The 144,179-nt window shown below is 40.8% G+C and overlaps 1 protein-coding gene, 1 non-coding gene and 1 pseudogene across 3 annotated transcripts; 2 read left to right on the top strand and 1 right to left on the bottom strand.

Annotated features, from left to right (window-relative positions):
• The first annotated feature begins 41,236 nt into the window (after positions 1 to 41,236).
• LOC102506312 lies at positions 41,237 to 42,101 on the top strand (annotated as a pseudogene).
• Positions 42,102 to 64,267: 22,166 nt separating this feature from the next.
• On the bottom strand, positions 64,268 to 143,725 carry GIPC2 (GIPC PDZ domain containing family member 2). 2 transcript variants are annotated; one of them, XM_006186985.3, is made up of 6 exons: positions 143,305 to 143,725; positions 114,309 to 114,494; positions 104,765 to 104,945; positions 85,516 to 85,622; positions 79,825 to 79,906; positions 64,268 to 68,309 (listed from the first exon to the last, which is right to left on the bottom strand). In XM_006186985.3, the coding sequence occupies exons 1-6, from the start codon at positions 143,542 to 143,544 to the stop codon at positions 68,164 to 68,166; spliced, it is 942 nt and encodes a 313-aa protein (XP_006187047.2). In that variant the 5' UTR covers positions 143,545 to 143,725; the 3' UTR covers positions 64,268 to 68,163. The 2 variants fall into 2 exon arrangements, with proteins under 2 accessions (XP_006187047.2, XP_032350536.1); XM_032494645.1 differs by lacking the exon at positions 143,305 to 143,725 and adding an exon at positions 117,611 to 117,659.
• On the top strand, positions 109,273 to 109,379 carry LOC116668382. Its single transcript, XR_004325552.1, has one exon. It is a non-coding gene; the product is annotated as a U6 spliceosomal RNA (small nuclear RNA).
• Positions 143,726 to 144,179: the final 454 nt, after the last annotated feature.

Below are 144,179 nucleotides of genomic sequence, written 5' to 3'. Positions count from 1 at the left end.
AAGCCTTCTCTTGCTGCAGGAGCAGATCCAGGGTTCCTTCTCCCATGCCCTCCGCACCTCGTCCCCACCACGGCATCACACACCAGGTGGGCGCCCCGCCTTGGGGGGGTGGAGCCAGAGTGGCCCTCTGACATTTCCTTTTACCAGGTGGAGAGGAAATAGCTCCGTTCTATTTCTTGTTTTCTGTTCAGAACGAGACTTTTTTTTTCATCAGTATCATTACGCAACGTTTCCTGAAATAAAAAGAGCAACTACTGTTTGAGTCCTTCCCTTGCACACAGTGCAACAAAGCTGATTGGATTGGGATTTACTTCTTTTCTCCGCTGCTTCATTAGAAGTTCAGCCCCTCTAAAAGGACTACCTGCAATACATTAGCAATGAGCATGTAGGGAGCCTTTAAAGATTTTTGTTTGTCTCTCAACCAACTCTTCGCCAGGCTTTTCAAAATCGACGTGTAGAAGGAAAGAACATCTGAAGGCTGAGTTACCACACACTTAGAAGCTCTTCACCTGCTTGCAGCATCCCCATACATCATTGGCAACATGATTCAACCAAGCCTAATTGTTTCTATTTTCAGACTGAAGGGGAAACATGATACAAAGCAGCAACACCACGTGTGGGTGTCAGCATGCTCCTCCCTGCACCCACCAGCACAAACACACTCATTCTTTCTAACCTGTCCTAAAGCAATCTTCTTTCCATGATTAGAAGCTGCATTCATGTTGGAGTTCTTAAAACAAAGTGTTCATAAGAATATTCCCTCCTTCCCACTGCCACCAGTACTTCCACTCCCAAGGACAGCAGGAACACCAGTTGGTCAATCCCTGGGCTTTTGCTTAGACTCAGGGCTGTGGTGCAGACAGTCAGACGCCCCTCAGTGGAAAACAGCAAGGCCAACTGAAGGCCAAAGTGGCCAGAAACCACTTGGAAACCACTCATGGCCCCGGAACAGTAAATAACATTGTGGGGATTTAACGATTCACTCTGTTGATGAATCCAGCACACAATTATTTATCTTGCTATGGATTTGTTTTTGCTTCCTGACATCTTTTTAAAAACCAGTTTTGATGACAGAAAACCTTTTCTTTAGTCCTCCTGTTATTGGTCCCCAGATCTGTTTTCTATACTAAAATCTGCACAAATAAATTACTCCCATCATAATCCTGATGCAATCTGAATCTCTTTTATTTAACTACACTGTTTTCCTGTCTTTCAAACAGACACACTACAGCTGCCTTCCGGGTAGAAGCCCGTGCAAGAGGGGGAGGTGCAACGCAAAGGGGACCAAGAGATAGAAGTTTCCCCGATGGGGGTAAGAGAACCGGCCAGAGGCAGGAGAGGGTGGGAGGGCAGCGTGGATCTGAACTGCTATGACCATCATTCAAGCAGCTGCTCTTTCTTTCATCTGCTGAGGGGTGGTTCTTGGCTGCTGGCTTAACTTTCAGAAAGCAATCCCTTCTCCAGGCTTCATGGATCAGCTTGTACTTTTGCATCTTATTTTCTTTAGCAAAAAGGAAAGGAATCAGCACTGGAAAGCTTGGGATTCAGGGAAAGTGAATCAACAGCATTATCGTTTTCACCTCAATGGGAGATAAGCTCTTTGAGATCAGAAGCAGAGCACAGGTGGTTCATTATGAAGGATTCGTATACTAAAATAAGCCAATCAGAGGAGTGTTAGGTTTCTTTTCAGATCAGACCCTGGCTTTGCTCAGGAGGAATCTGTAAAGGGTCTGGATTTTTTTGATTTTTCAACAAAACATTGTTTTGGTTTTGTTTTTTTTTTTTTTTTCAAAGAAACAATCGTTTTCCTGGCTGTGATATGAAGTGCTTTGTTTTACCAGCCTGAGTTAAGCAATTCAGCTTATGACTATAAACAGTCTCTGACTTCTGTCATTAGAATGAGTTGTTCAAGTGTAAGGTACTCAAAGATAATGTCTTCAATTTAAGCACGATTCTTTCATTCTTTATTCAAGTAAACATGTCTTGGATAACTTCTCTAAGTCTGGCATGGACAAGGGTGCTCTCTTAGAGACATTTGCCAAGTAGAGATCTGTGGTAATCTCTTCCTCTTACCCTAACAGTTAACAATGGAACGTGCTTGAGAAGCAGCTGGCCAGGGTCTCACCTATGCAATCTGGAACTGGAAAAGCTAACTGACAATAAGGCATGGGAGAGAAGTCATACAGCACCGCCGCTATGCACACTGAAATTTGCCTGGGTTCAGTTCCCACATCTACCACTTTTTAGGTCAAGCAGAACAATTTAACCTCAGAGTAATAAATACAAAGGACTTAGAGAATGACTTAGCACACAGTACGTTCTATACTAAATGTTAAATTATTATTAAGACCCTGGCTTTAACAGGGCTCTGTCACCACCAAGAGGAATGATTAGGGATCCAAAGCCTAGCCTTCCTCCTACTGAAGCAGCACATTGCATGCACTATTCACCAGCCCCTGCTGCTGCTGCCCTGTGTTGCCAGCGATGCCACCACGATGCATGACTGTCCTTCCCCTCTGCCCTCTCCAGCCTCTCCACGCTGCCCTCCCGTCTCCCGGGGTGACCCTGTGGCTCTCACAAATATAAGGGAGGATTCTCTCTCCACTCTTGATGCATCTCTTTATCAGACAGCTAAGCGTGACCTTGCTGTTTTTTTTTAGTAAAACTCCCATAAAAGTTTCACCTTTTTAGTTTCCTGAAGGCCATCTTTCAAGTAACATGATAAAAGCTACCCCCTGGACTAAGTCAGAAAACATTTGAGTGGCAGCTCAGATAGCTCACTCAAAAAGTCCTTTCCCACTGCTTATAAATTGCTGTTCTGAGGAAGGAGTTGAGCCATCTTACTCCTTAGACACCAGTATCATTACACTTTCTGTTTGTTGCCCCACATCCACACACACACACAGTCTTGCACCATACCTTAGTGGAGGATTTTACTCTCCTTGTCTTGAGGATCAATCAACAATTCCAAATGCTCGTTATAATATTCTCTGGGAACCTATCAAATTCACTTGCAAAAGAGCTCTGAAGCCTGTCTGGGACATGCTAAGGCTCTTGGCATTATAGATTGGTTGGTATTACACAGTAGCCCCTTTTGGGAGAACCCCAAACATCTATTTTCCTATTGTTTCCATGTCAGTGTTTCCTAACTAACTGAGAACATTGACATCAAAATCATTTGACTCATCGAAAACTTAGATTCTCCCTGTCAGCTGAGTCAGAATCTCTGGGAGCAAGGCTCAGGTCTTTGAATTTTTACAAGCTCTTCTTTCCATGCACTCTAAAGTTTGAGAACGACTATTCTACATCTTTTTGAAACAAGTATTAACCACATTACCAAGCGTTATGTCGATCTGACCAATTAAACTGTTGGAAAGTATTACAGTGATCTTTAACATAAAACCCTGTATTCCATCCTTCATTATTTAAAGTGTGCTCTTGTTATCAATAAGGTAAAGAACACCTGCAGGGGAGGACAGCTGCTGGTCTCAGGAATCAAGGAAATCAAGTCTGCGTGCTTCCTTTAAGGTAAGATATGGTAAAACACACAACAGCAGCCTATAATAGGAGTCTGAACAGCTGACAGGGGTAACCTAGTGGTGGATGAACCTTGCAGTCAGTGAGACTAGGATTCAAACCCCAGTATGGACACTAACTAGCTGGATGACCTTCAGTCTTCTTAACCAGTCTGTGGCCGCAATTTTCTCACCTGTAAAATTTAGACACCAGGACTGACTTCATAGATTTGTTGTCAGGATTAAGTGAGAGAAGTTAAGTAAGGCATTGGGTACAGGACATAGTAAATATGTGTTACTATTTCCAGATGGGAATCATTCCTGGTGGATTCTGAAGTAAACCAAAGAGCTCTCACCTGAATAAAGTCTTCGAGATGGTGAGTGAGTTACCGGCCAGATGCCACTTTGCCTTCTTTCCAGACATCTGGATACTTCAGCAGCATGTTTGCAAAGCACCACAGAGCAAGACAACACGAAGCCAAAATAGCCAGACATTCTACCCTACAACTCCCGCCCTAGGGAAGAGTCTAAGGAAAGAACAGCAAAACCAGGGTATCAGATGGAGCGTTCAAAGCGGGGGCAGATTCACCCAACAAATAGTTATAGGACACACGTGCCAGGTACTGTTTGGAGATGGGAGTAGAGCATGGACCGAAATGGACAAAAATTCTTCCAATCGCTAGTGCAGGGAAGCAGGCAAAAAAAAAAAAAAAACTAAATTAATAAAATATACAGTATATGTGATGGTGAGATGTACTATGAGAAAAATCAAGCACAAAATGGGAATAAGCAGAGCCAGGGTGGAAGGCAGTTTGTCGTGACGAAGAAGGAAAACCCCTGCATGACTCCATCAGTATCATCCCCTGCCCCTCCCTAAATCCACAAGTGAAAGGTGACCACAGCATTAATTAAGACTCAGAAACTATTTTCTGAATGAATGACGTGCCTCAAGAAGAAAGTAAAATCTCAGAGAATAAAGCAACCTTTCCACACCTGTTTCGACTGGATAGAATTGGTGTTTGGTACACCAAAACACACAACAGATAGTTGTTGCATAAATCAGTGGCTTGGCAAATAAGTCAGGGATTACCGCCTCTCAAGAGGAGTGATTACAGCTCCATCCACAGAGCCAGACTGCTCTGGGCAATGACTGCAACCTCTGAAATAAGAATCACAACACATACCTGGTTGCTTGCTTACACTTTGTATTCTCCCAAGCACTCTCTGTGGATTATCTCATTTGAACCCTTCAACAATATGGGAGATTCAGGGGCAGAACTGCCCAATAAAGGACCTGCGGAAGCCTTCTCTGTTGAGTAGTGTCCTTCCCTGTTAAGATGTGCATCCTTAACAGTCAATAAGTCTGGTCTTAAGTAGACTTCAGAGCAAGGATTCTGATTACCAATAGATCAGGTACTCTTCAAATTGTCAAACACAGATGGTCACATTTTCCCACCCAGCTGCCAGTCGCTTCTCAGCAAAGCATGTTTCTGATAACCTTCCAGTCAGACTCAGAGCTATGTAGTGTCTTTTTTCTCACAGTCTTTCTACTGGCACTCACTGTGTCCAAAGCTCGAGATGCAATCATAGACCCCTGCCCTCCAAGAGTTTACAATTATACCCTGAAAGAAAGATCACCCTTCAGAGTGAAACAAAGCAAAGCAACGCACTCGCCCTGGGGTGCATCGACAGAGGCAAGAGAGGACTGAAGACTTGAATTTACACCTTTGGAGGCTAATTTTCATTTCCAGTTTGGAGAACCATTGAAAGGGGTGAGAACAGAGAGAGACCCGTGGGTCAGAAAGGAGGGCAGCTCTGCACCTCGTGGGGAAGAGCTGGGTGGGGCTGTGCTCTGGCTGCACCAAACAAGAGCCGCAGAAGGGCCACGGCATGAACCTCACCGGCCGCCGGTTGCTAAGGGAAAGCCCATCACAGACAAAGCCAGTAGAGCCCACGCCTGCCCTGCTGGGTCCCATTCTGAAGATTCAAGAGCTGAAAATCAGTGCTGAATTATCAGTCAGAGCTACCAAAAACCTAAACCAGAATTAAGAGAGAATTAGACTTACCGGGAAAAACAAACTGCTTACAAAGGTAGTACTGTAACCAGTTCTGAGAACAAACAGTGCCCTTTTATTCTTTTCTTCCAGAGTTTGAAAAGAGAAGAGGCAGCAATTAGAGAAGTGGAGGCAACAGTGCAGATGCAGGAACAGACAGACTGCAGGGAGGGTCCCAGGCCCCTGCGCCGGGCATGGTCCTAGATGGATGCCAATCTGCTCAAGTTACTCCTCCCCTGAAACCCCACAGAGGCCTCCCACTGTCCTTTAAACAAAGCCCAAACTCCTTCACCTCACCCACAGAGACTTGCAAAATCTAGTCCTCTTCTTGGCTTTATCTCCCCATCCACCTCTTCCCTTCATCCACTCTGACCCAGGTCCTCACAGGTGCCTGGATCCCCGCCGCCGTCAGGTCATTGTGCAGACCACTGTTCCCCTCCCCATCTTCATCTGACTGCCACCTGCTCATTCTTCAGATCTTGGCTTAAATATCATTTCTGCAAAGAAGCTTTCCTTACCCTGGTCTAGGTTAGGTCCCCTTGCTCTGTTCGCATAATCCCTTATATTTCCTGACAAGTTACTGGCTCTACTCTCAACAGTCAGTGTGTTTGAGACGCACCAGTGGTGCTCGTCTATGATGCCTTTGACTTGAGGAGGGACTCTTCAGGGTAGAGAGAAAAAGCTCATGCTGGTCAATGGTGAAACATCACAGAGCAACTACGCTCTGGGGCCTGTGACCTTCCCTCCAGGTCACAGGACTGCGTTGCATTTTCAGGGCAGGCCAGCTAGCACGGGCCAGCTGTGGGTAAGGGAAGCATGGACTAGAGACAACCGAAGGTGCCCTCCCTGAGCCTGGCGAATCTCCTCGTTTGTACCCACACCTGCCTCCAGGTATGCTGGGAGAGCCTAGTCAAAGGCAAACAGCTCACTCAGAGGGTGCTTGTCTTAAACTCTTATTTACCACTAGTACCTCAACAGCAATTCGTTCAACTTTTGCTCACTCGGCTCTCACGCCCAGATTCCTCTCAGCCTCTCTCCCTCCTCCAGGTCTTCCTCTTCTCAGTAGTCCAAATTCAGTTTCTAAACCGAAGTTGGCTTGTGTAATGCTGCTGCTTAAAACACTTTGACGCATCCATATGTTTGTAGAACAAACTGCCTTGTTAGCATGATCCACAAGGTCCAGAACCCACTCCCCATAATTTGTCCTGCGCTCTCACCTACCACCTCCCAAGCCACCTTCCCCTTCATGCCTTCCTACCCTTCTTCTGGTTACTGTCTCCACCTGGTAAGCCCCTCACTGCCTTAACTATAGAGCAAACCCTCATCAGTTCTTAAGTCCCAAGGAAATATTATCTCTTCTTTCAGTTTCCCTAGATAACTTCCCCTGCAACATCCCCTGTAACATTGTATTTTGGTCCTTTCTTTACCTCTTGGTCTCCTCCAGGACAAGGACTGTATTTTACTCACCACTGGATTTTCATCCATTGCATAGAAGAGATGCCCAGTTGATATTTGTTGAGCTGGACTGACTTGAGTCATTTGATGTCTGTCTTGCCTTCAGGGCAGACTCAAATCACACCTTCTTCCAGAATATGTCCTAAGCTATCCTAACTGTAGGTTCAGTCTATGGCTTGAGTCAACCTAGTTGCTCCCTCTAACCAACTCCAAAACTCCAAAGCTGCCCCAAACTCTACTCCCAGGACCCCGTGTGAACTGAGATAGGTGATCTCCTGGTAATGATAGTCCACATTCCAGAATTCAGCATCAAATCACCCTTGCCACTAGTCCAATTGTGCATTGATTTATCTGTTTGTTTAATAAACATTTAAAAGCCTGTTTTGCACCAGGCCCTATATTAAGTGCAAAAGAAATAAGGATGAAGACATTATGAGCTGGGCCCTCAGGGAGCCTACAGCCAGAGGGGGAGGGTGTGTGAACAGGCACTCCTGTTGCAGATTCTCTGTCATATTTTGCCCAATCCCCAGTCTCTCTGCTCCATTTCTTGTCCTTGGGATTCTCTCTGCCTTGGTTCTTGTTCCAGAAGCCCCAACTCTCTTCCCAGGCTGGAAATTGAAATCCTACTTGTAATCCTACTGCCAGGACAAAAGACTTGTCCCCAGTTTTCTTTTCCACATAACTAGCCTTTCTGCAAATCACTCTTTGTAGAGCGAGAGAAGTCCAGCATCTTCACAGGGTCACTGATCCCTTGTTTCAGGACTCTCTGACCTGGATCTCAAGTCTGCCATCTAATATGAATTATCCAGTGCTCTTTAACTAAGTGCACAAGATCCTCTGTATATCCTGTTTAAACAGATATCCCCAGGTTCCATCCCCCAGATATTCTAATTATCTGTATTTATTGCAAGTCTCCCAGGTGATTTTGAAACGGATGGTCCAGGGACTTTAAGAAGCATTGTCGTAAGATCCACATGTTCACATAAGTTTTAAAATCATCTGCACTATCTATATCTCACCCCACCACCAGTCTGGACCCTACAAACCTTCAATGACCGGGCTGATTTCTCAAGTCTCCTGCCAAAGGAAGTGGAATCCAGCCAGCAGAAGATCTACTGTGCACCACTGTCTGCTTTGACTTTTGAATACTGTCATCCTCTAAATAAGTCCTCATCATTGGCCACTGCCTACCTGCTGGGACATCTTAGATGCCTTATCTTGACTTTTTTGCCAATTACTTCCTTGGATGCTTATCTGTTTCCCTTACCACTGAGATACCGTGTTTTGTCCATCGATATCTGAAAGTCAGCCATTCTCGCATCCTCCTATCTTCTGTCCCTGTCTAACCAGCTTTGACTGCAGGTTCCAGACCTCCCTAGCTAGTCTGTTAAAGTGCAAATTATTGATTGTGTCTGCTCAAGTCCTCAGAAATCCCAGTCCATGGTCACATTTTCTTCATCTGAAATCCCATAGCACCAATTGTCTGCATCACTCATTGACACCTGCTGTGTCTAATCCTGTTATCAATGTCCTATCTTCCCAGTGAGATTGTAAATTAATATTACTGAGAATTTGCAAGTTAAATAATCATATATGCCCTAATGTTGGGAGACACCAAACAATAAATTTATAATAAAAGTAAAGGTCCAGAGGAACTTATATTGCTGGAAAGATCAGGCTTAGAGGAAATGGTAGAGTTCACTTTGAGTTCCCAGGGGGAAAAAAAAAGATTTTAACCATCTTCATAAGAGTTTCCATTGATTGAGGACCAATTTTGTGTCAGGCACTGAACTAGCTGTATCGCATGTCTTTCTTCTAATCCTCACAACCATCCTTTGTAGAAACAGAGGCTCAGGGAAGTCCAAAATTTTCCCCCACTGACAGTGGAGGACTTCCATGCTCAAGCAGAGAAGCATTTTTTACCACCAACAACTTGAATTTGGTTCATTTTTACTTAGTAAGATGTTGCTAAATTTGTGTTCAATTTTTTATTTGTCTTCAGAGTTCTTAGCTTTCAAATGATTAACTCATCTAAAGGAGTGGCTTACAGCTTGTCTGAATTTTAAGGAAACCACTAGTGCTCATACTGACAGGTTATTGGATCTTTAAGCTAGAAATATAAAGACATTGCAGAAGCTTCCAAACATCCTTAAGGAACTGCCTGAGAATTTAAAAACGTGTCCTGGAGTACACACTGAGGCCTTATTGGTGACACTGGAAATGCTGTGTCAGTCAGTCACAGAGTTTTCATAATGATGCCAAAAATATGGGTCAACTTTCTAAACCTGTTCAGCTTGATTTGTCATTTATTATGGACTTCATAGCTTGTTAACAAATGTTAGTTTTATTTATTGACAGAATTTGCAGCCTTGCTAAATTTTAAAAGTACTTAAAAAAACTAATGCAAATCTATAGAACTGGCCTCTTTTTCCAACGTGTAGAATTTGACTCAAAAGTAAAAAAACACTGCTTTCATTCACATTTATTATTTTTGTTCTAAAAGTGATAGTACTTCTTTATATTGTACTTATAAAACTTTTTAATTTAAACATTTTTTTTTCAAATAAAAATGTAATGTCCTCTATTCTAGGTGTTCTGGGTCTTAGAATCATGGCAAGAATATTCATGCAAATGTGCACCTATAAACATGTATCTCCTGTTTCCTCTCTGTAGACAATTGGAATAAAATACTCATTTTAGTTTTATGTGTTTCTAAAATAAATATTTCAAAGTGAGAAAAAAAACAAGCTCACAGCTAGAAAGTTAAAGAGTTGAGATAACACTTTAGGTTGATTCCAAAGCCCATGGTCTTTCTACTACACTATAAATCAAGGAAAAAATTATCACCAACCCCTCAGCTTTACCAGAGCTATTAATAGAGCATGCTATTCCCCCAAAAGACTCTAATATCACTTGGACATTTCTAACAGGTTCAAAAAAGCATAGGAAAGGAGAGGTTTTTTTGGAATAATCCGGGAAGAGAGTGCCGCTGAGTTTACAGAGCTCTAAGGGGAACTGTTCCACCCAACAGCTGTGTTCATGCCTCTGTTCAACTCAGTGGTACTAAACATAAAGCAAAAAGAACTCCAGACATTTTAATATTGTTTTCTCTTTGGAGAATCTGACTTCTACTTAATAGGACAAGAAAACAGCCCACCAAGCAGATTGCTACATGGCGGCTCATCCTAATAAGGCTTTATGGCTGAGCTTCTGTAGTTTCTGTCTGCTTGAAAGATCCCCTTGCCCCTTTCCTAATTGCAGGGGCTGCCCCAGCATGAACACTGGATTACTAGCCCTGGTTGAAGAGCACTTAGAGACAGGCTGGCCAGAACACCCGCCTGGCTTCCAGGCAGCTGCGAGAGATGCCAAGAATTAATTAACTGATGCCAATGGGAGTTGTAAGCCAGAGATAAGGGCACCACAAAGCCTGGAAACATATGCAGCACAGCCACCAAGCTCACACTCCCTGGCACTCCGGCTGCTGTGCGGAGCAGTGATGAGCGCATTGGGTTTGGAGTCACAAGTCCAGGTCTGGGTCTGTGGGAACTCGGGTCTTGCTAATCTTTCTGAGACTAATTCCTCATCTGTAAATGAGAAGAATAGTCCCTGCACTGTGCATTGCTGAGGTCTTTGTGAGGCTCAAATGAGGTGCTTGTCTGTGAAAGCTCCACAAAGACTATAACTGGAATAAATGCCTCCCTCAATGGCTTCCCAAGGCAATCTGTGCTTCCCCAACGTGCGCTGGTCTTACTTTGCAGTCATTAATCCATTGTCAGTCTTTCTCATTTCTATTGTATATACCATAAGGACAGGGACAGCATCAATATTTCTCACCACTGTCTCCTACCATCTCCCACAGAGCTGAGCGCTTGGTTGGTGCTCAATAAATATTCGTGAGATGAATGCATAGATGCTAAACGCTGTCTCAAGGAGTGTTCTTTATTTTATGGACATTTCATGCTGTGGTAAAATAAATCCCATGTCACCATCACTGCCTTAATTTATGTCAGATACTGGCAACTTCTTTTTCACTTTACAACTTGTTTCACACAGAGAGGCGGTCCTCAAGATGTATCTAGTCCAAAGAGAATAAGACACGTACAAATGAAAAATCAAATAACAACAAACACAGTAAATGCCATTTCTAACAAGTTCTCCTCTTTATTTCAACTTTTTCAAAGAATTAACCTCTGGGGTACTTCCCAACATTTTTAAACTGCAAGTTTCTATCTATGTAGACCATGGACTGATTAGTATGACCTGATGGACTATTTTAAATATAAATCCCAGACTTTTCGTGGAGGAGCGACTAGTTTCTAAAAGCTCTAAGGACCAGAAGTAGAGGTGTAGAGGAGCAGGGCAGAAGTGGGTCAGAGGATGCTTCTGTACATCCCAGTGAGTCTTTTTTGTAGAAATAACTATCCAGATTCAAAACATAAAGGTAGGCTCTATCATTTGCTAAGAGCTACATGCAATGAGAACAAATTGGAAAGCAAACACAAAGCATAGGTTCAATGTCCCAATATTTTCAGTACCTTGAAATTACAAATGTTTTTAGCTGCTTTTGTATGGAACAAATATGCAGACTAACCTAATACCTTGAACAGGACACAAGGGTTTCTTCTGAGGGGTATTCTCTGTGACAGATCTTCAGGGGGGACCTGAGGACAAGGGCATCATATGACACCCGGGAAAGCTTGGAGACACTTCTGGCAAGGAAGGGCTTAGTGATGTCTTTTTCACTCTTGGGAAGAGCAAGCAGGAGAAAGTAAAATGGTGGAAACAAGCTGCGAGTTCTAATAAAAATGGCTTCCAATAGTCTCGTGATAGCAATTGATCAACTAGTGGACCCTGAAATAATTAAGTTTGCGAAGACAGACTGTGGAGTTCCTTCATCATTTCTAATACCTCCTGTAAAAAAAAAAACCAAGCAAATTATGATGCGTAGAAATCCCCCTGTATTCATTATCCAACAAATAATTCTGAGATTGAATTTCAGTATTACTTGCTAAAAGATAATTTTAAGCTTTTACCTGGAATTGTGCCTATGTTAGACACTTTGGGGAGTATAACAGACCTTTGTCATTATCTGATGCCATCTTAGGTTAACTCTGTTATCTGTTTTTTTTTTCTAGAATAACCAGAATTTCAGTTCTCCAACTTTTTGGTCTCAGGACCCCTTTACATTCTTAAAAATTATTATGAGCCCGCAAGGAGCTTTGGTTTATGGAGAATAAATCTATAAATACTTACTGTATTAGAATGAATATAAAGTTTCAGTTATGCAAGATGAATAAGTTATAAAGATCTGCTGTACATCACAGTGCCCATCATTAAGAACATGATGCTGTGCACTTGACATTTTTGCAAAGAGGGCAGATTTCATGTTAAGTGTTCTTACCATAACAAAAGGGGCAGAGGGACATGAAGAAACTCTTGGAGGTCACAGATAGGTTTATCACCGTTGACTGTGCTGTAGACTGAAATGAACTCACACAGCGTGAGAGTTGTGGGTTAAGTTTTATTTGGGGCAAAATGAGGACTATAGCCCAGGAGGCAGCATCTCAGCTCTGAGGAACTGCTCCAAAGAGGCAGGGGGAGAACTCGGTAGTACGTGTGGTTTCCGTGAAGGGGGAGGTGCAGTCAAGCACACACTTAGGCAGAGGCTGCTGCTAGTCAGGAGGAGCAGATGTCACTTGTTAATGATTTTAGTGCTCTTCTAGATATGAGAAGACACAAGAATTTGGGCTCATAACATCTTCTCCTGAAAATATCTATCTGAAGGCCTGTTCAGCCAGTTTTCCCAGAGCACAGAGCGCCTTATTCCTGACCTCCACCCTGAACTCCTTTCAGGTTGGGTTGGAGGTCAGTGGCTGCAATGGCTCATGATTTAATCCAAGCAGAGGCAGGTGGTGAGTGGCAACATGACCCAGTCCTTGTAGAGACAAGTGCCAATTTTTAAGTCAGCAGTGCTGATGGTTTGATGGGTGTATGCAAATATCCCAACTCATCAAATTGTATATACAGGAAATAGGTGCAGTATTTTGTATATTCAAAATATACCTTAATAAAGCTGTTTTAAAATTTTTCACTGATAAATGTTTAAATATTGATTTATGTATTCATTTTAAAATAACAAGAATAAACCCATTTCATGTTAATAAAAATAACCTTTTTATGGAAAAAAAAGTTTTCAAACAAAATCTTTAAAAGAGTAGCATTGCTTTCTATTTTTGCCTTCTTCCTTAATGTCTGGCCTAATAGAAGACAGCTAGGCTCCTACAGCTGCTTCTGCATTCAATCTGTTGAGATATCACATCTCAGGCATCCTCTGGAAAACTTCACTGTACACACATAAGAAAAGAAAATGAGAGATAAAATGACAAATAACGTCTTTTTATTACTATGGAAACAATTTTTACTTTGCAGACATCTTAAAAGAATCTCACCACCCCTCAGGGGCCCCTAACTAACTCTGAGAACCACTGAACTAGAATATAAACCCAGTGAGGGCAGAGATTATGTTTTGTTGACTGTTGTATTCCCAGGACCAAGGCCTGGCATAGAGCAGACACTCAATAATACTCATTAGCTAAATGCACGAACGTGGCTATATTGTGAAAGACACTGAGTGCCTGGCTAATGAGTTTGCAATTGACTTAGTAGGTAAAGGAGAGTCAAGTGGGGTATCTGAGTGGGAGAATGTAATAATCTGATTCATCTGACCACACCAAGGAGGATGGGTTGGAAAGAAGGGTAACTTGGAGACATTGGTGCCAAGTAGGATGCTCTTGATTTAGTCCTGGTGAGAAATCATGAAGTTCTGAAGTGGGAGGAAGACTGTACAGACGGAGAGAGGACAGAAGTGAGAAATCAGTGAATGCGGGGTATTAGCCCTCAACTGAAGATCCATGAATATAACCTGACTTTGTCTATGTGATCTTCTCCAAGCCAATCAATTCATTGTTCATTTTTACTTTCCTCATCAGTAAAATAAAATAATGTATTAAAAAAGGATTGTCACTTTCTTTCAACTATTCTTAAAGTAATTTGCAGATGATAGAACTGTATCACCAAAATATTAATTTTAAATGTCACAAAATCTTAATTCCTTATTGGTAATTATTCCTGAATTTACTGAGGCTAAGACTGGTCATTAACTAATTAATCTCTTTAAAAGTAAGATTAGAGAATAAATATTAAACTTCAATGTTAGCTGAAGTGTTTGCTTGGGGAAAAAATAGTTATCATTTATTAAGGAGGCTTTTTAACTTACTTAAATCTCAAGCAATTCCTACGATGTAAGGATTTTTCCCACAGTTTGCTAATCAGGCAATATTAAGAAATATACTTGGGGTAAGTAACAAAATTAGGAGTTAAACAGATATATCTGATTCTAAAACTTATGGTCTTAACACATAATACTGCCTCAAGGAAATTGAGATACTGGTCAAATTTGGCTATGGTGTTATCAGTTTGAAAGTATGGGTTGACAAAAAGAAAAATATGGCACCTAGAGAATCAAACTAATTATCACCTTAATCCAGAATTATCAGAGAAAATTAGACTCTCTCAGTTTAACATGGCAGGAAAAAATGACTCTCTCTAGTTAATTAAAATGTTAGGAAACTCTGGACAAAAAATGGAGGAAAGAGGACAGAGCTTGGAAAATTTTGAGGGAAACAGAAAAAAAAAAAAAAAAGACATCATCTCATCTTATTTTCAAACCTGAGCATCCCACTGAGAAAGAAACAGGCTCTGTTCTTCATCACGTCTTTGTTCGTTTTTGGCTAAAGCAAATTCAGGTCATCCACTCTGGGAATAAATGAGATGTGCTCTGAGGTAGTTACCCAATCAGCGGAGGCACAAGCAGTCCTGCTAGTGAAAATTCGCCCAGCTGTCTGCCTCAGACATCGGCTCAGACTTCAATTCCCCGGGGCCATTTGGTTGAAAGGATTTCATAATGATTTTCAAGAGGCCATTTAGAGTTTGTATTTTATCTCAGGGAAAGAGGGGATGCATTTGTTCTCTGCTTCAAAGCAGAAATATGCTTGACTTTGTAAAGATGGCAAAGATGAGAACATTCACCTGGAGTTTTGTAAAAATTATTCCTCATCGCATCTCTCTTCTGTCCAATTTCCCAGTAATTGTTGGAAGACCAATTCGGTAACCTTTTGTAACCTACTTCTAGGGTAATACAGTCTTAATTTATAACATCAGGGCTCATTATTATTTTGCAGTGTGCTGAGATGCATCAGTAAACTCCTGGCTATTTTTCATTTATTCAATAAACTTTGAGAAATTACCATGTGCCAGGCAGTATGTGAGGTACTGAGGATGCAAAAATGAACGAAAACAGGTCCTTACCTTCAAAGTGGTCACTAGGTAGTGGGGAGCCAGGCAGACAGGTAAGGAGCTAAGTATTCGTGGGTGTGTTCATATTATCAACACTACGAGCAACTACTATGTTCCAGGTATTCATGTTAGATTCTGGGGGTCTGCTGTTTGCAAAAAAAAAAAAGGGAATACTATCCAGGTGAAGCAAATATAAATTCAAAAGTAATTTAAAAATCAGTAGAGGGGAGGGTATAGCTCAGTGGTAGAGTGCATGCTTAGTATGCATGAGGTCCTGGCTTCAATCCCCAGTCCCTCCATTAAAATAAATAAGTAAATTAACCTAATTACCTCCCCCCAAAACAAAAAATAAATAAATAAAATATTTTAAAAACAAATTTTAAAAAATCAAAAGCAGTAGGAAATGAGCATTCTGATACGAGCTATGTGGAAATGAGACAGACTTTGCCTGAGGTAGTCCTACGCCTTTGGCTATGGGTTGAAAGAACATGAAAAAGGCAGTCAGCAAGGCAGAAAGCAGGCAGGCAAGAAGCGCAGTAGCCCAGAAGTCCGGCCTGGTGAATTAGTAGCCTACTAATGTCCCCATCTGGCTTTGAGGAAGCAGACCAACCAAGGTCACTGTGTTCTCCTTTGAGATTTTTCCATGAGTTGCATTAATGCCATAAGATTAGCAGAGTATTTACATGACAATCAAGCCTGGGTACTGAGGGTTGGGGGTGGAGGGAAAAGGTAGTAACTGCCAGTAAAATGATCCTAACACCACTATTCTGGTGAGAAGTACCATCTGCTTTTTGGACACATCCTTTCACCCACTCACTTTTATACCGACCCAGCACCATTCTTTATATTTACTAACCTATGGGGCTTATATTGACTTCCAATTATTTCACTTGAGTAATACTCTTAATTAGTATAAACACGAGTCCTTTAGTTTCTCTGAAACACTGCCAAGTTCAGCTTTCCCCTCAGCGAGCGGAAACTTAATTAACATTTTGTTCATTTCTAGAATGGTTTCAATTTTCCCTTCTCTGGGGTTTCCACTTGCTCAGAGAAGGGGCAGAATGTTCACAGATAAAAAATACAGTAGATGAGGCATAAAAGTTCACGTGGAACGAATCCAGTTCTCAGGATGATTCAGAAACCTCTGACTGCTTTAGAAACTATTGTGGCTGGTTGTATATGAAGTATTGATTCCTATATAACAGGGGAAGGGGGGGCTTGAGATAGCCTTGCAATCATTTTGTTTATGCTATATCTCCCAGGGCTTCTTTAAACTAACCCTGGCCTCTGCTGCCCCAGGAAAGCTTAGACCATAGTTGAAATTCAAACAGAAACAAAAGAAGTTAATTTTTAGCTTTTACACTTACAGAGCTGAGCTCTTGCCATAAGCAATAGATTTGCAAGACTATTTAACCAGCCACCTCTTCCATCCCTCCTTCATCCACCACCTGGGACTGCAAATAAAACCTTTGTGGACTGGAAGGGGTGGCAAGAGCTTGGAGAAAAAGCAAAAGAATTAGAAATGCTATGAGAGTTTTGCTCTTTGCCCACCCATCCAGGGACTTGTGGGATCAAAGAGAGGTATAGGTGGTTCTCCCTTTAAGCCTAAGGATCTCAGACAGACCTCAGGAAAAAGCCCCCAAGCCTGCGAGCCCTCAGTCACACAGAAGAACAGTGGGCAGCCAGATGGGCCTGGAAAGAGCCCTGCATTTCCTCTTGGTCCCGGAGTGGCACAGCAAAGCATCTGAAGTTCCTATGCCCCACCCACTAAGAGTGACACAAAAGTTAGCAGAGAGAACTAGATCCCTGAGGGTCCCACAGGGTAGTTGGCAGAATTCTGAGCTGGTCCCAAGAGTCCCACCCACTTGTGTCCGCCCCCTAGAGTGTGGGTAGCATTTGTGTATATAATGAGATCTTACAACCGGGGTAAGGTTATCTAATATAACAAAAGCGAAGGTAATCTGAAAATGTAATCCAGACGCCTAATCTGTCAACTTTGAGTTAGTCAAGAAGAAGTTCATCCTGGGTGGGCTGACCTAATCAGGCAGCCCTTTAGCAGGCATTCCCTGGAAGGAGGGAGTGGACGTGACAGATTCTTCAAGTCACCCTGAAGAAGCAACGAGCTATGTTCAAGGAAGGCCCATGAGCGGGCCACATGGCCAGGACCTGGGAGCAGCACTGGACACTGAGAGTGGTTCCTGACCGACAGCTAGCAAGAAAATGAGGACCTCAGTCATTAAACCACAAGAAAATAAATTCTGCCAACAGCCTAATTGAGCTTAGAAGCAGATGTTCCCAGTCGAGAACACAGCCTGGCTGACCCCCTGATTTCAGCCTTACAAGACACTGAGCAGTAGGCCTAGGCCAGCTAAACTGAGCTAAACTCTGCCTGGACTTCTGACCCATAGAAACTGTTGGATAATATGCATCTTGTACAAACAGACCACTCAAGACAGCGGTTCTCTTGCTCTCTGTACATCCCCTGCTCGACCAGTGCCTGCCTCACCTACACTCTGTTCACCTGACTGACCTTCCCTCTTTACATACAGCCTGAGCAGTAACTGCAGTAAGTGTTTGCCCTCACCACCCCTGGCCCCAGCTAGTGATTGTTCTAATCTTTAGATCAGAACGTCCCCTCTATGATAGTTCATCAAAGGGGAAGTGAGGGATGTGCCCCTCTGCCTGTTTCCCCGGTAATCGATGAGCCAACCTGATGTCAATTCCCCCTAAAACTGGTAACCTCCCTCTCCCGACAGCGGCAAAGATCGCTGCCCCGCTTTCTGTCTGCTGTACACAGTGGGGCGTCATTCCAGGACCTTGCTTTGGGCGTGTAAGGTCCCCTAGCCCATAAACCACTGAGGTCTCTGTTGCTGACTCCTGGCTCTTTCTTTGGTCTTGCAGCCAGCCTGCGGGGCACAGCCCAGCAGGTGTTGCTTATGCCACTGGGCTTGTGGTCATCTGTTACACAGCAACAAAAAACTAACTCACTGGACCTAGAGATTGTCACACTAAATGAAGTCAGTCACAGAAAGACAAATGTCATATGATACCACTTACATGTGGACTCTAACATATGATATAAATGAACTTACTTACAAAACAGAAACAGATTCACAGACATAGAAAACAAATTTATGGTTACCAAAGGGCAAAGGGATGCGGGAGGGATAAACTGGGAGTTTGAGATTAGCAGATACAAACTATTATATATAAAATAGATAAACACCAAAGTCCTACTGTACAGCACAGGGAATTTTATTCAATATCTCATAATAAACCATAATGGAAAAGAACATGAAAGCATATATATATATATATATATATATATATATATATATACACACATACACACACACACACACATATATACACATATGTAAAACTGAATCACTATGCTGTACACCAGAAACTAACACAACATTGTAAATCAACTATACTTCAATTTAAATAAAAAAGAGAGAGAGAATAAACTTTGGCAAAAGTAAAAAAAATAAAATAAAATAGAAAAACTAATTCTCACAGCCAGGAATGAGAGGATATAGGATTGGACCATGAGGCTAAGGACTGGATGAGAAATGGGTAACAACTCTGTGGATGCTGGCATGGATGGGGACACTGAAGGCTCGACAAGACAAGCACCTTCTCAGGGGACAGCAACAATGACCTAGAAACGTTTGACTGAGACACAGAACCTTCCCACCTTCTTGGGACGGTATTTGCATCTCTCCCCAAGCCATGCTTAGCAGCAACTCCAAGGACAGGAAAGTTGTGGAAGCTAGTGTTGAAAATCCTAAATGTGACTGAGTTTAAACCTGAAACATGTAAGAAAAATGTCAGAAGGACCTTAGTTTATTTCTAAACATTGGGAGTCAGATTTCTGCCTTAGACAGAACAAGGATTTGGATTAGAAATGTTTAGTCAAAGAAGAAGGGAGAGGCTTCATTTTCAGAGTCCATCTGCAGCGTGTGAAATCCATTTCCACCACCTTCCGAGGGACTTTTGCCTCAACGGGCAGGGCCCTCCTAGAGGAGCACAGAGTCAAGGGTTAACATAATCTCCTCTCTCTCCCCACATTGTAACCCAGCAGAAATCAGTTTAAATGAACTCCAAGGGTAGCCTTCAAAAGTTGCCTCAGAGACTTCCAGGGTGAAAGGGCAGAATGAAGCCAGAAGGCAGACCCTGGCCCACTCCAACCCTGGCAAAGTGGACACCAGACCAATGTTAAGAACCAGCAGCACTCGAAGGAACACAACTTCAAGACAACGTTTGAAATAGTGACTGGACAAAAAGAAATAGAAGATTCCAGGAATCAAGGTACGTTTCCTCCCCCTTCACTCTCTCTCCCTTACCCACCCCCCACCCCCACTCCTCAAACAACCCATAGGACAAAAGGTGAGGGGATAGAGTCCTGGAAAAGTTCATTAACGTCTTCAAGGAAGCAAGAGGTAAATGAAGATGGAAAAAAATCAGCCAGAAAAACACCCAGGAGACCCCTTAACACGAGAAACGTCTTCACCAGAAGCTCACCATTTTCTTCTTTCTAGCTGATAGAAAACAAGCAATGGAAAATTCTACCCAAAATACATAAATAACATCAAAAAAAAAAGCTATAAGAAAGATAAATAATCCAATAGGAAGATGGGTAATATTCACAAACGAATGTCTCAAAAGAGAGGAAACAAATATTATAAGTATGTAAAAAAGACACTCAGCCTCATTAGTAGTCAGTAAAGTGCATTAACACCACAGTGAGATTTTATTTTACACCCAACAGATTGGTAAACACTAAAACGCATGGCAATGGCAATCATGGGTGTGAAGGAATGGGGGTTCTCATCCACTGACAGTAGGGGTAGAAATTATAAGCTCTGGGAAGCGATTCAGCTTTGTTTCCAGTGGGAAGAACTAATACCACATTTGAGTATGCTGCTTGGACCCTTTTAGCAAATAACCCCTAGGGCTACTTGTTTTTAGGTGGGTCCAGAATTAAAGAAGTCTGCAGCAGTCACTCTGGAAAACAGTACAGCATTTCCTCAAAAAATTAAAAACAGAACTACCATATGATCCAGCAATTCCACTCCTGGGTATTCATCCAAAGAAAACAAAAAGACTAATCAAAAAGATACGTGCATCCCCATGTTCACTGCAACATTATTCACAATAGCCAAGATATGGGAACAACCTAAGTGCCTAGGATATGAATAGATGAATGGATAAAGAGGAAGTGATACATGTGAGCGCGCATGCGCGCGCACGCACACATTCACGCACACGCGCGCGCACACACACACACACACACACACACACACACAATGGAATATTACTCAGCCATAAAAAATAGTGAAATCTTGCCATTTGCAGCCACATGGATGGACTTTGAAGTCATTATGCTAAGTGAAATAAGTCAGAGAAAGACAAATACTGTATGATCTCACTTATATATGGAATCTAAAAAAAAGAAAGTAACAAAAAAATGAACTCATAGATACAAACAGCTGGTTGCCACAGACAGAGGAAACTGTGGTTAAAAAGTACAAACTTTCAGTTGTAAGATATGAAACAAGTCTTGGGAATGTAATGTACAGCATGGTGACTACAGTTAAGTAAAAAGGAAAAAACATCTCTGCAGAAGGTCCCAGGTTTGATGCATTACCCCCTTCCACTCACCCCCTTTCATCACCAGCAAATCCAGGGGAACTCCAAGTGTCTGTAGTTAGTAAGGACACAGCATGGAGTCCCTGGCAAGTCCTAATAAAAGAATCACAGCAAAGACCCTCAATCACCCACCTCTACTGGTAACAACTCACCTTTTGAGAAACAGCTCCTTTGGAATTAGCAGATACAAACTACTGTATATAAAATAGATAAACAACAAGGTCTGACTGTATAGCACTGGGAACTGTATTTAATATCTTGTAATAATCTATAATGGAAAGAATCTGAAAAGGTATATATATATATATATACACACACACACACACACACACACATACATATATACACAGCTGAATCACTATGCTGTACACTAGAAATTAACACAACATTGTAAATTAAATAAACTTCAGTTTTAAAAATTAAAAAAGAAAAAAAAAAAGAAACAGCTTCTAACTACCGGACCAATTGAGACTAAGTGCTCACGAAGACCCCAGCTGCCCATCACAAACTATTTGATCCACCATTTCCATCATCTCTTGCTGCATAACAAGTTACCTCAAAACACAGCAGCCTACAACAACAATTCAGGTAACAGAGTTCACCATGTAACCAGCAGAAAGGAGAGGATCTGCTTTATTCAATGTATCTATATTCAAATGGTGATTTTTAAATTATATTTATAGATTTTAATAATCAAATGGAATAATTTTAGTAATTCAACCAGTGAGTACCTTCTGCCTCACTCTGCAAATAATTCCTAGATTTTTACAGACTTAAGCAGTTATGTCTATGAACTGTAGGAACGATTGGAATAATCTATAGTAAGGAGTAGGTAAAGTATTTCCTGTATAAATCCTCATTTTCCCAGAATTACAATACTTGAGAAAATTTTGGAGCACAGTTATCCTGAAATCATAATGTAAACACAAGTTAGTGTTGCTGCTTATTCTCAAGTGAATCCTCACCAGGAAATCGACCTGACAGACCCTGGCTGCAGAGAAAGATGGTAAATACCTCTGGTCTCTCCAGCGTAAATCTCTCAGCTGCATCTTCCCCCAAACAGTTACAGAGACGGTTCTCCTGAAAGTGCATTTTAAAGAAAAGGAGATGAATCGATGACCATAACCAGAACTAAACAAATGGCTGTCCCCGGGCTCCCACAGATGAACTATGGGCTCTCTGCTGTATCAGCATCTGGAAGCACATTCATGCAACATCTGTACAGCCAGGCACTGCCAGACAAGGCGAACAGAATGAACACATGTATGTACCATCTGAGCCCCCACAACCACCAAGAACAAAATCTTTGGTGAGATTCCCAGTGAAGATTTAGAATACTTAGCCAAGTTTCAAAAATATCCCCAAACCCAGCAGTCCACTAGAATTTCCAGGTTAGGAAGTAAGCAGTTTACTGTCATTTCTCCCATCCCATAAAATCAGCAGAAATTTTGATTACTCTGTAGGTACATCTTATCCTGCTCTGGGCTACATCCAGCCGAAATTACATATGAACTATTTCAGGTCACTAGAGTCATTTAAATCATTTCTGCTTCAAGTTGATGAAAGCAAGGTCAAGGTTTCAGCCCCCTGTTGGATCAGGCAGCGTCTCTCTGTTCTTTAAGTGGTGTTTAACCCTCCAAGAGCACCCCAAGGTGCTGTCAGAACCAACCTTATTATCTTGCTTCCTCGACTCCTTGCATGGCCCCTTTAAACCAAAAATATCAATTCGGAACCCCTTCTTCACTATTTGACCCACGGTTTACCTTCCCATTGCTTGTTCTTGATTGTTGAACTACTGATTTCATTCTTGACTCAGGTGTGGGTTTCTTAAACCCTGTGTCTCCCATTCCTCTCCTGGAACTATAGACTGGTCCTATCTCCTTCAAACGCTCAGATGCCTGTACCTCTTCCCTGTTTAGCACCACTAGGAAAGCACTTCCCTCACTGCACTGTAATTGTGGGGCTTCCTTTCTGCATCAGAAGCCCCCGGCACTGTGCTTTGGTCACTTTAGTGACCTCAGTCCTTAGCAAAAGGCCTGACACGTGGTAGCTTCTCAATCAACGTTTTTTGAATGACCTGGCTTCTTGACTATAGCTCTGGATTGCACTTTTGAATTTAGCTTCCAACCACACTTTCTTTCCCAAGGATGAGATCTTTCACTTAAATACTGGCCTAGACGTCCCTTAGCAGCCCACGCAGGTGCAGAGACTTCGGATCAAGGTAGTATGTGACATTCTGCTGCTCCCTCCTGGCCATAGCCAGCCGTGTGCCACTCAGCAACTTTTTCTGTACCCCGGGTGTGATATAAGCGTGTCCTTGGACACAAAGGGACTGGGCAGAAGAACCAGCACAAATCTATGTCCACTATTTGAAATAAAAACCCGTCTGATCTGCCAATATACACAGTTGAGTGCCTACCAAGTAATGGGCACCATGCTGGCTTTACGATGTCCCCTCATTTAATCCTGTCAAGCCTATGAGGAAGACATCATTATCTCCATTCTACACACAAGAAAAGTTAAGACACAGAAGTTTATGTAACTAACCAAAGATGACATAGCTAAGTAAACAGTGAAGTTGGGATTCACACCCAGGTCTGTCCAACTTCAACAACACCGAGGCTATTTCTACTATACCACGAAGCCGTACTATGGTGGTCTTAAAAATTGGGCACTACCAAATATACCAAATATACCTGATACTTTTTTTTTAATTGAAGTATTGTTGATTTCCAATGTTGTGTTAGTTTCTGATGTACAGGATAGTGATTCAGTTATACATTTATATTTATATTTGTATATTATACAAATATATATTTATATATTATACTATAAACATATATTCTCTTTCGTGTTCTTTTTCATTATAGGTTATTACAAGATATTGAACATAGTTCTGTGCGCTATACAGCAGGACCTTGTTTATCTATTTCATATATAGTAGTTTATATCTGCAAATCCTAACCTCCTAATTTTTCCCTCCCCCAACTTTCCCTTTTGGTAACCTAATAACTCTTGAAACAACGAAAAACATATCTTCAAAATAGAAGACCAAGACTAAGAAAAGAGTAAGGCTTTGTAAACAAGGGAAAACAAAGTCCTTTGGTCAAGGGAATTTGATGACAGTTAAGACAGACGTAGCAATGCAAAATGTTGTAACTATGGATGAATTGAATTAATGATGGTGCAACACATTAATGAATCATAGTAAGGTTTAAAATATTTAGAAAAGTCAGACTGGACTTCACAAATAAGAATCTCTGATCTTTTTTTTTTTAAACAACACTATTTGAACAAAGAGAACGCTACACAAGAACCAGGAGTTAATTATAAAATTGTAATAGTTTTTCCCACTCTGCTTTTTCAAGCACACAAACTGTCTCATTAGTTGTTGTGAATACTAAATAACCCAGGCCAGAAATCGACTAGCACGCAAATAACTGTGCAACACAAAATGTTCTCCTACTATCAGATGACTGAGCAAGATTAATCAGAGAAAGCATTTTCACTTTCAGATAATCTTCAAATACTTACCTGGAGAAAGTATTTAACTATTTCCTTGATCAAATGACAGATAATAGTACAGACAAAATTTACATGAGGGAAAAAAATGTTTTAGAAAAAGCCGGAGTTTTCATATATAAGTCTGGGCTTTTTAAACTAGTTGCAAGTCACCTCTGATTTGCCTCCTTTGCCAACACCTCTCCCCAACTATCTGACTGACTTGATTTATTGCCAACATTAAAAAAAAAAAAATCCACTTCCTCGCACGTTCCAGCCACCACACTGACCTTCTTTCAGTCCCTGAAACATGCCAGCTTTTTCCCATGTCGAAGTCTTCACTCCATCTGCTTCAGTTTCTGCGTCCTTCCGTCCCAGCCTAAGAGTGGTACTTCCTCGGGGAGGCCTTTCCTGACCACTGAATGCGAAGCCATCTCCCAGGCTATTTCCTCTTGCATCACCCGTCTCTCTCCCACCAAAGCACTGGCTGCTCTTTAGTAAGATATGTTCCAGTGAGAATGTACATTCCCAACTCTCTCCTTTACTAACCCCAAGAGGATAGGCACCTTGGGATTTTGTGCATCCCTGTTTATCCAAGACCTAGCCTAGTGTTCGGTAGTTAATAGGAGCTCAAAAATATTTGCTAAGTAGTGAATACACAAGTGTCAAATTCAGGGGAGGCATTTGGGCTAGAGATTTGACTTTAGAAGCTATTAGCATATTGATGGTATCTGAAGCCACGAGGCTTATATTACAGAAATGTTCCTGAAATTGATATCAAATATTTGCTTTTGTAAATTGTGCTCCTCCCCTTTGCTCTAAGCCCACTGGGGACCACTGACGGATCACAGGCCCCCTAGCTAGGATGCTGATGCTCCCGGCGGGTCTCAGAACAGAGATGACTGTAGGGCACATATCTTTCCGCTGCCTGACCCCTTGATTCTCCACTATACCAACAGATCACACTTTACCAACAAGTTAGGTGTAGCCAAAGAAAATTATCATGTGGAGGGTGAATATTCTTAACCATATGATAAGCAGGACTGCCATTAGTATCCAAAGGAAAAACAAAAAAGTTTAAACCTTTCACAGTGCTGTCCTCTTAGTCACACCCCAGTTTCTAATCTTGCACCCTTGTCTTCATCAAACACCTAGAATGGGACTCTCCACCCCACTTTAGGATAACCTCACCGTCTTCCCACTGGCATTGGACTTACTCTAGAGTACACCCTCCAATTCTCCACCCATCCCAGCTCTGAGTGGTCTGTAGGATACAGTAACCACACAACAGAGTATTTCCCCAAATCTGAGTTATTCAAAACAGAATATCATCACTGAGGACTACTTTAAGGCAGTTCAAGGCAGGCTCTGGCAGGCTCACGCCTGGCTTTCTGGAGTCTCCTGACCACTGCTAGGGGCACCTCTCCCTACTTGTACTTCTTGATCAGGCCGTGGTTGACTACTGGCTCAAACACACACGCATTCACTTCCGGATGACAAATATTAAGCCTTAGAGTCAATATAGGCCAAATCCAGACCAAAAAAGACAAACACTTTTCCCCAGTGCCTATAATCTGCACCTCTGCCTGTCCACAATAGAGACAGCAACTTGCATTATTGTGCAAAGTAGTGGGAATTCCCCTCTGTTCATCCTCTTATTTTCATCTGATGCCCTGGGGTTTATCGATGAATAAAAAAAAAACATCTAAGATGTTTTTAATAGTTTTGACCCACTAAAAAGCCATCTATCCCTTCTCAGTACTCCTTAGCTGAACAACCCTCCAGCTGAAACCATGAAATTAAACATTCTTAATTCAATTTGTGAATCAAGTTTTTGAGACAGGCATTCTCTAGCAATCTGTTAAATTATGGTTTAGCTGGACATATAGAATTCTAGGTTAGAATTTATTCATTTAGCTTCCCCTCAGAATTTTAAAGATAACATTCCATTTTCCTCTGGCCTCTGTTAATGCTGACAAGATGTCACTGTCAGTATAACTGTCCTCAGTAAGTGCTCTGTCTCTTCTCTCTGGAAGCCCTTAAGATTCTTTTTGGTCTTTGATCTACAGTTCTCCCACAATGTTTCTAGTATATCTAGAATTTTGCTTTTTTTTTTAAATCTTGACCCAGACTGATGCTCTTTTAACCTGATGATTTATGTCTTTTTTTAATTCTAAAAATGATTTCTCATCAGATATTGCCTTTTCCCCCATTCTGTTCTGTTCTTCTTGATCCTATTAAATAGATGTAGAAACTCTTCAGTATAATCTCTCTGTCAGACTCAGTATCTCTTCCCTGTATACTGCATTGAGTGACTTTCTCAAACCTACCTTCACGTTTACTAGTGTTATATTCTACTATGTCTAGTCTACTATTTAAGTTCAGGAAATGAAAAGGTAGCTCGTATATAATTTGCGTATCAGATTTGGGGAACAGCTCAAATTACTCCTCAATCAGTCCATAATCCAATTTCCCCAATGTGTAGCCAGGCATCTTAGGATCCATGTCAGATATCGTTAACTGCCCAGTCAACAGCTCTTCCCCTTTGTTTCCTGCTAAGAGGATCCTGGTTTGATTAGATCAGCAATGTACTCAGCCTCGATGAGTGAATTGTACATTCATCCCATAAATATTTATTCAGTACCTCTTACGTGCCAAGCACTCTAAGGATACGAGTGCAAAAGCAAACTCCTGCTTGTTTGAAGTTTCCATTCTAGTAGAGGAAGAAGATCAGAAACGATAAATATACCTAAAGAAGCACTGTTTCTTCAGGGATTATATTTGTAATAATGGTTTGTTACAAGATCAATGGCATTATAAGGAAAAAGGAGAGCTGAGTAAAGGGAATGGAGATGCCAGTGATACAGGCAGGGAGCAGGTTGCAATATTAAGCAGGGTGGTCAGGCTAGGCCTCGCTGAGAAGGTGAAATTTAAGCACAGACTTGAAAGAGGTGCAGGAGTGGGCCATGCTGGTGGCAAGGAGAAAAGCCTTCCAGACACAGGTGCAGCCAAAGCAAAGACTGAGGCGGGAGCACAGCTGGCGCGCCAGGCACAGCCATGGGGCCGGCAGGGCCGGAACGCAGCGCGCAAAGGGGAGAGCAGCCGAGGATGACGTCAGAGAGTCACAAGGGTCCAGATGGCGCAAGACCTGGCAGGCACTGTGCAGTCTTTGGTTTTTACTCTGAGTGAAATGGGGACCTTTCGGCGGGTTTTGAACAGAGGAATGGCCAACATAATTTCAATTTTGAAAGGATCACTGACTACTGTGTTGAGAACAGACAGAGTAGTAGCCAGTACAGACACACAAAGATTCGTTTGGAGGCTGTCGCAGTGACCAAAGGAAAGAGCGCGGTGTCTTGCACCAGCATGGTGGAGTGGAGGTGGTTAGCAGAGATCAGATTCTGGATATATTTTGGAGGTAGAGCCAATAGGGTTTGCTTGTGGGTTGGATACAAAGTACGAAAGAGAAGTTAAGGTTGTCTCCAAGGTTTTTAGCCTGGCTGACGACAAGGGTGAAATAGCCATCAGGTGAGAAGGGAGCTGAGTGTAGAGTGGATCCACGAAGGAACCAGGAGGTCGCTTTTAGACATAAATTGGGTGGGAGGGCTGGGCTGGAGTATAAATGTGGGAGTCACTGCCATATAGTTGGTACTTAAACCATCTGACTGGAAGAGATCTCCAAGAGTGATTGTGGATAGAAAAGAGAAGAGAATCAAAGACGAAGAGAGCTTTTGCCGACATAAGGAGGTCAGGAGAAGGAAACGACAGCAAGGGAGATTGAGAAGGACACTAGTCAAGTGACCGCGGCGCGACGCCCCGCCAGGCTCCTCCTCCCTGCCGCCCTGACAGAGGACGGGGGGACCCCGTGGGAGCACTGGGAGCTGCCAGTAACTCGAGCCCCCACAACAAAGGCCCAGCAAAAGCATAAGTCTACTTATTTCCAGATGCCTGGCTTTAATCAAAATTTTCAAATTGAGTGAAAATGAACGTACAGCATATCAAAAGTTGTGGGATGCAGCTAACACAACAGTTAGAAGGAAACCTGGAACATTAAATGTTGATGTTAGAAAGTAAGAAAATTCTCAAATCAATTATCTAAGTTTCTGCCTTTAGAAATTAGGGGGGAAATGAGCAAAGTAAACCCAAAACAGGCAGAAAGAAGGAAAGAATAAGGAAAACAGAAGAAACCAATAAAACTGAGAAAAGAAAAGCAACATGACAAACAGTACAATAAGGCAAAGAGCTGATTCATAGAAAAGATCAGTAACATTTGTAAACTCCGAGTAAGACTCATCAAGAAAAGGAGAGGAGGCACAAATGACATAACACCAGGAATGAAAGAGAAGATACCATGACAGACAGTAAAAGAATAATAAAGGGATATTATGAAACACTCTACACCTGTAAATAAAAGGACAAATTCCCTGAAAACCCCTGCTAAATCTCAGTCAGGAGGAAACAGATAATTTGACTAGTCCTCATCTACAAGAATTTATCTGTATTTGCTGTTCCCTGCAATGTTTTCCCCCAGAGCTTTATAGTCACCATTCAGCTCAAGATCAGGTCTTCTCTGACCCCTCTAACTAAAGTAGGAATTTGTTTTTCTAGTCTTCCAAGTATTTATACCACAGGAAGTTAAAGCTTATTTACTTTGATGTATGTCTGTCTCCCCACTTATCTGGCTTGTTCACCAGCATATGTATCCACAGGGCTCAGGACAGTGCTTGGAATGTGGCAGGCGCCCAACATTAAATGAATAGGACTTCACAGCCATTTCTTATCAGTCACCAATTTGGCTGGACTAAGAGAGGTCCACCTGGGCTGCAGACTTCAACAAGCCCTACTTCTCCATCCAAAGCCCGAGCTGATGACTCCTTCTGCTTAGTGTGTATCAGGCTGCTCTCTTGGGCCCCCATCCAAAAGATTAAAGAAGTCAAATAAATTCAACCAATCTGCAGTAAAACACCAACCAGGAAACATTGTTTTTGCTTAAACGTAAGTGTGGTAGAAAGACGGTTTTTTCGCCTCCACAAATGACAGATGCTGGAGAGGCTGTGAAGAAAAGGGAACCCTCCTACACTGCTGGTGGGAATGCAGTTTGGTGCAGCCGCTGTGGAAAACAGTGTGGAGATTCCTGTTTACATACACATTTAATCATCTCAACACCCTGAGGATTAAGTATTATTATAATTCCTCCTTTATAGATAAGGAAACTGAACATACAGAAAATCTAAGTCACACAACCATTAACCGTAGAACAAGGGGTGAAGTCCTGGCTGTCTGGGTCTGGAGTCTGGGCTTTCAGACGTGACACTAATCTCTTACACTGAGGGGTAGGTTCCCTGCCTGGAAGACCCAAGGCACTTTCCTGTCCCAGCCCTCCCCCCATCCTTGTCGACCAGTCACCCAGACCAGACACCGAGCAGACTAAGAGGCAAGTCCCTGGGCAGCACTGTCCTATCAGGGGAGGGCAGGCGGAGAGGGAGGGTTCCAGAAGGAAGAAGATCCAAAGGAGGAAGAGGAAGTATTTGGGGGTTTAGTTCTTTTATTTTTTTCATGGGAGGAGAGGAAGTTTTTTCCCTAATCACCATAATAGACCTCACCACGTGGCATGACCCCAAGTGTCTAGAACAAAGAACTCACTCTCTTTGACTCAAACCCAGAATAAAGTACTGTTTTTTACCTTTTCCCAACAATTTTTATATGATTGACTGCAGATCAGAACATTTTTCCCAACATGTTCCTGACGCCAGCCTCCTCATAACCATTAGTAACAGGGAGACTTCCCAGTTCCCGTGTGACGGGCCTGCATGCTTTTTACCTTCCAAGGGATATTTTTCCCAAGAGGGAAAAAATAAACCTAAACCACAGAGTTTTTCTCTTTTTCCTGCCAAGGTTGTTCCCTCAAATGAAAAGCACAACTTTGTCCAGCCAAGAGGACAAAAATTAACTTAAAAAACAAAAAAAAAGACCCCCTGAAAAGTCCGATTCTCCAGGGCAAGTGAGGTCGGGTAGCCTGATGCCTACGCCACAGGATACGGCCTCCTGAAAGATTTAATAATTCTTCCACATCAGGCCCAGTAATGTTGCCCTCATAGCCAACAGCCCTTCAGGGAAAGTCAATTAACTCTAGGGTTTTCTTGCAAAAAGAAATTTGCTCTTTACTGTTTCCAAATACTGCGCTTCTGATCTCAGTGGTTCTCAACCTACTAGACTCACCCCTTTTTATAGCAAATATTTTTCAGTGCTCCCTGGACTCCCCTAAAATGGAATTAATACAAAAAATACAGCCTACCTACACACAACTTTTTAACAAAACAACATAATGCCCTGACGATAACACAAAGGAGAAACAAAAAGAATGGAATTTATAATCAAGTAGCATGTCTGCCAGGAAGCTCAGGCATGGCTGCACAGGAAGGCTAGGGAAGCCGTCAGTTCATCCACATGTGGACTCCGCGGCAACGTGACATTTAACAGGGCCGGATTTGGGCGTGTTGTCATGGGCATGCAGATGCCAAAAGCAGCCTGGCCACTGGGTGGTGTGGTTTTCCAAAATGGGGAACAACTCTTGGTAAAGTTCGAAACAAATCAAGTATATATTCTTTCTTCAATTTACACAGTTGTTGAAGTCATGGAAAATTCAACCTTTTTTAAATCCATGCAAAAAATACTATAGACTAACAGACATAGAAAACAAACCATGGTTACCAAAGGGAAAAGGGTGGGTAAGAGATAAACTAGGGGGTTAGGATTAACAGATACTCACCACTATGTATAGAATAGATAAACAACAAGGACCTACTGTGTAGCACAGGGAACTATATTCAATTTCTTGTAATAACCTATAATGGAAAGCAATCTGAAAAATATGTGTGTGTGTGTGTGTGTGTGTGTGTGTGTGTGTGTGTGTGTATGAATTGCTTTGCTGTGTACCTGAAACTAACATTGTAAATCAAGTACACTTTAATAAAAAACAAAATTTTTTTTAAATACTATGACTTTACACGTAAAATGTTATTAGGTTTTAGACTCATAATTACAAACAAGGTTTTTACCTACCTGAGTGACTGGTGAGACTCGAAACTTACGTAGGACATCAAACAATTTTTCCTTGTGTAGGACAGCCCTGCGAATTGCAACCTTCTAGTATCCCCAGCCTTTGCCCATAAAACACCCATAGCGTCCCCTCAGACAACCAAAAGTCCGATTTTCCAACCTGTCCTCTAGGGGACAGTGTCCTTCCTATGATGATAGGACACACATTTGTCCGTGTTCTTATGAAATGAAAACACATATATTTTAAAAGAAATCTCACTTTAAGTTCAATTTTTCAGACTTAGCATTGACTTTATTATCTGCATCAGAAGAGTGAAAATGTGTGAGTTTTGGAGTCATATCTGAGTTTAAACCTCAATTTCACCACTAACTACTAGGGTGATCTTAAGCAATCCCTTAACCTCTCTGATCACGTTTCTCAATAAAAGGGACAAATGATGCCTTTACAGCAGAACCACAAATTTAACTCATATCCAACTCAGCAGTGTCTTGATTGTCCATAAACTAACCTGGCATTTCTCCCAGGCTCTCAATCACTGGTTAATGGGGAAAGAATTAACTATATGTCCAATGTAATTTAAAATTAATTTAATCTGATAATTTAAACAATCCCTCTGGGCAACACTGAGAATGTCTAAGGGGAAAAAATGTTTAGGTTCTCAACTGGCTTCTTGGGTCTGAGACCTGCAAAGTGGGGCCTCACATCTGGTTTAATGCTCTGCTATCACAGTCTTAAAATTCTTAATTTTTGAACAAGGGGCTTGTACTTTCATTTTCCACTCAGCCTGGAAAATTATGCAGCCAATGCCAGCTCTTGGGCAGCTGCCTTCTTCCCCTGCTCCTCTCCCTAAGATGACATGTGGATATCTGAGGGGAGGGGTGACTCCTGTGTCCCTCACCCACCCTTACTGTGTCGGCTGCAGACTGTAGAGTGACCACTGTGTCCCTCACCCAGTCTACTGGCCTGGCGGTCCACCCTGCCTTGTCAGGCATGGCTGGGAAGATGGTGCCTTGGAAGTCCTACTGGCTCTGGTCACACTAGCCATAAAACTTGGGACATAGGAGCAGCATAGGAAAACAAAACCACAGGATCTCCTTCTGACCATGGTGTTGCGGCCACACACCCAAGTTGGTACAGATGGACAGGATAAAAGATGAGCTTCCAGAGCCCCCAACTTGGAAATGAGCAATATCTCCCCCTCCTTGCCCTCACTATTACCCTCATTTTTGTGACACAGTTTTTTCCCAAGCCATGGGAAAAATTACAAGACACAAATTATTATCTTCTCTTCCTATTCCTTTCCACAATCTCCTTGGCCAAAAAAGATGTGGGGTAGGGGAGGGTCCTTACATTCCTTATATCATATCCTCCTGCTTCTTGATGTCAACCTTGTTGAGACTTAACTGTGTACAAGGTGCCTTCTCTATATACGATGCTATGATCTGAGTTTTCTGGGCTCAGCTAGTGATGTGTAAAACAGGAAATGAAGTAATTCAGCAAACCCTCCATCTCCAACAATACCTAACTAAAAGATCAAGAGCTCGCCTTCTCTTTCCCCAGGACAGTAAATCTCACGTCTCCGTCTTAGAGGTCTGCCCTTTGCAATAAAATATGGCATAAGAGGGAAATTAAAATGTGTCCATTTAACATTTGCAAAACTATTAAGCAAAGAACATTTGTCCTGCAGGTTGGTTTTGAGTTTTGGTTTTTAGTTTCCTTTCCTTTCAGCAACCCTACCTTTTCCTTTTACAATTAATTCTTGAGTATATACACTATCCAAAGAAGCAGAAGGAGAGTGTGCACGTGAGTACTCAGGGATGGAATCAGCTCCACTCCAAGTCTCCTATCTGAACCCCAGTCCTGTATCTTTCCCTGAATGGTCCGCTAGGTCCTCATACTCAGCATACCTAGAATTGAATCCGTTCCCCTTTCCCCAAAACTACCTTTCCTTCTTGATCTTCTTTTATCAGCTGTTAAAAATAAAATGAGTTTAGAACAGCAATTCCCAACCTTTCCTAGTTCACGGCATCCCCAGCATCTTGTTAATTTTTTCACAGTGGCCCCAGACTGAAAGAAATACTTGATAGTTTCATTTATTAAGTACTTAGGTCCATGTAAGTAGGCATGTCCTAACAACTTAATTACATTTGAAAAATAGTACACATAAAATTTTAAATATTTATTTCTTAACCACCTTTACTTAGTAATGGGATGTATGCACCTGTTGAGCACTACACAATCTTGGAATCAAATTGGACACCACCACCCTCACTTCCTGCTTCCCAACAATTTTCATGCAGTACTTGCTCTTTTTTTTTTTTTTTCAGTACTTGCTTTTTATCGCAGTAACCACCAAAAATCCAGCTTTGCAAAGATATAACAGCACCAAAAGGAATGTATCATTATGATGTTGACACTGTGACCTACATCAAGCTGGTAATTTTTGTGATGTCCAGTAGTCATAGAATATAATTATGTTTCCCTCAAAATTTTAAAATATCCTATAACACCCCCTGTGAATTCACTGTGGTGTCCCAGGGCACCTCAGCCACAGTGTGGGAACTTCAGGGTTAGAATGATAGTTTGGAACACGCTTTGATAGATCATTGCAGTAGTAACCCCCATGAACCACACCTCCCTGTACCCATGCTGTCAAGCCAATGTGACTACTTTGGCCAATGGGACTTTAGTAAATGTGACACAGGCAGAGGCTTGAAAAATACATGTACTTTGGGGTTTTCCCTCTCTTGCTGCTGGAACTCCTTCTCCTGCCATACGAGACAACCAGGCTACCCCCCTGGGGGATAAAAGATCTCATGGAGAGGGGGCCCAGTCATCCCAGCCACCCCAGATATGTGAACGAGGCCAACCTAGACCATTCACCTCAAGCCAAGATAACCCAGACCAAAAGAGTTGCCCACTGACCCCAGAATCACAGAACATAGTGAAACTTTTTGGCTTTAAACCACTATATTTTGGGTGTTTTTTAGGCAACTAAGTTAAATGATAGGATGTTAAAACAACTGTACTTTATACTTTAGGCAATGGAAAATCAGTAAGAGAATTAATCTCTTAATTAAGTTGAATAGAGTTATTAAATAAATGAATGCATGATCATTCAATTATCCCCTTAAAATTCTTTTAGAAACACCTTGTGATTTCCAGTCAGAGCCTCAGGAAGAGCTCCTGAAGTTCATAAACATTTCATTGCCAATGAGATTAGGAAATTGACTTCATTTGTTTGAACCACAGTTCCTAAAATTATAATGTAAGTGATCATTAATCTATAAGAAAGCCTAATTGGAAAGGAAAATGTGAATTTTAATTTGGTTGTCAAAAAGGTGACACGAAATCTTGTGAAGTATAAGAATAGCCCATTCAACCAGAGGCCAGGCCACTGACCACGGTAACTAAGTGGCTGAAATCCAGATGCAAACTCAGAACCAAATGGAAATGGCCTTGCAGCGGCAGAAATGTGTCTGCCACACGATGCTGAATCTGGATGCTAATCAGAGCCATTCCCAAGCAAATGCTATTTCAATAGAGCCACGTCTCAACCAGAACGCACAGTCAGATGGAACAGCCGTCAGCGGGGAGAGTAGGCTAACCATCCAAAAAACACGGGCATGACCTCCAAAGTACACCAGGAGCTCCTCTGCAGGACCACATGTTTCAGCGTGCTCAGGGAACATGACCTTTCTACAGCACAGCAAAGTCTGTTCTTCATAAGGATGAGGCTGTGTCATCAAGAAAATATTGAATGCTTGTGGAAATAAATTGAAAGCCGTTTGGTAAGATTTCCATTATAAATGATGAAGAAAAATGGTACAAGCTCTTAAAGGAATAAATGCTAGTTATCTAGAAATGTCACTTGTGTGGAAAATTCCACTTCCACAGGAGCCACTGGGAATGATGACGATTTGGACATCGCGGTGAGTTAGAGGGAACAGTGCAGCAGCAGCTCACCCTGGGCGTGTTACCATCTACGGCTTTAGTCTCTTCAATGGAAGCAGTCTCCCGACCCTCAGCGGGCCCAGGGGGACTGAGGCACTGGCTGTCCTCGGACAGCAGCCCAGCTTCCTGGGAAGCGGACGGAATGGGCTGGTGGAGGAGCAAGATGACTATTGCCTCCTTTAAGCCCGCAGGTGCGCTCCTTTCTGACCAGGTGAGGCTCGGCAGAGAAGGGAGAGGGATGGAGTCCGCAGCCACCGATCACGAGGGGGCCAGGTCCTGTGTGAGAGTCCACGTGAGGAAGTGTCCAGCTGGAAGAGTCCAGCCCGATTCCCCATCTCCCGCCTGTGACCAAGAGCCTGCTCACCCCGCCCGGGAAACTGCCTGTGAGACAAAAGAATAAGGGAAAGCACCAGCGGCCACCGTGAACGCCGTAAACACGGCGGTGCAGACAGCCCACTCACAGGCAAAAATCTAATTAACCTGTTTTATGTAGTCACAGAAACTTTAGAAAATATAGACGAGGAAAGGATGAGAGGGGAAAAGAACAAACTATATACGTATATAACAAGTGTGTTCATATACAAAATGCTGTATTAGAATCTTTTCTTCATTAATCAACATGTGCATCAGTGGAATCATTTTGAATCAATGCATCATATTCAATTTTGTACGCACATGTTTTTCATCAATCCTATGTTTTTCAGTATCCAAATTCTCTTCTGTTGTTGCTGTTATTTCTGGAGAATGTCGAGAAGCCCCAGTTCAATACTCACGGAGCAACAGAAAGGAGTCTGCCAGATGGAAGTCAAAACTTCAGCCTTATTTTTGATAGAAGTTTGCTAGAGGACATGCGTTAGGTATGCTGCCCACTCAGACTCCTAACACGGTACCTGGAGTTAAATGGAGTTTCCCAGACAGGCACAGACAGAGCCGGAAAACTCGGGCCTCCCCAGTGGAGGGAGGCTTCCCCAGAAAAGCGCCACCTGGCGGAAGCTGATGAGAGCGCATGCTCCCTACAGGCCGCCAGGTCCCAAGCGTGAGAGCGGCGGGAGCAGAGCCCTGACTCCACGACCCAGCAAGCCGCGTCTTTTCCCCTGGACAGGAGCGAGGGGTCAAATAGAAGATTACGGAAGGATTTCCACAAGGAAAGCAGGCAACAGCGGGTTACCCACCCAAAGGCACTTTAAAACCAAGGTTGCAGTGAATATGCTTAACTTTATACCTTTCATTTGTCCTATTGTCTCAGAACAAATTTCTGAAAGTGGGATTCCTTACTATATATAAAATAGACTAACAGAGTCCTACTGTATAGCACAGGGAACTACACTCAATACCTTGTAATGGCCTAGAATGAAAACTAATATGAAAAGGAATATATATATATATATATATATATATATATATATATATACACACATATATATACACACACACACACATACATACATACAACTGAATCACTATGCTGTACACCAGAAATTAACACGTTATATATCAACTATACTACAATAAAAAATAATAATAAATAAAAGTGGGATTCCTAGTCAAAGCTAAAAGCATTTCTGAAACTTCTCACATGTACTATCCAATTGCAGAGAAATTCACACCCTTTGCTATTGTGATAGGTTCAAACAGTATCTCATTATTGTTTGGTTTGCATTTCTCCACATACAAATTTTTCCATATGTGTATTGGCCATTTTATTTCTTCTTTTCTCACTGCTTTAATATGCCCTTTGCCCGTTTCTCTACTGAAATTTTCATATTCTTCTTCGTTTGTAAGATGCAAAAATATTTAAGCAAGTCACTCTTCTTAATCTTAGAATTGTGATGCATTGTGTAGCAGTTAGAATCATAAGCCTAACAAAGCACGATACTGAGACTGAGGGTGAGCATTTCCATATTTTTTTAGAACTTCTACTCATACGAAAACAAGAACCCATTTGAAGAAGAGACAGATTTCTGGCAAAGGTCAATGTCTTCTGATATTAAGTCTATGCGCTGACATTCTTATTCCAAATTTTAAGAAACTTGATTATTGATCCAGAAATTTCAAATCTGAAAAATCTTTATGGATGAGCTTTATTTCATTACATATTCAATACATGAAAAACTGAAATTTTGGAGAAAAAAGTAACTACTTATTTTCTTTATGGAAAGATCACCGTCAGAAGCTTCAGGAATAAACTCCTGACAGAGGCAAGGTGCACTGCCAAAATGACTGAACTCATACAGACGTTATAGAATTAACAGTTCCCAGGATGTTGATCCACAACTTGCCAAGGATAACTACTTTCTATTTCTAGGTGTTACCATTCCGTTGCCACTGACAAACGGAATACTCTTTAAAAAACTTTTTATGGATTATTCAATGATGTTTTTATAAAAGTCTTTAAGCAATGGATATTGAACAATTGGTAGTAAACAATGCCTTCCAAAAATGCCCTTAGCCACTCTTTCTGTTAAAAGAATTACCAAATCACTAAATTCCAAAACTCTAGAATTCCTGCTGTTACACATTCTCCCCAAATCTACTGTCCATCATGTTTATATTTCTCTATAAAGTATAACAATGCCTGTTAGAGCCCTCATCATCCACCACCATTCATTAATTCAATTCAACATCTTTAGGATTCTGCTGACAAACATTCTTAAGAACTCAGTCTGTGCTACACCTAGAGCGCAGGATAAAAGCAAGTAGAACAGTTCCCACCCTCAAGGAAAACATGGTCCAGAGTTTATGGTCTAGCAGGGGAGATAGTCCATGGCTTACACAGTGGAGGAGATAGACAAGTAACAAAAAAAGAGAACTTACTGTGGTATAATCAAGCACTGACTGCTGAGGCAGCCCGAGGGAGCAGCCACTAACTGAGGCTGAGGGAATCAGAGAAGGCTTCCAGGAGGAGGTGATGAGTCACTAAGTTCTGGAGAATGAGCAGGTTCTAGGGGAAGAAAACACAACAGTAATTCAGACACACGCAAAGGCACAGAGGCAGGAGGGGTCTCAGCATGGGGACCTACTATAAGGAGTTCAGTTTAGCTGAAGCATGGAGTTGGGGTAGGGACGGACGACGGTGAGAGACTGCACTGCAGAAGGAATATTCCTTCTTAACATTTCAATGACTGATGACAAAACTTGATGAAGAAAGTACTATTCTTACCCTCTTCCCTCATTTCACAGTTAAAGAAACAAGCCCAATGAGATTAAGTGACTTGCCCAAGGTCATATATTCACAAATGACCAAGATAAAATTCCAGTTTAGAAATGCTGATTCCAGAGCTTCGGCTCCTCTGCTAGTGGATTTTATGCTGTGCTAAGCAATTAAAATTTTACCTTGATGGTCGGGGGAGGCCAAGGATCTTAGGCAGAAGAATGGCATGGCCAGTTTTGCTTTTTAAAAGGATAGTTCAAGTTACTGGGAGGAAGAAATGGGGCTACATCTGAGATGGAACAACTGCATACAGTTCGGCATGTTGCAGCCTGTACCACGGGGGCGGGCGGGGGGCATTAAATGCGGTCTGTGAATGGCGCCCCTGGAGTGGTGCAGTGCCCAACCTACATGGCCAGATGTAGTGTAGGTGCAAGTGAGGAGGCTAATAAGTAATTCAGACATATGACAGAGGAAGGGTTGAGCTAAAGAAGGGCAATGGTAGAAAAGGGAAGAGGTCACCATGCAGAAATAATGGTGCAGCCTCAACAGAAGTCGGAAGCTGGCTGGATGAAGATGGTGACGCAGAGAGAACAATCAAAGAGAAAGTGCTTCTATTTTGCATCAGCCTGGCTCAGTTGGAACTGCATTTTAGAATCCCCTGCCCTATGTGGTTCTGGGTCAGAAACTTGCACAAGACTTGGAAAGTGAAAGGAAGCAGTGGCCCTTATGCTCTGAAGGTCGTCGTGGTTAGAGGTGAGGAGAGACAGGCGCAGAGCAGCCGGCAGGTGCCAGTCTGTGCTCTCCCTCCTCCCCGCTCTGCGGCCTCTTCCACCTCCGGGTCCAGCTCTTCTTCCTGTCTGTCTGCCCTGCTGGCCAGTAGTGACCCACGACCAGATGCTAGAATGCAAACTCCCAGAGGCCATCGCTAGGACCAATCGCAGCCTTCCACAGCCCTCTTCACCCCCTCAGCAGACTGCCCTCCAGCTCTGGCTGGTCCACCCTGCCAGCGCTTCGACGGGACTGCTTAGTGATTCCCGACTCACACGCTCTCCTTCCTGGACCCTGCTTCTCCAGCTTCACTTCCTGATCCCAGCAGGCTCTTCTGCAGCAATTTGAAAAAAAAAATGAGTCTAAAATTTAGGTAGATCTGCAAAAGGACATGTAATAGTCAAAACAGATTTGAAAAAGGACAAAATTGGAAGACTTAACCCTATTTGATTTCAAGACTCATTACAAAGAAATCTATAACAGAGCTGAAAAGAGAGGCACCCAAATTATAAACAGGGGCAGAACATGTGGTAAAATTATTGTCTGAGATAACTTGGAAAGCAGGCCCCATGCCTACTGAGACCGTAGCTCTGCGGGGAGCGGTGGGGAAGAGAATTACTGTGTGTTCGCTTTCTTTGTGCTGCAGGTGTTAGCGCACAGAGAGACCTCAAACTGGAGAAACCACCAAACAGGTGGGCAAGTCCCCCTCAAACATATGGGTCCTTGCCTGCCAATTGAGAAAGAGTTCTCAGTAGATGCACACAGATAAAGTGGGGGGGCGGGGGGAACAACTGCTTTATTGCTCAGAGAGAGCAGGGGGAAAAAAGCTAAAAGAAAACATTGGAGCAGGGAGTCGTCAGCCAGCAGCTGGTCGAGACAGCTCCAGCCCCCTACCCGGCTGCAGGGTCTTTTATTGGAAAGCTCTGCCATCATTATTTTCATTTTAGTGGCCAATCACCTTGTATTACTGGGTCCTTCCTCCCACAGAGCTCAGCCCTAAAACAGAAACTTCGGCAGGAAAAAAGAAAGAAAGAGATACCGGGGGCTGTCCTTGGCATTGCTGCGGCAGATGTGGGACATAAGATGTCCCGTTGTATGGTGATGTCCTGTTGTATGGCTATGTCTTTGGAACAAAGGAGTCAGCTGTGGGATAAGAGAAACAACCTGTTTTTTTTACAGCCTGGAACTTTCTTTCTGTGGTTGTTAATCAGCCAGGGCCAGCAGTCCTGCCTAATCACCTGTCTCACCAGCAGTGAGCTCAGGAGATAATGGGCCAGTTGGCAAGCAGAAATTGAGGGTCCAGAAACTGGGGGCCTGACTAGAAAAGCTGTATGAAAACTTAAGACCCCAAATTTTAAAAGACGGTTTCAGAAAATACTTGAACACAAAAGCCTGTTGAAACCCAGCTTTGTCGCTGCCCCTGGGCTGACCAGAGTCACTTGTGCTGGAGTTTGAGGGTGATGGCCCTGACCGAAGGGGTGTGACAGTGTCTCCCGCTGTCCCTGACACCACTGTGAGGCCTCCTTCCACTCAGGGATCATGAGAGGAAACACAGTCCTGATGCTGATAAATTTGAGTCAGAAAAAAAGCATCCCAGGGCCAGGCCAGTCCTCGGAGAACCGCAGACCAGTGCATCTGCCTCGGCCTCCCAAGCGCCCGCCGCCGCTGGACAGACGGCAGAAGGGCCCTGCCTTCATTCGAGAGATGTTCGCATCCAGAAAAACTCCATGCCTGAAGGATGTGCTGAAAATCCAAGCTCCAGAAATAATGTGGAATTTCTCTTACAACTGGACATCTAACAACTTTCAAGAGTCCGAATAAAAGCCTTGTAAATCAGGCTTTTCTAAGAAAACAGTGCTCGAAGATTCAGGAAGCTTGGTTACTAGCAGCCTTAGCAAGATCGTCTGTCCTCTTTCATTTGCAGTCACTTTATTAGAACTTAATCTTTTCAAATCCTACTTTGGAACATCCAAGCTTCTCGGAAGTACATTGGATTATTGGAATTACAGGCTTCATTTTGAAATTCCTTTTCCTAGGCTTAAAAAGCCAGTATTATAGTGGTGCCTTCTTTCATCACACGTCTTCAGTCCAAGGGTTCCTGGTATAGGCTCTTAGAAGAATTATGTTCATTTTACTGAGTTTCGTCCCCTCATAAGTTCTGGTTTCATTATCTTATTTGCTACAGGGAATTTAGTAACATAACTAGATAGATTCTTGGGATGTGACTGGCTTTATTCTACCTCACTTTAAAGCTTTGGGGGGGTTTTTTGAAATCTGAGAACTTTCAGATAGGTTTTGTGAATATTTTTTTAGCACAGCCAAGTTTCAGAGTGACTTGTTCAGATGTGGATGATGTTTGTTCAGTATGTCAAGCTGAATTTCAGAAAATTCTTCTTCCCATCTGTCAGCATATATTTTCTAAAGAGTACGTTACCTTTTGGTGTTGCAGAGAGAAAATGTGTCCGTGGTACAGAAGTGTGATTTCAGACCCTGTAAACAAACGGAGAGAGGGGGCTGCCTCATCACACCTTCAAATATAATTAAGTCCCATAAGCCGTCAAAACCACAAAATACTAATTACACTTGGTTACGATAACTAACGCTAAGGGCATTGGGATGGATTTCAGTGCTAAAAGTTAGGAAAAATACTTTCGAACATTTTTAGAACATTAGAATAAGATTTAAAGGTGTTCTTTAATTTTTTAATTTAAATGAGTGAAAGAACACTGTTTTTGGAAAATATAAGTAATGGTCAACCTAATGTGTATGTCAACAATATTTCTTCAATCCTAATTACGTGACATAAGATTGCAATATAAAATTGTAAATGTGTTTTCTTGTTCATTTTACCAAAAAATAGCAACTGGATAACTAACTAGAACTAGTTGTTCTAGAGGAATTCGGGTATTCTTTTCTGACATTGTTTCAGAGTAAAGAATATTTTTCATTATATTTCAAGATATAGCCTTACCCGAATTCTCAAAATTTTTTAAACTTTCATAAAATTTGTATTTTAAAATGAAAGTTATATATGCTATATTTTACCTGTAACCATTTGATTTTCTAAGTGCGTATTAATTTACTGAAGATGATTTTTTTCAGATGGGTAACATAATATATTGTAAAATGATCACAAGTCTAGTTAACATTCCTCATCATACATACTTACAAAATTTTTTGCAATGAGAACTTTTTAAGATCTACTCTCTTAGCGACTTTGAAATAGACAGTGTGGTTACATTACATCCCTATGACTTATTTATTTTATAACTGGAAGTTTGTACCTTTTGGCTTCCTTCACCCACTTCACCCACCTCCACCTTCAGCCTCCAGTAACCGCCAATCTGTTCCCATGTATGAGTTCACATTTTTGTTTTTAGTTTTTTAGATTCCACATATGAGTGAGAGCATATGAGATTTGTCTTTTTCCGTCTGACTTTTCCACTTAACATAATGCCCTTAAGGTCAAAATTCATATTGTTGCAAATGGCAAGATTCCTTCTTTTTATGGCTGAATAGTACTCAATTGTTCACATATACACACATTTTCTTTATTCATCTATCGATGGACACTTAAGTTATTATCATATCTAGGCTATTGTAAATCATGCAGCAGTGAACATGGGGTGCACGTGGAAGGTGACATAGCTCAATATTGTATTACTCCTTGTAACATGATCTGCAGTCAGTAGGAATCAATCATTTAAATTATTTTAAAACCTCAGTGTTGTTACAAAGGTTACATTAATGGTGTGGCCACCTCACAAATCTACTGTTTTCAAGGTAACCATCGTTAAATTGAGAAAGAAGGGCATGGGGGCAAAGAAGCAAATAAATAAGACTGCAGCATGGCATCTGGGCAGAGCTTTGAATATATTTACTGGTACATAGAACTGACTAGAGGCTAACAGATCAAAAACCTTCTAAATTTCTAGGTGAACTGTATTGCTAAGTAACTTGTAATTGCTGAATGTCCTCCATTCTTTTGTTTTCCAACAGAGTTTTTTTAATTGAAGTATAGTTGATTTATAATGCATCAGCTGTACAGAAAAGTGATTCTGTATTCTATATACACATATATATATATGTATTCTTTTTCAGGTTCTTTTCCATTATAGGTTATTACAAGATATCAAATATAGTTCCCTGTGCTATACAGTAGGTGCTTTTTGTTCATCTGTTTTATATACAGTAGTGTGTATCTGTTAATCCCAAACTCCTAATTTATCCCTCCCTACCCCTTTCCCCCTTTGGTAACCATAAGTTTGTTTTCTATGTCTGTGAGTGTGTTTTTGTTTTGTAAATAATTTCATTTGTATCCTTTTTTTTTCTAGAGTCCACATATAAACAATATCATATGATATTGGTCCCAAGAGAGTTTTTGTTGTAGCTATCACATCTCTGATCCACCATCGTATACTGAGAGGAAGAAGGGATGAACAGCTTCACCTTTTTATTCACAGATCTCCACAAGGAGCCCCATCCAGACACTATGCATGTCATCTGAAGATTCTGAACTTTGTACTGCTGCACTGACTCCATGCATCTTGGGGTTGCCTCCTGTGGGAAAAGAATGTGTTCTATGAAAGGAAGAGAGAATGGAACAGATGATATGTGACCAAAAGGAAAGACTGTGGAGGACACTGGTTAGCAAGTCACCAAAAACAATTTCCTTTTTCTCCTGGGCATGTTGTTAAATTATGCTTCCCAGTCTCCCTTGTAGCTAGACATGTCCATGTGTCAGTTTTGACGCATGAAATGTGGGCAGAAGTGACATCTGTTACTTCCAGGTCTGGTCCATTTAGCCCTTGACCCCTCATGCCCTTTCCCTTCCAGCTGGTTAGACTAGAAATGACTAGGATGACCTTGGGAGTCATGGTGTGAAGATAGAGCAGCCACGGGATAGAGGAAACCTGGGTCCTGAAACACATGGAGAAATGCCACCCTCCGGTGACTGTATTCTACATTATCTGAGCACAAATAAGTATGCTTTAATCATACTTAGCCCCTGAGGTTTGGGAATTGATCTGTTACAGTCACTAATGTATACACAGTGGAGGGAACAGCACAGGCAAAGATAGGAGACTTGAAATAGACAGGCATAGCCCAAGGAAGGGGAGGAGTTCTCCCTGCTGAAATGTGGACACCAGGGGAGAGCTGCAGAAGACGAGCTGAGAAGGCTCCTTGGGGCAAACTGCTATGGGTCTTAAATGCCGTGCAAAAATTTGGACTTTATTCTGTAGAAAATGGAGACCATCAAAATCTACACGTGTGTGTGTGTGTGTATATATGTATATATGGAGATACATAGATATCTGTAGCTATAGGTATCTTCCATTTAAATTGCTAGAGTAAATGCTGCCAGTAACCTGCCTTTTCTGAGGCAACTGAGAATCCCAATCTTTCACACTCTGTTGCCCCCCAAAATTGAAAACATGAAATGTGACCACCAAGCTGACGACAGCTTTCACAGTCTGTTAAAGCTGAAACTCATACCAAAATGGATCCGGAATTCAGTAAGAAGATCAAGAATCAATAACCTTGAGAGGAAAAAGACAGCCTTCAAAATATGCTTCTTTATGAAACTGTGTATGTGCGCATGCGTGTGTGGTGTGTTTTCAGGTAATGAACGACATCCATACAACAAAACAACAAAACCTGAGACGGGCTTCAGTTAGTGCCACATTTCCCAAGCTTCCACATCGTGGGAGATGTGGCACAGGTGTCTGTGGTAGGAAGATAAATAAATAAATAAATAAATAAATAAATAAATAAATAAATAAATAAATAAAGCGTGGTATTGGTATTGGTATTCGTAGGCATGTAAACAGATTAGCCAGGACACATGAGGGCACGTGCTGTTATGAAATTAGGGCCTGCTAGAACTACAGGAGGTTGGGGAAGAATCAGGGGCAACTGAGGCTCCTTAGCCTGACACTGAAGATCCTGATCAGACCAAACCGACCTGGGCAGGCTGAAATTTCACTGCTTTGCTTCACCCAACTACTTGCTCTCATAACCATCCTCCACTTCTCCATCTGTGCCTCAAACTCTCTCCGACCCGTTGCTGGCCGCTGTTTAAGGTGCTACTAAAATCCCACCCGTGAAATCATCCCTGGTTCCAGTAGGGTGAACTCCCCCTTTCTCTGAGTTCCCATCAGCTCCCTCTGCCCCTCGGGAAGTCACCACTCCCTGCTGTGTGTCATAACTGTCTTCTGACTTGCTGATCTTGTCTGTGGAGACTCTAACTGCAAGCTCCCTGAGGACCAGGAACGTTTCTGCCCCTTTTTTGTATTCCCTGTACCAGGTATATAGCACTTTGCATGTACATAGTGGATGTTCAATAGACATTTTCTGAATATTAGAATTTTAAACCAAAACCTCTCTCCCTGGGGATGCTGACTCTGCCCACACCAGTAGTCACTGTTCTCTTTGGTCCAGAGCATAACTGTTGGGTGATATATGACGTTTTCTCCTGGGAGGAGGGAAACTTTGTGTAAAAGGATTCAGTGATAATGAAGAGGAAAGTAAAAACAGTGCTGCACCCCCAGCCCAGTTCCAAATAGTGCCTGGTTGTTTTACAAAAACTGACAGTCCAGAACAGATGAACAAGGTTGTACTGTGTAGCACAGGGAAATACATACAACATCTTGTGGTGGCTCACAGCAAAAAAAAAATGTGACAATGAATACATGTATGTTCACGTATAACTGAAAAATTGTGCTCTACACTGGAATTTGACACAACATTGTAAAATGACTATAACTCAATTAAAAAAAATGTTTTAGAAAAAATTGGCAGTCCAATAGATACTATCTTAGTTTACTGATTAGAAAAGATTGAAATCCCCAAGCTTTCTTTACCACAAAACAACCTCTTCTAGAAGACTCTCGATTAACTTTTAAAATACCACGTCAGTATCTTCTCTTAAACAATCAGAGAGGAAGAAATGGGCAGTTGCCCCCCTTTTGAATATCAGTACCATTAGCGGGTGGTATTGGCCTCAGGGTGGGTGGATGAGGGGGAAATACTGACTGTAATGTTCCCACAATGGTGTCCTGAGAGAGCTGGAAGCTAAAATGTGAGGCCAAAACAGTGTTGTTCAGTACAGAATGGTCAAAGCCAAAGGCATGCACGATCAATGTCTATACAATATTGAAGTGTAATTGAATGTGGTCAGTAAGATGTGGAATTTAATAAAGGAGATATATGCTTAAAGTTTAAGTGGGGAAAATTTAGGGTAAATATAAATATGTACAATTTTTTTTTCTTAACTGGGGTAAATCTGAGGTTTTTGTTAACTTAAGAGACAAGAGCAGACAAGAATTAAATCCATAGGCAATGCCTCCGTAAGGTTTACTGGTAGTAGAGAGATTTTTGTGGAAGCAGTCCTCAATCTGTTGGGTTCTGGGTTCTGGGCCCCTCGACCATTGTATTATAAGGAGACCCTAAATACACACACACAGATCAAGACTTGCCTGTGGATCTTATGAAAAATATGCCTAACACATGGGTACTACCGTTTAACACAAATGCTTAGATGTTTGGCTAATGAGTAACAGAACGTAAGACAGGTTGGAGAAGCCAGGCAGGCTGAACTAGGGTCTCACATGGGGAGAACTGTCAGAGGAGACTCTAATCATGGGGGGCTGGGGAGTGGCACATAACTAAGGGGAGGGGTCACAGCAGGAGCCTGGCTGTGAAAGGCCCCCCTCCCCGAGCAGAAAAAAGAGGGGTCGAGTCAGCACGATGGCCCAGGCTGCACGGTGAACGATGGGACCTCAGCTCTTCAGGAAAATTACCACACTCATAAAACTCTGTATATGGGTAATTTTTTGTGGGAAATGGTTAAGGAGCTTCTGACCCAGGGCTTGGCCCAGGGCTCACCCCAAACAGCAAAAACAAAACCAAAAGAACGTGGAAGTAAAGGGAAGCACGAGGAGTTAAAGAGGGGGAAACTCTAGGAAAGGTGGGGAGCACTTTGCCTGCTACGGGCCCTGGAAGTGGAGCTCCAGCTTGATTCAACCTGTTCCTGAGGGACACGGGGGCCTTGGGCAGTATCTGAGTCTCTTCTACAAATTTACTTTAAAGTCCCCCCGAATCCTTAGAAGTTTTTGTCATTGTGTGCCCTCAATTGATCAAATGATGAAAAGGCTTTATATTTTAAAAAAATCAATCTTCATACTACAAGAGTTCAGAAGCAGTATTTTCAGAGTATTGTCCAGCTATGACTGATGGGAAGAGAAACATGAAGTTGTTAGCTTCGTCAGAGAGGGAAGGCTGAACTGGCCCATCGCAGAACTTTGAAATCCACATAGGGCACTGTCCTTACTGAAAGCACCCGCAGACCAACCACATCCTGGCCCCCCGCGAGTTGGGCAAGTAGGAATATTGGTTTCCAGGAAGGGCTAGAATGGCTGTCAGTGGTCAGAGTGTTCATCATTTATGCTTTCCTTTTCTGCCTCTGTCTCATTTAATCCTCGCACCAAACCCTATGTGATAGTTACTATTATTATCCCGATGTTAAAGATGGAGAAAATGAGGCCCAGAACTGACCATGGTCATGCAGCTCGCAGGGCCAGAGTCCAGAACCATCTGACTGTGAAACCTATGAGCATAGTGATGAATAAATCAATTAGTCAACTACTTATTGAGCCTCTGCACTGTGCGAAGCGTTAAAATAAGCAGATTATTAGCAAAAGTCACATACATTACTATGTTAGCATTCTCCAAAGAAACAGAACCCGTAGGATATATATAGAAAGAGATTTATTATAAGAGCTGGCTCATGTAAGAATGAGGCTGGGAAGTCCAAATCTGCAGTGTGGATTGGCAGGCTGGAAACCCAGGAGAAATGATGGTGCAGTTCTAGTCTGAAGGCCATCCGGCGCAGGCCCGGGAAAGCTGATGGCAACAGATGAAGTTGAAGGCAGTCTGCTGGGGACTTTTTCTCTTACTTGGGAGTGGGTAGGCCTTTTCTGTTCTATTCAGGCCTTCAACTGATTGGATGGTTCCCACTCACATTTTAGAGAGCAATCTGCTTTATTTTGCCCATTCAAATGTTAATCTCAACCAAAAACACCCTCACACAAACGCCCCAAATAATATTTGACCAAATATCTGGGCACCCGGCAGCCCAGTCAAGTTGACTCATAAAATTAACCATCACAATTACATTTAAAACGCGCCTTTCTCTCAACCCTTGTTTATGCGTATAATAACTTTATAATTTTTGTACTTTACTAGTCTGGAATTTGATAGAAGTGCTTTTTTTAGTCTCAAATACTTAAGAACCCACAATTCCCTTTATAGCAATTGGGGATCTCTTAGCAAAGGATACATTTGTATCTCTTATTTTTAAACTTTAAATTAGATTTTAAATGTAGATTTTCAATTACTATGTCCTCAGGGAATCATGAACTTACTAAGACATAAATCTGAAATTAATACTGTCAGGATTAAGCCCCTATCTGATAAAAAAAAATTTTACTTAAGTGAAACATATTATTTTTTCACATTATTATATAAAGATGAGAAAAAAATGTCTGAGTCATGGAAATGAGTACTGAGAGGCAGAAAGGACAACTTAAATCAGGTGATGAGAAATATTAATAAAATTACAGACAGCAGTTAACAGAATGTCTGGTGAAAAAGAACGCAAGCTTTCGAGCTATGAGAACGATGTCTAGCACAGACAGTGAGGGCCTCTCCTGTCCAGAGCTAAGGGTTGTTGCTAGAGTTAGGACTGGGTCTTAGTGTTAAGGCCCCTGAGGGCAGGAATCACATCTTTATGTCCCCTGCTTGTGATATAATACAAGCCTTACATGGTAGGGGCTCAATAATTTTTTAAAGTTAAAAAAAATGGATATTTGGATAAAAGTAATCCAGCGGAAGGGAACAGAAGAGAAAGAAAGGCATATGATGTTCAGGTATGTGGCGTGGCTTGGTTACCGCCCTGCTAGGTACGGAGTCTGGGATTCTGAGATCTCACTGGATTGTCAAAGGAGTAGGGTTTAAGGGAAGGCAAGTTCCCAAGGCCTGATATGCTTTCTTAGTTCAAGAACTACTTACATTCCTTGAGGAGGGTACAGCTCAGTGGCAGAGCACATGCTAAGCGTGGGTGAGGTCCTGGGTTCAATCCCCAGTGCCTCCATTTAAAAAATAAATAATTAGATAAATAAACCTAATTACCCTCCCCCCTCCAAAAAAAGAAAACTAAAAGAAAGACAAGAAAGAAAAAAAAACAGAAAGAGATTCTTCTCTTTGGCAATGGAACATATCAAAAATGAGTTTTGTAAGAATCCCTCTGTATCATCTGCCCACCTGGCATTTTCTTTTCCTTTCTTTTCTTTTCTTTTCCTAAAAAGCCAGCAACTTTTCTAGGCTAATTAGGGAGAAAGAATGTTCCTTTTCAATTTTCCTTTTCTATTCTTTCTTTCTATCACCTTCAAATACGTGGGCTTTGTTTTTCAGCTTGAAAAATCTTTTCAGAAACACGCGCACATCTAATCTCCCTGCTGATGAGACATGCAAGACCGGCTCCACTTTGTGTGTAGCATTGTGGGAGCTCTGATGCGGTCAGAGCTCTGATACTCCTTCAAAGCCGCACGAATTCTCCCATGCAGATATAGATAAAACTCAAAACCTTTTCACTTCATAAAGTACATTTTCTGGGAAGAAATCCAATGTTTCGCAATCAATATGTGTAGAGCACCAATTAAACAAAGCTATCATTTCAAAGCTCTCAGAGCAAAAGCAGAACTTCTGACCTAGGACGTAGGGTCCAGACCTTTCCGTATGAGAGAAGTGCCTTGAGATCCTTCAAACTCCAGTATCCCGTCTGAAAGAGTAAGCACAGCCAGCTGTGTGGACACAGAGTCAGCTCACTAGAAAGCAGACAGAGAAGGAGAGGTTTCATTAGGATTGAGGCGTGGTCAGAGGAGGATGGAAATCATTAACTCTGGGGTTAGAAGTCACCTCGTAACTGTCCAGTCTTACAAATGAAATCATAAAAATAACAGAATCTTGAAATTGGAGAAGGGGTTAACAAAACTCTGCATCAGATACATCACTATCCATAATTTGTTAATTCATTTCTCATGTTTAATAAAATATATTTGGAGGCAAGCAGTGGGAAGGGAGACCCTGAACTCAGTATTTTTTAAGTTACTGGCAATTTTACTTCCAGTTTGACTGAAAAAAACAAAAAACAAAAACAAAAAATGACTTGCCAAAAACCAACAAAATACAGACATTTAGGAAGATAGTTATTTGGAAACTTCTGTTACGTGGTTTTTCTTTTAATGTTTCAGCCCCTATTTTGAGACTGATTTCAGACAACAGAGAAAAGAAAAGATCCCATGGACACGACTTCTCTATCAAACGTGAAAACCACAGTCGCAACACATGTCCCGGCGGGTCCTAGTGCCACTGGTTCCCACTACACAGGTCAGCAGCCTGATTCTTCAAGCCCGCCCTGGTAAGGCCAACAGAGGCAGGTATGTTCTCATAACATTTATTTTGTTGTAACAGCTACATTTCAAACGATGCCTCCCTTTTCCCCTGGAGTCCAAGACTTGGTTTAAATAAGTAGGTCATAGATGCTTAATGCTTTAATGCTTCCCAAGCTTATTTCCACTAGTCGGTTACTTGGTTACTATCTAAGCCCTTTCAATTAACAGTGCACAGAAATGGCCGTGATGAGATTGTTCTGGAGAGTACTGCGCTGTTTGTCTGGCAAAACTGGCTTTAAAAATCACATCCTCCTTTAGCTCTGAAAGTTGATCGCTTATGTCTGTGAGATAAAGCAAAGCACGAAACAAAACACAAATGTCCTCCACCCAACCTTCATTTTTCTGGGATAGCCCAAATTTCATGTATTAAAATATAGTATTAAGTACCAAGCAGTAGAGGTTTGGTTAAATAAGCTGTAGTATATTACACAACAGGCAACTATACAGCCCTTTAGGAGACGTGTGGAAGAATATGAAATGGAAAATGTAACACGTGTTTAGGTTAGAAGCCAGCTTGTAAAACACTGTTAGAGAATAATCCTGCTTTTGTAGAGAAGGAGAAAGGATTGGAAAATGTACACCAAAATAGTAGTTATAGTTATATTTAAGTGGTAAAATTATACGTGATTTTTATTTTTTCTTTAACCTTTTCCATATTTGTTAACTTTTCTATACAATGTGATTTTTAATGGATTAAAAATAATTGTAAAAGTAAAATTCAGTCACTATTACTCATTCAGCTAAAGATACCTAAAGGGGTGGGGTATAACCTGGTGGTAGAGTGCATGCTTAGAATGTGTGAGGTACTGGGTTCAATTCCCAGTACTTCCATTGAAAAAAAAAAAAAACTAAAAAAGTAAAAGCTGCTACGTTTCCTGTGATCTTCAGTATAAGTCTCTTTTCCACGATCTTTGAATCCATCCTTGCCCCTTCTTTCTTACCAAATGTACATTCCATCCTACTTCTGCATGACAATGATCCCCAAAACTCAACTGAAAACAACACACATTTTGATCTCACAGTCTCACAGTTCATGACTCTGGGTGCAGCTGACTGGGACCCTCTGCTTCGTGGTCTCTCAGTCAAGGAGTTAGCCCGGGCTGTACAGTCTCATCCGAAGGTTCAACGCGGGAAGGACGGACTTCCCACGCTCACTGCTCAGGGGCTGTTGGCAGAATTCTCACAGGCTGTTGGGCTAAAGACCTCACTTCCTCGCTGGCCTATTGGCCGGAGGTTTCGCTCATCTCCTGGCCACGTGTGCCTCTCCCACATGGCAGCTTGCTTCACCAAAGCATGCGAGCCAAGAAGACAACAGAGAGGAGCTGCTAGCAAACACAGAAGCCACAGGATCTTTCAACTCTGTCAGAGAAGTGGCCGCCAGTCTGTTGTCTAGGACTAAATCATTAAGTCCAACCCACACTTCAGAAGAGAAGATTACACCAGGGCACGAATCCCAGTAGGTAGGATCACTGGGAGCCGTCTTGGAAGTCTGCCTACCACACTATTCTTTCCAGTTAGTCTTTCTGTAGTTTCTCTGCTGTACCTTCGAATCAGTTCTCCTTTATATCCCTCAAATCTCTTCCTTCAGTCTATACATTTATAAAAATAAATACCTAAAAATAAGTATCACACAAATCAAGTTTTCTGTTTTACACTTTGTTTTTAGATAAAATAAATAATTTTAAAATCATACTTTCCTGATGATAAATTGAAGGATTTTTGTTATATCTCTAAGGAAATTTGTATTTCTTTAATGAGAAATAGAAAAATTCTATCACCATGTTATTTATAATACCAGCAACCTATTTGAAAGATCTAAATTTTCACTGTATATAAATTGACACAGTCATCAGAGGCAATAATACTTAATCACTAAAATCATGTTATAGAAGAATATTTACAATACCAGAAATACCTATATTGTTAAATTTTTTAAAAATCAAGATTTTGGGGGTATTAAAATCTGAAGTGTTTTTTGCCCTTCACAATAATTTCAGAATCTGAATATTGTATTAATATATTAGGAATATATTATTATTATATTTATTATTTATAAATAATCACAGTGTTTTCTTCTTTTCTCTCAGCAAAGAAATAGCTAAAATTAATATATTTATTACTAATATTTAATTGATACATTTTGAAACTCAAGTAATATAAATGGATTTTTTAAAGTGTAGAATATTGAGAAAGTTATAATCTTACGTAGTGAAGAGAATATTATGTTAAGGGAGAATGAATACTCTAGAATCCATCCAGGTAAAATCTCTTTGGAGAATGAGATAAGTGGAATATAAATTAATAAAATTTTCAAACAAAAATTTTTTCATGTACTATTCAAGCACCTACTGTGTGCAGACAGCTACCTCTATGGTTCTAAATTCAGTTTGTTAGTTTGGAAACATAAAACCCAAGTTAGCATATAAAATTTTCTTGTTTGCCATATTAAACTATTTTTGTGTGTCTAACAGTATTTTCTAATTAATTTATTGAATTCATATGTACCTACCTTAAACTTCTGATAAAAGTTATTTTCTATTGAATTTTCAGTATACCAGCCTTCTTCGTTTTTGTCACATTATGGCAGGCAGACAAAAATTTAAAACAGAAAGCCCATAAACATGAAAACATCGCCTAGAGAACCCTGTATATTCCAAATTAGGGTTCTCCACAGCTTCTCGTACATAAAAGTCATCACCTAGAGAACCCTGTATATTCCAAATTAGGTTTCTCCACAGCTTCTAGTACATAAAAGTCATGTGCTAAAAAAATTTTTTTAATTTTTAAGGGATAAAATAGAAAATGAAGAAAAGAAAAATTAGAGGAGAAACCTCTCAAAGCTTTCCAAGGACAACTTTAGCCATGTGAAATTGCTTAACAATTCTTTTTTCATAAACATTATCAATTTTATTATGTCCTTCATGCCTATATTTTGATATAGTCACTGTTTTCATTTAGAATAACATTCTTTTTCTAAGTATAGAAATAATACATAATCATTGTAGAGAACTTGGAAAATAAACAAAGGCCCAAAGAAGAAAGCAAAAGTGGCCCACAGTGTACTACCCAGATTTTACTATTGTTAATATTTATATTATTAGCTTTCTTTTATATTTTTGCTAACAAAAAGGATCCTGCTGAGTATAAAGTTATGTCTTCCCTTTTTAGTTACATTACACACTTTCTCCTAATATTAAATGTCTTTGAATTAGTTATTTTAATAATATTCAATCATGGCATCATCTCTGCATCGAAATCTCTGTTCAAGTATTCAAAAATTTTATCAAGTTTTATATCATTATTATACTACTCTTATAAATTAATTGATAAAATTTTAGCATGATGTCTTTATGCTCCGCAACGGTTTCTATAAAATACGAATTATCTTTTTCCAAAACTTGAAAAACTCACCTTTTATAACTCTCTGCACGGGGAGTCATTTGGTGAGTGAGGAGCATTTCTCCATGGTTACTGAAATATTCAGATTTTCCACTCCCATTAAATCAAGTTAGGTAATTTTTTCCAGAAAATTATATAGCTTTCCTATGGTGGGAAGTCCTTCCCAAGTAAGGCAGATTGTTGCTGAATATCAGTTTTCCATATTCTTCAAGGTTTCTTAAATGGGAAGGTAGGAGAAAACAAATCAGGCACTTGGAGCTCCCTCCTATCATATACAAAAACCTCTCCACCAGCTTTTGAAAACTCAGTGTCTGCCTGGAAGTGTATCAACCATAATAATAAATAAATCTATTAATTATTTACTCTGTTCCAGATAGCATGCTAAGTGCTTTGGTTATATTATCTAATATAATCCTTACAACAACCTCACAACAAGTAGGTATTATTATTTCCGTGTAAGAGATGAGGAAATGAATATTGGAGAAGTTAAGTAACTTATCCAACCTGTAGGTTGTGGAGCTAGTCCAGCACCCACGTCTAATGACTCCAACCCATTTCCTTAACCATTATGTAATGTTGTCTCCCATTGTGAGCCATTTTTCGCTACTGTTCTTTAATGTATTACATTATTTTGATCTGTGTACGTACATTAATTATTTCTCACCCATTAGAGGTTAAAGAATCTAACTGAAAAAGAAGGGAAAGGAATCTGACACTATTGGATATAAAAGACTTTACCACCATGTTGTAAGAGGGATTGGCATAGAAAATCCCAGGCTTTTCCAAAAACTGAAAATGTTGTACACTTCCTTGCCAAAGTGGAATTCGAAGTGCAAGGCTTGTTCTGCAGTACATTAAATGATACAACAATGATATTTTCATTCACCTTTATATCTTAGAGCCAAGAGATTTGCAGCAGCATGAATTTCTCAGTGAATGGGACATTTAAAACGTTAATTATCCACAGTTTTAAAAGCAAAAGTGAAAATGCCTATTATGAGAATTGCTGAACCAGTGCCCCAACAATCAAACAAGCAGGGATGGAATTATACTAATGAAGAGTCCGTGACTGAAATAATTAAAAGAGAATAAGCATTCACTTAGATCAGTTCTTCAGACAAATAAAGGAAAATATCACTACCATTTAGCATTGCTTATAAAATCCAATTTGGAAAGTCAATATGTAATTCACTGAGAAGATGCTTCAGCATGAACAAGAAGGAGGCAAAAAAAAAAAGCCACTTATTCGTTTAGATCAATTAGAAACCTATTAGTTCCTTAATATGATTTGTCTATATCCTTTGCACAAAGACAGTCTATAATAATAAAATGAGCCTAATGAGAGTCTTCTAATTAAACCACCTTTTCAATAGGAAAAAAGGAATTTTTTAAAGGAAAGGTAAGAATACTAGAACGTTTCAAAAACCCAACGAGTAAAATACAAATGAAACAAAAACACAGGGGTTGGTTGCCCCCTCACTGAGTCCCAAATGAAAAGCAGTCCTGATACGTCTCACGTTATCAAAGAGAAACGCAGATAAGGGAATGTACCAACAAGTCGCCCCTCACCACACAACTCAACAATTAATCTACGAAGCTCATTTTTACTTCATATCTTCAAGAACAGAATCTTCTAACGTAAATAATGTTGTCTTAACGCGATGTCATCTGCTTGGGTGATACTGTTTTAACCTATGTTACATATTTCACCAACTTTCACAGAAGTCTCTACAAAAGATGTTAGCTATTTCTTATTCATTAAACTAATGATTTTGTTTAAAAGTAGAAACATGACAGCAGAGATAAAGGGAAAACAGTGTACCAATCTATATAAATACGTCTGGCTACCTGCTTCCTATACATCATGCCAAAAAAAGTCTGGATGGATTTTTACCAATTAGGGGAATAAGTTGGGTTGATCTGACTTAAATATAGACTCTTGGTAGCGGCAAATACTGTAGCTCCGCAATGTCCAACATTTGCTCCGATCTCCTTGTGCTATCCTCCTGATACTGCAGTGACCAAAAAGCTTTCAGTTTCCCCAAGTTGCCTTACAGCTATGGGTTCTGGATGTGATTTAAGTTCTGCTGATCACAGGCACTTATGACCAGAATGTAGAACCAACTGAACTGCGAGAAAGGCCAGACACGTGGCACCTTTCGTGCTAGAGCAGGTAGAGCAGAGGTGGGATGGCCCCAGGCTTGGCACTGCTTTAGCAGAAGCAGCATCCTGACCATGGGGCAGCAGCTCCTTTAGCAAACCAGTCCGGCAGCAAGGCTTTGAGAATTCATCCTAGTGTCTGCCTCCTCACCTTAGACACATCCCAGTGTCTTCTCTTGAGTCCTTCTAACAATTTGGGGGCCCATTTTTTATTCTTTTTTGTTTGGGGGGGGAGGGTAATTAGGTTTATTTATTTATCTTTTAGTGGAGGTACTGGGGATTGAACCCAGGACTTTGTGCATGTTAAGCCCAAACTCTACCATTGAGTTAGACCCTCTCCCTTTCTGTAGCCAATTTAATAACCTACAAAGCATCCCTTTCTGCTTAGAACAGCTGCAGCAGATTCTGTTCTCTATAACTGAATCCTAATAGGACAATTTAGATAAAATTCAGCTTAGAGGGGCCCAGGGACAATGAGAGGCCTCAGATCATCAATCAGGAGAGGCACATTCCTTCCAGGGCAACTGAGACTCATGCTGGAAGTGGAGATGGTTTATGTCCTCCAAGGGATGAGCCATAATCCTCCAGATCCCAGACAAATGAGGCACAGGATGCTGACTCCTGGGATTGTCAATCAGGGAACATGGTCCCTCACAAGCTACTCAAATTCGAGTCCAACATTTGGTTGGGCTATTTGGTTCCAACAAAGAGGAACATGCCATACCTAATAAAACACTGTGGACAGAGAAAACAAACACTGATGCAAAAATGGGCCCCAATTCAGCTGTGTTAAGGAATCTAACAATAGTTTAATCCAACATCTACCACCTAAGTGTCCCTGCTATTCCCAGAACCAGTTACTAAACTCCAGAGATTATGAAATCTTTATTATCAAAGCAACATGAAGAATTTGGACATGTAAAAGAAGACCAAGGCTTACAGCAGAGCTTTTCAGTAGGTCTCTAGTAAAGGGAAAGGGAAATTCTGTAGAAGCCACTGATTCAATGTCCCATTTGCTTTCACATCTCTGCTGCTCCCTATGAGCCTCTGTTAACCGTGACCAGTCATACAGCCCAGAGAAAACATTTTGAATTGAGGGCGTGGATTTGTGATCCAGCTGCTTCTCTCCTGGGCACCCCATACAGCAGCAGGAAATCATTCATCCACACCCAGCACCTGAACTGACAGATGAGATCTATAAGAAAGCAGTTCTATATTATTATTTTGAAAGGAAACTATTACAATTCCAACTGTTAAAACTTTTGTTTCTAACAAGTGCCATTTAGCTACAGCTAATAAGTCTCCCAAGGAACATGAGATGACAATAGAGCTAACATACAATAAATAAGGGGGCAATATCCTATGATAAGTACAGAAGTACTTGATGTACCTCAAAGGCCTTGGCAAGTCATTTAAATGTGAAAAACATCTGCGAGAAGAAAAGCTAGTTCAAGTGATGGCTGTTGTAACAGTACCATGGGAATCAGTATCTGGCCAGAATTCTATCTGAATGGAAACAAGGTTTTCAGTGATCTGAATCATCCACGTGATGTTATTTACCAAACTGCAGAGAAGCTCAACTTACTTTATTTATTCAGGCAAAGGACAAATAAATTCACAATCAACTGCTTGCTTGAAACTTATTTAAAAGTTTTGAAGTCATGAATGAGGTCTTAAAGTTTTTAATATACCTGTTTAATTTTATGCTTGGTATGAAGTCGTCTATAACTTTCACAGGGTATTAACCATAATTACCTCTGCAGCACTTCAGTGCTCAGTCATTTCTCCTCCTCTCAGGTCTGGAGGAACCTTGGTTGGTTTTGTAGAGTGAGTCATTCGCTCTGAATACTCTCTGAAACCACATGATATAATCCTCAAGTTTCCAAGGAGAAGCTATCTGGGCGTCGTCAACTGAAATAAACTCACACAGCGTGAGAGTTGTGGGTCAAGTTTTATTTGCGGCAAAATGAGGACCATAGCCCAGGAGACAGCATCTCAGCTCTGAGAAACTGCTCCAAAGAGGCAGGGGAAGAACTCAGTATTACATGTGGTTTCTGTGAAGGGGGGACGTGCAGTCAAGCACACATTTAGGCTTGTTAGCTTGCTGCTAGTCACGAGGAGATGTCACTGTTAGTGATTTTAGCGCTTTTCTAGATATGAGGAGATGCAAGAATCTGGGCTCATAAAATATTCTCCTGAAAAGATCGCACTATATGTTCTGCCAGTTTTCCCAGAGCACAGAGCGCCCCATTCCTGACCTCCACCCTGAACTCTCTGAAATCCTTTCAGGGTGGGTTGGAGGTCAGCGGCTGCAGGGGCTTGTGATTTAATCCAAGCAGAGGTAGATGGCAAGTGCCAACATGATCCAGTCCTTCCAGAGGCAGATGGCAAGTGCCAGTTTTTAGTTAGCAGTGTCAAAGGCCCTTTAACTGTCAAGGGGCTGTCCTTAAGTGGGATCACAGATGAGCTCAAAAATCAGGCTGGACAAGTCAGAACAGATACAACAACAACAAATGAAACACTTGACTTGCTATTCAGGTTCACATAAGAGGAAGATAGACTTGAGGGAGCAGCCAGGGCAGGCGATGCCACCTGCTGGACAGTCACGGTACATTTTTTAAATTGCCTAGTGAGTTCTGCCATATTGGACAAGGAGATGGAGAGTTTCCAACCAGTGAAATAAGCATTAGATCACCTGGAGGAATCTTTCTGGAAGCTAATTAATTTCTTTTTAACGCTTAAAGCCAGGTTATTAACAATGTTTATCAAGAAAGTCAAAAAGGAGGGCCACAGACAAACTCCTAGGAATTTTAGATCACTCTTGCAAACACCCACCCATCTCTGTTTTAGTCAATATACCTTCTTACTTCAGAATTCCCTTGGACGTCATTTCAATAGAAATTCAATAAACACGTCCAAGTACAAATGAATATTTCATCCCCTGGAAAGGAACATGATTGATTTCATTTTTTAAAATCACCACAGTTACCAGTAGTCTTACTTTCAGTTTAATATTGAGGGGAGCCTCACAGATATTCCCAGCTCATCAACTCATAAGTTAATATGTTGAAATTGACCACTCGTGTATAGAAAAGAATCAAGTAGGGAATATATCCAGGGAATGTATAATCGTATCTACAAACTCACCCCTTTGGCATATAAATTAAGAGTTTCAGTCCAGAAATAAGCCTTCTGAAGCAATATAACTTCCCAATTCATTTCTCAGAACTCAACTTATCTTAGAGCCTTAAAAATGGTTAACGACAAGATTCTATGCTCCATGAAACCTCAAATGCTAATGACATTTTCAAACAGCAAATGGCACACAGAGCATTTGACAATGATCTGCCACTTTCTTTTAATGTGTTTCATTCTTTTAAAAACAAGCCTGAAAAAGTCAGCAATCACCCCTTAATAGTTTATGGAAACATAAACAATAACGACTCCAGAAGCAAAATACCCACAGTCCAAGTCGGAGTCACTAACCCACCAAATCGCTCTCATCGGAAGAAGCTTTGAAGGTTTCTAAGGCCGTCTTCATTCTCCAAAAAATGGTGGGGATATTTTTTCCCCCTTAATCTTTTTTTTTTTAAGTCAAACTAGCAAGAACTTATTATTCCAATGATTACAATGCTTTAAAAAAAATCCAGACTTATTACTACAATGCTTTAAAAAAATCCAGACAAAATTTTAATTTTTAACCTAAAGAGCCATTAAAATCTTTCACCATAGGGTTTCTAACCTAAAAATCTGTCACTTAGCCATTTAAGTCTGCTTCTGGGTCTGACCTCTGTGTAGCTGCCCCCTTACTCAGGCCAAAGAGAGCAGTTAACTGACCCTACAACCGTGCTCTAAAAGTTTTGATCCCCTCCACGACTTTCTTCAGTTGAGTGACTCAGAACACTGCTCTGGTAAAGTATTAACAGGAACAGTTTTGCAGAGAGCTCTGGACATCAAACTCAAAACTAGGTTCAAATCCTGCCTTTGCCACTAACCAAGTATGTGCCCCAGAGCAAGTTATTTCATTGCTTTGGACCTGTTTCTTCATCTTTAAAATGGGGGATAATCATTACCTACCTCGGGGCTCGCTGAGGATGCAGTGAGCTGATCCATTTTCTGTGGCTAGACACATAGTAGGCACTCAACACATTTGCTGAAGTTCCTCATCACGAATTAATTTTTAGTGCTTAATGTATACCAGGCTCCATGCTAAGTGCTGGGACACATGATGAGAAGGACATAAACAGTCCCACCCCCAAAAAGCTGATATTCAAGTAGGGAACCTAGACTAAAAGCAAACTAATAAAATAACTACAAATCACAGTGCTTTGTGATGGAAACAAACAAGGGCTAACATCAAGAATACAGAGAAAAAGGGAAAAGAGAAGGTCAAAAAAGACTTTTCCAAAAAAGTGGCACTTAAACAAACAACAGAAAGATGACAAGGACCTAGCTAAGCAAATAGGAGGAAGGGTGTTCGAAGCAGAGAAAACAGCAAGTGAAAAAGATCTGAGAAAGATAAGCACTTGGAAGCCAAAAGAAAGTTCCATGTAACCAGAGCACAGAGCTAGGGGGAGCGTGGCAAGGAGGAGGGTGAGGCTTTGGAGGCCGCTTGAAAGGGACTGATGGGGTCCCATTTAACGTGGAGCGGAAAGGGTCGTCTGCTGGTGTCCCAGCCAGGGGTCTTGTGCTAGTGCAGGTCAGCCTCCCAAGTACGGAGGCAAGGGGTCCCCATGCACCAGCAGGTATCCAAGAGACCGCTTTTCTAAAGCTTATGTGACTGCAAAAAATACAGCCTAGGAGTCAGGCAGCCACAGGAATAAGCCAGAGGTTCCAGCTGATGAGGTGACACTCCTGCTGGACAACCACAGGCAAGACTGCTGACAAACAAAATCCTCACTCAACGGGGATGATGGAAAAAAACAGGGGATCAGATGTGCTGGTTCTGCAAAGGCTGGTGCTCTCTGGTCAATGACGCATGCTTTCTCACGGGACTTGGGTGCTCAGGCGCCACCCGTCACTGTGGGTCTCACTCCCTGTGTGCCACTATGAGAGATCAGGGGTCTTTTGAAGACTCTCATTCCTGTTGGTCTAAACACTCCATCTAGCTGTAATGTGCCTGCAAGGAGACAAGGGACCATCCTCCTCTGAGCCTTTAAAGACATCTCTCTCCCTCTCTCTGCCCTTCCTCCACATACACACACACACACATGCACGCACGCGCACGCACGCGCGCACACACACTTTAGCCTTTGTGGCCTCTGGTCTACACCTGGGCAAGTTCTCTATCTTGCCTCCTTCCTCCTTGTTCTTTCTCAGTAGACTCTGTGGGCTTTTTAGTAGAAGCTGAATCATCCAAAAAGTAGTGCCCCTTCCCTCGGGGACAGAAAGGAGCTGAAAACCAAAGAACCACTCCAAAGAAGCAAAAAGTGAGGCACTGACATTTTCATTTTAAAGAAAGCTGAACACTCGTGTCCTGCAGTAAATATTTTCAGGGCGCTCTCGTTACGGGCAGCACGGAGCCTGTTGGAGCAGCCACAGGAGAGACGACGTGAGGGTGAAGCAGGTGACAGGGGAACCGAGGAAGTGGATGTACTTGGGGGGCATGTTTGGAAATACAATGGAAAGGACTTGCTGTGAATTAGACGCAGCAGGTTAAAGAGCAGTAATGTGAAATAATGATGCCATTTCCTGTCAAAGAAAGTTGAGGAAAATGGGACTTTTAAGAAAAATTTAACATTTCATCCTTAAACATGTTAAGGTTTTGACACACCAACTAGAGATGTCAGGAGAGCAGTTGTGGGGGGCTGGTGTATAGCTCATGGTAAAGTGTGTGCTTAGCATGCATGACATCCTGGGTTCAATCCCCAGCACCTCTGTTTAAATAAACAAACAAACTTAATTACCTCCCCCCCACCCCCAAAAAAGAGAGCGTTGAATATCTGAGTATAGAGCTCAGAACAGAGGCCCAAACTGGTGATAGAGATTTGGCGGCTGAAACTATAAAAATGTTTAAAGCACAGGAAAGGATGAGTCACCTAAGAAGAGCGGACCTGAGGGGCAGGCACCCAGGTCTGAGGCCTGAGGAACACCAGGGATGGAGGTTGGGCAGAGAAGAAAGAGCCAGGCATGGAAGGAATGGTGAAGAGGGCAGGACGTTGCAGGAAGGTGGCCACAATGTCCCCATTAGCCCATTACCCTAAAGCAGCCCACCAATCTTCCTCCATCCCTTAAATCTGCAAGATATTATTTCCTCATTTTTTCCCAGTGCCACTGCAGAAGAGGAAGTTTCCTTCTTGTTGTATAGGGAAGAAAGTCTTTGGTTTATTTCATTTTTACAGTTGTTTCCTTTTCACAGGAAAGCTGTTAAAATAAAATTAAGACAAATCAAATTATTTTTACAACCTATCTGAACAAGTGGGTAGAAATTCTAACTTCTAAGAAAACTGCTTTTCCAAAGCTAATTCATCAGAGCTACAATTTTTTAAATCATAAACATTATTTCCCACATATTTTTAGATGACACGTTAAGATAATGAAGCACGAATCACGTTCTGCTCACTCCCCTCTGCTGGAAGGGACCTTGCTAAGAGAAAAACCTATACAAGGAGAATTCAAGTAGCATTTTCACAAGCTTAGCTTTTCCATAATCAGTTGCTCCCACTGAGAGGTCAATCTTCTTATCACACATGTCAATTCCATTCTCCTAAAAACAAAAGTGATCTTTAGAAGCCATTGTTTCAGAGGATCCTTACCTACAAAACTATAAGAGGATAAAAACCTAATAAGGGCAAGATAAATAGCCAATATTTACTCATATCAATGGTAAGCATCAAACACTGCATGCAAACTGAGGCGAAATCATCACATGGGTTAATCCATCATTTGCCACTTGGGGAGTCCATTTCTCTAAGACAACAAATTCTTTTAGCAATACCAAGTTACACTTAGAAGATCACCCATTTAATGAAGTTAAAAGAAATCCTACTCTCATACGTGGCTTTTTCCCATACCACATCACATGCACGTCAGCACTTACCTAACTGTGTTAGAGAGCTTTTTCACGTCTCTGCTTACCCCGATGGATCCTGAGTGCTTGAAGTCCTATCTGCTGCTCCCCCCCAGAGCTCGGCCAGGAGCTCCTGAGAGCAAGCGGGAAAAGGTCCGTGATTCACTTCCACTAGAATCACCCGGAGGAGGGGTCAAAATGCAGACTCCTGGGCCCCGCCTCCAAATACATGGAATTAGCTCATTTGTAAGGATTTCTAGCAGCTCTGATGGGACCTTCGAACGTTATCAAGGCGATGTTGCATCCGAAAGGCGTAACCACCTGGGGCCTCCAGGCTGGTGTTTCTTCTACTTACTCACACAGTTGTTTGGAAATTACTGCCACAAAATCAGGTGAATAAAGTGTCACCCTGGGTAAACCTCAGTATAACAGAAACAGCTTATGACTGTTCTGTCTCAGAGCACTGTGGTCCTGGGTATCTCATGTGCTTTTACTGAATCGAAGCAAATAATCTGGGGATTTTCAAACTAAGAGACCTTAGAGGTTATACCTTGTTACAAAATATGCTGTGAAAAAAATATACCAAAGACACGTTAAAAACATAAAGGCCTGAACAATCACATGTATTACTCCCATCATTTATTTATACAAAACTAGAAGTCTGACATTTAAAAGCCCCAAATCTTTATTGTTTTCAGGATAAAAAGCATTCATCACATTTTTCATGAAAAGGTTTTTATTTGAGGAGTTATATTTTACATATAAGAAATATAAAGTTATTAAAGCTTTACAAATAATTTACCTTTTGATCAATACGTGAAAATTATACATCTGTAAGCAGAAATACAGTAAATACTACATTTTTAAATAATAAAATATAATTTATAATTTCACATATTAATAGATTTCCAACATTCAATCTCACAAAACATTTCAAAGTATATGCTATAATTTTTATAAAAGAGAAAATACTTTCTTTTCAAAATAGCGTTTTACCTGTATGTTGTCAATACTATACTATATGCATGATCACAAACAGTTCGAAATATAGAATGTTTACTAAAAACTGTCCTACAGAAATTTTTCTAATTTCTCCTTTTTGTTCCTATCGCTTGAAAATATTCATGGCTGAACTTCAGTCTTATAGAGACATAATGTCTCCAGTTGAAATAAAGACGTTCTCCTCAGCTTCTGCTTGCCCTCCTAGCAGACAATAACCACGAGTCATTTCTCAGAACTAGGTTTTCAGGTAACAAGTAGGGACAGGCTGTGCCATTTGTACACTTCACAATCTTAGAAACATTGTATAACCAGGACATGTGTAAGCACTTGAAATTACTCTGATACGTCTTTCAATCTGCATCAAGAACATAATAAATGTGCATTTTACACAGAGCACTGGTACTTGGGACTGTGAGCTGAACAGTATCTCCCTCTTTATTCACTCATTGCAAGAGTAATTCAACTGTCCTTTTAACCTATCACTTCCGCCAGAATAATAGGGTGCTGTTGGTCCCGCATATTTTTAGACGTACCGCAGAGTGGAAGGGTAAGCATCTGACCACTCTTCTACATCTCTGGCGGATACCGGCACTCTGTTTAAAAGAACCATTATTTTGAAAACTCCATTTGCAGATAGAATTCATTCTGCTGCTATGCTAGGGAGGCAGTGATAACTGAAAGAACCCAGGAAGGTGCTCTCTACACTTGCTGGAGGCCAGGCAATAACATGGACCCAGGCAAAATGTGCTTTACTTGGAAAACATCTATTCATTAAATTTATGGGGGAAAATACTGCAAATTAAACATCCTTTGGAAAAATTTAATTACCTCTATTTAGCTAATTATCTGTCACATTATAATACAGGATACAGCAGCCCCAAACAGAGGTTAACTAATGACAGCCTTTATAATTGAATTCTTAAAGGGTTTCACATGGTATAATTACATAACTATATTTTTGAAACATCATAGAAACCAAAAATGCACCCATCAGTAATCATCTGAATGTCAGACTTGATCAGAGCCAAGCTACGTTCAAGCCCCCATTGAACCCAACTTTTAATCATCCTTTGCGTTCTCTCCAGAAAAAGAAAAACAGAGTGTGCTTGGTGGCCCCTGAAAGATGCTGCTCTGCATGAAAGGGAATCGAGAAAAAAATAATCAAAAGAAGAAAAAAAGGAATAAAGCAATCATCCTGCACTGGGGGAAAAAAAATTCTTACAGAACAAGAGAAAACAATACAGGCCTTCTGCAAATGTTTAGTGGTGCCGATGAAATGGCACTTTTTTTTTAATGACTTCATCTCCTTGTACCAGCAGAAGGTAGCCTCCCCTTGTCAACTGTGACAACTAAAAAGAAACCCTGTTCCTTTTGTGCCCTGAGAGTTTTACCAAAAGGCACAAAGTTCACAGAGAGATGTATTTTCAGGTAAGAGAACAAAATGATGTAAAGAAACTGACCTAGTTATCAGTTTAGCAACAGAGGTGAGAGAAAAAGATATTTCAAGGAAAAACCTATCGTTATTAAAGCACCCGTGCCCAGCTGACACCCTTAATGATAACTGCCCACTTAATGCTCACAAGCAAGTTACAACTGCAGCTGTACATGGCCATCCGAACCTTACACACCAAAATTCTAGAAGGATCATGGTGAGCACAACCACTTGGTCAATATGAGGTTCCACAAATCACAGGGAATCTGCACCCAGTGTCACTCTTCGTGCCCAAAAGGGACGGAGAACCGACAGCCAGCAATAATAAACAATGACTCGTCACTTCAACTCTAACATCTGGTGCCAAGAAATTCATTTTTTGTTTAAATATTTCTGTGAGCCTTCTAAGTCATCCAATAACTTTCCCATCAATAGGAACATCAGCTCTTTTTTCGTATGTCCTTCTACGAGAAGTGGATTAAGAAGTAATAGGTATTTGGGGACCTCCAAAAAAAAAGAATTAACAAGTAGCAACTATAAACAAAAAGGTCCTACAGGATAGCATGGGGAACTATAATTAATACCTTGTAATAACCTATAGTGAAAAAGAATATGTGTGTGTGTGTGTGTGCACGCGACTGAATCAGTATGCTGTACACCAGAAATTAACACAACATTATAAATCAACTAGACATCATTTTTTCTTTAAAGTAGCAATAAATTACTACCACCTGGGCTGGATCCTACTTCCAAACGATGGGCAAGGGCAATAAGACAATCCACATTCTATAAACCATTCTCGTTACATATTAATGACTAAAACAATTTCTGTGCAGGTTTCAGGTTAATGGGACAAAGAATATCAGCTTCATGGCACTAAATCTACGTGAAAAGGGAGTGAAAGGCAGTAAAAGTGAAGTTGCACCAGAAAACAAGAGCGTTATCTGAGCATTAGCCCAGCATGAAAAGGGACCGGCTTCTGATTTCCTGGAACACAGCCCGCACAGGTTATGATTTCTGATTACCAGGGCAGCAGGCAGCATTTTCCAGCTAACACTTTAGAAGAATGCTTGGTCATACCATGCTCTGCCTTATTAAATGATCTATGTTGAAACCATTCATTTCCATCTCTCTTACATCAGTAAAAATGTCAAGTAAGACTGGTAAGACGGGCATTTACCCTCAATTTTCTCAATAATGTAAGGTTTTAGAGAGAGTGCATTAGAACTCTGAAATAATAGGCTAATATATTTTCTCAATTTTCCCTTCCCCTTTCATTTCCCCTGGGGGGGCCTCTATTTCTGATAGTATCTCCTCTAAAGTTTAGGGGGCCTAAAAGCATTGCTCTTTAACCCAAAAAAAAAAAATGTTCTCAAACATAGTTATTTTCTGAGTAAATATCTTTCAAAAGAAAACTTCTACAAAGATGATAAACCTTCCCTGCACTGTTTATAAAGGGTAACATAACAGTGGGGATGGGTGGAAAGGAAATAATGCTGTAAGAACTGCTAAAAAAAAAATCAAATAGAAATGGTTTCTACCCTTTCTGCCTTTTTCACCTTCTTCTCCACTTGCAAATGCACTGCACAACACAATAGATTTCAGCAAGTTTAAGAAGCAAGAAAGCAATTACAAAGATGCAAATAATAAAATTCAATCAATCCTTGTTTTACAAAAAGAGACAGCTGGACATCAGGAGGCTGTCGGAATCTTCCTCCCCTTAATTCAGTAGATTTTTTTTTAATGTTTCTAGACCTCTAGTCAGCATAATTCACATTTCATGTCCTGAGCATATCCTGTTCAAACTAGTAGAACAAAATGAAGATGTTATAAGGGAAATTATATACTCTAATCCTAGTTTCCACTGCATTGAGATTATATGTGGAAAACAAAACATGGCTGTCGATGGGGAACAAAATCATCTATCTAGAAATACTCCAGAAAAACAACTTTGAAAAAGTCCTCGAATGAATGTTAAAATTGATCACATTTTAGGCAATTTATTTTAAGCATACTACATATGCATTAAAGAGTGCCCAGAAATCAAAATTGTATTTCAAAGAATATATTCTACACACATAATATCAAACCGGAGTCCATAACAGTGTCTAAAAGATCTTACTTTTATTTTTTAAAGCAACAGTGGTTCATTCCTCCAGAGACAACTGTTCACATCATGGTCATCCTCGTTTGGCATCACCAATGACGCCCCACACATCAAAGACAAATTCATCCGGGAACGCGAAGTCTCCAAGAGTCTCATCAAGCGCCACAGCGAACTCATCCGGATTATCTTTGTCCTTTCCAGCTTCAAACATTGTGGTGGCTATCAAAAAGAATTTTTTTTAAGTTAATGATACATGAAACAGCATCAGAGGGCTGATTTAAAAATGTCACTATATTTCTAGTACAAATTAAAACAATAAGATACTCTGCATCAATCACATATCAGCGCAGGAAAGATTTTTTTTTTTTAATCAACCTGCCCGCAGCACCCAAGTCTGCAGCTGCGACCCCCGCCCTCTCCTCCATCGTGGAGCCCGTTAGTTGGGAACTTCTGGAGTTCCCGTGTATAGAACAAGGGCTCCTGAAAGGAAATCCGCTGGCTAATCCCAACAGAAGACTCAGAACACATCCCTTCCCCACCTCCCCACAGGCACTGGCTCTCTCTGCGCTCCTTGCCAGTCCCCCACCCCCAACCACAAAAAAAAGACAAAGGGTAACAGTTTGCAATGGGACCATCAAGCTAGGGAAAAGGAGAAGATAGCTGTCTACTCATGGAATCAAAGTAACTTTTTTTGAGCCTCTTTCCAGTTCAGGATAGAAAGTGAAGGCGGTACCCTTGCTCTGTTTTTCTAATAAGTTGCCTGAACCCCATATTTTATGCCTGGGGAACCAGCATCTTCAGGATTCCCATGGGACCTGCCCCACCTGGCTGGGATCCCATAAGGCTCACTGGTTTTTTTTTTCTCAGCCCCCTATAAGCACCAGCTGCCAAGAAGAGACAGTGTGGATGTGATTCAGGACTTGGGTGAAGAACCCCCAGATAAAAGGGAACCATCAAAGCCCAGCCTCTCTTTTCCTTTCAGGTTCGGGTTGAACAAATCAAAAGTTGTATGATTTCTCTGAATGAGCCGAGAGGTCTGGCCTTTCAGCTAAAATTCACTAGGGCTCCTGAGAGTATTTATTCTTCATCTCAAACAGCTCAGTCCTAACACAGATAGGCTGGGGGAAGGGAGGAGATATGGCCCATAGGAGGAAGGGCACCTCAATCAGAGCAAACGTGGGGTGTGGATGGGGCGACCTGGGGCAGGGATCAAAGCCCCAGTTAAGGTGAAGAGGGCTTCCATGTGACTGGATAGCCTGGTGCAGGGCACAGAGTCCAGGTGCAGTGGGGAGGGGGAAGGGGCGAGGAGGACAGCAGCCACGCTGATGAGAGGCTGGTCGCACACATGGAGACGGATCACATAAGTGTATATATATTGAGTCATGGGAACCACATTTTTTCACTGTCAGAGAAAGGTGAATAAGAGAAGGGAGAAAGGTAGAATAAAGACTGCAGAATTAGAAATGTAGAGAGCAGTGAAATATTTTTTTCAAAAGATTACAAACTGTAAAGGTAAAGACATGAACACACACATCCTTCAATCCACTGCGGGGGCCTGGGAGCAGTGACACCCCAACAGCAATGAGCACACAAAACACCCAGATCTTGTTTTTCTTTTTTTTAACAGAGATACCAGGGATTGCGCCCAGGATCTCATGCATGCTAAGCACGCACTCTACAATTGAGCTATACCCTCCCCCAAGATCTTGGTTCTTAAATATCATTCTCCACTAAAAAAAAACCAGATTTCCTCAAAGAAATGGCTGATTCCAGGTCTGGAGCAGGCATAGTACAATATGAACCAAGAATATCTTCTTCCAGAAAGTAAGAAAGTATCCAAAAAAATGGGAACATTGTGAAAAAGACACAGAAAACCGAGTGTAAGAACTCCCACTGACCACATGAGGGACAATTTGAGCATCAAAATAAGTAGTAAGGGTAATAGATTATAGTTCCATTGAACAAAACAAGAAACTATGAATCCATAATGAAATGAGAGGCTGATTGACAAAGAGGTGAATGGATGGAAGATTTGGTTGGTTGATTCATGGGAAATGGGATATTTACATAGCTTCAGAATCTCCCTCCACCAAATGCTTATTACAGAGAGAACAACCTCACAGTGAAGAAGCTTAGCAAACACCATCTAAAACAAGTCATCAGCATAATTGAATCTCTTCTCTTCGGCATCACCCCCCTATCTCCTACCTTGCCCCAGGCTTCAGCCATGACCCAACAGGTTCTCCATTTACCATCAACACAGAAGCAAAGGAAGAGAGGTCCTCAACTGCAGCTGGACCCTCTGCTCCAGCCCAAGGGCCCAGTCAAGTTTATTAAAATTTTCACATATACATTTTTAACTATATGCCAAGGCTGGCCAGGATACAGTAAAGCAAACACTCAAATACACCATTTGACTTTGTAGATATGGCTTCTGAAAAACAATCTGGCAACAAGTAGCAATCTTTAAAAATGTTCACATCTTTTGATCTACTAATATTTTCACTTCTGGGAATCTATACTGCTTTTTTTCTGGTTTTATTATGATATAACTGATATAAATCACCATAAGTGTTAAAGGTATGCAGCATGATGATTTGACTTAAGTACATCATGAAGTGATTACCACAATAAGTTTAGTTAACATCCATCATCTCCGAGAGATACCAAAAATATGTATTTTTCCTTGTAATAAGAACTCAGGATTTACTCTCTTAACAACTTTCAAATATATCACACAGCAGCGTTAACTATAGTCATCATGCTATGCATTACATCCCTGGTACTCATTTATCTTATAACTGGAAGTTTGTATCTTTTGACCACCCTAACCAGCTTCCCCTCCTCCACCCCCAACCTCTGGTAACCACAGATTTGTTCTTTTTTTCTAAGAGTTTGGTTTTGGGTTGTGTTCCCCACCACCACCTGCTTTGTTTTGTTTTTAGATTCCACATGTAAGTGAGATTTTACAGTATTTGTCTTTCTCGGACTTATTTCACTTAGCATAATGCCCTCAAGTCTCATCCATGTTGTCACAAATGCCAAGATTTCCTCCTTTTGTGGCTGAAGAATATCCCATTGTATGTATATCTCAACTTCTTTGTTCATTCATCTGCCCATAGGCACTTAGGTTATTTCCACTTCTTGGCTATTGTGAATAATGCTGCTACGAACAAAGGGGTGCAGATACCTCTTCAATATGTCTTCATTTCCTTCACATTTAAGGGAATCTATACTTTTTTTAAAAAAACCTTAAAAACAGAAAAGAATTTAGCATAAAATTTTTATAGAAAAACCTAAGGAGGGTGTAGCTCAGTAGTATATAGTGTGTGCTTGGCACGCATGAGGTCCTAGGTTCAATCCCCAGTACCTACTTTACGGAAAAAAAAAAAAAGAAAATTTTTTTAAAAACCTAAGAGGCAGGGGTTTTTTAATAAGCTGTAGAATCATTAAGCTACCTCTAGTTTGATGAAATATAGTGGATAAAATATTTGATAAAATATTTCAAAATAATTTTAAACCATACTTATGACTAACTTTGCAGTAACTTGGGGAAATCTGTTTCTATATTTACTGAAAAAATAGTACATAAATTATATGTTACAATCACAACTGTTTTTACAAAAATCTCTACACAGGACGGGTAAAGGGAGAAGTGTATGTTAACGCAATTATAATAAAATATTTACGGCAGAATTTAGGTGCAAGGTATAGGAGTACTCACTAAGAAGCCTTTCAACTGTGCTGTATGTTTGAAAACCATAATAAAATATTAGAGGAATCTCTACACAGACAATGGAAGAAAATGTAAAACATAGTAGATACATTCAAGTTGGAGAAAAAATTTTGGGGGTTTTTTAGGTTTTTTTGGTTTGGGTGGGAGGTTTTGTTTTGTTTTGTTTTTTGTTTTTTACCTCGGGCTTGTTTAATGCAGTAAAACTATGCTTGAATTATAAACCCTGTAAGCTCATGGGTAACAGCTATATTTTGGAAATTGTTTCCTAAGCCATTAAGAGACACTCTAGGGGAGAGGGTATAGCTCAGTGGCAGAGTGTGTGCTTAGCATACACCAGGTCCCGGGTTCAATCCCCAGTACCGTCATTAAAAAATAAAATAAAATAAGCAAAACCTAATTACCTTCCCCAACAAACAAATTTTAAAATGCGCAAAAAAATTTTTATAAAATCAAGAAACACTCTAATGTCTTCAGCTCTTCGAACAGTCATAGTATTATAGTCAAGAAAGGAGGAAAGCTGCCCTCGGAGCGCGTTTCCCCAGTGAGAGGAGAAACCAAGTGCTCAGGAAACAGGACTTCACTGATAGTCCCCACATACCTGGAGGCTGTGTGTCCCCCCTCGCCTTAGGCGGTCTTGCTTGGCAATCTTAGCCCCAGCCCCAGCTGAACCATGCCGCGCTGCAGAGAAGTCCCAAACCTTTGCTTCCACCCCTGAATTCTCTCACAAGTTCCAGGAAGAGGGCACAAGTCTTCTAGCTTGTGTTCTGTTAGCATCTCAACCAGCACGTCCAGGAACCAAACACCACGTTCCCTTTTAAAGAAATTGCTACTCCTTCGCCCACTGTCACCACTGCCATTAGTGATGCGATCACTCTCCCTGTTCCTTTCTCTTCCTGCCTGGGTACCAAATGCTGCCTCCCCTTGATTCTACCTTTGCAATCTCTCTAATCCACTCCTTTTCATTTCCTCCTCACTGCCCCCATGCTGTTTCCTTCATCTCCAAGTCTAGTCAGCAAACCCTCCCCCAAAGGCACTTGAGGTATCTCTTCCTAAAGCCCAGCTCTGATCCTATTTGGTAGTGAGACAAGAGGACCAGGAAGCTCCCTTCCATTCTCTGAGACTGCCTGTGTCATTCCCATATGTGAAAATACTCCTTGGGTCACCAGTGCATATCTTAAGAACTCTAAACCCTAGTCCGTCATTCTGATTCAAAGTACCCCTGGTGCCCAAATGGCTGTACTTCTCTGCACTAATGCTGTGCCCTCATAAATCTGACCACTCACAACGCCATCTTTCCTCCTTCCTACCTTTGCCCAGGATAACTTCCTCCTAATCACCAGCTCCACCATCTAAACCTCTCTCCGTCCAGACTCCTCCCTCCATGAAACCCTGTGCCCCCAAGCGGAAGCGGTACCTCCACTCCCCAGAGCCTCCTGCCAGTGCTCTTCACATTGAACGTGCGAACAGTCGCCTGGGGTCTTGGTGAAACGCAGATTCTGGTTCAGCAGCCCTGCAGCAAGGCCTGAGAGTCTGTGTTTCCAACAACCCCCAGGCAATGCTAGCCCCGGACCACACTGTGAGGAATAAGGTCTCACGGTGCCTGTTCAGCATTGCTCTGCGTTGTCATTACTTTCATCTACATGTTTTCTCTATTAGAGAATAAATTCCCAACATGGCTTGAACAGCTTACTCAGTCCCTTACGCCCAGGGGACCCAGCTGAGTGTCTGACGTGTAACGAATGCTGGTACATGGATTGGTACAGGAAGTCTCTGTAATCACTTAAATACTTTCTGCCCCCGCACAGTTCGCACGCACTCAGAGTGAAGCCCAGAACTCTGAATCTGTAGCCAGGATGGGAAAGAGGAGTAGCCACAACTTAAAATGCTTGAAAAGTAGGCCTCAAGTTCAGAATTTTGCTTAGTCTACAATTCTAAATATTTCTCACGGGGCCTACAGACAGCATTTATTGAGACAGTTACCTACAGACTATACTGACATATGGGTGATATACAATCTCATTGAGGAAGGAATAAGATACACATAGATTAAAAAATACAAGAAAACCTACAGGCTATTCAGAAGCGGAAATTAAATGCTCTTAAATGTTGGAGGGAACAATGACAGGGACCAGACGTCCACTGATGGACACTGAGTCAACCAATCTCTCATTCACACACACAAACACACACACACACACACACATACACACACGCATTTGGCTAAAAGAAACGACTTGGTACACAGTGTTCTGGCCCCTCGGCAAGGTCAGCAGCATTGTCTAGAGCGCTGAGCCCAGGAACAGTGCATCCTGGACCTGCCTACCCTGGCATGCACTCTCTGCTCTGGGTTCCTTAGTCACCAGATGAGAAAAAGGGTGGCGTACGTCACCCATACGATGATCTCACAGTCCAAACTGTATAATTTCACTCATGCACTTGTGCTGACACAGCAGAAAATCGAGAAAAACTCCCACACCAAATGCAGTCCCAGAGCTGGTCAGACATCCCACACGTTCGACCACTGTCACTAGTGATAACTGTCAGTGACCCTTGCTAAGGATGATGACAGCCATACCTGTTATTTATGACGTGACAAACTTTATACATGTTATTTAATTTAATGCCTTGGCAACTCAATAAGGCTGTTTTTGTCAAACCCCTTTTACAAAGATATGGAAATTAAGGTTCATAGTTTCATAATTTGTCCAAGGGCTAAAGCTTCAAAAATGACCTTAGGACTCGGCCTCCCTGTGAATTCACTATTTTTGAGTCTCTCAACAAACATTCACCAAGTATTTACTCTGGGAGAGGTACTGAGGTAGGAGGTGGGATTAAAAACTGAGTAAGTTATCTGCCTTCAAGGAACCTCTGGTCTTGTAGAAGCAACAAAAATACCAAGTTAAGCAGCTTCACACTTGTGCTGAAAATGCTGTATGTAGCACAGTGCTCTCCATACATCTTCTCAAAGCCAGTAATTTGCTTGTATTATTTTAAAAGAAATTAAGAAAGGAACATGCTCCGAACATGTTATGAATTTTTGCTAATGCATAAAGTATAAACATAAAATTTAAATATATTTATGGGAGAAATAAACTGGCATAATTATATTCTTTTTGATAAAAAATTGAGTCTGATTTAAGAGAAAAGGAAAAGAAACTTAAGCAAATGAGATACTTTTTAGAAAGTTTTATTATATTAACACAATGATAGCTACTAAAATACTTTAAATCTGTTAACTATAATAGATCTGCAATATGCTGCAATAATGTTTAGCACCTGAATACAACCTGGCAAAAAAAACATTCTACTGAAAGAATTGTTGCTCTTACGTATTGTTATATAGCAGCTAAGTGCTGACCTCTAGTGGCTATATTGAGAATATCTTTATATCATTACCCACTACTGAACAACTTTTACATCGTTATCAAAGACAAACTTATTTTGCTCAATCTATATTTTCCACCAAGTTTTTAAATACTTAAACATAAATTTTAGATATAAGATGCTACTATAAGTGAAAAATCTTGGTATGAAAGTCCCAGAATTGGATCTCAGCCTTTAACTTGTTAGCTGACTTCAGACAAGTTACCAAACTTCTCTGAATCTGTTCTCAAATCTATTAAATAGCAAATAATAGGATTTAGATAAAGATTAGTTACCACCATTGCTAATTTAACCATTAAATCTGTAACTGTATCTCTTTCTATGTAAGGTCTTCAGCACTTACTCTCCTTAAGACTTTTTCATAAACATCAACCCATTTCAAGCAACTCACACTGAGTCAAACATCAAAAAATACAGCCAATGTAGATTTTTTTTTTAATGCAAATCTACTTCCAGAACTTCATTGGCTTTACATGAGAAGGATGACTTTCTATGGCATTCATTGTTTTGAATCCACTGAAAAAAGAAAATCACCCTAGGAAGAAATGTAATTATCTCTAAATAACATTATCATATACTTTTAAAAGAGCTATAAATGATTTTATAGGAAAAAATTACTCAGAAGCTATCATTCAGACTTCCTTTCCACACATTTCTGGATCTCTTTATAAATAAGAAATCCTAAAATTCTGAAATTTCTAATATAATCTCCAAATTCGTAAATTGGTATCATCAAAAAATATTGTAGTTTTATATACAATTTACACAATTGCCTTAAATATTCATTAAGAAGCTTATATGACACAGCTCTTCATTGAGTTAGGTCAATCCCACATAAGGTCTTATTGGAGTCGAAGTCTTCCAGAAACCACTTTCCCCCGTGGATAACATTCCAAGGCAAGCCACGTTGGCTGGCTTTGGGTTGTTTGTGGACTAGTTCACAACTGTACACCCAAACAAATCACCATCACCCCCAAACAAATCACCATCACCCCCAAAGCTCCTTCTGCATAGACTCATTTGAATTGTTTTCCATTTTCAAACGGTAAATACATCTCAAAGCTTTTCTTGATGATAGTGTTTTCAGTTTTAGTCATTTTATTGCCATATTACTCTTTTAAATTTTTAACAAAACTTACATTAACAACTTCAAAATAACATCATGTCAGTTTAATTAAGACTTAACATTCCTGAAAGCCAAGAAACACTGGAAATACAAACAAATATATTCATTTGCTGAATCAATGTCACATTTGTGATTCATATTTCATGCTAATCAGATCTGAATAATGAGAGAAATTCCTAATTTAACAATGGCTGACATTCTCCAAATAATTACTTTCCTTAAACTTTACCTCCCTAGGTGACTGATCACATTGCTAATCGTGTATATAATGATAATGAGTTTTTATGCCATTGGAGGAATTTGCAACAGTTGATTAATTAACTTTGTAAAGGGATTACTAGTTAATTTACAAGGAATTTATGAAGAATGTTTAGTGCCCTGAATTTGTCAGAGTGAAAGAAAATTGATCCTCAAAGAACTGTTTCTTAATTCATTTATAATTACTTGTACCACTGCCCAAAACTCTTTCCTGTATATTTTTCATAACAAAAGATTTAGTATTAAATATAATTTATTTAACTATGCCCAATTTATACTTAAGTAGCTATAAGATCTATGCCCAAAATTCAGTTCTAAGGTTGAGCACTGCTTTAAGTGCTCACCTTCGGAAAATGCGGTTCTCCTAAAGATTCAGCAACTGACAGGCTAGTTCCTGCATCTTATACTATTTATACGGGATACAATTTGAAAACTTCTCAACTGAACAGAGATACATTATTCTTCCAACAAATACTACCTGAGTTTAAGAGCACTGCCATCGCTAAACCCCCTTTTCGCTCATTTGCATGCTCATCTGCATAACTGTCACAGGCCCACATCATTTATGCAAATCTCTATATTTTTCCATATACAAAAGGACTGGGAGAAGCGTTTTAAACCATTTGTTTTCTATAGGATTGTCTCAGCTTTGACCTCGCATCTGTGTGTAGCGAGGATCTATTATTGCAAATTTTATATTTCTCTTTAAGGAGCTAGAAAAGAGTACGACTTTTGTTTTCCATGACAGACATCTTGTACAGCCAACACAGAAGTTTTATTTTTAAAGTTAAGGCAGGCAAGAAAAAAATAAACTCGGAAGGAAAAAGGAAGATGAGTGGAAGCAGAAAAGAAAGAACGGGTTTTAAATACTTCTAGCTGAGGTGGAGTAAAATACTTTACCTGGCAGCAAGTAATCAAAACAGTCCACGTCCTTGACTTTAAGAAATGTATTAAGTACCTGATACAAACACACAGAGACGCATGCAGGCACCAACCCGCCCACCGCTGCTGTGCACACTCACTCTTGCCCCACCCAGCACACGCCTGCCCTTCTTCAGGGAATGTTTACCTTGCTTCTGCATGGAAGAGGCCAGGCTCTTCACCGTCTCAGCCCTTGTATTTCAGAGTCACTCTCTAGTCCATAAGTAGAACTTCTGACCCAGACCTACCCACCTCCCGGGCCTCTGTGACTGGCTCACTTGAGACAATCAGAGACAATCCTGAGCGTTTTCTTTGAAAGACTCGGAAAGGCTTTCCCTCTCTCCCACTGTGTTTGCCACCAAGAAGATGCAGAGGGGGGAGCCGTGGCTGTCATTTTGTCTCTATGGGGGGGTGGGGACCTGGGGCTGCCAGGGGATACCACGAGGACCTGAAAGGAAGCCAGAATTGGGAGGAGAGAAACCACACCCTGATGACAGCACCAAATCTAACCATTCTTAAAGCCAGGATCTACTTCTGGATTTTCAGCTGTAAGAACCAAAATATTTCTACCCCTCTTTTTTCCCTTAAGCCAGTTAGAATTGTTGAGTTTTGTTTCATTTGTTATTTGCAACGGAGAGAATCTTAATGGATAAATCAAGGCTCTGACATCCTAATGATGACATAATACACAGAAATTCAACTGCTCAAATGCCCTTATTAGTCATATGCCAAGTGTGTCCACATTCTTCATATTTGATGCAGTGTTCACAAGATTTCAGTAACCTTATTAAGTGTGGCACAACTTTATCATAATAAATACACAATTTGTCAATTATATCTGATGTATTAACTAATGATACTTTTCATACGTATCATTTACTAAACTTTTTCATATACTTTTAATATATATATATATATATATATACACTGTGAAATAATTACCATAATATTCTAGTTAACATCCTTCATCATGTATGTTTTTTAAATCCATAAGGTAGCCTATGAAGGAAATATAATTTGTACTTTATAGATAAAAACCTGAAGTTTAAAATAGTTCATACAATCCAATATCCAAAAAAGCAAACAACTCAATTAAAAGTGGGCAGAAGACCTAAATACACATTTCTCCAAAGAAGACATACAGATGCCAACACATGAAAAAATACTGAACATCACTAATTATTAGAGAAATGCAAATTAAAACTACAGTGAGGTATCACCTCACACCAGTCAGAATGGCCATCATCAGAAAGTCTACAAATGATAAATGCTGTAGAGGATGTGGAGAAAAGGGAACCTTCCTACACTGTCAGTGAGAATGTAAATTGGTACAGCCATTAAGGAGAATGGTATGGAGGTTCCTTAAAAAACTAAAGATAGAGTTGCCATATGATCCAGCATCCCACTCTTGGGCATCTATCCAGAAAAGATGAAAACTCTAGTTCGAAAAGATACGTGTACCCCAATGTTCAGAGTAGCATTATTTATAATAGCCAAGACATGGAAACAACCTGTCCATCAACAGATGACTGGATAAAGATGTAAGATTATATATATATATATATATGCGCAATGGAATATTAGCCATAAAAAAGAATGAAATCTTGCCATTTGCAGCAACATGGATGGACCTAGAAAATATCATACTAAGTGAAGTCAGACAGAGAAAGACAAATTATTATATGATGTCACTTACATGCAAAATCTAAAAAAAAAATAGTAATTTATTAAGAAACAGACAGAAACAGACAACAGACATAGAAAACAAATTTATAGTCACCAAAAGAGAAAGGGGGGATAAATTAGGAGTATGGGATTAATAGATACACACTACTATATATAAAATAGATAATAAGGATTTAACTGTGCAGCACAGGGAACTACATTCAATATCTTGTAATAACATATAATGGAAAAGAATCTGAAAGTAGATATATATATATATATATATAAAAAAAACAGAATCACTTTGATCACTTTGCTGCACACCTGAAACTAACACAATATTATAAATCAACTGTACTTTGAATTTAAAAAGTAGACAAAATAAACATTTTTCCTATTTTTAAAAAAAAAACTGAAGTTTTGAAAAGTTGACTTGGCTTTGAGGCCTCACAACTAGTAAGAGGTAAAGGCCAGGGTCTTCTTTTCATTTTTATTTATTATCTTTATTTTCATTATGCTTTTCATCACTCCACAAATACCTTCTATCTCGAAAAGCATAACTGACTATAAATGCAAGGGAAACAGATAAGCATTACGTTCCATCAAATTAAGAAAGAGAAGACTTTTTTAGAGTATGATCTTACCTAAATCGATATCTCGAATTCCTATGTACAATTCAAGAAGATCGTCGACCTTTCCAATGGCCTTTGCTTTGGTTTCAGAGGGCTGTATCAGAGAAGAGAGAAATAAGGTTATATTTGTATCTTGAACGCCGAGGCACACACAGGGGGAAATCTGACATGGAGCCAGCTCTTGTATGCTTCAGCTAATTTGAATCTCTCTTGAAGTCCAGGAAGACTTCAGAAAGAAAGTGGCTTAAGAACTGTGTTTCCAAAGATGAACTGGCATCAGATAAGCAGGACGAGGCACTGCAAGTAGAAGGAAATAGATACGCATGGTCTGTGTGACGTTCCAGGGTCTGACAAACAGTACAGCACGTTAAAGAGACAGCAAGACGTCCAGTGTGATGGGAAACACAGTGCCAGACATGACTAGATCTTAGGAGCTCCTGTGTGCCATGAAAAGGGCTTTGGTCTCTATCATGTGGGCCAGGGTTTCCAAACCTTTTAACAGCTCACCCCAAGAGTAAAACACTCTGAACACACACCCCTATTGTTTTTATTTAATTTTACTGTACAGTAGTTCCCCTCATCTGCGGTTTTGCTTTCCTCAGCTTCAGTTACCTCAGTCATTTGAGGGCTGAAAATATTAAATGGAAAGTTTCAGAAATAAACAGTTCATAAGTTTTAAATTGTATGCCATTTTGAGTAGCGAGATATAATCTCACACCATTCGCTCGATCCCAGAATCCCCAACCATCTACATCACCTGCTCCTGACATCCAACCATCAACATCATCAGGGCTGATGATCTGGGGTCACACGGAGCAGGTGCTCCTCCCTCTCACGTACAGTCAGGTGGATAGTAGCCTGATGCTACGTCACAATGCCTGCGTCACTCACCTCACTTCATCTCATCACACTGACATTTTATCATCTCACATCATCGCAAGAAGGGTGAGTACGTACAGTGAGATATAAGAGAGACTATGTTCACACAAATTTTATTATAAAATATTTTATAATTGTTCCATTTTATTATTAATTATTGTTATTAATCTTTTACTGTGCCCAATTTATAAATTAAACTTTATCGTAAGTATGTATGTATAGGAAAAACAATATATTTGGGTTCAGTACTATCTGCAGTTTCCAGCAGCCAATGAGGGTCTTGGAACGTGTCCCCGGAGGATAAGAGGGGACCACTGTATGCACTTTAAATCAATTGCACATGTGTTATCATACTGATGCATTGTGTACCTTATCAAAACACACAAACGTCAATTTTATAAGGAGATGATGAGATAATATTTTTAAATAATTTTCATTTTATGTATTAATGGTACCAAAGCATTTTGTTCTTCCTAAAATTATCATTAAATAGTTTTTGCATTGAAATTATTAATTAATTTAAGTATTAAATTTCAATGCAAAACATGGTTAGATATATTTTATTATTCTTTTAAAGTCTTTTTTGGTAGTATTTGGTAATCTGGTTCTACACTCAGTTTATTTCAATACCTGGTTATAAAGGGCTTCATACCTGAGAAAGAAATTGCCCAAAGATGTTAAATACTCAACTGCCAAATGTCCAACTCAAAATTACACTGCAAAAATGCATAATATTTTAGATACCACGGTAAATGTATGTTGCTTTGTAGTCAAAGCTTATTTAAAAATATACATTTTATTGCAAATAAATTTTTGTATTTCCTTGATATTATTGCAACTTTCTCATATTTATATTTATATTAACTAAGCCTTTATGACAATAAGACACACAATACACCACTCTTGCCTGCTTTACAGTGTATTCTGACCGGTCTGTGTAAAGCAACAGGCTGTGCAAGGTGTTTACCTTGGTAGCCACCCGGCCACGTTGTAAGTTACTGTAACAAGTATCAGCGCTTCTCGTACAAAAACGGCCGCTGGTCTCTCACTGTTCTAAATAGATCTTGATCTCGTCACTCTTTTTCCATTCACATTCTGACCGTCTGTGTGCAGTCCTGATTGTTTTTAATTGAAATATAACTGACATATACATTATCTTAGTTTCAGGTATATAACATAATGATCTATGTACATATTAATTAAAAAATCACCACAGTAAGTCTAGTCAACATCCATCACCACACAGAGTTACCATTTTTTTTCCCTTGTGATGAGAACTTTTAAGATCTAGTCTCTTAGCAACATTCAAACATATAACACAGTATTACCGACTGCAGTCACCATGCTTTACAGTACAAATGTATACAGTAAGTATAAAAAAGTCCTGAGGAGGGCTTATTTACAACTGGAAGTTATACCTTTTGAGCCACTTCACCCGTTTCATGCACCACCCCCCAACCCCCTGCCTCTGGCAACAACTGATCTGCTCTGTTTCTCTATGACGTTGTTACTTCAGTTGGGTTTTGGTGGGGGTAGGGTGGGGTGGGGGCAGTGTTAGAATCCACATATAACTGAGGGCATCCAGTATTTGTCTTTCTCTGTCTTATTTCACTTAGCACAAAGCCCTCAAGGTCCATCCATGTTGTTGCAAATGGCAGGATTTTCTTCTTTTTTTATGGCTGAATAATACCCTCTCATCTTTTCTTATTTGCAAAAGTTTCCTTGTGAGTCCCGTTGCCTGCAGTCTTCATCCTTCCAAATCCACTCTGCTCAACAGCCCATCCCCTAGAACCAAGGGATTTTTCAAAAACACAAAACTGACTGTGCTGCTCCCCTTGCAATTCTTAAATAGCACCTCCATGACCCACCACCCCTTCACATCCTGACCCCCTGACCCAGGCCTCCACCTCCAGTCTCACCACCCCCACCAGGTCCTTCCAGCACCCACCCTCAGGCCCCTGGACACTTACAAGGTCCCCATATTCACCGTCATCTCACGTCTAGAACACACTTCTCCCCATCTTTGACCAACTCTGTCATTTCTTCTGGAGGAAACTCCCTGACTCCCCTCTTCCTCGATCTCTAACTGCAGCTGATCAGCCCCTCCCTGGTGGCATCAACCTTACCCTTCTGGTTTGTCACAGCTTCCTTTCATGTCTCTCTCCCTCTAGAGGAAAAACAAGGTCTTTATTCCTCTTGGTATCACTAGCACCTGGACTGTGCCTGTCTCAACAAACACACGGTGAATCCATTATGAGGATGCAGGCAGAATACCGTTCACAGTTCTCAGAATTTGTGCTAGGTTACGAGGGGCTGAGTTGTTCCAAATCTGTAAGTCCTTTAATGTCGGAAATTAAATTGTAAGTCATCTGTATCAAATCTAATACTAGCTCCAAATTAGTTGTTTCCCTTTACCGTGAGCTATTTGAATTGCCCTATTTAATGAAACAGGCTATGCAAATAGGAAGGGAGTTTAAGATGTTTATCTTTGAGTGAATCTTTCCTACCTCCTCAGGCAGCTCTTCAGCTCTTCTTTTTCATTCCAGCACCTTATACAGAGCAGCTGCTCAACAAACATTTACTACCCGCGTTCTTCCCGAAGTGACATGGAGTTTTTCCTGCCGCCCCCCCCCCCCCCCCCCCGGCTCCCTGGTTGAACGTCTGTCCTCTTGTCCTCCCAGCCTCCCCTGGAAAGCACGGATCTTCCATCCTCTAATAGCTTCTTTCCTCCTACTGAGGTTTGTTCCTCTGCTCAATAAACATTCACCAGCCTTTGGCAATTTGCCTGGCAGTGTGCTGGGCACCAGAAAACTAAAGAGTGACCAGAACTCACCGCCCTGGTCTTTTTCCCACAAGCCTCATCCTATCTCACTTTCAATATTCATTTGGCGGGAGAGGGGATAGCTCAGTGGTAGAGCGTGCGTTTAGCATGCACAAGGTCGGGGTTCCATCCCCAGTACCTCTGTTTAAAAATAAATAAACAAACAAACAAAAAAACCTATTTACCATCCCTCCCCAAAAAATAAAATAAAATAAAATGCATTTGGCTCTCCCAGGCCTCTGGGCTGTCATGGCCTCCGGGTCAATCTTTTCACTCCCCCAGGATGGAGGCACCTGACTCGGAATCCTCCTCTGGATTCCCCCACACTGTCGATGCCCTGAGGGACTCAAACACCCCCGAGCACAACCTTGGCCTCCTGGTTCCTTGCATGTTGTTCCAACAAGCACCCCACCACTGACCGACCCTGACATCGTGTCCCACAAACCCTGGGCCCCACTCCACGAGAACAGCCTCCTAGCCGCTCACATCTCACTCCTTCGCCCTTCAGACAGGTGGGCACCTAGGACGGCAGGCACACAGGGCCCGGCAGGAGCTCGGAGCCCGGGGCCTGCCTGCCCTCCCCTCCCCCACAGGGGCTCACCACCTGCCTTCCACCGCTTTGTGAGCGGCCCTGCCCCTGGCCACGGGACGCCTTACCTCTGCCGCCCTCTCCCCTGCTGTCCCCTGCTTCTACCCTCCTTCCCACCATTTGTCTCTTCCGCTGGTGGTTTTCCCGCAAATACTGACCCTTAGAGAGACACCTCTACACAGTCAGTCAGCAAAACCCTTACTCCTGTCAAGCGTAAGTGAGTCAATTACTAATTCATTAATTCAGCCAAGATATGAGCTCCTTTGAAGCATTAGATACTGTTCAACCTGCTGGGGATACAGCAGTGATCAGGACGTGTGAGGAAGGAGGGAGACAAGACACAACAAGGAAACAAAGACAAGGAGTTCCATTGCATTGAGCACCTTGAAGAAAACGAAGGGCCAGGAAGACTGGGCAGTGGGAGGGGAGGCGGAGGCTGCCATTTATACAAGCGACTCAGAGGTGAGATGGGGTGCGATGTGGACAGAAACTGAAGATGGCCAGGGAGTGAGCCATGCCCTTAAGCGGGCAGAGCATTCAGGGAGAGGTGACAGCAGCACAGAGCCCCTGAGGTGGGGCTGTATCTGGAGTGTTTCGGGACAGCCAGGAGACTCCAGGAGCTGAAGCAGAGGCAGCCTGGAGGAGAACGGTGGGAGTGAGACCAGGGAAGAAGTGCAGAGTCGGGTCGTGCTGGTCACCCTGAGGATCTGCGCTTCTACTCTGGGTCACGTGGGAAGCCACTGGAGGGCTTTGAATAGACTGGTACCGAAAAGTAACAACCTCACTTGTGTTTTTAAAGGATAATTCTGGCTGCTGTGTGGGCACAGAGGGAAGGCGGGCAAGGGAGCCCCACCTAGGAAGAATGAATGGATGGCTGTAATATTCAAGAGGAGATGTTGGTGCCCTGGGCCAGAGTGGTGGGGGCAGAGGTGGTGAGAAGTTGCTGGATTCTGGTTGGTTGTGGAGGTAGATCCAGCAGGATTTGCTGATGGAAGGGATGGGGGACGTGAAGGAGAGTCAAGATGACTGGAGTTCGTGCACATCATCTTTCATCATCAAGATCTGAAGTATGTCTACTGCTGCAGGTGGCTCAGCGACTTGTCCTTGGATCTCAGAGAGCTCTGGCTGAGTGTTTGAGCCAGGTGTCTATTTACTCTAGAAGAACCCATCTGCAGGTAGCTGAGGATTGCTATTGCACAGTCTCTTCTCATGCACTTAGTTTCCATATTTCCTTCTCAGATACCTTCAGGAACTTTCATATTGTTTAAGCAAGCAATGGATTAAGATCTATGCTTTTCATTAGAATGTATGGCATTTTATTTAACTTCATGATTTTACCTTTATTTCCAGCTCTAAGCAACATGAATGCCTATATGTTTCCAAGCAGAACAGGGATTAAATGAATACAACGTACCACTTCCTCCACGATGGCAGGACCTTTCGGTCTCAGGCGAAGTGTCTCCCTTCCAGTACCAATGTTTCCTGTTGACGACTTTCCAGCTTTTGACCTTGGCTCTATTTCTAGAAACATACAATGGATGGGGACAGGTACATATATTCAGAAAGAATTCCAACCAATTGCTATAAAAGCTAATGTAGTTTCCATCACAAATTTTTGTACAGTTATTGCAGAGATGTGATAAAAGCTATGCCTTCTGATAGAATTGCCCAAGACAAAATAAATCCACCTGTCACCCATTATTCTCATATGAGAGTCTCTACGAGAGGTCTGCCTACCAAAAGAAAAGTGGCTGTGTGAAATGTATACATGGGAAAGATGATGTTTTAAGGACTAAAGAAAAAACAGTTGGTTTTGTTCTAAGAGTAAATACGTGGCAGGAAAGCAGAGGTAGATGTTCAGCTGGCCTTCATCAAGGTCATGAAGAAGGGAGTCATTTCTTGATAGAAGAGAGGGATGGAGGCATCATTACTTGAGTACCAACGTTTTGCATAATGCTTTAAATCCAAAATCCCATTTAATTCTCGAGTTAACCTATGAGGCAAGTTAGAGCTGCCATTTTCAAGAAAAGGAAATTGAACTGAGTAAGGATCAGAGCTGGGATTCAAATCCAGCTCTCGTGATCCCAAAGTCTGTATGTTTTCCTCAATGACACTTCACCACCACACCTTTTGGAAGCACAAGGGATAAATTCAGAGGCAATGGACCAAGAGAAGCAGGGTCCTTGAGAAGCTGGGAACAGGTCCCAAGGAAGGAGGCCCCCTAGAAGGCAGGAGAGAGCAGGGAGAGGGAGTCCACAGGGAGCCACATTCTCCTAAGCTTGTTTCCTACGTGTGTGTTTTATTTTGGTTTTTGTTTCTGCAGTATACCAAGAGTCACCTGCCAATACCAGACAGTCACATAAATGAGGGAAAGTGTAGGGTGGGAACTGAGGATAACTCCATGGAGGGTACCCTGTCTAAGCTCCTCCAGTAACTCCCTGCCCTGTGGGAATGTAGACCCTGCAAGCCAGATCTTCTATTTGTTTGCAAAGAACACAGATACTCAAGAGTTTTACATGAATCTCCTGAGTTTCAACTTAAGGCAACTAAATCAAAGTTTTAAAAACAACGTGATGGCAAAGACAAAAGATTTGTGGATCAGATCCAGTCACAGGCCACCAATTCATAACTTCTGCAAACATCGCTCGAGTCTCCTCGACTGAGGACTCTGTGGCAGCAGTTTGGGGCAAGGAAAGGAGGTGGGAGAGGGGAGATACAGCACCAAGACCTGGAGGTAACTGAGCCCCCGTGCAGAGTCACAGGGCAGGCTGGTGTGCGAAAGTGCACCGAGCTCTCAGGATGTGGACATCGGCCGACCCGCACGGATGCGCCCTTCCTTAGAGTCTAGGGTAATTCCCGTCTTCAAGTTCTGCTTCGCTACTGGGAATCTACTCCGAGGGGACTGAGGATTTTTAACCTGCATTTGAGGACAGAATTGCCAAAACATAAGCTTTCCTCCAAGAATGAAATTATTAAAAATTATCATGCTACAAATAGAGCAGTTCCCCTAAGCCTAAACCTCTGGATGGTGGCCAACGGAGCTTATGCTGATCGTGACGAGCAGACAGATGCTCGGGAGACTAGAGCTGCATCAGCAAGTCTGCAGCATTCGCCTTGCCGGTCACACCGCGTCCCATCTGAGGGAAGAACACATTAATAGAAACAAGATGCTCACTCAGCACAGAGTTTCCAAAAGAATATCCAAAGAAAAAGATGAGGTCAGTCTGTCATCAGCACTGTCCAGGATTCTGCCCTGCCCGGCTTAGAGTCACATGCAGAACTACAGTGGTCACAAGAGCCTCAGTTTAATGATGCTAACCTTCCAGGTAAACAACCTGACAACTCCCACCCCAGCCCACCACACACACCGCCCACTGTGATTGCTCCAAGCAGCCTGCTCCCTATAACTTGTCTTCCCATGTACATTGCCTGCAGGGTGGGAAGCGAACTGCTCAGCCTGGTCCATCACCGCGTGTGCACTGCTGATTGCAGAGTAACACACTGGCACCGTGGCTTAGCAACAAGTCTTTTCTAAGTTTGTTAAGCATGATATAATCCTGGAAAACGGAACAAGTCCGGATACACTTAAAAAAATAAAAGGCTTCTGGGATTTACGAGGCTGAGGACCCAGATGCTGGAACGTGGGAACTTCAAGGAGGGGTCGTTGCCCAGGCTTGAGAAGTTCAGCCAGCCTCCCTAGACGACACCTCTAGCTTGCCTTGCATTTACCTGCAACTCCAGCGGCTAAAAGGGAAAATGTAATGGAGAATGGAAAATTTTTCCTTTTAACAAGTTTTATTTTTTTAAAGCAGTTTTCAGTTCACAGCAAAATTGAGAAGACAGACCTCCTGGAACCTGGTGCCCCCACACATGCGTCACCCCACCACTGCCAACGGCCCCACCACGGTGGCACACTGGTTACAGCCAATAGGCCTGGACGTCGTCATCACCCGAAGTCCACAGTTCACATCAGGGTCCACGCTCAGTACTGTACATCCTATGCGTTTGGACAAATGAATGACATGGATCCACCATCACAGTAACATACAGAGTAGTTTCCTTTCCCTAAAAACCCTCTGTGCTCTGCCTTTTCGCCTCAGATTTTTTTTTTTTTTTCATTATGTGTTTGTCATCTTCTCCTTGAGAGTGTTATCTCAAAACTAACCACTTGGTGGCATCAAAATAAAAGTTAAAATTTAAGTTCTGGCTTGGCCCGGCCTCCAGAAAGGCAGCTTTTCAGGGCTAAAGGAACAGAAGCCATGTTCCTCTGCGATCCTGTGATTCAGGGACGTTAACTTTCCGGTTTATACAGGAAAACAGGCAGAACGGACCTGTTCACCTGCAGGGATAAAACATTTCACGTTTTTTTTTTGAAGATGGCAAATGATTTTGGTCTGGCCTACTTTTAGGGTGCTGGCCTAAGCGTGTCTAACCAACCAGGCCAAACCCTCAGTCAGTCACTGCACTTCTCAAGAATGGACATGCATGAGGCCTCTCTTGGGGCTGAATAATGAGAGGTTTGCAGCTCAGACAGTAGACAGGTAGCCAGACTCGCTAGACTCAGGGCTCCCACTCCTGTGTCACTTAGGGCACAAGACGCTCACGGCCTGCGGGTGCACAGCTGCTCCCACAGCTGAGTTGGACGTCACCAAGGAACAGTCACGTTTCTTCCCAGACCCTTTCGTGGCTATTATATTTGTGACTCTAATTGTGTAATTGAATTTAGAAATGTGTGAGCTGATGAAATAAGTGTGAAACAAGGAGTTACTATTGCTAAGAAAACTAGGTTAACTGCTTTGGAAAGATTCCATAAGGGCGAGTTGCTAAAAAAAAAAAAAAAAATACGTGTGGGCAAGATGATGCTTGGAAAAAAAAGTCTTTAAACACCCAGCATTTCACACATCTGGCTTTTAAATATAAAACAGAACCCATAAATATGGATTAAGGTTGTGATTATATAAGACTTTACAGAACTCTAACTTGTGTCTTCTACTCCAAGAAGAATAAAGAATAGTAAAAGAATGCATATTTATATGCATATTTATATGTTTTAAAATAAAATGTATAGAAGGGAGGGTATAGCTCAGTGGTAGAGTGCCTGCTTAGCATGCACAAAGTCCTGGGTTCAATCCCCAGTACCTCCATTAAAAAGAAATAAAAAATAAAAAATGAAAAGAAATGTTTATTTACACTCGTATCAGTCTTTATGATACCCCATTTTAACTGGCATGTTCAATAAGCAGGCCAAGCCCCAGTCCTGGCTACGTCATAAAGGGCAGTGGTGGCTTCACTGGAACGGAGAAGGCAGCAAGCTGTCTCCAGCCCCACCCAGGGCCCTGGGGAAAGAAGGAGGCGGACAGCAGCCCAGCCTTCAGGAGGAGCCCATGCACCACAGCTGAGACCCCCACCTGACGCAGGGTGCCAGTGGGGAGGTGGGGTCTCCTGCTCCTGCGCAGAACGAGGCCTGGTTCTGGTCCTACGGGGGCCCCAGTTGGCCGGGAGTACAAATCACAGTTTAACAACAGGGATTGACTGTGTAGGGAACTCTCTTATATTTACAGGGAACTATATCCAATCTCTTGTTACAACCTATGATGGAAGAAACCGATCTTTAAATGATCACAGCGGGGCAGAGCTGTGATTTCCATGAGAGGGGAGCTCAGACGGACAAAGCTGTATCCAACAGCTGGATACAAGAGAACAGGAGATGGACCTTAGGATCCAAGACACTGAGTTAAAATCCCAACTCCTCCATTTGCAAATTGTGAGAACTTGAGAAATAAGTCCTTATGTGCATAGTAACACCTACAGACGGTGGGTTTGAAGCATTCAAAGGGCTGCCGGGTGAAGGGTGCTTTGCCCAGGGGCTGATGTGCTGCTGCCGCTGCACCTGCTGGTGCTGATTCGGTCCAGCCTGCTCTTCCCTACCGCCTTCCCATCAAAACCCTTTGCACCACTTTTCTCTCTGAGAAACATGCCAAGTCTCTCTTTACAGCTCTGTTACAGGATAGGTACTACCAGTCTAATTTTACAATTAAAGTTACACTTGAGGCTTGGAGCTTTATATTTTTGTTTTGTTTTGGGGGGAGTGGTAATTAGGTTTACTTATTTATTTTATGTTTAGAGGAGGTACTGGGGATTGAACCCAGGACCTTGTGCATGCTAAGCATGCGCTCTACCACTTGAGCTGTATCCTCCCCCCGCCCCCAGGCTTGGCGTTTTCACCAAGGTCATTGGTAGAACTGGCCCTGGCACCCCAGAGCCACCACTTGACTTTGTATTCCATTGATGAGTGTGAGTTGCTATTGGTAACAGACATTAGTTGACTGTCTTCTAATGTCTGCATGTGGTCATTTGAGGATCATGGTGGTTCAGGGGAAGCTGACTGCTCCCAGTTTCAGGGATGGACACACGTATGGGCCAAGCTAACATCACAGTGATTGTTTCAGAGGTGGGCAAAGAGAGTTAGGTCAGAAAAAAACTAAGGACTTTTGCTAGAAATTCTGAGGCAAGGACACTCTCCTTTTCTGTTCCATGTGAATAAAGAAGCACATGGTCCCAGCCATGGCTGACCACCGTCTTGGGACACCCTAAGATGATACATGAATGATGAAGCTGATGTATCAGGCAGCGGAGCAGAAAGGAAGGGCAAGAAACAGGGTCCTCAGCTCATTGCATGGGGCCCTACCCAGAGCTTTGCTAATGCCTGTATCATTCATGGACCACCGTGGATCTTAGAAAGATCCCCTTTTCTGCGTAAATCCCCACTGTCTGCAACTGAAAGGCACCTCACAGATACAGAATTGTGTCTGAGCAGTAAAGCAATCCTTCTAAAAAGACCTTTCAACGCCTGGACATACACAAATGGCACTGTCCATAAACAGCTCACTGCTCCCTTCCCAACCTCCACCCTCAACACACACACACACTCACACACACACACAGACATTCCGAATACTTGACATAGAATCTAGCTTTGGCCCAGAATTTAAAATTTTAACTGTACATTCCCTTTTTCTATGTGTCCTCCTCTCCCCAACATTTTTCAGACTTATTTATAGAGTAGCAGTGGGGTTGTTTTTGTTTTGATTCAGCTGGTCGGGTGCTGGGGAAGATAAGAAGGAAAAGTAGGTAAGTGGATGCCACTGTGCACAAGGCGTTTATCGGATCAAAAGGGTTGGCAACACGTGACCCAACCGACCAAAAAAAAAGAAAAAAGCCACACACACAAAGTTGTGCTTAACTGTTCCTTTGACGAGACTGAGCAGTGCATGGCAAGTGTTGGACGTGAAATAACTATGCCCAAAATCTTATTCTTTAAGTAAGATGTCATTTGAGAAAACCTCAGCCCTATTTTCTTAACTCCCTGAAATTACAGGTGAAAGTTACTGTGGTCAAGGGTGGCGACTGAGTCTGTGGAGCTGCCCCAGGAGCCGAAGCTGTCACGTCCCCTCCACCCTCTCTTCCCACTGCACACAATCGAGGCCATTCGTACCGTTAAAAAAAAATTTAACGTGCATCTCTGAGATTGTTTTAATCCGGAGGGGGCTGTGTTACAAAAAAATACTATAAACCTCTATAGACACTAAAATAAAGAAGTTTTTTTAAAAAAAGGATGGCTAAAACAATTTTACCCTTTATACTTATTTTATTCCATCACATGATTTTATGGGAATTCAAAAATCAAAAATCGTTCACTATTATTAATGGTTTATTACACATATTTTTTTCCTCTAACTTTTAAAAAGGTTACATACAAAAGCACCAATTCTGCCAATTTAAAAAGTTGACACAGTGTAATTTTCTACCACATTTCTAGCATGGAACCAATTATAATAATATTACAGAAAACTTTAAAATGAGTATAATCATATAGTTAAAAATTATAAAGCCATTAAAAACAGAGTGATTCAGTTTCTCTACTTCCTAGCCTAGGAATGCTAGCCTTCTTTTTTTTAAATAATTATTTTCTGGTTATAAAAGTTAATATTTTATATCTCAAATGTGAAAAACACAAAAAGCTTAAAGAAATAACTCATTCATAAACTGACCACCTAAAGATAACTTTTAACATTTTCAATATATATATACACTGCAAGTCATCTTTCTTCTATATTTGAAGATAGTTTTTACAAAAATGAGATATTACTGTGAGACAGGAGGGAGGAGGGTAGGGCACAGCCATTAAAGGAATGACACAGCAATTGAAGATTCTCGACTCCCTGTAGACCTTGAGGCCCAAGAGGGCAGGAGACCTGACTTCCAGTGGACCTTGAGCTTCATTATATGCTCATTGTGATGCAGTAGCTGCTAAGTGACACACCCACAGGCACCAGGACAGGGGCTGACCGGAAAAGGTCAAAAAGTGGGTGGTGGCCCAGTTCCTGGGAATCTCAGCCCCTTCCCCAGAGTAGTTGGAATAATCCTACTTGTCAACATATGAAGTTACTGAGCCCATAAAAACTAACCACCGGCACCCCCCAGCCTCTCTCTCTCTCTTTCTCTCTCGCTGGCCTTCTGAGACGGCCCGTCTGTCTATGGAGTGTGCATCTCTCTGAATAAATCTACTTTTACCACAATTATTTTGTGCAGGGTAATTAGGTTTACTTATTTATTTTTAAATTAAGTTTAGTTTTGTTTTGTTTTAGTGGAGGTACTGGGGATTGAACCCAGGACCTTGTGCATGCCAAGCCTGCGCTCTACCACTTGAGCTGTATCCTCCCCCTTCTGACCACAATTTTGAGCATAATTTGTTAGGTCTGTTTTCCTACAATTATATGACAACTCCCACTGTACAAATACTCTCTGGTAGAATATATATTATTGGTATAATTGCTATTTTTCTAATAAGGTACACTATCTTCATACTGTTCTACCATATTAAGGAAGCCACTTACATTTTAGCATCATTTTTGACCCCTTCATCCTACATTGCTATTTTAATTATTAAGCTTAAAAACAGCTGAAAACTGTTATCTATGTTCCACTCATGGCTGTGAAACAGAGCAGGACCCTGTGGGGCCCTCCCTGGCACAAATCCTGTGTCCGTTTCTTATTTGTAGGAAACAGGCTTCATTCCACCTCCTTGACCTTCCCTGAGTTCCAAACGGCAGATTCCAACAGTTGCTGATCAGGGAAGGGAGGGGATGCAGAAACAAAGGAGGAGCAGTCAAGAAGCAATAGTGCAGTGACGGGGGCAGGGTCCTGGTTCCTCCTCAAGGAATATACGTAACAATTTCTTTGAATGCTTCTGCAGGAACTAAGGCCCCCACCCAGGTGAAGGATGGCAACTTCAGGTCCAGCACAAGATCCTTGGAACACTGCCCTGTGACCTCACCGCCAACCAGTCAGAAGAAAGTCACACACCCTGCACCCTCACCCCAAATGTCAGTTATCCAATTTTCCCTTTTATCACAGGCTCCATTGGAAAGAGATCTGGGCTCACATTTGCTTCTTCCAAACCTTCTCTCCTCCCTCTTTTACCTGAAGAGCATCAACACATCCCCTACCCGATTTGTGCCTTTGCAATACTGCTCAGGCTTGTTTCTTTCCTTCAAATTCCCACTGCTGCTTCTAATCCCAGCCCTTCTCATTAACTTCTGAACTGCTACAGCAGCCTCTTCCATGTTTCTCCTCTAATCAAATACAGCCACATTCCTCTTCTGGGCGTAATTCCCCAAAGTCTGTTTCATCATGTCATTCTTCAGTTCTAAACCTCTTATCCTCTAACACAAGCTCAGGTTCCCCACTAGCTTTCAGAGCTTTTTTTTTTTTTTTTTTTTTTTTTTTGGTATCAATTTAATTAGAGAAAGCTCATACGCAACACTGACATTACTAGACTTTTCTGGGTTCCTAGAGGTCACGTAAAACTGCATCTCTATCAGACAAGCAGATCTCGCTTTCTGAATGGGAGCCAGGAAGCAGGATTTTGCCTCCTCTCAGCTTGCCTTTGCTGAGCTACAACCATTTTCAGTAGGAAGCTCCACTCATTCTATCTAGTCTTTCTCTCTTTTGTCACAATTCACCCTGATTCCTTTGCTTTATTATTATTATTTTAACGTGATGCTAATTATTCACGACCCTTCATATGGCATTTGAGAAGATGACAGTGTTCAAGACATAATTTCTATTGACTTTCCCTATTTGTAAGTACTTCCTGCCCCCCTCTGAATTTCCACTGTTTCGAGTTTTTACTTTTCTGGTGCACTTTTGTATTTTTGGTCCGATGTGTAACTTACATGTGTGTGCTTGTTTTTGTCTTCTTTCCTTCCCTGAATGCACCATTCTGGTAACACAGCAAGAGCCATGATTCACCTCTTGTTGTCCACACCCTTAGTCTCTTGTTTAGCATAATGCAAGGAGTCAGTGAGCATCTACTGAAGTAACTCTTAACACTGCCACAGAATGACGTTGCAGAAAAATGCCACTTTTGCTTAGTATCTCTGAATATTTAATGTTACTTGAATGCCACCAAAATTACTGAATGTAGAGCACAGAGTAAACACCTCTGTGTTGGGTGTGTGTTTTTTGTTTTTAGTGTGGATTATGTTTTTCTCTCTCTAGGATTTAAGAAAGCCCAAAGTGGTTTCCAGGTATTTTCAACAGAGACTAAACAACCTAACCTACTATCTAAAAGAATTAGAAAAACAAAACAAAACAAAACAAAAAAACCTAAAGTCAGCAGAAGGAAGAAAGGAAATAAAAGAGATTAATAATAGAAAAAAATCAATAAAGCCAACAGCTGGTTTTTTGTTGTTTGTTTGTTTTGTTGGTTTTTTTTTTTTGAAATGATAAGCAAAAGCAACAAAAAAATTCTGGCCAGGCTTACCAAGAAGAAAACAGAAAAGAACCAAATAAACAAAATAAGAAATGAAAGAAGAGAAATAATAACCAATACTGAAAAATACAAAACACTGTAAGAGAATACTATGAACAATTATATGCCAACAGACTGGACAACCTAGAAGAAATAGACAAGCTTCTAGAAACGTACAGTCCACCAAAACTGAATCAAGCAGAAATAGATAATTTGAGCAGACCAGTCACTGAAAGTGAAATAGAAGCTAATTAAAATAACAACAACCTCCCTGCAGACAAAGTTCAGAAGCCCAGGACTAGCCGGCTTCAGAGGGGGATTCTCCAAAAAAGAACTTATACCAGTCCTTCTCAAACTCTTCCAAAAGACTGAAGAGGAGAGAACACTCACAGAGTCATTCTCTGAAACCACAATCACTCTGATACCAAAACCAGACAAAGAACAACCTACGGAATGGGAGACAATATTCACAAACAATGTAACCAACAAAGGCTTACTTTCTAAAATATACAAATGGCTCATACAACTCAGTATCATAGAAAAACACAATCCAGTCAAAAAATGGGCAAAATATCTAAATAGACATTTCCCCAAAGAAGGCATACAGATGGCTAGCAGGCACATGAAAAGATGCTTAACATCGCTAATTATTAGAGAAATGCAAATCAAAACTATAATGAGGTATCACCTCACACCAGTCAGAATGGCCATCATGAAAAAGTCCATGAACAATAAATGCTGGAGAGGGTGTGGAGAAAAGGGAACCCTCTTACACTATTAGTGGGAATGTAAATTGGTGCAGCCACTATGGAAAACAGTATGGAGTTTCCTTAAAAAAACTGAAAATAGAATTACCATATGATCCAGCAGTCCCACTCCTGGACATATATCCACAGAAAATTCTAATTTGAAAAGACCCATGTACCCCAGTGTTCATAGTAGCAGTATTTACAATAGCCAAGAGATGGAAGCAACCTAAATGTCCATCAACAGATAATTTGATAAAGAAGTTGTGGTGTGTATATACACAATAGAATACTACTCAGCCATAAAAACAGAATGAAATAATGCTATCTGCAGGAACGTGGATGGACATAGGGATTATCATACTAAATGAAGTAAGTCAGGCAAAGACAACTATCATATGATATCACTTATATGTTGAATCTAAAATATGATACAAATGAACTTATTTACAAAACAGAAACAGACTCACAGACATAGAAAACTTAGTTACCAAAGGGGAAAGAGGGTGGGGAGGGATAAATTAGGAATTTGGGATTAGCAGATACAAACTACTATATATAAAAACAGATAAACAAGAAGTTTCCTAGCATGGGAAACTATATTCAACATCTTGCAATAACCTATAATGAAAAAGAATATATGTACATGTAACTGAATCACTCTGCTGTACATCAGGAACTAACATTGTAAATCAACTATTCTTTAATTTTAGGAAAAAAATTTAAACTGTAGAAAATGACATAAGACAATGACAAGTGAAACAGGCTAAACTGAAGTAGAAAATGGCTTTTTTAAACATCCATAAAGCCAAAGTTCTTCTTAACATGGCCAGGAGCTGCTTTCATAGCCTAATTTGCTGCAGTCTCTCCAAGACTCGGCTCCTTTCCACAGAAAACCCTCCTTCCTTCGTCTGTACTTCTGCTGCCACCCTGAAAAGCCAAGTTCAAGTGCAGTGTTCAGGAACCTTTCTCGCCCACTCATCTCTCCCCTCTCTAAATACCCACTTAAATTTCCATAGTGGGTTTAATTGTTTGCTTCCTAACTCTGAAGAAAAGTGTCAGATTGAAGCTGACTATGAGCCCCCCACTCCACAGGTTTGGTGACAAGCTAAGTGTTGTTTTGCTTTGGAGTCTCCCCCTCTCAGGACCCAGAAGGTCGATGTTGTGCTGAGTCCAGCACAAACTCGTCCTGAAGCTCCACATCCAAGTTCGTGTGTCTGAGCCCAGGGCGCAGGTGGTCTCTCACCGCAGATGGCAAGGTCACAGCTCTCAAAGCCCTCGTATCCCTCTGCAGCCCTATTAGGAGTCCAGTCCCCTCTCACGGGCAGTTGTGTGGGAATGAGGTACTGGTCCCTGATACTGGTGGGACTCGCTATAAACCGTCTGTCCCACGGCTCTCTCTTTGGGGAAGGTCCTCCCCAATCTTACCGCTTCTCTCGGCCTCCATCACTCTCTCAGCCTTAGGACCTTTCCCAGTCACGGACAAGTCAGCTCAGCTCTCAGCTGAACTGCACTCTGTTTAGATCCGCATCACAGCGCATATCGTGTAGTTGGCATTATATTCTAAAGAGGCAACAACACTCAACGTTAAGCACTCTTCTAAGTGCTTTATGGATATTAACTCATTCAACCCCCAAGACACTTTACAGATAAATGAACAGGCATAGAAGGGAATAAGTAAGTAGTCCAAGACCACACAGGAAATAAGCAGCAGAGGTAGGAATTAAGCCCAAGCAGATTGGCTCAGAATCTATGCTTTTAACCATTATACCATATTGCTTCTAATAAACATTCAATAAATGGTAGCTATTACTGCTATGGATAGAATTAGTTGATTCTTAATGTATCTGCCTCCTGATGTAAACTGCAAGCTCCTTGAGGACAGCAAACATGCTGACTCAGCCTCACGGCATGGTTTAGAAGCCTACCTCCATCACCCACTAGCGCGCTCTAAAACGCTGGACAAATTGCTTACCTTTTTAGAATGGTTGTGAGGATTACGTTATTACCTACTTAGAAAGTACCTAGAAAAGTGAATGGCAGCTCTGACAATGTGACATACTGATATATTTCACTATTTGATATGTGATTTACCATCTGTCTTTGCAGGATCTGAAAGAGTGCCAGAGTTCTCAACAAATACTCGCTAATCACCAACTCACCCACATTGTTTCTTGTTTCACGTAGGTTCATCTTGTTTCTAAAATTACTCCTTAAAGAAAGGGTTGCACCTTCAAAATAATAGTAATCATAGCAGCTAACTTTTACTGAAGACTTAACTACGCACCAAGAATTGTTCTATGTTTTCTTTTTCATGTGTTTAATCATTTAATCCTCACAAGGGCCCAGTGTGGTAGACACTATTATCATCTTCACTTCTTGTGTGATGAAACCAAAGCACAAAAAGATCAGGTAATTCACCCAACGTCACATTATCACGCAGCCCGTATGTGGCGGAGTCAACGTACTTAACTACTTAACGCTTTGTTGTCTCTTTTGTAACTTTTTTCCTTATTCCCCAGGAAGTTTGGTAGAATTCAGTAAGTATTAAAAAGTACCAAAAGCACTGGTACTTGAAAAACTTTCACTTGAAATAGCATGAATAATAGAAAGTATTTTTAAATGTTTGAAGTGTCTATCTAAAAAGTCATAAAACCTAAAAGCCAAAGTTTCTCTTAATAGCAAATAGATAGTCTTTGAAAGGAGCACATCCGTTGAGCTGAATCACCAAGATGAGGTCCGGGTTTTCCAGCTGTGAATGACTCAAGGGACTTGGACGTACTTCACATACTGAACATCCTATTCTGATGGGCACATAGCACAGAAATGAAGTCTCTAAAAGAAGACATAGCCCAGAGACCTGTAACAAAATCTAACCTCAAAACAAGGACTATCAATGCTTTTGGAGGCAAGCAATCTTTTCAACTTGCTTTCTGGTTTTCGAAACACTTTACAGAAACATTTCAGACCTCCTTCCACAAACTTCTTTCCATAAAGGGCAACAATCACAAGTTAAAGAAATTCTCTGGGATAAATGACGTAGACAGCCATCTAAGTAATACTGAATCAAAGCCTCATCCATCTAGTAGTTAATTAAAAGGCCTCATAGAAAAATAAACCAGCAGGGTCCTGGAGTCAGTTAAATGGAAGAAGGCATTTTCACAGCCTTGGGAAAATCTAGGTTTACAGGGCACACTGCAGGCTTGAGCTCACTGTGGAGATATGTGCCTTTTCACTGGCAAAGAGGAAAGGAAGTGAGCCATGCCCTAAAAAAAATACCACTAGAGACATTCCAGCCGATACTTGATAAGGACTGGGAAGGCTGCCATCAGCTCATGGCGAGACGAAGGAAACTCTGGATCAGAAAGCAGCTGACCAGGAGAAACCATCTTAGTTATGGGAAAGATTTCCCATTAAATTACAAGTTTTCAACAAGAGGGTCATTTCAACCAGTGGCTTTCGAACGTTTTTGCTGTGACATATAGTGAGAAATGTATACATTGTAGCATGGCTCGTAAATATGCAGATAGCGGAAACGCACACATGGATACACAGGAACGTTGAAACCAAGACAATACTTGCCCTTCCTAGGCACAAAGCACTGTGAAATTTTCAGTTCAATTCTACTTCGTGTTCTAAACACACTGGTGGAGACCTACTGGTTGAAAAACAGTGACTTAAACTAGCACAGGAGATTCTGAGGGTATGCTTTCTGATGGCCTTTATTCCTCCCTCAGAGCCCCACAGCCAACTTAGGAAAGCTACAATCACGCATTTGTTCTTGGGACAAGTGACTTGTTCTTCAGTGCCCGGGTGAAGGCCACCCGGAAGCTGCCTCTGCCACGTCTGGCCAGTTCCTCTCTGTGCTGCCTCCTCTTCCTCCTTCTACCCCTTACATGTGGGGCTCCCCCACATCCCTGTTTTTGGTCTTTCTCTCTTTTGACTCTCAGTTGTTGGATCTATTTTTATGACTATAAATTACTCAGAAATCCCATTCCCTGGGCCCGAATTCTAAATACCCACCTACCTCTTACATATTTCCAACTGAATTGTCCTACAGATTTCAAACTCTTAAGGCCCAAAATTGCACCGTAAGTAGAATCTCTCTTCCCTCTCTCCTCCCCCAAATCTCTTTCTTTTTCAGTCTTCCTCCTCTCAGAGAATGGCACCACACTCAGCCCACAGGGCTGCGGGCCATCACTTGGAGTTTCTTTCCCTTTACCTCTACCACCAATGGGTTACCAATTCCACCTTCTTAATATTCAGTGGTATGCGGGGAAGTGTTTAACAGTCAGCTTTCCAGGCTGGGGAAAAAAAAAAAAAAAAGCCCTGACTTGAAGCACTTGCCTATTTCCGTGATGTAAATACCTCACCTCAGCCAGTTTCAAGCAACCGACTTGATGCCACTGGACGTGGAATTGTAAAGAGATGGGCACAAATGTCTCCAGCACACCACCGTCTAGTCCCCAGAACCACTTATCCACACCTACAGGCACTGCCGGAATTCAGGATTTCACCTTCTCTCCCCTCAACCAGCACAATAGAGTCTTTCCTTACCTCTAACTCACAGCCCACCCCTCCCTCTGACACAGTCTCCAAAATGCCTTTCTAAAATTCAAGCCTCATTATGTTTCTCCCCTGCCTAAACCCCTCGAGTGGCTCTCCACTGCCCACTCTCTGCCTTCATACACAAGGCCCGTGATCACTTGGTCCCCACTCACTCGAGCTTCACCTCTTGCCACACCACCACCTACATTCCAACCACACAGACATACACCATCTTCCCAGCTATGTGATACTGTTCCATATTTCTGCAGCTTTGCTTAATCTGTTCACACTCCCTAGGACAGCCTTCCCTGATTTGTTTATTGAGCAAGTCTCTTTGAAGATTCAGCTCAAATTCCCTGTCCAGGAAGCTTTACCTCAACTCCTTGGTTGGCTTGATGGATCCCACCGTTAAACCTCCAGTACATTCTATCATCTCTAATATTCTTTATTTAAAATTTTTCATATCCATCTCTTCCTACAAGACATGCGTTTCTTGCAGACAAGAACTGGATCTTATTCGTGGGTATTCCAAGCGTGTAGTATGATGTAGGAACACAGCAGGTTCTCAATAAATGGTGACTATTATTCCAGCAACTAGCACCCTAGGACCAGCAAATACTAATTATTCAAATATTTGCTGACTGAAAATACATGAGTATGTTCTTGCCTGCCACCTGCCCAAGGCCAAAGGACTGCTAATATACCCAACCTGTACCTTCTACAATGTTAGGTAGTCCAAGATCTACTGCCAAAGTCAAAGAACTTGCACTGTATATCCACACACACACGTGTGTGTGTGTGTGTGTGTGTGTGTGTGTGTGTGTACACATACTTACTGGCGTCTGTATTCGTTTTCTAGGGCTGCTGTAACAAAGGACCAACTGGCTTAAACACAAAAACTTACTACCTTAATCACGGAGGCTGGAAGTCCATTATCAAGCTGTCACCAGGGTTACTTTCCTCTGAGCCCTCTCTCCTTGGCTTGCAGGTGGCTGTCTTCCTGTTCACATGGCACGCTCCCTCCCTATGGTTCCATGTCCAAATTTCCTCTTATAAATACATCAGTCATATTGGACCAGGGAGCCACTGACCTCATTTTAACTTAACTACCTCTTTAAAGACTCTATCTCCAAATATAGTCACATTCTGAGGTACTAGAGATGAGTCGACTTCAACATATGAATTTTAGGGGGACATACTTCAGTCCATAACAGGATCTGACTCCTAGAAGAAAAATAAAATCCTTAAGACTAGACACCCAAAGCCAGTTGACAATACCCTCCTCCCTCCACATTCATTCTGATACACCCAGCCTGACCGCGTCATGCATGACTAGAGTCAGGTTCAAAGTCAAGAGAAAACTAACACTTCTCTGCCTAAAGAACAAGGTATAACACCTTAGAGAAATGGTAAAATGGATATCTGCCTTCTCCTACCCAAAAGGAATCTTCCCCCACGTCATGGTTCTGTGTGATTTTCGTTGGCCTATCGTGTAGCCTGCCTTCCCACGACCAAGAAGGACATGACCTGATCAGTCCGCCACCCCATCCCAGGAGTTTGAATTCTACGTGGAGTAACATGAAGATAGGAAATAATCTGAGAAAGTCAATTAAGCCAGTACCATGAAGGGTTCCTGGTTCACACATCCCTGAAACAGCTTTGCTTCCTATTGGTACAAGCTTGACTGAATTCTCTTTGTTTCTGAGACCTACCTGATAGTCCTTCCCAAAAAGTGCCTTTTGCTTAAATTAGACAGTGCTTATTCTGTAGCTCTCAAAGAATCTTGGCATGTACAGTGGCCCCTCGAAGTGGGATGTGGGAAGTGACCCACAATGTGGGAACAGAGCAGGCAGTAAGGATTCTGTCATCGATGGCTGGGGAGCTGCGCTCATCACCCTTGTCAACGCTGGTGCAAAGCCGCCAACAACACCACTCCCTCCGGTATCTGGGGACACTGTCTACACGCCTCCCCAGGTTAAATACTTAGGGAAGTTGGTAGGAAAATGTCAAAATCCTAGAGTGTGTAGCCATTTCTCACAGCTTTTGGTACAATCCCAGAAATAACTCAGCTTCAGCCAAGATGGCCTATCTGAATACAAAGAGAAAGCTCTGCCTCACGCAGAATGGCCCTTCCTCCTGGTAGGACACCAAGACGACAGAGTCAGATAATCATGAAGGACTTTAAATTTGAATTAAGGCACCAGTGAAAATGCTAGAAAAACAAGAAGGAAGGAAACACGGCAAAAGGTAAGATTGGGATGGAGATAAAGGGGCCAAGCCTGGTCCCCCAAGTACCTCCTGATGTACCTACACTCCCTCCCTGGCAAAGAGCTAAGTGCTGGAATGAGGCCACAGGATAGCAATGTCTTTATCCTTCAGGCAAAAAGATAAGCAGGGCCAGAGGCAAAGATCAACCCACAGGGTGGAAAATGCATATAGACCAGCAGATTTAATCTGGGTTAAATTGAGTTAAGCTGCCACTGAAACCTTGGAAAATAAAAACTTGTCACTGCTCCAAAATCAATCTTCAGGTATCCGGACCCACAGCACCACCAGAATGTGAGATGTTGAAATAACATACGCCTATCAGGAAAATCCTACTCATCGTCCATCTCAAATCCACCCACGGAATTCAGATGTGGTAACAGACAGCGGCTTTGGGAGTCACAGGCACATAAGGTAGAGAAGCACACCAAACGTCTACACGTACGTCTCACATGCTGAAGGAAAACATTTAATCACAATGACCTCTGTAACATCCAAGACTATCACCAACCTAACATCCATGTTAGGGTGTATCAGCAGCTTTCTATAAAAACACAGGGAGCACACGATGTATATGCAGAGAGGGAAAATAGAGAGAGATTAACTTTGGAAAACAGATTATATGGTGGGGACAAGTGTAGAAAGAAATTATTTTCCTTGAGTTGTACTAAGAATAACTCTGATTTACAAAGAGCCTAAATCAAATAATATTTATCTCAAACTGTCTACGTCCTATTAATTTATATGCTATGATACCCAGGAAGTTGGTTACCAAACAAAGCCGTTTCAAAAGGAACTGCTTAGCGGGAGGGTACAGCTCAGTGGTGGAGCCTGTCCTTAGCATGCGTGAGGTCCTGGGTTCAGTCGCCAGCCCTCCGTTAAAATAAACAAACTAAATAAAAATATAATTACTTCCTTCGCCTCCAAAAAAGACTGGTTAAGAAATTAATTAATTAAATTTCGTTAAAAATACATTTTTAAATTTTATTTATTTTTTAACACCTTTATTGTGGTATGATTCCTGTAAACTACATGTATTTCAGATGTATAATTTGATGAATACACCAATGAAACTACCACCACTATCAAGATAGCTAGCATTACCATCACTCCCCAAGAGGTATAAATTTCAAAGTCCCAATTTATCCCTTCCCACCCTCCTTACCCTCTGGAAACCAAAATTTTTTGAAAAAAGGAGCTGCTGGATAGAAATCTGAGAGCTGGCCCACCTTCCTGTGTGGGAGAGCTCAGATGCCGCAATGCACCGTGCAGAAACACAGTGTCTGTAGCAGCGGTTCCTAGAATGGTCCCTCCAGGAGCAGCACCAGTATAAGACATCCTTTTCTTACATCTTCTTAAAACCCTGTCTCCCATAAGCAATACCACCTACACTGTACTTCTATTAAATGGCATAGAATTGCTTGGAGGCAGAGAAAACTTTTCATTTCCGTATGGCTAGGATCTCCCCCTTACTTGGTAAGGGAGGAGAAAAGTAATTCCCCAGACCCACTGCATTCTCCCGTCACCGTCGTTAACTGCCATTAGAGACAAACTATAAGGAATATTTATGTTTTGTGAGCAAAGGAAAGAACATAAGGTGGGTGGAGTCACGGATGTGGAAGGGCAGCCTAGAATGATTCTGCTGTAGATATTTTAACACTGATGAACACTAAGCCATCGTTTGGCTTATTAAAATAGTGCTGGGTAGTGAGAGAGAAGCTGGCACACTTTCCTGTAGATGAGGTGGCCCTGGGGGTTTGAACAACAGTTGGAACACAGCTGCCATGGCTGAAACCGAACAAGCACAGATGTCACACCAAGGAGGTGACGTCATACCGCCCCGCACTGCCAAATTCAAAATGCCAATGGAGGAAAAGCAGTGAAGGAAGTCTTTAAAATAGACTAGATAACTATTTTAAATGCCAATTCCGTGTGTAACCAAAGGTTTTGCTGTTGAGGCCCGTGAACGAGGGTTATCACTGTTAAGAGAGCTCAATCAAAAATGTCACTGCTCAGCAAGATAAGCGCAGTACAATGTGCTGTTCTTAGAGTCCGGAACACATTCCGAGTCACTAGACATTAGACTTTATAACTCCAAATGTCTTTTTAAGAAAATGTCTTTCCAGGCCAATTTTTTCCCCTCCTTCAGTGGCTGTCTTCCGTATAAGCAGTGCCGTCTATCGCTGCTCTTGCTCTTAACTGATCCAAGAGAGCACACGGCACCGCATCACAGCAGTCACTTCCCTTAGAAAGATGAGCCAGGGGCACAGTTCAGCGAATCAACTTACCAAAGGCTTTCTTGGGTTCTATTAACTTCATGGTAAAGAGTTCCTCCTTTTTCAGTTCCTTTAACTTCTTCGCAACATCAAAGTGGTGCCACCCAATGATGTTTTCTCCGTTGATGGATTCAATGTGATCCCCGACACAGACTGTTTTAACTGAGTCAATTATGCTGCCATCTTTAATTCTCTGAAAGAAAATTAGGGACAACACTTTATATAAAGTAGAACCATGCAGTATTACTTTTCAGGCTCTTGAGTCGTTGTGTACAAGATACTGACACAGCAGCAAGGCAGTTTAAAGTTCAGTTAGAGACAGAAGACCGAGCAGCAAAAGACAGCCATCCAACTTCCAACCACTCTGCTCCTTTCTTCTCATTCATCATTCGGCTCTGTCACGGTCAACAGCTCCTCTGAGCAGCTTTTCCTGACACCTCCCAGCCCACTCCCCCAGGCCCAGGTAAGGCGCCACTGTCGTGCTTCTCGTACTTTCTGCTACATATGCTGAGCTCTAAGCTAAGCACTTCACATTCACTATCTCATTTGAACAACCTTTAGGAGAGCCTCATGCCGTAGATCAGGAAGGTGAAGTGCTGTGCTACGTTCAGCACAGCACAGTGCAAATGTGCACCGACCTCTCAGTCTCCACGACTGAACTGTAATGTCCTGGGGGCAGAGATGGCCTTGTTCACCACTGTATGTGTGCCCTGTGCCTAGCACATCTGCACAGAAAAGTCCCACCATAAATGACTGGAATCATTTCAACATGAGGCCCATTACATAAGAATAAAGCTTCTGGGGGAGGGTATAGCTCAAGTGGTAGAGCACGTGCTTAGCACACATGAGGTCCTGGGTTCAATGCCCAGCACCTCCTCTAAAAAAAAAAATCAATCAATCAATCAATCAATCAGTCAAATTACCTCCCCTCCACCAAAAAATTTAAAGAATAAAGCTGGAGTTTTTTCTACTGGCTACATTTTTCAAATCTTAGTTAAAAATCCAAGACTGAAGAATTGGTACAAACTTAGCTAAGAATATTGATACTTAAGAGACAGGTATGGCTATCAGTTGGGTAGCCCATAAGAATGATTTTTATACCATCACTTCTCATGTATATATTTTAGGTGAAGAGAACTTAGGACCCAAGGAGAAACTTCAAATTGGTCTTTCTTAACTATCATACATGTATACAATACATCTATAGCACAGAGCTTCAAAATGAGATGTAAGACTTCCTAAGGTAGTACTAAGAATTTCTGGAAGGATTTTAGGGACAGGAGCTCCAGAAACTCCACATAGTTTACATCCAGAAAAAGACTTAAAAATTCTTCAACAGCACTGAGAAACACGGCAAACTGCAGGCCACGGTCTGCCGCGGGTGTCACAAATCCTTCGTGAGAATGACAAGCTAGAAATATGAGAGGCTCCTGCTATTGTGTGATAAAGTATGTATATTCCCCACTCTTGCTGGGTGGAAAAGTCACATCGTCTAAGTCAGCAGGGTGACTGATCACTGTGTCCAAGAGTTGAGAGGAAAACTGATCTCCTGTGTCCCAGCATCTCTGTAGTAGTGTCATAAGAAGAGCAATGTGTAGCAGACTAACCTGGCAAGGCTGGAGATTTTTTAACTTTTAAAATTACCCTGTACCAAAACTGACAGTAGGCTTTTTCACCCCAGGATTTTAAAAACACTGCTATGCTCCTTGTAACAACTGTTAATATGCTTTATGCAAATGACACAGTAATGTCAATTCACATGGAGGTTATTTGTCATTACAAATAGTTCATTATGAAGCAAAAAACCAGAAATTTCATAATCTAACTGACAATGTTTTTTAGGAAGTCTCTATTAGCTTTATAAGCTATGGAAGCAAACAAGGGTAACCACAACACACCACTCAGTACAATTGAGTTTCTAAACTGTCATAGAAACATAAGTGAGACTAAGACTAGAGTCCAAAGAAACAAAGAAAAAAAGTTCTTTAATATTCTGTCATCTAACTGTTCTTAAGTCACTAGAGAAGGCAAAAATCTGCATCTTTCTTAATTTTTATTCTAATGTATTGCTTGATACCTTCTGAATCTGGTTTTCTTTAGATCACCTTCACCATACAAAGTTCAGCTCCACATATTTTTAGTTTCTTAAGATTTACTGTTGTAATTTTAATAAGAATAAGCATTATATAAAACTAATTAAATGAAAGACTTTAAGGACATGTATGAATCTTACCAGTAAGTTAAAGGGCAGAGTAACGGAAATCTAGGGTCACCAGGACCTATGGGCAGCCACAGAGGTGAACAGAACAGTGTCTAGAGAGAGAGAGAAAAGGCAGCTCCCGGCAGGCAGCAAGGTGAGAGTCCAGGTGGGCAGAGAAAAGTCAAAGCATGTGTCATCATCAGAGGCAGCAGGGGAGAAGAGAGGAAGACCAACACAAGAAACTTGAAGAGCACTGAAGGTGGAGCAGACAGAGAAGCAGAGCAGAGACACTGACTATGTGCTCTGTGGGTTACCTCAGCCTTAGCTTCCTAACCGAATAAAGAATGAGGCAGCAATTGAGACAAGTTTCTGAAATCCAATATACTTTAATAGTTTCTGAAACCCAATGTACTTTAATCATCTTACCAGAGCTTGATAGAAATTAATAAGAATGCTAAAAGTGCTACTCAGGCACAGAGGACTAGGAAAACAGAGGCATTAATTCTATATTTACTGAGTCACTTAATGTTATTGTCTATAACACTTAGAACTTTCTCTCATCTGGCTTTGGAGCTCGATGCTGCAGAAGGCAAAGACAACATTAAATATTTTTGTATATCATGGCCTGTAAATCTCAAACATTACCTATTTTCTCAGATCACCGCTTCTATTCTGGTTTTACACGCCTCTTCTCAGAGATCCTAACTTCCATCCTAGAACCCTCTGCCCCAACTCCGACCTTGTATATTTCTAACCTTACTGATTATTAGTTCTAGATAATTAATCAAAATGTTAGAACTATGTGAGTACCATATTTCTCAGAAGGATCATGCTAAAAAGTGATTTAGTTCTACTGAAGTAGCCCAAATTAAAGATTTCTATAAGAAGATATTCTGGCAATGACAGTTTTGTTATTTATACGTTACTTCAATTCAAAATCAATTTCAGTTTTCATTTCTTTTTTTATTGAAGTACAGTTGATTTACAATATTGTATTAGTTGCTGGTGTACAGCATAGTGATTCAGTTATGCATATTCTTTTTCATATTCTTTCTCATTATAGGTTATTACAAGATATCGAATCCCTGTGCTATACAGTAGGACCTGTTGTCAATTTTATATATACTATAGTTTGTATCTGCTAAAGCCAAACTCCTCTAATTTATCCCTTTCCACTCCTTTTCCCCTTTGGTAACTATAAGCTTGTTTTCTATGTCTGTGAATCTGTTTCTCTTTTGTAAATAAGTTCATTTGTATCATTTTATAGATTCCATATAAGTGATATGATATTTGTCTTTCTCTCCTTGACTTCACTTAGAAGGATCATCTCTAGGTCCACCCATGTTACTGCGGTTTTTGTTTCTTAATTGCATAGTATAAGCGCTTATTTTTATTTTGTTTCTAAAAGCATGCTCTTCTCTTAAACTAGGGATCAGCAAACAATGGTTCATAGGTCAGATCTGGCCCATCACTGTTTTCATATGGCCCGTGAGTTATGAATGGTTTTACCTTTTCAAATGGTTTGGGGACAAAAAAGAATATCTGTGACATGTGAAAGTTATATAAATTCAAATTACAATGTCCATAAATAAGGCTTTCCTAGAAGACATCTATGTTCATCATTTCAGCATCGTATATAACTTTTTGTGCTACAAAGGCTGAGTTGAGTAGTTACAACAGAGACTGTATGACCATAAATTAGAACAAAATCTAAACTATTTACTGTCTGGCCTTTTATAGAAAATATGCACCAACTCAGCTCTTAAAACTATTTCAGGAATTTATGGAGTTTGTTATAAGTATACTCTGAGTTTTCTGGTTAGTTATTTATATACTTTTTCCTGGGAAATGTTAAAACCTGGGTAGTAAAATCATAAATGTTTGTCTGTTGTCTTTGATCTATGAAGGCCAGGCAGCACTAGTTAATACATTTCTCTGCCATTGACCTCATCTCCTAATTATGTGATGATTGTTATTATTGCTACCATGAAGGTATTAGCTATCAGTTACTAGTATTATCAAACATTTCAGATACATCATTAGTTTGTACCCAAATACTTCTGTGAAGTAAGTGCTAATATTCCCACTTTGAGAGAAGGCTTAGAAAGGTTTAATGACTTGACCAAGGTCAACAGCAAGTAAATAAGGGGCTGAACCAAGACTGAAAGTAGGTGTGATTCTAAAGCCCATGGTCCTATGCGCCACACTGCACTGCCTTCCTAATCATGGACTCCTTCCTCCTCACCCTTGTCTAAACACACACCACACTGTCCTCTTCCATAAATCTACTGACTTCCAGCCACTGCTAAAAGCGTATCAAGTACTTGCTTCAGTAGCACATACACTAAAATTGGAGCCACACAGAGAAGATTAGCATGGCCCCCTAACAAGGATGACGTGCAAACTCTGGGAACATTCCACTTTTTCTGCTTATCTTGGCAAAAAACATTGGAATGGTAAGCCAGAAATTAATGAAATTGATTACTCCAAGGAGTGGGAGAAATGAGTAATGGGGACAGAGAAGGAGTGACATCTCTGTATATATCTTTTATTATAGTTTTGACTTTTGAAACTATTATGTATTCAGAAAATAAAATTAAATCAACATGAGAGGTAAAACTCAAAGTCAATTCAAAGAGAAATAACTGGATTCAATAGTTATTTTAAATGAGAAATTATGGGGTGGAGGGAGGAGGGGCAAGTGAGAACCTACCCCAAGTACCTCCTGAAGAGAATGCTTGGATTGTATACATGCATTTAAAGACAAAAAAAAAAAAAAATGCATACAAATCTTGAACTCTTAATAGATTTATTTCTCCAACTATAGATACAGCAATTCTGAAACTATTTTATGTATATTGTGAAACTAAGAAAATGATTAAATATTCCAATCATTCTGAAAGTTAATACTTTAGTAGAAAATCCAAGGAAGAACCCTGTGGGGCAGGATTAGAATTGGAGGCATAATTATGAATTCATAATTTCTAAAATACATGTTTTCTATTAAGTGAAGCAAGTCGGACAGAGAAAGACAAATATCATATGATACCACTTATATGTGGAATCTTTTAAAAAATGATACAAATTTTATTTACAAACCAAAAGTAGACTGTCAGACACAGAAAAAAAACAATGGTTACCAAAGGAGAAAAGGTGGGGGAGGGATAAATTAGGAGTTTGCAATTAACAAATATGCATTACTGTGTATAAAACAGATAAACAACAAAGACCTACTATATAGCACAGGGAACTATATTCAATTTCTTGCATTAACATACAATGAAAAAGAATCTGGAAAAGATATATATGTAGGTATGTGTGTATATAACTGAATCGCTTTGTTGTACACCTGAAACTAACATTGTAAATCAACTACACTTCCTTAAAAAAACAATTTTTTTTTATTTTAAAAATAAAATACGTGTTTTCTAACACTTTCAGTGGTAACTGAAAGGACCTAGAAGCAGTGACACTCTGGTAGCAATGAATGTGTGCAACTAGCATTCAGATATCGATTTTGAAATACATATCCTCACTGAAAAAAACCAGAGCTCCTCGAAGAAATGGCTGATTCCAAGCCTGGGAACAAAAAGATGAAAGATGAACTTAGAACATGCCAGAAAGGAAGGAATTGCTCAATAAAATAATGGGAGTCAGGTCAAAGAAATACAGGAGCCAGTTGAGAGGGACTCCTGCCCGCCGAATCTCAGGAAATCTGAGCATCAGAACAAATGATGGTAATGGGCCCGTTGAATAAGAAATCATGTGTCCATGTTGATAATAGACAATATATAGGCAGAGTGCTCTATTACAATGGAATGCCTTTAAAAAATACATGGGAAATGATGGAATTAGAAATATCACCATTTTGCAACCATTATAGTAAAAACTGAGTCACAGGCAAGTCTCCTCAATAGATGCTAAATTTGTGGGGTGCAAGTAAGAGAACAGGATATTTACATAATCTCAAAGTATCTCCCCACAAATTACTAATTACAAAGGAAAATATACTAACGTTGCAGTGAGTTAAGACTGGCAGACACTACCTTACCCAAGTGACCAAAATTAACGTCATGAATAATGAGACAAACCAAGATAACACACTTTCTGAGATAAGAAGCACATAACATCGCTTACCTAGTTTTCTTACCAAAAATGTACAACCTGAAAAAAAAAAATGTATAGCCTGTTTCTCAACAGGAAGAGACATCAAAAAAGCCAAAAATGAGGGATATCCTCTAAAAGACTGAGGAACTATTCCAGAAAAAAGACAACTAAAAAGACTTGATAACTAAATAATAATCCTGGACTGGACTTATATCAGGAAAAATTATAAGGACAACTCATAAAACTGTCACATGGACATTAGATTAGTTTGAAAATATTCTGTCACTGTTAGGTTTCCTGAGTTTCATAGCTGTACTGTGGGTGTACTTCAGAGAATATCGTTGTTCTTAAGAACTACATTCTGAAGTATTAAGGGATAAAGAGACATAATATATGCAATCGCCTTTTCCAATGGCTCAGGGGAAATTACACGTATGTATATGTCAGTAAGAGAATAAAGCCAATGTAGCAAATGGCAAAAACTGGATTTTTTTGAGTAAGGAGTACTATGTGAGTTCTTTGTGTTATTACAATCTGTCAATAAGTTTGAAATTTATTCCCCTCTCAATTTTTAAAAAAAAATCACATCAACCATGTACACAGTATGATAAGTCATTCCTCTTCAAAGTTGAACTCTTATCAGAGGTTTGGCTTAGGCTCCTCTTCCTCTTTGCCACCATGTTCTCTGTCTCCACAGGGCCAGTGACTCGTACTCTGAAGCAGGCACATGTTTGACGGGGCATAAAAAAATAGAATCACAAGCTCTGAACATCAGAGGCTAAGATCTCAAAAATCCATGCGTGTTTGCAAAACTTCCAAGCCCTTCCCTGCTGACATTAGAAAGGCATTGCTACACGGGCCTCATGTCCTGAGCTTCCCCTGGATAATCCCACATGACTCTCTCAACTGGCAGATTTTCCATTTGGTCACCCACTCAACCTTCAGCACAGTCATATCTTTTGCAGAGCTAAAAATAGCCATTCTATCAAGTGGGAAGTTAAAGCACTACTTACAGTTAAGAAGATAACTACCCTAAGGCTATTTTTTTAAATGATGACAATGCATCAGCAAATCAAGGATTTGGACAAAATAAAGCATGAAATGTGCTCTGTTGCATGAAGTTTATTGCTAATTCTTCGCTCAGTGGGTAGGATTGCCAGCTCTGGAGTCAGACCTCTTGGATTCAAATCCTGAATTTGTCCAGCTGCCTAACATTGGGCAAGCTGCTTAACGTTCCTAATGCTGTTTCTACATCTGTAAAGTAAAGGTTGATAATAGTTCCCACCCAGAGATGAACCTCCCAGACATGCTGAACAAAAGCCAGAAACTGCAGAGGTCGTAATAAATTAACTCCATTGATACGAAATTCGAGAACAGGCAAAACCATAGTGATAAAGGTCAAAATAGTGGTTACCCTTGTGGGGGAGAGGTATTGACTGAGAAGGGGCACAAAGGAGCATTCTGGATGGTGGAAATGAAATTTCCCTTGACCTGGGTGGCATTTACACAGATCTGTAAATATTCCAGCCGTACATTAAAGATCTGTTACACCTCAACAAAAAAGTAAATAAGAAAAAAGCATGGTACCAACTAGAATTGTTGTGAGCATTAAACGAGGAAGTGTATATGCAAAGGGCATAGTACATGATCAGCATTCAATAAGTCAATGTATTGCAACTATTTATTACAGTAATAGAATTGATATTTGAGATGAACCTTTTTACCACTCCTCAGTTCTTAAAGTTTTTCATACCATTTCAAATTTCCTTCTCTTGTCTTTGCAGCTCAATATTGCTCTTTGTATTCAGATAAAAGAATTACAGTTGGCCCTTGAACAATGCAGCAGTTAGGAGTGCTGACCCTCCACATAGTGGAAAATCCTTCTTAAAAAAATTCCACCCTGAATGTAGTTTGGTGCAGCCATTATGGAAAACAGTATGGAGATTCCTCAAAAAACTAAAAACAGACCTACCATATGATCCAGCAATCCCAGTTCTGGGTATATACCTGGAGGGAACTCTTAATTCAAAAACATACATGCACCCCAATGTTCATAGCAGCACTATTTACAATAGCCAAGACATGGAAGCAACCTAAATGTCCATCGACAGATGACTGGATAAAGAAGTTGTGGTATATTTATACAATGGAATACTACTCAGCCATAAAAAAGAATAAAATAATGCCATTTGCAGGACCTAGAGATTGTCGTTCTAAGCGAAGTAAGCCAGAAAGAGAAAGAAATATACCATATGATATCACTCATATGTGGAATGTAAAAAAAAAAAAAAAAAAGGACACTATGAACTTATCTACAAAACAGAACATACTCGCAGACATAGTAAACAATCTTATGGTAACCGGGGAAAGGGGGTGGGAAGGGATAAATTTGAGAGTTTGAGATTTACAAATGTTAGCCACTATATACAAAAATAGGTTTCTAAAAAGTTTCTTCTGTATAGCACAGGGAACTATGTTCAACATCTTACAGTAACCTTTAATGGAAAAGAATATGAAAACAAATATATGTATATATATGCATGACTGGGACATTATGCTGTACACCAGAAACTGACACATTGTAAATGACTATACTTCAATTTTTAAAAATTGTTTTAAATTTAATACTAATTAAGATCCCATAATAAAAAGGCAATGTCCTTAAAAATGAAAAAAAAATCCCACCCTATAATCGGTTCCCCATACCTACAGTTCCACATCCACAGATTCAACCAACCATGGATTATGTCATACTGTAGCATTTACTATTGAAAAAGATCCACATGAAAGTGGACCCACACAGTTCAAACCCATGTTGTTCAAGGATCAACCATATATAGTTTAGAAATTTTTGAAGAGCACATTTTTTTTAAAAGAAGTAAATAAGGTGGCCAAAATTATGTGTACTTGGAAATAACACTAAATCAATGGAAATCAGCATGGAAGTCACCAGACACTGATGAACTACAGACCTAAAAAAGCCCATGAGGATGAGTAGGCACCAGGGCCAGGCTTTCCTTTTCAATAAATGCTAAATTCTAGAGGAAGTTTAAACTGAAGGGAAAAAATTCAAGGAAAGGGTAAACAAAAGAATAATGTCTTTGAAACTTTTTTAAAACTGGAACATTATCAATCCATCCATCCCTGCTGAGTTAGCTCTCTGAAGATCATTTCAAACTTTCTTTGACCTGCTAGATTTTCTTAAATGTTACCCTCAGTTAAGTCACATAGTTATTTTTCAGGACTTACCTTTATAAAAGCGTAGCCGGCACCATTATCTGTAATGGTGACACCAAGTGAATCTTCAGACTTAAACACATTCACTTCTTTTTTGATCCCTTTCACATGGGCAAATATGAAATCTTCAAGGCCTATTTGTGCTCCTAAGAGTTTTTCCATGTCAACTTTAGGTGTGTTTAAAGTGCAATATAAGATCTACAAAGAGAAAGAAATATTTTAGGTGAGTTTCCATCAGGAAAACACTCTGATCATCAGTTTATCTAATAGAAACTTGACCAAGTGAAACAGTCTTCAATTGACCATGTAAGAGGGCACAGCACCAGCCTTAGGTAATACGAATGAAGTGTTTGCAACAGGCCAGGCTCTGTGCTGAGCAATGTACATCCATTGTCATAGTCAATGTTCACAATAACTTTATAAATACACTTTCTGCATATTACCGATAAGGAAATTGAGACTTAGTGATAGTAACCTGCCTAAGGTCACTAAGACAGTACTTGTCAAAGCCAAGATTCAAGTTCAGGTCTCACCAACTTTAAAGTGGTCTACACTCCTATGTTACCTGCCATTTACAGTGCTGACTTCAAAGGTTGTATTCCCAGAGGTAAAGTCATGATGTGTACACCACAGTGAAAATACAGGCAGACTATTTCTGAAAACTCTTAAGTTTTTTAAATGAGGAAAATGCATTTTTGTGCTTGAGAAAAATAATTTATTAATGAGAGGGTAAAACAAAAATGTCTAAAACATGTCTAAAATGGACCTAGTTCAGTCCCTTAGTTCTGAGCAAGGAGGAACTGAGGTCTGGAGAGGTTAATGTAACTTGGTCAGATTCACATGACAGTAGAAGCAGAATGAGAAACCGGAATGGTGGAAGGTTGTGTGGAGTTTTTAAAGGGACTGCTTACATTTACCAAGTCTATGGTCCTTCAAAAACATGATTCATTTTACTAAGACCTGCAATCCTACTCTTAGGTTTGCCCACCATCATTTGGGCAATTTGTGGGGCCCAAGTACACAACGGAAAAAGAGAAGGATCGTTAAGAACATGCCATTGGTTTAAAGATTAAGTCCAAAAAATATTTATTGAGTACCTTTTACATACCAAATAAAAGACATTTAATACAGCTGTTTTATACCAGAAAGCTAAATGAACACTTTTAACTTTTGTTACCAATCAACGTTTGCCACAGAGATGGTGAGCCCTTCCTCCATGCCTGAGCTTGGCTTCAGCCCTCACTTCCAACCCTCTCGCTGCATCCCTGAATGTCAGGCCATTCCCGGTTCCCCTGGAACCCTGAGCCTTAACACATCCATGAGCCTCAGGAAGCTCAGAAACTGTGCGGTCACTGTTTGTTATGTGACTTTTTAAGCCCTATTAAAATATGTCTGAATTGGGACAGCTCCCCGTGTTCTACAGTTAGAGGTCCAGCAGGGTCGGCAAAGCCCCAACCAGATCCCAGAGTCGCATGAAAGGAGCAAGTGATGAGGACCAGGAAGGGGACACAGAATCCATGCCCTTTCCTTTTTCATCCAGGTCTGTGGTGAGCTGTGCTAATTGGTGGGCCTTTAATTTAACCCTTTGTGTTCCGTGGAGGGCGGAATACATTTAGCTTTATAGTTGTTAAGTTTTAGCAAATATTCTCTGGTGTTAAAATGTTATTATTCCCAGAGGGGTTGGTGGGGGAGGTTGTCATTTAAGCCAAGAATGGTTCCTATTTCTTATTCCACTTGTGAAGTCAGTGGTATAATTAGTCCACTTACAAAAATCATTACTAGTGATTGCTTAGGGGAGAGGGAGGATGCATAGAAAACAGCTTTCCAGTCTTTTTTTTTCTCAAAATGATGGAAAGTATTTTCCCCTTGCTCTTTTTTTTTTCAGTGAATCTGTTACTGGTGTTCATAGTAGATCTCAACCACCACTAATATAAAAGCAACTTAACCAAGTAGACAGGAAATAAAACATTAAAACATAATGATGATGAAACAGGGTAGGGGGAAAAAACCCAAAAAGGAAATCCCACACAAAGTAAACTTCTAGTTACTAAGCTGCTTCCTTTCTTTCAATTTTTTCACATGCTCCCCTGCAGAACAAATATGAGATTTCCTGTAGGTATAACCTTTCCCATTGTGCTTCCTCCCTGCAGAATAACATTTTAGCCCAGGCAACCGAAAGTTGGCAGGGAAGGCATTGGGTGTTTTTTTCCTGGAAGGAGTGGAGCCAGCTCTCTTCCCCACGGAATGGAGCTCCACAGAGGTTGTGTTGAAAACCAGCAGAAATGTAACAGTCACTGGGAGGAGAGTAAGAGCCCTCTGTAGCAGCAGGTAACTGAACCTCCAAGACTTCAGATCAGCTCCTCAGGGGAGAATAAAAACCTATACTACTCAGCCATAAAAACCGACAACATAACGCCATTTGCAGCAACATGGATGCTCCTGGAGAATGTCATTCTAAGTGAAGTAAGCCAGAAAGAGAAAGAAAAATACCATATGAGATCGCTCATATGTGGAATCTAAAAAACAAAAACAAAAACAAACAAACAAACAAAAACAAAGCATAAATAAAGGACAGCAATAGACTCACAGACAGAGAATACAGACTTATGGTTACCAGGGGGGTGGAGGGTGGGAAGGGATAGACTGGGATTTCAAAACTGTAGAATAGATAAACAAGATTATACTGTATAGCACAGGGAAATATATACAAGCTCTTACGGTAGCTCACAGAGAAAAAAAATGTGACAATGAATATATATATGTTCATGTATAACTGAAAAATTGTGCTCTACACTGGAATTTGATACAACATTGTAAAATGATTATAAATCAATAAAAAATGTTTAAAAAAAATAAGGTGCAGTATATCCTCCAACATACAACTGACTGAAACATTGTAGTAGCTAAAGAAAATAAAATACTGTCAAAAAAAAAAAAACCTATCACCCAAATGATCTCAGTGCACAGCTATCATTGTAAGTATGCGAAAGAAAGGTCTAGACACCCCAATACTCACAGACACTGCATGGTGGAATGAAAAATTAGAAAGTGAAACACCACGTTCTAAATGCTGCAAGATCATGTTCATTCATCTACTCACAATTATCTACTGGACACAGGCTTTTTGCCAGGCTCCGTGCTGCGCACTGGGTGTACAAAGATGAGTATGACCAGTGCTATACACAAGGAACTCCCAGGGTGGTAGATGCTCCACTGAGGTCCAGTGGGGCAACAGGAGCCAACTGTAATGTATTAAAAGCCATAAATATTTAAACCCAAAAGGAACTTCAAATACATATCGTGAACTTGCCTACCTCCATTCATAAGTTTCCTTCAATTCAAAGTCTAAGAAGTCTGTCTGCCCACCCCGCACCCCACCCCTGCGCTCTTGTCTGTTAAGGCTCTGCTCAAATGCGACTGCCCAGGGGGACTCACTCTTTCCACTTCACTCACGTAGCTTAAATGTAGCACCTCACTCGAGTGTCTGAGTCATCTTGCCTTGAAGCCCAATTGATATAACACATATTTGTCACCCTCACTCTTGAGACAGATGAGCTCTTAGTCATCTTTCTCCTACAATGTCTAACTCAGTGCCCTGCTCAGTTAAAAACTGAATGGCATTTACAGTGCACATTCACTTACCTCATTTATTAAAATCTATCTGTGAACGAGGCTTTATTTGCCTCATTTTGTGGATGGGAAAAGTATGACTTTATTCAATTAGCACAGCTAATAAATGCTTAATGTTAAAAGAAAGAAAAAACAAAACAAGAAGAGAAAAGAAACACTGAAGTGGTTATATAATCAATGTTCCTCTAAGAAATACTTGCTTCCAGAGGTGTACTAGTGAAAGATAAACTAGATAAGGGGGGAGGCTATACTCAGCAGTAGAGCACATGCTTAGCATACACGAGGGCCTGGGTTCAATCCCCAGTGCCTCCTCTTAAAAAAATAAATAAATAAACCTAATTACCTACCTCCCCCCAAAAAAAACTTTAAAAAATATATACTAGATAAAATGCAGTACAATATAGTACTTAAGATCGTTTTTTATACTCTCTGGTGAACAAGCTAAATCAAAAGGAGATAAACTCAAGGTACCTGACGGGAAGGGACCCACCCATGAGATACCCCTTTCTGATGTTTTTCATTGTGAAATGAAATCCTTAACAGCTTCTGGGGTATCTACATTTGCTGCCTTGCCACCACCATTACCAATTTTCATAAGACAGATGGAGTACTCATAACTATTCCACTTCCTAAAGCAGTACTACCCAACAGAAATGCAACACAAGCCACATCACTTTAAATTTTCTACTAATCACATTAACAAAAGATACAGCTGAAATTAATCTAGCTTATTCATATAACTCCATACATCTGACATATTTCGACATATGATCAATTATTTTAAAAAAATGACTGAGACTTTACTTTTTTTATTAAGTTTTTACGATCTGGTATATATTTACCCTCACATCTTATCTCACTTCAGACTAGTCACTTAAGTTGTCAGTATCTGTGTTTGGCTAGCAGCTACCATATTGGGCAGCTCTGTTCTAGAATACCGTGTCTTCATCAATTTTATACGTTGGATTTTTCCCATGTCCATATATCTACACATGTCATTTCCTTGGCCAAAAATGCCAAGGCTTAAACTCAACTTCTAAACCCAATCTCTAGCTGTCAAAAATCATCCCCATCCAAAAAAGTCTAGCTAAACCATTACGTTTCCTATTACCACCCTAAGCTAATGTTATTTCTTCATTTTCTATATACCTATTAACTTTCATACATCTCTTGCAGATCTTGCCATGTGCTGCCTTGTAACTTTTAGTAGGTAGGGATTTATCTTATTTTGTGTCTTGTCACCACGCTTTATTTATAGGAGTGATGGCTTAATGAAAGGGGAAAGCTGCTGCCCTTCAGGGCCAGATGGAGGGCCTTGAGTTGTTACTGTGGTGGACATCACTACCGACAGTATCCATGCCCCTTCCCTCTGAAGTTTTCTTTGGAAACGTCTCCTTCCCATATACTAGCTTGGGCAGGAGTGACTCCATTCTCAGTTCCATCAGGAATGAATCATGATTAGGTTTAAATCAGCTAGTGACTAATTCATAATCCAATAGAGGCCAGTGAGATCTAAGAAAGAATCTGTTGGGGTTTCTGGGGAAGTCTTCTTTTCCACAGGAGCTCCTAGAAAGTGTCTCTCTCCCCTTCTGATGTGAAATCTAACTACTGCAGCCATCACTTCAGCATTGGAAGGCTGACCCTGGGGACAAAGCTGACACCTGGAGAAAGGCAGAGCCTCTGGTTCCGGTCTCACCTAAAGATAGTCAGTCACGGACACTGGACATTGTCCACCCTTTTCCCCTCCTAACAGAATCTTCAGGTAACAGGTATCTGTACCTCCTATCTGTTTTGGAGGAAAATGATCCACCTCCTCTGTTACCAGGCATAAGACTTAAACTAGTTGAAGTGGTGATTCAGGAGTAAGCATGTGGCCCAATCTTGGCCAACAAGCTATGGGAGGAAGATGTCCAAGTAGCTTCAGGGAAATATTTTTTTTTTTATTCCTAAGAAACAAACACAGTAAAAGACAATCCCTTTCTTCCCCGAATGTTGTCTTATCTGTTTATGGTCTAGCAACTTCCACCACCATCTTACTACCGACTGAGGAAGAGATCAGTGCCAAGAAAGGCGAAGCAAAGAGTGAACGTAGGTCCTTGACGTTGGTGATTCGGTCCGGAGCCCCCTCTGCCTCTTTTATGTAAAATACATCATCTTGTTTTAGACAGTTGAAGTAATATTGTGCTACTTGCAGCTGAAAACCTGCCAGCTGAAACACAGTCTTATCCCAGAATATTTAGTTACATAAGCCAGTAAGTTCACCCACCCATTCTGGGTTGGATTTTCTGTTGCTTTTACCTAAAAGATTCCTAACTGGTAAAATCATTATCCTTTGAATCTTCATAAGTCTTCACAGTTTAAAAGTTTTCTACCTACTATCACATTTTATCCTTAAAAAAAAAAGAAAAGAAAAGAAAAGAAAACTAAGGTGTGTGGTGAATTGTGTTTCCTTTAATACACTGAGGTCTTATGCATCCCCATCCTAATGTCACATCTCATCCTCTCTTACCAAAATTTCAGGCACAAAATAGTGCCTCCCCCTTACTTCCAATTCAGCAAAATAAATAGGTATCTAATGAGGAGCTACGTCATCCTTGTAATGGTTGTTAAAAAGAAAAATAAAAGGAAAGGAAAGAGACTGAAACAATGGATTAAGAGGTAAGAGACTCAGATTGAGTGCCAATTCTGTACTCTCAGCTGAGCTTAGTCATTTGACCTCCCTGGTCTTCATGTCCATCACGGCATTAGTAAAGCTTGTTCTACATAACACAGCTGTTACAAAAGCTCAGTAAGAGACTAAACAAAAAAGTGCTTTTTAAACTGAAAAAACTCTAAACATTATTATCAGTATTATTCTTGGAATACAGGTGCTTCTTGAATATTGACAGCTTCCCAAATTGCACTACTTTTCCTGAAAATTAGATTTTGCTCCTTTTTAATGTCATAACCAGGATGAATTTCATTTTCCCCCCAAAATTACATTATCCTTCAACTTTCGTTGTTGAGGATAACTCATGGAGAGTGTTCTTACCATGCATTTATATTTCAATTGCCATTTTTCCGTTCTTATCACATGGTTATGATTATCCACACTTGAAACTCAATATGGCTAGGATGATAAGAGTCTGAACCACTGTATAGAGCCACTAATATAAATTAATATTGTTTTTACTCTGATGGCACCATTATATATTCCACAAGTGTTCTTTATGAATAGGGTTAAAAAAATCATTTATCATTAGTGCTACAAAGATATTCTGGCCTACAAGCAGGTTACAAATCTCTCCAAAAACACATCAAATTCATTTTTAAAACTCCAGGAAGTCCATTTCCAACTTTTTGTTTAATGCTTTCCTTAAACAGGAACTGAGTTGGCCCAAGATTCCACATGTTCCAAAGACCTCTGGAAGAAATTACGGGTTTGTGTGGCTGGTATTACATTATTTGCGAATGTGATTTTAAATATAAGCAACTGGAACAGTTACCTTCAGTGGCTATCTGAAAAAAATCAGTATTACTACTAAATATTTTAATGCAACTACTTTCCTACATCTCAGTCTACCAAGAACCTTATTAACTCCTTATGTTCTTCTAAAATAAGCATTATCGAAATACCAGTCAATGTCATTATAGAAAATAAAGAGAAAGTGCATAATAATAAACCTAATAATTTACTAACCATACTTTCATCAAGAGTTAATACCACATATTTATACACAAAAAAACCACTTGGCTTATGTTTCCTTTGTTAATGACTAAAGCTGTATCTAAGCTGGCATTATTTAAGTCTCAGAGACTTTTTCTCAAAAAGAGAAAAAAAGATTTTATTTTCATCTAGTTAATTGTCCTTAAAATAGCAGAAATTAAGAATAATCTGAAGCGAAGAGTAATTGTTGAGGGGAAAAGATTACCCACTTACCATTACCCTGAGAGCTTGAACAGAACAAAGTCACTCTGGCTTAAAGAAGAAACTCTGGCCTAGCCAGAGTGACGCAATTGTGTTACTCAAAATTCTTCTCAAAAGCTAAGTTCTTATCCTACATGATTCCCCGAAATATCTGGTAGCTGTGTTGTACCAGGAACTTCTAGAACTCAAACAATTCTTCAATGACATTCATAGACTTGGACACCTGCTCAGCCCTCTTAGCTCACACAGTTTGGAGACTGGCTCCTGCTTCTAGTAAAGTACTATAAATATGTAGGAACTGGAGAGAGGAAGGTCTGGAAGAATGAAAAAAAAATTAAAATTAAGATCTCAGAAACATGAATTGCTCACTTATGTGTACTGGGTACTTTCCCATACTACCTCATTTAATCCTACAAAATTTCTATGTGAGGTGTATTACTATATCCATTTTTCATAGATTAGAAAATAAAGATTTAGAGAGACAAATAGTTTGTGGTTAAGTAGTATTTGGTGCAATTGTAACTCCAACCCTGGTTGTCCAACTCCAAGCTCTTCTCCCTACCATGCTGCCTCTCTGACACATAGAGACATCCAAGTTACTGATCACTTCCTAGGGCACTAGCTCAGCTAACCCAGGTAAGTCAGGTCACGAGGGCAGGCATCACTCTGCCCTGCGCAGAGGAGAAAACCAGCGCAGACCCCTTAGGTAATTTGTCTAAGGTCACACGACAGACATGACGGTGAATGACAAAGTCAGAACTGGAATTCAGATTTTTGTGTTTTTTCTAACCCATGACACAGTAGCTATGATGTAAATATAAATTCAGCTTTAAATTTAAAACTCCTAGAAGGTAGGGACTACAAAATGTTTGCTCTATATGGAGCCAAATACTCTGTTTTTTTAATAAACTATCCACTTCCTAAAGGAGTTTAGACAGTTTATGAAAAGAAGCTATTTGAAATTGGATCTCAAAAACAAACACATTTGATGATTAATAAATATCAAAATATTAACCTATTGTTTAATTTTATTCACTGTAAGTAATTTTTAAATGATTTCTTCCAGTTAATTTTAAAACTAATTAGTTACATTCATTTCTTTGAATTATAAACACTGATATATATGATCTCATGCCTATTATTTACCCAGTATAATACATATAATAAATTTCTAAGATTTGTTTTTAAAATATACATTATTTTATAAATACAGTGCCTTTGCTTTCACCTTGTCAATGGCTACAGTCATCTAGAAAAAAGTTTCACAGTTGGGAAAAGACAAAATTGGCAACAAGACAGATATTTAGAAACCTGATACTTTCTGCTCTATTTAGACCTTCATGAGGATATTGTACAAAGCCCTGCCTCGAACTATGTAGAACTTTCTATAAATGATTCACTTCTAAATTAGCTGTACTGGGTCAACAGTGGCAAGTCTTAAATAAAAGGTGAATCATCCTTTGTCCTGTTACTTCTCTGGTACAACTACTTATTTTTTCCAGTGTTTTCAATGGGCAAAATAATGTGACAAAAATAATTTTACTCCCCCCTAAAAGAAAATCAAATCAGTTTTTAATCTACCAGATGACTTCCCAGAGTAGCCAAAAGAATATCTTCTTCTGTTAATGAAATCTAATCAAAGCAACTACATATCAAAGAAAGTCAAAATCTCAAAGCAATTCTTGAAATATACGAAAAGGTTAAAAGAATAGAGATGGGTTTTGGTTTTAGTCTTGCCTTTGTGGACGTTACACAGACAACAAACCCATGAGTAGATAAATCAAACGTGTATAGGTGTGTATATATATATATATATATATCCATCCTATTCCACAATATTCTTCCAGCCCGAGGAGCTATCTAAGCTTTAGCATAGTCTAATAATGCTGCAAGGTTACATACCAGTTTTAAAAACATCATAAATCACTGCTAGTCCCCTTGTCAGATGCTGTCTCAAATTTTCCAGGTTTCTAAACCACTTATCTTCTTAAAAGCTTCCTCTTGTTTGACATTTAAGATGGAAGAGAACCTCAAAGGGGAAGGAGAAACTGTAACAGGGAGACATTTTACATCCGAGAACACAGTAGAGTGGTTTGTGAAACATAATATTATAAATTAATTATGAGCAAAAAGATCTATGATTAAACTTTCCACTTTACCAAATAAATATACAAATATAATTTATAAGAAAATGGCCATCAGATCCCAAATGGGTCCTTAAAATTTTTTAATTTGTTGGTCAGAATGCTTATGTAGCACTGTGTTTGTATTAACCACAAAGCAGACTTAAAGCCCTTATGATGAAATGTCTGTAAAGTACGTGATATTAAAAACCTCCCAAATGAATTATGGAAAATTGGAAAGCAAGCATGGAGAGCTTCTCAAGGGTCAAAATGGAGTGACACAGGAGGGTGGTCTATTCCTTACCAATCCCAAAAACAGAAATTCTGACAGAAAGAGGTGAACATTTAAGGAAGAAAACAGGCCATGCAAGAAACTATAAACATCTTGAGAGAGTGAAAGATTGCAGTTAATTTTTATTCTAAATCAGGACACCTGAAAAAACGTTAGAACAATGACCACAGAGTGACAGGGCAAGAGGTGACAAAGGAAAACGTACTACAGGGTTCCTTAGGTGACGGGTGACAAAGGGTTGGAGCGAGGGAGTGGAGGCAAACTCAGTGACTGCCTTAGACCTTTATTCATTAGAAAGTTTGAGAAGCACAAAAGAAAAAAAAATTCACCCATGGGTAGGGCTGGTATGACACGAGTGAGGTGAGTCCCGAGTCTGGAGAGTGTGTGGGAAGATTCTTCTTGGCTCGGGTTGCTCAGTTTTGAGCCATCTCCCACCTCAGGGACAGAGAGCTCCAAGAACAAAGACCGGGAAGATGTGGAGAGGAGCTGCCAAGAATAGAATCCCGGCCCTGAATCAGAGACACGTGGTCACAGCCCGGCCGAGAGACTCTCACCTTTGCTCCCAGTTGTTTATTACCAGCCCCCGCTCCCCGCTCTCAGGCAGCAATTTCTTCCCACCCTCTGCTTGCCAACATTACTGCCATTCCCGCCTGTGAGACTCCTGGGACTGGGGCAGACAGAGCACTTAGTGCAGAGGGGAGGAGAATCCAGCAGTATCGGGAAGCTTCCCGAAGAAGCCGGCAGGCTCCCGCAGGGCTCCATCCTCAACTCCCAGGAATGTGCCACCAAGCCAGAGCCAGGACGAGGAGTACCAGAGTCCCCTGGCTCCAGGCCTAGTGCTGACACTGTGCCTTGGCTACCTGCTTCTATTTTTGTAACCACACGCTCTCCTCTCCCCACCGCCTCCCTAAATGCCTGTAATTCAAAACCTTCCTTACTACCCAGGAAACTGGCTTGTATACTGTGGGTGCTTAATGAGCAAATGTATGATAAACTTTCTCCCAGCACATTTTTTTTTCTCCTTTTCTATAGTTAGGAGCACTCCAGGTCCTAGTCTACCCCTGTTGTCCCAGAGTTAATATACTCCCTTCCACTCTGAAGTATTTGGGTTAGAAATACAAATGCATGGCCACCTATTTATAATGCTTCTTCTGTTAAACTGATCAGATGGGCATGTTTCCATTTCAGGATGGTAAGGCTAGACAGCATGGGATAAAAGGAGAAACCTGATTTGGATATTGAAGAAAGCCAGTGGCAGATGTCTTCCTCTATCCCTTAGCATCTAAGTAATCTTCCCCAGAAGCTTCTTAGAAGCAAATATCAGTGTCCACGACTGGAGCACAGTTAAGATTCCAGGAGACTTAATGAGTGTGGGAGAGTCAAAAATGAGCTCTAAATGTTCAGTGAGAGAAGGGAGTAGAATAAGAGAATTACATGCCGACAAAGTCTGTCACAGGTATGTCTAGAAAGATAACACAAAGAAATATGGGTACTACTAAAGAGTTATTTTTGACCCAAGAGAAATGTGTTGATAAACGCAATGTAGAATAATTCTGAATTGGTATTTTTTAGTATTTCTCAAGTTTAACTGAGATCTTTGACTTTGTCGACTGAAATAACTTATTAGGTTTATACTAGCCTCGATTGAAGAGCCCGTCATCAGAAGAGCCCAGAGGAGTTACTGAGATGGCTTAGTTTGAGGATCATGTATAGAGATAGGCTTTTAAATTTGCTTTCCTGATTTCCCGAGATTAGGCAAAGGGTAGGAGAATGAAAATTGTATGAGTCTAGAACAGAAAGATTACAAGGAAAAATTGAAAGAAAAAAAAAAGGTACTCAAAAATTGCCTTCAAAGCATCTTTGAGGAGAAGAGAGAAAAAGAACTCACATTTATGGAACCATTGGCCTAGATACCTAGCGTGCTATCTCATTCAACTCTCACAACACTTCTGTAAGGTAGGTATTACTTGTTACTGCTTTCCGGGTTCACTTCCCTCGTTCAGTTTGTCAGCTATCGTGTGGCATCTCCAGGCACCCAGGCCTGCCACCCTGCCCTGAGACCCACCTTCCCATCAGACCGACCTGAAACTTTGCTGTCATGCCACACTGACTCTCCGTCTGCTGCAGGACGCTACAAGCCTGGAAGCAGCCGCAGCAGCAGGTGTAGCTTTGAGATATTGCAAAAGCTTGGACTCTGGCACAGGTAACCATTCACTCTATATAATTATAATCCTGTAAGACTGATCCTAAAACTACAAGTATAAACAGGCAGTCTTCCACTGGTTTTCCCTTCTTGATGTTTTCTCGGTTTGGTTTGGTTTTGTTTTTCTCTTTACCTCCTGATTTCACAGCATAAAGTACTTAACCTCAAGAAAACTGGCATAAAGCAATGTTATCAGGATGGTGGAGTGATACTGGCCTCTAAGGAAAACTGCTTGAAATTTTGTGGGGCCTTTGCTGGTTGTTACAATGACTATGTGACACCACTGGCACCTGGGAGAAATAGGGGATGAGGTATGAATTCTCATGCTCAGAAAGGCTCAGCTCAGTGAAGAGCTGTTTGGCACTCTGCACAGGATTTTCAAATGTCCTACTAGAGATTCATGCCAGGGAAGAGGAAAATTATGTATACATAAAATTATTAAAATTAGTAAAGCCTGGACCTTACAGATAAAGTATGTTTGGTTATAAGTTTTCCTGGACTGCAATACCCACGTAAATCAAGGGAAAACTTGCTTGTGAAGAACCTTACCAAGAGTTGCTCACAACTGCAGAAAATCAGGTCACTGACAGCATTTTTTTTTAATTTAACATGAAACAGTCATGTCAGTCTGCACCTACTGTTGTTACGTTATATAATTCTATGAATATCTACAGGTATTTATCCCTTATTTCAAAAGGTAGCATATAAAGGAGTCAACAACATTCAGTTGACTATTGTCTTATTCTTACCCTTTTTAAATCCAAACCTGTTCACTGTAAGAAGGTACAAGCACTGATTGCTTCATTACATCTGAGATAGTTTTCCCAAGTATTGCACTGAAATTCTTACTTGTTTCCAATATTACTGTTAAGGAATAATTTAGATTATATGCACAGGTAGATGATATTGTTTAAAATTTTCAGGATAAGTAAACGTGGTGCCACAAAGTATTTGTTAATATAGGCGAACCTTGGGCCCCATAAGGTTAAGACCACTTGTGTAAAGGAACGAGCATGGCCTCTGGAGTCCGACAAACCTAAGATGAAAGACATCGCTTGGGACTGCATGACTTGAGTTTACTTTTGTTCTGAACTCCAGTTGCCTCATCTGTGAATGGTCGTCATTTCTGGGGGTTCTGTGAGAATTGCTATTTCAGACAAGACAGCATGGGTTAAGTGGCAATGACAGGTATTCAACAATAATCCCCTTCTCAGTGGTCAAGCCACGCTTCTCTTCCCCCACTCACCTTTACACAAAGGCAGGAAAATCAAAATAGGAAGAAGGAAATGTAAAGAATACCGAAGGAGAAGGGGAGTCACAGATCCCGGCCAGCACCTCATACCTAGCGACACCCAGAGCGCCCTGCGAGTGTCTAGTGTGAGACGGCCCAGGAGGTTCAAGTAACATTCTGGCCCTGGACCATGAAGAACACGGTGCTAATGCCAACCACACAAACACTGCTACCTTCACACAGTACATGGATACGTGAATTGTTTCAGGAATGGATGTGGAATTATTTCCTCAACCTTGTTACTGTGTATCCCTTTAAGACTACTGAAAAGTTAACACTGTAACTGAAGAACCTGTGACTTTTACAGACTGAGATGTAAATCCTGAATTTTAGCCGTATTTTCTTTTTAACTTGGAACTCTTCCTCTACTTGTGCTTTGATTACCTCAAGGGAGATTTTTATAAAATAGTAAATACACTTTCTGAATGCTGGAATTCTTGAGCTTCTTAGCCACAACTTACCAAGGGCCGGGTATGTTTCTAAAAGGCAAATATTCTACCACTGACAAGGTCTAAGGTCCCTTCTTGCCTTTCACTTATCTGTAGAAGCCACTGGACCTCCCTGGTATTAGTCAGGTCCAAATTTCAACTTCCTATTCCATATTTTAATCACCAAAACTTCAAAATACTCTGCGCACCCAAGACAGAAAGGCCTAGAGTTTCTAAGATAGTGAGAAAAACCAGTTTTTAGATCCTACTCTAGAGAAACAGTTACAATGATCCACTCTTGGCTGGCTTTTTTTTTTTTTTTAAGTCTTAGCAAGTATCTAGCCCAAAGGTATCTGTTGGTTATTTCTATCTGAATAGTTTCAAGGAACACCTTTAGATGCACTGCAACATTCACAGCATAGTTATTTACAACTGCCAAGATATGGAAGCAACCTAAGTGTCTATCAACAGATAAATGGATAAAGGAAATATGGTATACATAGATACATACAATGGAATACTACCCAGCCATAAAAAAGAATGAAATTTTGCCATTTGAAGTAACATGGATGAATCTGGAGGGTATTATGCTAAGTGAAATAAGTCAGACAGAGAACAGCAAATACTGTATGATAATCACTTTTACATGGACTCTAAAAAATAAACCTACTGAATATAAAAAAAATAGTGAATATATTAAAAAAAAAAAAAAAGACTCATGGATACAGAGAACAAACTAGTGGTTACCAGTGGGGAGAGAAAAGGTGGAGGAACAAGATAAGGGTAGAGGATTAAGAGGTATAAACTATTATGTATAAAATAAGCTATAAGGACATACTGTATAATGCAGAGAATACAGTCCATATTTTAGAATAACTGTACATGGAATATAACCTTTAAAAATTGTAAATCACTATGTTGTACACCTGAGACTTATAGTACTATACATCAGCTGTACCTTAGTTTTTTTTTTTTTACATTTTTTATTGATTTATAATCATTTTACAATGTTGTGTCAAATTCCAGTGTTCAGCACAATTTTTCAGTCATTCATGGACATATACACACTCATTGTCACATTTTTTTCTCTGTGAGTTATCATAACATTTTGTGTATATTTCCCTGTGCTATACAGTGTAATCTTGTTTATCTATTCTACAATTTTGAAATCCCAGTCTATCCCTTCCCACCCTCCACCCCCCTGGTAACCACAAGTCTGTATTCTCTGTCTGTGAGTCTATTTCTGTCCTGTATTTACGCTTTGTTTTTGTTTGTTTGTTTGTTTTTGTTTTTGTTTTTTAGATTCCACATATGAGCGATCTCATATGGTATTTTTCTTTCTCTTTCTGGCTTACTTCACTTAGAATGACATTCTCCAGGAGCATCCATGTTGCTGCAAATGGCATTATGTTGTCGGTTTTTATGGCTGAGTAGTATTCCATTGTATAAATATACCACCTCTTCTTTATCCAGTCACCTGTTGATGGACATTTAGGCTGTTTCTATGTTTTGGCTATTGTAAATAGTGCTGCTATGAACATTGGGGTGCAGGTGTCATCCTGAAGTAGATTTCCTTCTGGATACAAGCCCAGGAGTGGGATTCCTGGGTCATATGGTAAGTCTATTCCTAGTCTTTTGAGGAATCTCCACACTGTTTTCCATAGTGGCTGCACCAAACTGCATTCCCACCAGCAGTGTAGGACGGTTCCCCTTTCTCCACAGCCTCTCCAGCATTTGTCATTTGTGGATTTTTGAATGATGGCCATTCTGACTGGTGTGAGGTGATACCTCATTGTAGTTTTGATTTGCATTTCTCTGATAATTAGTGATATTGAGCATTTTTTCATGTGCTTTTTGATCATTTGTATGTCTTCCTTGGAGAATTGCTTGTTTAGGTCTTCTGCCCGTTTTTGGATTGGGTTGTTTATTTTTTTCTTATTGAGTCGTATGAGCTGTTTATATATTCTGGAGATCAAGCCTTTGTCGGTTTCACTTGCAAAAATTTTCTCCCATTCCGTAGGTTTTCTTCTTGTTTTACTTCTGATTTCCTTTGCTGTGCAGAAGCTTGTAAGTTTCATTAGGTCCCATTTGTTTATTCTTGCTTTTATTTCTTCTAGGAGAAAAATTTTTAAATGTATGTCAGATAATGTTTTGCCTATGTTTTCCTCTAGGAGGTTTATTGTATCTTGTCTTATGTTTAAGTCTTTAGTCCATTTTGAGTTGATTTTTGTATATGGTGTAAGGGAGTGTTCTAGCTTCATTGTTTTACATGCTGCTGTCCAGTTTTCCCAACACCATTTGCTGAAGAGACTGTCTTTATTCCAATGTATATTCTTGCCTCCTTTGTCAAAGATGAGTTGACCAAAAGTTTGTGGGTTCATTTCTGGGCTCTCTATTCTGTTCCATTGGTCTATATGTCTGTTTTGGTACCAATGCCATGCTGTCTTGATGACTGTAGCTCTATAGTATTGTCTGAAGTCTGGGAGAGTTATTCCTCCAGCCTCTTTCTTTCTCTTCAGTAATGCTTTGGCAATTCTAGGTCTTTGATGGTTCCATATGAATTTTATTATGATTTTTTCTAGTTCTGTGAAATATGCCCTGGGTAATTTGGTAGGGATTGCATTAAATCTGTAGATTGCCTTGGGCAGTGTGACCATTTTAACAATATTGATTCTTCCAATCCAAGAGCATGGAATATCTTCCCATTTTTTAAAGTCTTCTTTAATTTCCTTCATCAATGGTTTATAGTTTTCTGTGTATAATTCTTTCACCTCCTTGGTTAGATTTATTCCCAGATATTTTATTACTTTGGGTGCTATTTTAAAGGGGATTGTTTCTTTACTTTCTTTTTCTGTTGATTTATCGTTAGTGTAAAGAAATGCAACTGACTTTTGAACATTAATTTTGTAACCTGCTACCTTGCTGAATTCTTCAATCAGCTCTGGTAGCTTTTGTGTGGACCTTTTAGGGTTTTCTATATATAGTAACATGTCATCAGCATATAATGACACTTTTACCTCTTCTTTTCCAATTTGGATCCCTTTTATTTCTTTCTCTTGTACCTTAGTTTTTTAAACAAATGAATACCTTTGGTTACCTCAGGTGATGGAGGTTTATAATAAGGAGACACAGGAAAGCCAAAGAACCATGGGAAACCTTTTCAAAAAACAAAGACTTCTTAGAAATTATTAAAAACTGGTTCATTGACATTAAAGACACTATGAGCTCTCCTGGCATGAAGGACACTTTGGTGGCCCTCTGTAATCCTGTCAGGGCTCCAGTCACTCTGTCATTCCCTGGCTTCACGGTTTTTTCCCTTAGGTCCACTTCTTTGCTTCTGCTTCTACCAACTGTGCAGAACAGATACACAGTATGCTCATGGGGTTAAAAGAAAAGTAGAAAAGGGGGTTGTACCCACAAAGATATGCATGTACTCTCACACATAACACACACACTTACGCATTCATAAATTTTTTTTTCTGGAAGGATGGTCAAGAAAGTAGTCAAAGCAGATGCTTCTGGGGAAGAGAACTGGGGAACCATGGTTCTGGGTGACCTACTTTTTAAAAATTTATACTATCTACATATGTTATTTTTTTCAATTAAAGTTAAAATTGGTTTTAAATAACATTTGCTACAGTAGCTCCACTGTGGACTTCTGCCTCACAAAGAGTAATTTCTGCTAGCAGATTTAGTGACTGAATAAAACACAAAAGCACAGAGACCACTTTCCTTTGGTGGCCTTTGGTCAAACATTCTGGACACCTTCGTTAACTGGGAGCCAACAGGTGGAAAGGGAAAGGAGGACCTGAGAGGTGAATTAGAATTAATAACATTGAGGAGGTCAAGAGATGAGGCAGGCTGGATTAGGAAGAGATCTCATAAACTGATTTTAGCTATCCTGTTTATATCTAAAAAGTTTTGAGGCAACTACATAAGAACTTGTGTGACATCACAATCCTAAATATCTAAGCAATATATTTGATGTCAGAAGGGCAGAAAATTATATCTTAGCTTCTAAAATTTCATTTCAAGTTTATATTACTGTGCCTTACTGAATCAAATTCATGGAATTCTATTTCCCAAGATTTTTATTGAGTTCATAGCACCTCATCTGCATTTTCTATTTATCTCTGATTACCCGAAGCACTATTAGCACCTAAGTCTCAGCTTTTTATCCAGAACTTCTAACAAGAAGGAAGTAATCCCTAAATGACCATGTAAATACACCAGCATCTCTACAATTTCAAGAATCTCTATAGTCCATCCACTTATAAGGCAGAGAGAACTTTTGCTTACAAAGCAGAGAGAACTTCTGCTATGTTTTGTTTAGCGTTTTAGTAATGTAAAAACCAAAAACAAGAACAAAACAAAACAAAACAAAACCAAACAAAACCAGCCTCTGATTTGAAGTTGGGTCTCTCTGTTCTGGCTTGTTACTTTCCTGTACAGTTACACTTTTGCATTTGTGGAATCAAGATCACATGCTAGGTATATACATTGAGCAGTAAACAGACACGTGAATACTTCTGGAACTCTGTCATGATTTTCCCAACCAAGTTCTATCTCACTCTTCTTTGATCTCTGCCCACTACATCCCCATCTGCATACTTGGCATTGCTGGCATTTTTCATACTCTGCCTCGTATTACCAGCATATATATCGTTGTTTACTCATACAACTTAGTTTATTCTTACCACCATGACTCCTATACATTGTAACACCATGAAATAGGCACTTAGTAACTTTTGTATGTATTTCAATACTTTGTACATAAAGATGATACTCAAATATTTTTAACTGAGGGCACGAGCTCTGGAAGAACGTTCAAGCTAGAAAGGACTTTGGAACTCATTTAATCCAGTGGTTCCCAAATACATATCTACTGACAGGTGACAGGCCGGCTGCATAGGGACATCAGGGAAATATTAAATTACAACATTTTCAGGCCCTACTCCAATCTGTAGAGGTGGGGCCCAGAAACCTGGGTTCTATAAAAGGGTTACCAGGTGATTCTGAGATGAAACCATGTTTGGGAACCACTGGGCTAGTGCACCTATCCCAGATCACATATGAAGAAACTGAAGCCCAGTGAGATGGGAGCCTCACCCAAAGTTGGACAGTAAAGGAACAGAACAGCAGAAAGATCAATGGAGGATAGGGATGAAATGGAAACTATCTGGCAGACATCTTCAGAATTAAATAAAATGTAAGTATTAACTAAATAGAACATGTTACCATAGAGAACCATTTTATCACAGAATAAAACTGATGAATAGCTTTTTTTTAAATGTAGGCATTTTCAAATCAAAACTACAATGAGGTATCACTCACTTCACACCAGTCAGTATGACCATCATCAAAAAAGTCTACAAATAATAAACGCTGGAAAGGGTGTGGAGAAGGAACCCTCCTACAGTGTTGGTGGGAATGTAAACTGGTGCAGCCACTGTGGAGAACAGTATGGAGGTTCCTTAAAAAGCTAAAAATAGAGTTGCCATGTGATCCAGCAATTCCACTCTTGGACATATATCCACAAAAACTTCAATTTGAAAAGATTCCTACACTCCAATGTTCACAGCAGCACTATTTACAATAGCCAAGGGACGGAAACAACCTGAATGTCCACTGACAGATGACTGGATAAAGAAGTTGCAGTATAAATATGCAATGGGATATTACTCAGCCATAACAATGAAATAATGCCATGTGTAGCAACATGGATGGACCTGGAGATTGTCATTCTAAGTGAAGTAACCCAGAAAGAGAAAGAAAAATATCACATGATATCACTTATATGTGGAATCTAAAAAAATGATACAAATGAACTTATTTCAAAACAGAAATAGACTCACAGACAATAGAAACTAAATTTATGGTTACCAAAAGGGAAAGGGGAGGGGAAGGAATAAATTAGGAATTTGAGATTAACAGATACACACTACAATACATAAAATAGATAAACAACAGGGCCTACTGTATAGCACAGGAAATTATATTCAGCATCTTGTAATAACTTATAATGGAAAAGAATCTGGAAAAGAATATACGTATATAACTGAATTACTTTGTATACATGAACCCTTATAAATCAACTATACCTCAACTTAAGAAAAAATAAAAATAAAAAATAAAAGAAATCATGAGGATACAACGTACAGCGTGATGACTATAGTTAATACTGTATTGCGTATTGGAGAGTTGCTGAGAGAAGATCTTAAAAGTTCTCATCACAAGAAAAAAAATTTGTAACTATGTATGGTGATAGATGTTAACTAGATTTATTGTGATCATTTCACAATATATCAAATCATTATATTATAAACCTAAAATATGTCAGTTACCTCAAAAAAGATTACACTTAAAACAATAAAAGCAGTCAAAATGAAGTTACTCTGTTTAGAAAAGCACACTTAGTTGATAAAACTATAAAGTAAGGGATTAATTACCATAAAAGTGAGGATAGTGGTTATGCTTGGAGGGCAGGTGGGAAGGGATGTATAGAATGTTCTAGAGCAGCTGACAAGGATTATCCTTTTCAAGGGTGTGGTTACAAGAGGGTTCAACTTATTCAGCAAGTACATTTGTTTCATGTGCTTTTCTCTACTTACATTATATTTAATAAAAAATTTAATGTAGAATGAAAAGTAGAAATGTCAGTCAAAATGTTGCTAATGTCAAAACCGAGCACATGGGAGTTAACTGCATTATACTTTTCACTTTTGCATGTATTTAAAATTTCCATAATAAAAAGTTTTTTTAAAAAAAATTACTACACACCAACCAGTAGCCCCTGTCTAGAGCAGCTCTCAATCTCATGGGAGACAGTAAATCAACAATCACCAGTCTATTCAGAGTTACGGAAGCTCAGAGGAGCGGCACAGAACCAGTCCTGAGGAGGGCTGGGGACAGGCTTAGAGCAGTGACCCCCAAGTCCTGAGCATAAGTAGTTAGTCGTTAATTTAAAAAGAGGTCATTAAATTGAAGGGGTTCTAATGAACTTGGCAGCCCAAGTAAGCAAAATCAAAACCTAAGCCTGCAAATGCCTCAAAGTTAAGAAACCTAAACCTGAAGACAACCAATCACAGTCAACTAGGCTTTCCCACATAAGGCAACCACTGAAGCTACAGCCAATCAAATCGTTCCCTCGCTTGCCCTGCAAGTCTTCTCTAGGAAACACCTTGCCTCTACCTCCTGTTTGTGGAGCACTCCCAACCCTTTCTGGTTTGGCACTGCCCAAATCGATTTTTGCTCCAATAGCCTCTTAATTTTAATATGCCTCAGTTTGTCTTTTAACAGAGTTCACCAGGAAAGAATAGAGGAGAGATTCCCCAGTAAAAGGAAGAACAATGAATAAAAGTCAGAGAACCAAAACCAGCTTCATGTTCTGTACAGACCATGGAAGGCATCTGCCGTACCCTACTTCAGGAAGTCTCAGAGGACCAGTCATGCCCACTGTCCTCTCCAACGGGTCTCCTTATTCACTCTTCATCTGTCTTTGTACCACAGGACCCAACAGACTAGACCAAAGACATCCTGCCCCACCTGTCCCATGCCCCGGCTCACCAACAACAGACTCACTCTCAGGGAGTTCAAATTTGAGACAGAGAAGGGCACAGAAGTACAGAGGCAAAGGAACTGAAAGACACAGAGACCTGAGGCAATAAGCACTTTAAAGGAGTAAAGTCAAAGGATGAGAGAAGAGACTCAGGAAGGAATAGAGTTTTAAGAAGTAGGGAGAGAAAGGTGGAGATGGGAGTGGGAGGACAACTGGACCTGCTCTCGGTTCTCTAGAGTCTAAAGCTACTGCTTTCACCCGGACAGCACGAATGATGTTCCAGTTGTCCATGGAGCCTGACTGCCCAGCTGCAGTCCTGAGCCCCCTCACCTCCCTGTAGACAAACACACACATACACATTGCCAGCGTAACCCGAATGTCTCCATCTCTGGATGGGAGCAGGTGAAGGACGGCAAAGGGGCCACCAACCGCCTATGAGGCAGCAGAGGCTTGGGGAGTGGTTGGCCCCTGGACTTGATTCTAGAATTGTTCACACACCTACTTCAGGGAATTTCCAACACCCAGAGCATCAGTCCTACCCATTTCTTATCTGCCTGATAGTGATGAGGTCTATAAGGCAGCTAGTGAGATTAACCTCCCACTTCCCCAAATGAGTCTTGGTTTTTGGGTTTTTCATTTGAGTTTTTCATATAAAATTGAGGCTGATGCTCAGGAGGGATAGTAAGCACACATAATGATTGCAATATATTTAGAACTTCTCAGATGGTACTGTGCAATTCTAGAAAATTCCATTCTATTTAACTTAAACCAAACTGTATAATGGAAACACAGCAGATGAACGGTTGATTGTGTTTCAGCTTTATAAAGCACCAGTCAGGGATCATTCCTCTTCTGAAAAACACTCAAGTTATTCTTACTGACTACCAAATAAAACGCGTACAGCTTCAAGGACATTTGTAGTCACTACTATCTACTTCAGCTTCATTTCCTACTGTAACCAATCATCTACTTTTATTAAACTTTTATAGAGCAGCTAAGCCATCTAGCAGCTGTGGAAATGAGCTTATTTTAAAAAAAAAAAAAAACCTGCCAGCCCTCAGGAAGAGATAGGGAAGTAACAGTTCAACTTAGCATTCAAGTGCTATGTTAAAATCACGCAATAGTGAGTATTATACGAAATGTAGGTTGGCAGATTCACAAGGAAGGCTTCTTGGAAGAGGTGACAGTTGAAACTGGAAAGGTGAGTAGGAGCTATCAGAACAAAGAAGTGAGAACATCACGAGAAAAGGCAGAGAGGAATGGAACAGTTAAATACTCTGGAATAAAAAGGAGTCGGTAGGAGATGAGACTGGAGGAGTAGGCAGAGGGCAGGACTGAAGAAGCAGGTAGGACTTGGAGACGTTGTTTGGCTGGTGGGGGTTACTTGCTACGTGCTATGATCTGTTTGTGTCCCCAAAACTCAAATGTTGAAATCCTAGTGTTCATGGGTGGGGCTTTTGGGAGCTGCTCAAATTGTAAGGGTGGAGCCCTCGTAAACAAGATTAGTACCTTATCACAGAGGCTCCAGAGAAACCACTAGCTCCTTCCACCAAGCGAGGACACGGCAAGCAGGTGCCAGTTATGAACGAGGAAGCGAGTCCTCGGCAGCAGGCGACCGTGCTGCCACCCTGATCTCGGGCTTCCCAGCCTCCAGAATTGTGAGCAGTTGTTGTTTATCAGCTGCCCAGTTGGTGGTATTTTGTTAGGACAGCCTGAAAGAAAGAGGGCAGTAAGTAAATGGGAGCCCTGTAGGTGTTCGATCAGAGCACCAATATTAAAATGAAGGATGGGGGGATTCAGGGAAACCATATTCAGGGTGCCCCTTTAGAATCTGTATCATAATAATTCAGCAGTGACAACCACCAGTGCCCTCCAGCCAAACCCCACCAGGAATTCTCATCTCTAGTTTACTGTTCCTTCCAACAAGGGAGGCAACACACCATGGGGAAACGTGGAAAGGATCCGAGTAAGAGGGTGTTAGAGAGCACTGGGGTCGGGGTCGTGTTAGGTGATTTTAGGGCAGGTCCAGGGAAGCAGGGGTTAGCCGTCAGGCAGTGGGGGCAATTCTATGATTCAGTAGCTTAGAAAACCTATCTACAAAGTGGGGAAAGTGTCAAAGCGAAAACTGTGGTAAAGGAGCAGCAGCCATTTTTATCAGTCAAAACAGGGGGATGCCTGGTCATTTTTATGGTTTGGATCATGTTTATGTTTCTATCTGTGTTCAGACAAGATTACCGAGTAGTCTATTTCCGTCTTGAGCCATCACAGTCACAGAGTGGTCTATCTGATGCCGATGCTCTGTGAAATCCAATAGGAAACCAGCAAGTCCTGCCTGTGAGTGTCCAGCCAGCTCCCAGAAATCAGGAGCTGACTTTCTCACACTCTTTCTACTCAGTTTTGTAGGGCCTGCTTCATAATCCTCAAATCGATGGTCAAACTCACACCAAACTCCCAATTCCTTCGTTTTGTATGTGTGTTTATTGTTTTTCCTAAGGGAGCAAACATACAAGTCGGTGAGCCCCATTTTGTGCTGTTCTTCCTGGATTTCCCATTTGTGAGGCAGAAAGACACAGCTCGACTTGCCAGTGTCTGCATTGCTGGGAAGTGCTGAAGTCTGCAGCACAGTTAGTGTTCTCCAGAAGGGCCACAGAGGTACAGAATGTCGACTCTCACAAGAGCTCAGTGCTGGTGCCAGCAAGTTGAGAAAAGCAAGCAGTTTTAGTGTCTAGAAAGTTTTACAAGGCAACACCCCATACACTGCAACTCACTTGCAAAGCCTTCTGTTTGCAAACAGTGCCTCCAACATCATAATTTCTGGAATTTGTAGACATGCAAACGTTTGATGCAACTTTTACTTAGCTTCCCAGTCTCCATACTTCACCCTCTTACTACTCCCCTTTCAAGATATGAGTGATGCTCCTCACTCCTGCCCCCCTCCCCAGCCCCTCCCTCTGCCCCACAGCAAGTCTCTTTCCTGACACTACAATATAAAAAAAAATTAACACCTACATAAGATACCAATATTGTAACTGGTACTAGAGCTTTATGCCAAAGCTACAGGATTTTAAGTACTGTTTTTATGAGGGGTCTTTTATTCAACAAATATTTTTTGAGCTCCAACTATGTTTCAGATACAGTTCGAGGCCCTTAGGGGCTGCATCAGTAAACAAAATAGACAAAATCTTTGCTTTTAGTACACTGAAGAGGAAAAAGACAATAAACGAAGGAAGTTAAATCGACATAGGATGTTAGTACGCTATGAGGGAAACTAAGGGCAGAAGGGGTCAGGAGGCACTGTCATCTTCAGGGGAGGATCAGTACCCAGCCTCACCGAGGAGGTGATATGGGAGCCGATGTAAAGAAGGAAGAGCATTCTACAGGAAGAGGTTCTGGGAGAGACGACAGCCAGTGCAAAAGTCCGAATGCTCCAGACTGCAAAGAACAACCAGGAGGCCAGACTGGCCGGACAAAAGGACCAGCGACGTTAGAGAGGCAACAGGACCTATGAGCACCGCTGGGCTTTGGCCTTTGCGCCAAGTGAGAGGAGGAGCTACTGGAGAGTTTTGAGCAGAGAGATGAGACACAGAATGTATCTCATTGGAAACAGTAACTTTTGAGTTTTGCTGTAAAGGAGAAATGAGGTAATAGCAGAAGGGATGGGGACAGGCAACAAAAGAAGGTTTGTTTTGTTTTTTTTTAAGAGAAATAATAGCATGTTTTATGTTGAACATACGGCTGGGAATTAAAATCACAATTCTCACCTTTTCTGCTTCCCAAGCACACTGCTTATATGTATTGAGAGAGAAGGGGCTACATTTGCTTGATACATTTACTCAATGAACTATTTAGTATTATATCATAGATAGACTAATATGACCAAATCAAAGTTAATAATTTCTGAAATCTATAAAGAGTTTTCAGCTTCTGGACATGTAAAAATATCTAAATACAAAGTGATTTCTTAAAAAGTTCCTTCATATTCACTCTTCTTACAATCTTTCCACGTAGTAGAGAACTAAGAAAACATGTCATGACACAAACCACTTGTCAAACAATTACAGTGGCCAAACACTCAAAACGCCCCTCTAACAAATTTTACGACTACACAGCTCAAGGGTTTGGTGACCAACTTTTGTGTGGATCCTGAATATTTCAAAAGATGGCATTAAACTTTTTCTAAAAGTGTCCCAGCATTTCTGAGTTAACTGTTCTTTTAGATGAGATTTACCGTTTTTTTTTTCTTTTTACTGAATTGCTCACTTAGCTGTTTAGAATAGATGATATCACCTGTATGGGATTTTTGTATAACTGGCCATCTGTTTTCAAGGTAATGATTACAGACTGTACTGTGCACGTGACCCATAGGTTTCATTAGCTTCCTCCTTCAGGAACCATGAAATAGGCAAAATCTATAATTGTCAGTTTCACAGCAGCATTTTTTGAGGCACTAAGTATTTTTGTGGTTGAATCTGAGGCTTTCATTGGAAAGATCATTTGTTTAGAAAAAGTTTTAGGGGGTGGGCATACCTCAGTGGTAGAGCACATGCTTAGCATGCATAGGGTCCTGGGTTCAATCCCCAGTACCTCCATTAAAAAAAGAAAAGAATACAATAAAAAAGAAATTTTGCCTGGTTTGTGGGGTTGTTGCTGTTGTTGTTGTTGTTGTTTTAATGGACGTGTTGGGGATTGAACCCAGGACCTCATGCATGCTAAGCATGTGCTCTACCAGTAAGCTATACTCTTCCCCACTATCACCTGGTTTGCATTTGGAATTTGATCAGTGACCAAGAATCCCACAGTTGCTATGTAATAAACTTGGAACAAGGAAACCTCAATTCAACTCCTGGCTCTGTCCCATACCAGTTCAGTAACTCTGGGCAAGCTACTCAACTTCTCAGAGCATCACTTAGCTCAGCTGGAAAATGAAAAGAATCCTTGACTCATTGCTATGGTGAGGATAGAATGACCACCCTGTAGACTTACATGCCTCACACAGCCATGGACACATTATTGGCCCCTAGTAAATCTGCCAGGATCTGCTACACCAGATAGCAGGCCAGACCAACTCCTTCCCTTTTTTCCTTAGCAGAGAGAGTACACTTCTCCACTCAGTGCTGATTATATCCTTACAGTCACTTCTCTTCTTAGAGAAAAGATAGGACTTCTGAGATAATCATATTAAGGGGGGAAGTTTTTTGTTTTGTTCCCACTGACATTGCAAAAGTTTATGCCACTGTCCCTCTTGCTGGGGAAATGGGGTGAGAAATGAGATCTCACTAGTGTGCATCTTATTTTGATAAATTACTTATTTCAAAAGTAACTATTGAGATTCTCTCACATATACTATGATGATCAAAACTTTATCCCAGATCTGCTTAACTCTTTCTAATCCAAATTGAAAACTTGCATCAATGTTGGTTATATATATATAAACATTAATAGATATCTAGAGTCATAAAAAGATATGAACTTTGATAAGGCACATCAAAATACCTAATGTTTATTTTTCTTGAAATTTTAATGCAAGTCAGTGCATTGGAAACTGAAAATGCTGAACATGATTGTCAAGCTATTGCCCAGACACCCTGAAAAACTTGGGAAGCAATATAACAATATAACTTCATTAAACTTGGAGCCAGGAAAAAAAAAAAAAAAACCTGAGTTTAAAGCCAGGCTCTGTCACTTACTCTGTGTAATTCTGAAAACTTCCTGAACCTCAAAGCATTAGTTTCCCACCTGTGAAGCAAGGAAATTAATAATAATACTTCTCAGGGATTAAGTGAATTGAATAGTTGTGCATCTTGAGCTCAGAATAATATCACATTATGATGAGGAAGACAATGCAAAGTAACTAAATCTGGAGTCCGTGGTTACAGGAGAGACATTCAAAGTTGTTGGTTAGTATGCTAACAAGCTCACTTAGCTTAGAAACCGGAAGATCCAAATATAAGTAACAGGCCAGCTCCATTCTTGCTAGCTATGTGACCCTGGCCAAAGTCCAATCATCCTGAACCTCAGCCCCCTCAGCCCCTCATTTAACTATTAGGTATTGATAATATTAGTCACAATTCGTTAAGCACTTACCATATACCTTACAACCACCCTTCAAGGTACATGTTCTTATCTCTCTGTTTTTGTTTTTTTGTTTGTTTTGTTTTGTTGTTGTTGTTTTGGTAGGGGGGAGGTAATTAGGATTTTTTGTCTTGTTAATGAAGGTACTGGGAATTGAACCCAGGACCTCGTGCATGCTAAGCATGTGCTCTACTACTGAGCTATACCCTCCCACTTCATCTCTATTTCACAAATGGCTGACACTGAGAGAAGTTAAACCCGTTCAAGGTCACCCAGCTAGTTAAGTAGTAGAACCTGGATCCACATCCAGGATATCAGTCTCCAAATCCTGTCCTTAACTACCAGCCACCTACCTGTCCTAGAGAAGATCAAAGAACATTACTCCTGCAAGGCTGCTTTTTGAATTGAAATGCTCTATACAAACATGAACTTTTATTCTTAGTACTCTATATCAACATAAAGACTTCACAGAATGGGTTTTATTTGCCTCTCAGGTGCCTGGGAACCCTGAAAGAACAAAAGGTTAGCTTCAAGCTCTCTTTCATCTCCTCTCGGAATTTTGCCTTGACGTCAGTTTCGCTTGAGAAGAACTAATAAAGAACGTTAAAGAACAGATAGCCAAATGCCACTCTGTGCCACTGAAGGCAGCTCTCTGCACTCCCAGGAGTCCCAGGCAACAAGATCTTGTGCTTTTCCTTGAAATGTGAACAAAGCATTTTCTTGGGCTAAAATCTCACACCTGCGTTTGCAACTGCAAAAAGCAGCTTGGGTAAGTATAAATAATGTGGTCGCGTAAATGTCCACATAAACTAGTGCTTTGGAAGTCAGCCTACAAGACACTCCAGCTCCAGGCACGCATGCAATCGATCTATTAAAGCAAATTTCAGTGTCTTCTCAAGGATATGGTGTAAAATTTAGAGCTGCTTTCTCCTCTGGTCCCACGTAGCTAAATATAACTCTTAGTTATCCATCCTTGGAATAATAAGCTTCTTAGAAGTATTGAAGTGTTGCTGGGTATGACATATGAGTGGCAAAGTGAGGCTCGGTTTGGTATCACCTGGAAGGTACCCCCTCACCCCTCAATCCCAGAGATGCTCAGCGTGGCCCTCTCACCCTTGCAGAGGAAGCAGGAGAGCAAAGTCCAGATAAATGAAGGATGTTAATCTGCCGAGCCAGACCTCGACGCTGGGAAGGCGCTGACGCCGCCAACCGCGGAATCCGGGACTCGAGCCTACTCATTTGCATGAGGAAGAAGGTCGCCCCGGGGTTTCCCAGAGGCTCGGATCTCCGAGCCTGGAGAAGGCGACTTTCTCCGGTCCGGGGACTTACGTTTTCCCTCCCCAGTAAGGGCCTCTCGCTCCTCCTGGGGCGCTCTCAGCGGACCCCATCCCGCTTCCGACGTGGGGATCCGGGAAGCGAGGCTCTCAACTAGTCCCGGCCAATTTACGCCGGCGCGCCGCTTGGAGAGGCGGCGAGAGGCTGAGCCCGAGCACCTGGCGCTTACCTCGGACGGCGAGATCTCAAACACGGCCGCGATCTTGGCGTAGAGCTCCTGGACGCTGGAGAAATCCTCCACTCTGCCCGTGGCGCTGCCGTGGGCCAGCTGCGTGTGGAAGACCAGCCTGCGGGTGGGCGCCCGGGGCTCTGGGACGCTGCCGCCAGCCGCATCCTTCTGCTTGCCCTCTACCAGCCGGGAGGTCTCCTTGGTGTTCAGTTTCTTCTTTCTGCGCAGCCCCAGGGGCATCTTGCCTGGATGAGGGCGGGGACCCACCTGCACCGCTGACCGCTGCCTCTTACGCCTGGCCAGCGGACTTTGTGCTAAGGGCCTGCTGTCTAGGGGGCAGATGCAGCCGGGGCTGGGCCAATGGCAGAGACCTTTGTGCCTGGCCCCGCCTGGTCAGGGCCCCCTCCTCCCCTGGGAGGAGCCGCACCTGCCCGCCGAGCAGCCACCTGCCCTCTCTCGGATGGATCTGGAGAAGAAAAGGTAGACCCCGTGGACCACGGAATGTTGCCTACCATTCCAGTTCTACAAGGATCAAGCCACCAGCCATTGCAGCTGCCTCCCATGGTGCGCCCTGAGGGGAATTCAGAATGGAGGAAAAAAGGAAACACTGTGTGCTCTGGGGACTGGCCCTAGATAGTTAAGATGCATACCTAAGGAATAATTTCAGTGAGTTCAGACTTTTGCATCTTCCTCTAGATAGAAAAGCACTAAAATCATTGACTTGAGATACCTGTTCTTTGTGATTAGCAGTAAACTTCTGATGTTCTAATACGTGTTTTTAGCCAGATAAAACAAAAACAAACAAACAAAAACTCCCACATATCCTGGCTCCTCACTTACCTCTTTGGAGCAGTTCTTCAGAGCTGAGAGGCTGT

This window comes from Camelus ferus, chromosome 13 (genome assembly GCF_009834535.1).
Source record: "Camelus ferus isolate YT-003-E chromosome 13, BCGSAC_Cfer_1.0, whole genome shotgun sequence".
In the NCBI taxonomy this organism is placed as follows: domain Eukaryota; kingdom Metazoa; phylum Chordata; class Mammalia; order Artiodactyla; family Camelidae; genus Camelus; species Camelus ferus.
The sequence above is the reverse complement of the archived record's forward strand: the minus strand, read 5'-3'. Positions and strand labels throughout refer to the sequence as shown.

Excerpts from the sequence above, each read along its gene's own strand:
- GIPC2 (XM_006186985.3), bottom strand. The coding sequence starts at position 143,544 with ATGCCCCTGGGGCTGCGCAGAAAGAAGAAACTGAACACCAAGGAGACC. Across the intron at positions 114,495-143,304 it reads TTGAGATCTCGCCGTCCGAG|ATCTTATATTGCACTTTAAA; the intron begins GTAAGCGCCAGG and ends TTCTCTTTGTAG. Across the intron at positions 85,623-104,764 it reads AGAACCCAAGAAAGCCTTTG|AAATAGAGCCAAGGTCAAAA; the intron begins GTAAGTTGATTC and ends GTATGTTTCTAG.